The 142643-nt window shown below is 40.9% G+C and overlaps 8 protein-coding genes, 1 long non-coding RNA gene and 2 other non-coding genes across 22 annotated transcripts; 4 read left to right on the top strand and 7 right to left on the bottom strand.

Moving 5' to 3' along the window:
- Window positions 1-2463: 2463 nt before the first annotated feature.
- Window positions 2464-11519, bottom strand: LOC143416519 (uncharacterized). Its single transcript, XR_013096907.1, has 5 exons — window positions 11121-11519; window positions 4544-4614; window positions 4405-4455; window positions 4101-4262; window positions 2464-3305 (listed from the first exon to the last, which is right to left on the bottom strand). It is a non-coding gene; the product is annotated as an uncharacterized LOC143416519 (long non-coding RNA).
- Window positions 11520-11575: 56 nt separating this feature from the next.
- Window positions 11576-15247, top strand: LOC143416518 (transmembrane protein 272-like). Of its 7 annotated transcripts, XM_076881789.1 has the most exons (7): window positions 11617-11742; window positions 11848-12119; window positions 12304-12354; window positions 12682-12757; window positions 12836-12886; window positions 12980-13162; window positions 14727-15247. In XM_076881789.1, exons 4-7 carry the CDS (start codon window positions 12697-12699, stop codon window positions 14903-14905), a joined length of 474 nt encoding a protein of 157 aa, XP_076737904.1. In that variant the 5' UTR covers window positions 11617-11742; window positions 11848-12119; window positions 12304-12354; window positions 12682-12696; the 3' UTR covers window positions 14906-15247. The 7 variants fall into 7 exon arrangements, with proteins under 7 accessions (XP_076737906.1, XP_076737907.1, XP_076737902.1 ...); XM_076881791.1 differs by lacking the exon at window positions 11848-12119 and having other exon boundaries at window positions 11576-11638; XM_076881792.1 differs by lacking the exon at window positions 11848-12119 and having other exon boundaries at window positions 11612-11742; window positions 12325-12354.
- Window positions 15248-16368: 1121 nt separating this feature from the next.
- LOC143417082 (transmembrane protein 272-like) lies at window positions 16369-19172 on the top strand. Of its 4 annotated transcripts, none has more exons than XM_076882713.1 (5): window positions 16369-16442; window positions 16993-17063; window positions 17158-17208; window positions 17352-17516; window positions 18291-19172. In XM_076882713.1, the coding sequence occupies exons 2-5, from the start codon at window positions 17015-17017 to the stop codon at window positions 18503-18505; spliced, it is 480 nt and encodes a 159-aa protein (XP_076738828.1). In that variant the 5' UTR covers window positions 16369-16442; window positions 16993-17014; the 3' UTR covers window positions 18506-19172. The 4 variants fall into 4 exon arrangements, with proteins under 4 accessions (XP_076738828.1, XP_076738826.1, XP_076738827.1 ...); XM_076882711.1 differs by having other exon boundaries at window positions 16370-16442; window positions 16614-17063; XM_076882712.1 differs by lacking the exon at window positions 16369-16442 and adding an exon at window positions 16450-16797.
- An 850-nt stretch (window positions 19173-20022) lies between these two features.
- Window positions 20023-24983, top strand: LOC143416517 (transmembrane protein 272-like). The gene is made up of 5 exons (XM_076881785.1): window positions 20023-20098; window positions 20307-20379; window positions 20463-20513; window positions 23058-23219; window positions 23919-24983. The coding sequence occupies exons 2-5, from the start codon at window positions 20325-20327 to the stop codon at window positions 24125-24127; spliced, it is 477 nt and encodes a 158-aa protein (XP_076737900.1). The 5' UTR covers window positions 20023-20098; window positions 20307-20324; the 3' UTR covers window positions 24128-24983.
- On the bottom strand, window positions 24949-35570 carry LOC101486544 (cornifelin homolog B-like). 2 transcript variants are annotated; one of them, XM_012922268.4, is made up of 5 exons: window positions 34013-35570; window positions 31612-31633; window positions 31200-31313; window positions 29317-29462; window positions 26054-29076 (listed from the first exon to the last, which is right to left on the bottom strand). In XM_012922268.4, exons 3-5 carry the CDS (start codon window positions 31309-31311, stop codon window positions 28912-28914), a joined length of 423 nt encoding a protein of 140 aa, XP_012777722.1. In that variant the 5' UTR covers window positions 31312-31313; window positions 31612-31633; window positions 34013-35570; the 3' UTR covers window positions 26054-28911. The 2 variants fall into 2 exon arrangements, with proteins under 2 accessions (XP_023008865.1, XP_012777722.1); XM_023153097.3 differs by lacking the exons at window positions 31612-31633; window positions 34013-35570 and adding an exon at window positions 24949-26044 and having other exon boundaries at window positions 28938-29076; window positions 31200-31366.
- A 1715-nt stretch (window positions 35571-37285) lies between these two features.
- On the bottom strand, window positions 37286-51360 carry LOC101486245 (cornifelin-like). Its single transcript, XM_076881784.1, has 5 exons — window positions 51307-51360; window positions 50860-50987; window positions 38860-38970; window positions 38148-38293; window positions 37286-37560 (listed from the first exon to the last, which is right to left on the bottom strand). The coding sequence occupies exons 2-5, from the start codon at window positions 50984-50986 to the stop codon at window positions 37465-37467; spliced, it is 480 nt and encodes a 159-aa protein (XP_076737899.1). The 5' UTR covers window position 50987; window positions 51307-51360; the 3' UTR covers window positions 37286-37464.
- Window positions 51361-55082: 3722 nt separating this feature from the next.
- LOC112436637 (uncharacterized) lies at window positions 55083-61939 on the bottom strand. Its single transcript, XR_013096906.1, has 4 exons — window positions 61833-61939; window positions 61386-61513; window positions 60913-61058; window positions 55083-55292 (listed from the first exon to the last, which is right to left on the bottom strand). It is a non-coding gene; the product is annotated as an uncharacterized LOC112436637 (transcript).
- A 2222-nt stretch (window positions 61940-64161) lies between these two features.
- LOC112436635 (uncharacterized) lies at window positions 64162-78807 on the bottom strand. Its single transcript, XR_013096905.1, has 10 exons — window positions 78376-78807; window positions 77929-78056; window positions 77456-77601; window positions 72143-76820; window positions 71696-71823; window positions 71223-71368; window positions 65926-70595; window positions 65479-65606; window positions 65006-65151; window positions 64162-64371 (listed from the first exon to the last, which is right to left on the bottom strand). It is a non-coding gene; the product is annotated as an uncharacterized LOC112436635 (transcript).
- A 9382-nt stretch (window positions 78808-88189) lies between these two features.
- On the top strand, window positions 88190-91931 carry LOC143416516 (transmembrane protein 272-like). Its single transcript, XM_076881783.1, has 5 exons — window positions 88190-88276; window positions 89711-89770; window positions 89858-89908; window positions 90031-90195; window positions 91678-91931. Exons 2-5 carry the CDS (start codon window positions 89716-89718, stop codon window positions 91884-91886), a joined length of 480 nt encoding a protein of 159 aa, XP_076737898.1. The 5' UTR covers window positions 88190-88276; window positions 89711-89715; the 3' UTR covers window positions 91887-91931.
- A 4903-nt stretch (window positions 91932-96834) lies between these two features.
- On the bottom strand, window positions 96835-105511 carry pcolceb (procollagen C-endopeptidase enhancer b). The gene is made up of 9 exons (XM_024799912.2): window positions 105371-105511; window positions 104108-104216; window positions 102332-102590; window positions 102029-102153; window positions 99422-99558; window positions 98524-99260; window positions 98333-98413; window positions 97686-97856; window positions 96835-97204 (listed from the first exon to the last, which is right to left on the bottom strand). The coding sequence occupies exons 1-9, from the start codon at window positions 105457-105459 to the stop codon at window positions 97074-97076; spliced, it is 1839 nt and encodes a 612-aa protein (XP_024655680.2). The 5' UTR covers window positions 105460-105511; the 3' UTR covers window positions 96835-97073.
- Window positions 105512-107490: 1979 nt separating this feature from the next.
- On the bottom strand, window positions 107491-128038 carry per1b (period circadian clock 1b). 2 transcript variants are annotated; one of them, XM_004562704.4, is made up of 20 exons: window positions 127861-128038; window positions 118548-119492; window positions 117343-117596; window positions 117107-117228; window positions 116395-116596; window positions 116115-116309; window positions 115378-115456; window positions 115051-115157; window positions 114346-114499; window positions 113863-114133; window positions 113073-113181; window positions 112726-112885; window positions 112530-112645; window positions 112253-112399; window positions 111352-111741; window positions 110334-111148; window positions 110054-110240; window positions 109512-109725; window positions 109146-109296; window positions 107491-109047 (listed from the first exon to the last, which is right to left on the bottom strand). In XM_004562704.4, the coding sequence occupies exons 2-20, from the start codon at window positions 118958-118960 to the stop codon at window positions 108772-108774; spliced, it is 4362 nt and encodes a 1453-aa protein (XP_004562761.2). In that variant the 5' UTR covers window positions 118961-119492; window positions 127861-128038; the 3' UTR covers window positions 107491-108771. The 2 variants fall into 2 exon arrangements, with proteins under 2 accessions (XP_004562761.2, XP_004562762.2); XM_004562705.6 differs by lacking the exon at window positions 127861-128038 and adding an exon at window positions 123234-123382.
- Between the last annotated feature and the right edge of the window lie 14605 nt (window positions 128039-142643).

Here is a 142643-nt window from a genome sequence, read left to right as displayed (position 1 = left end):
GTTTCGTATTGAGGTGAAAAGGAACGCAGTTTGTCCCGGACTTCAGCTACAATGAAAAAGACACAAAGCTGGATTTATTCTGTCTTTGCTGCACAGCTGCCTCTTCTTCTCTCATTTTCTCCCCCTCCCTCCCCTGTTTCTACTTCAATCATGAAACTGATCAATGATCAGCTGATCGGCTTTTCTCTCTTGTTTGTTTATCTCCCACTTTGTAAACCAGTGGATGTTGCGCTAAACAACAGCAGCACGTTTAAGCTTGATCAGCTGTTGTTAGAATTTATTTAATATTAATTTCTAGTATCAGCTGATGTTTGCTGGAGCCACAGCTGTAAAGCTGCTGGTCATGATGTCGGTTTGTATATCTGGTGAGAGGGAAACATGAAGATGAAACCAGGAGATGTCCTTACTGAATCATCAGAGCTGAACAGGTGATGGTGAAACAGGTTTAGCTTTTAGGTGACATGAATGAGTTGAAGGGAAGTTATGAACTGTTTCTGAGAGACAAATAACACCAGGATCCTTTTCTAAGTAGCTGACAGCTGGTAACTGTGCAGGGGCGGGTCTAGCAAAGTGTTGCCAGGGGGGCAGGTAGGGCATTAATGGAAAGGGGGGCACAAAAGAAATACTTTTCTTTCTTTTTCTCATTTAAAATGTCTCGCTTTTAACAAATAATTATCTGAATCTTACAACAAACGTTTTCATCTGACATAAAATGTATAGAAATCCATTATTGTGCATAGTAATTTTTTTAGGGTCCCATCATAATTTCTTCAGAAGTAGCTAAGTACTGTATATGATTCCAGTATTTTCCCACATTTTCTAGATACTGTACCAGTACTGTGTGTAAAATGTCATCAAAAAGTAAATGAAGTTTTATTCTTTCTCACCTGTCTTTCTCCTTTCACTTTTTAAAGGTAAAATATTTTGCCCTGTCATGCTGTTTATTGATGTGGCAAATGAATGGTTTATGAAAATATATCTAAATCTGTCATCAGTAATCAGTAATGATCATGTCTCACCTCTAGTCTTCTCTGTCTTAATTTCAGGTTTTCACCAAGCAGTATCTGGGTTTCGGCTAAGTACTGTTTAGAATACCAGAATAGGGAGGATGGTGTAGGTTTAAGTTTATTAGACTGATACATATATACCAACAAGACAGTGTACATCACTGTGACAACAGCATTTGTTTTCATTTAAAGGATTTATGGTTTTTCTATAATACCTGGTCTCTAGTCAAAATGCCCGGGCCGATTTTTTGTCCCAGTCCAACCCTGAACATGGGGCATGTAAGAAGGTGTTTCCAAGTTCTCGTGCAAACATTCTTTTCTCGCCCTTCAAAGAACACACGTAGGCAGGTAGGGCAACAACAAACTATTTAAACTAACACGCTTTTTATTGCTGTCATATAATGCATCTGTTTTTTATTTGTTAACTGCATAAAACACACATAAAGTTTACATCTTTCTTTCTTTTTTCTATTACATGTTGGCTTTTCCAAATTAGACTTTTAACTTGCTGTGTAGACACGTATTATTTCTTAGCCACAAATTCTTAAACATCAACTTTTGCAGGAGTATTTTTAATGCAAGTATATACTAATACAGTACTTGAGTATGAAATGTTTGTACTTTTGCCACCTCTGATAATAACAAAGGGGGGCCTAGCAAAAAAAGTTCGGGAACCACTGATATAAGGTATGACAGAACTGACAGCTGTTATTTTATTCAGCTTGTCTCAGTTGTTTTAACTCTAAGTATCATAAGGTAATGTGGTAACATCTGGACTGACAAGTTTACTGTCAGCATTTTAATCACTAGTTTAAAGGCTGTAGGTTGCAGCCATTGAGCCATGGCCTCAGTGCTGGTCTAATAGTCTGAGCTACTTCAAGCTTTATTTGTGAAGAGCACCGTAGCTTATAAAACACAAAGCTAGCTTGTACAGCTGTGACGTAAAATTTTCATTAGCTAAGATGACCTTAACAGGGCTACGTGCAATGATGCTAGCGTTAGCCATGTTAGCATGTTACCTTCAACAGGTGGTCAGACTGAGTAAACAGCCACACAGTCAGAGGTTCAGCTCTCCGTTTCACTGCAGGGTCCCTTCATTCGTCACATATCTGAGCCGAGTGTAAATCCCGAGGCCTTTATACAAGCACACACGCTTCTTAGCAGGGCAAAGCTATGAGCTAGAAAAATCCAGGCAGCCAGCCTGTGTCTGTCCAACCAATCAGAGCGCTCCTTACATCTCACGGTATGACCAATTTGCATTGCAGCAGGATTTCTAAAATGAAGTTGCTAATTCATCTGCTAATCCAAATGTTAATCCCTGAGCGAACAGGAAAGTGAAATGGATTTTGAAATGAGCAGTACGAAGTGTTTTCAGAAAACACTACGTCTAGATCAACAGAATCAACTTTTTGGGATAAAAAAGGCAACCTTGTATGTATGTATTTATTTTGTTTACTTAGAATTAAATAAAAAAGAAACAGCATGGATATTTGTAAATACACAAACTCACACGTCATTAACAGGAAGCTTATACGATTGTTAAATAGGGAAGATCATGGTCATTTATTCTGCTATGATGGGTGATCGGTGTCTTAGCTTAACTGAATTCTGTGTCTCAATAAATCATGTTCACTTCTTCCAGACAAATGTAATAGTGATCTCTTCTTATTAAATTAAATATGGTTTACAATATATACATCTTTGTTTGTATTCATAAAGTTTCAAAGTACATGGAGCTAATAAATGATAATAAAAGATTAAACATGAATTGTTAATCATAAGATTTCTCTAACAAAAGATCAAAAACTACATGTTGCTAGATTAACCAACATTAAATATATGATGTTCTAAATAAAGCACACATGAAAATATTAATATATTTTTCCTGTTGTTTGCTTATGATTTTATTTTAGTCAGTGTCATTATTATTATTTGTAGTTGTAGTAGTAGTAGTAGTATATGTTTATTACTGTGTGATATATTTTATTGTGACCCCATTCTACTCTTTCTCATCAGTATTGGTCCACTTGTCTAAGGGGAGATGGGAAATACAAAAACATACATACATACATATGTGATATGATTAGCGCCACAGCAGTGGCCGAGCCTCATCAGAAATCTCGTAAGCCTCCATCCGGTTGTTGCAGCAAGCAGTAATAAGACAGGAAATATGAATGGCTATCAGGATGTAGGTCACGTTACTGCACCAAAATGCAAACAGGTAGAAATACATGTTGCATTTGAGATCGGTGTTTGGAGTATGGTTCAGGATGTAGTTGCAGTAGACATGTACAGTACCTGGAAAAATATAAATGAGGGCTCAGGAAATAAGGTTTTATCATGCTTGGATACACACAACATTACTGTAACGCAGTAATTCTTAAACTACGAAAAGCTTTGGTAAATGGACTGGTTCTTATATAGCGCTTTTCTACTCTGAGCACTCAAAGCGCCTTACACAACTTGCTCTTTTACCCAATCACATTTCTAAGATTTTAGTGCTAGCTAGCTAACATTCATACACACATTCACATTCCGATGGACCCATCGGAGAGCAACCTGGGGTTAGTATCTTGCCCAAGGATATTTGGCATGCAGACTAGGATCACACCACCAACCTTCCGGTTAGTAGGCGACCTGCTCTACCACCTGCGCTACAGTCACCCTAAGCTCTGCTAAAAATATTCATCAATAATTTAGTAAACCTCAATATAAATAACTTTTGAGACATGATGACTGAACTCACAGCCAGGTTATTTTTTTTTAAATTTCTATTGTGTTTAAAAGCTGCACAACTGAATTTCAGGAACTTGAAAGCAGAAGAAAACAGCAAGTTGATTATTTGTTGAGAAAACAAATTCTAGAGTGGCTAATCATTTTCAACAAACCTGATCTTGTTTAGTTTTTAAACAAATACATTTCAATTTATTAAACCTCACAAAAATAAAATCTTTCTTTTTCTGATATCATTCATTAGTGAGAACCTATAAAGTTCACTTCCAGCTCTATATTTTTTATTGTATTATATATTGTGTGTATTACAACAGCAACCTTCACGGTTAACAAGCTAAATATAACTAAATATAAACTTACCTACGAACCAGATAAAAAAGAGAATGGAGATGATACAGTAGCAGAAAATTCTGCATCCATTCTTACACCAGCTCAATGCCCAGAAGAAAGAAATGAATCCAGAAATAACCATTGTGATAGGAATGGAGGGATCCGCTGGACAGTCGTGAATGTATATGCATCCTACAGAGCACAAGTATGAAAACGAAGACGACCGTCAAGTTGTTGTTACACAGTTCATGTTATTTGATTTTTCAAATTTTCCTTCCAACACATAAATGAATGTAAATGAATTCAGTCTGAGTAAAGGACAACTCCTACTTACCAATTATCCCCTGAACAATAAACATGATGAAGAAGCTCACAGAGATACAGCCTGAAAAAGGCCGATATGGTTGCAGTTACAAATGACACCATGCAGCAGCTGCAGATGTGTGCAAAACAGTCCAAAATCACTTTCTTACTTAATAAAAGAGACATCCAAGTGTATTGAGGTCTATCGCTCTCTGGCATCGTGGCTACTTAGAAATGAAACCTACAGAGACACAAAGGAAGCTGTGAAACGAGCTCAGGTTGTCTTTAACTGTCAGGCAAATGACAAATAAGATAAGATAAGATAGAACTTTATTAATCCCTCGGGTGGGTTCCTCTGGGAAATTCGACTTCCAAAAAAAGCACAGCAACGACCGAAGTTACAGTTACAGAACTGTTATATATATATATATATATATATACACACACACACACACACACACACACACACACACACATATATAAATACAGAGACAAATATAAATAAAATATACAAAGGGGATAAATAGAATAAATAGGAATAAAAAATAAAAATACAAGTGAATTGCACATTTCAAGTATTGAGTCTATTGCACTGTTGACTATTTACAAAAAGTATTGCACAAGGTATTGTACAGTGAGGTGCAGAGGCACTGCAGCTTAGTTGTTCCCCCCTCCTTTGTCCCCCTGTCTCCCCTCCCTCTCCCCTCCAGAGAGGAGTTAAACAGTTTGATGGCGTGTGGGACAAAGGAGTTTTTAAGTCTGTTAGTTCTTGTCTTGGGGAGAAGCAACCTGTCACTGAACAGACTCTTCTGATTGTTTATGGCCGTGTGCAGAGGATGCCCAGCATTGTCCATAATGTCCATCAGTTTCTTTAATGTCCTTTTCTCTGCCACTGTCACCAGAGTGTCCAGCTTCATGCCGACCACAGAGCTAGCCCTCCTGATCAGTTTCTCCAGCCTGGATGAGTCCTTCTTTGCTGTGCTGCTCCCCCAGCACACCACAGCATAGAAAAGTACTCCAGCAACCACCGACTGGTAAAACATCCTCAGGAGCTTCCTGCAGATGTTAAAAGACCTCAGCCTCCTGAGGAAGTACAGTCGGCTTTGGGCTTTTTTATACAGGTGCTCTGTGTTGCATGACCAGTCCAGTTTATTGTCCACCCACAGCCCGAGGTACTTGTACTTGTTGACCACCTCCTCCCCCTCTATCTGAACTGGCAGTGGACCTTCTCTGGACCTTCCCATCGTAAAGAAAACTCCCTTAAAATATGGACAATAACAAACCTGCTAAATTCCTTCCAGAATCTCTGTGTAAAAGAACAGTACCAAAAAAGATGTGTCACAGTTTCTGGATGATCCCCACAGAAAGTACAATTAGTATTTATGTCCCTTTTAAATTTTACCATGTAGTGACTGGCTGGATAACATTTATGTAGAATTTTAAATGAGACTTCTTTTACCTTATTTACAATCAAATATTTATGGGGGACCATCCAGACTGTCTTCCACTTGATATCTGGAACAAATCGGTTCCAATAAGATATTATATATGGGAGAGAGACGATATCTTCTTGGAATAAACTACGTATTCTTTTATTGCTATTACCAAGTTCCTGTGAAAAGCAGATTTTTCCTATTGGTGACTCAGCTGGATCAGAGAGAGTGACTGAGGTAGAGATCGAGCTGTCAGTGTTTTTATATAACATTAAAGTCCCTGAGGGTATGGCACCAAGCACCATTGAGAATTCCTGAACACTGATTGGAAAATTATATAGTGCAATAAAGTCGTTGTAAGTAAGTAGTTGTCCCTCTTTATTAACCAGCTGAGCCACCAATAGGATCCCATTTTGGATCCAAGTTTCCAGGAAAAGTGATTTATTTTTATATAAAATATCTCTGTTGTTCCAGATAAGGTATTTGTGAGGTGAGAAGTTGTGTTTATAAATGAGGGTCCACGCTAAGAGGACCTGCTTATGGAAGGATGAAAGCTTTACAGGGAGTTTCTCAACATTGTAATTACAATTTAAAACAAAATTAAAGCCACCAAAACAAGAGAAAATATAATATGGTATAAAGTTCCAGATAGAGGTAGGGTTTTTAAGAAAATGTTTAGCCCAATTAATTTTGAAAGTGTTATTTAAAGTAGAAAAGTCTAAGACGTTAAGCCCACCTGATTCGTACTTATTCATCACAACAGTTTTTCTAATATAATGCGTACGGTTTTTCCATATAAAATTAAAGAGCATACGGTCAATATCTTTACTAATTTTCTTATCCAGATGTAAGGAGAGAGCAGCATATGTTAATCGGGATATCCCTTCTGCTTTAGTAATTAACACTCTACCTTTCAAAGACAAGTCCCTTTGCAGCCACTGGTTGAACTTTTTTAGGGTTTTCTGTATAATTGGAGTGAAGTTTGAAGAGCATCTTGATTTTTGGTCTTTGGATATTAGCAGTCCCAAGTATGTGACTTCTTGTTTAACAGAGATATTACCCAAGCTTGCTCTCTGGCACAGCTACAAGCCACGTGAGCTCATAGCCCCTCCCGCTAGGATGTACTACCACAGTGGACTGTCGTAAAGCAGCCGCAAACCAATAGCAATTTAAAAAAAAACAACTCAAAATCATTGAAGAACATTTTATAACACTCAATATAGATATATACATATATACTGAATATCACACAATATCAGATAACCAAATTAACACTGGGTTACACCTACATTAAAATTTAGGGAACACCTAAAATGTCCAACTGTAATTTGATAAACAATGAAAAATCACCGAACTTGTCTTTGAATTATGCATTTATTTAAGCAAATACAAAATAATTTGAAAATATCATGTGGTGAAATTATTATTAACCAGTCTGCTTTAAGAACAACATTTACAATGGGTAATTTAAATTAATAGTTTATGCCATTTAAATGTCATGCAGCTGTGTCAGAGATTAGCTTAAACCCCGCCCCCAAACCTTTGAAGGTTCAACTTCAAAGGAAAGTGGATGACGTCACAGTGGCTGCAGCCGAACGTGGGCGGGGCTTAAACCTATATAAAGGGGCCGTCCAGACTCTCAAGCATTTGGTTTACAAAGAGTACACATGCCTAGTCCAACTCCAACCAGCCAACAATTTATTTCCTCTTCTACATTTCAGAGTCAGAGAAATAGTAATACAAACTTAAACATGACAACTCCACACAGTAACACCTCAGTGGAAACATGGAAGTCCTTAAGTGACCACTTTTTTGGTACAATTGTACCACAGTGGCAATCTCTGCAGTTCAACCCAGAGTACTGCAACACTGAGCTGCCTTCCACTTTGCTGAAAGACATGTTGAAACTTTGTTCCATGTTAGTGGATGCAATGGACACAACCGTGGAGAAGGGAGATGCAGTGTCCACGCAGAATAATCAGCCTTCTCTTCACTCAGTGCACACAGAGTCCCCTGAGAAAACAGAAGAAACAGGAGCAAAGGACAGCATCCTGAAAGAAATTTCTGTAGATGACCACGGTGATAATGAAGAAACAGAAACTCCAGGACTGGAGGACTCTTCAGACTCAAAAAACCTCAAGCTGCATTTGACTGCAGAGGAGAGCAGTCTTGATGAAACATCCACAGATGACAGTGAAAACAGAGAAATTCTAACACTGCATCGTGTACCTGCACCACCTTGCATATATCCAGATATTTTAATAGGTTTCAGCTGTGAGTCATCTGAGGAAGAAGCGTCTGTGTCATCCCAGAGGTTTCCTCCTCAAACCCTCACCGCAGCCACAGTAGAACCGAAGAAAAACTACTCAGCTGATACAAAAGACTTGGACAACATAGAAGCTTCCCCCCTGGAAAAGCCTGTGAAGAAAACACTACATAGGTCAGTCCGTAAGTCTGATTCAGATTTTGGTTCTTATGATGTCACTCTGGCATCTGATTATCTGTCTGAAGAAAAGATGTGTGTTTACAAAGTTATTCAGTTGGTAGTTTCAGAGGCCGCAGGCAAAGCCTCGTCTAAATACAAGGACTTCACACGGTGCCACAACTCCGACTCTATCAGCGATCGTCTGCTTGAAAAAATCTGGCCTCAGATTGACGAGAGGGATTTGGATCCATCTCCAAAAAGGCTGACCAATATCAACAAGGACATTTTCACCAATCTTTGCAAAGCACATAACTGCAGGGAGAAGTATTTGATTTTATATCTGAGCGAACGGCTTGACGATATTACTGTCCCAACATTTACAAAACACCTGTTGGCCTTACCAAAAAGAGTACTCACTATATATAAAAACCGAGAAGAGTACGTAAAAGTTGTTGAAAGCTTCACTAAAGATTTGGTTCTGCACGCTATAAGCAACGCAAATGAGGCAGGGAAATTGCCTCCAGGGGCAGATAAAGCCATCATGAACAGGTTTACCCACAGGATTTGGGCTAAAATTTTGTCCCAAAAGCTTAAAATGTCCTTAGAGAACACTGAAGAAGTCAGTGTGAAAGTGTACAATGAACTCCGGCAAAAGTGGAAAAATCCAAACACTGTCCTGGAGTTAATGTTTAATGGCCAAGACAATATTGAAAACGTGATTGTCAAAAGTTTCAAAAGAAATGCCCCATTGAAGAGACCTAATTTCTTCTCTAGGGTTTTCTCACGAGCACGTTAAAGTTTACCTGACACCTGCATCTAAAAAGCTGCGTTTTCAAAAATACCTGGGTACATGTGGACGTAGCCTAGATGCATTACATTTTTATTATAATTCTTCATTGTTAATGTTAAAACCAGACTACTTTAAAATAATTGTCTCATGAACCACCTGGTTGATAATAATTTCACCACATTACATTATAACATTTTTCTGTCCTTTATCCCGTCTTCCTTCTCTCACCCCAACCGGTCGCAGCAGATGGCCGCCCCTCCCTGAGCCTGGTTCTGCTGGAGGTTTCTTCCTGTTAAAAGGGAGTTTTTCCTTCCCACTGTCGCCAAAGTGCTTGCTCACAGGGGGTCATATGATTGTTGGGTTCTGTACTATTGTAGGGTCTACCTTACAATAGAAAGCGCCTTGAGGCAACTGTTGTTGTGATTAGGCGCTATATAAATAAAATTGAATTGAATTCAAATAAAAATGAATAAAAGAAAAAAGTTTTAAAAGTGTACTTGGTTAGTTTTATTTTATTTGAACAGAGAAACAAGACAGATCACAAACAGTGTTCACAAGTCAGTGAACGAGAAATAATATGTGCCAAAGCCAACATGTAATATCAAAAAAAGGAAAGATTTAAACTTTGTTTGTTTCATACTTTACAAATAAAACAGATGTATTATATGACAGCAATAAAAAGAGTGTTAGTTTAAATAGTTTGTTGCAGCCCTACCTGCCTGTGTGTCTTGTTTGAAGGGCGAGAAAAGAATGTTTGCACGAGAACTTGTCAACACATATCTCGATATAACGTGGGCCTATCCGGTTGTTCAGTGATGACGCGACGAATCCTACTTACGGGTCTAAAGTAGTCTGCGTTTAATATGGCTTTTGTGTTGTTAACATGTTTAATGTTATGTATTTTCTTCTATTTGATCTCAAAAAGCTCCTAAAACAGTCAGTGATCACTGTTGACCTCCCTCGGCTTTTATTACCGCTAATCATTTATTTAAGCTCAGTTTTTAAAACCTTAGGATGTAACTACAGCCCAGCCCATGCAGCAGTATATGAATGACTAACCTCGTATTGTGGATGGATTATCTCAGTTGTTCTCCTGGCTGAAGTTTGGTCCTTTTACAGCATCCTGCCATGCGATTACATTTGTTCCTGACCACCGAGAACACTCACGGTAACTTTTATCGAGTGGAAAAAAAAGTTAGCTTGTTTATATTATGCTAACGTAGCTGTGTCGCTAGCGGTCACGCAGCACATCATTATATACCAGCTAGCCCAACTTCAGTAACCCTACAAACGTTACTGCTGTTTAGTTTTCTGTCTTCATTTATGCTGGAAGTGATAACAGAGCTGTACGTTTTAATTTGTTTCCAAAACCCCGCAGTCAGGACATGCTATATTGTATTTAGATAGAAGCTAGCGAGCTAACTCCCTGCTAACTTCTAACTCCGTTAAATGTCATAAATTCCGTTTTCATGGATGCCTGGATGTTAAACTCAATTGTTACACCTGGGAGAGCAGAACGCTGATCATTTTATTAAAGATGAAAGACTTTAGACAGTTTTTCAACTCTCAGTAATGCCACAGTGATCGTTTGATATATGGACCTGCAGCGGAGTTTAGACCCAGACACGGCTAGTGACGTCAGACTGAACAACCGGATAGGAATGTGTTGTTGTCTCAACTTGCTGTTACAGGGTTGTATTGAACTGAGAGCACTTTAGGACATTAGGATTCACTTACTTAATCATAAGTAAGGAGTTACTGAAGTACAAGCTTTTAAAAAAAAAAGTTACTGTCTTTACAGATGTGGCAAGAGACTGAAAACATGCTGTTGTTTGCACATATTTAACATTCAGCTCTGCACAGGAGCTGAAGCAGGGTGCAGCCTGTTGCTTTTACAGTATAATACTTGTAATAAAAGTACAGTAACAGTAATTAGTGACTGAGCAGCCCGGAGCGTTTCTCTTGATTTCTTTAGTAAATTCATTCACCTGCACAGCTAAACGAACCCTGACAGCCGAGTGCTCATCTTAGCTAGCTAGGTCTCAGGAGCTAGCTAAGGACGGTAGTTACGGATTAGCTTACAAACACGTTTAACTTACCGAAAAAGTGCAGCGGGGCCTCGGGTCCTTCTGTCGGGTAGTCCAGTTTACTGAAGAACACCTCAGGCTGTCAGGTTAAAACACTCGGTCGTGTTTTCGTACTGTAAACGCTGGGCGTCCTCTCAGAGCCTACGCTCTATCTGCTATTCCCGAACAGAGATACGCAAGTTTCTCCGTGACTGCAGTTGTCAGTCAAAGCTCTTATGATGACGTTTCACCCCAATTTAACATCACCGCGGTAGGAATTAGAATCAAACTTATGGGAGAGGAGACCCCTTGGACATCAATCAGCGTGATGAGAACTATTGAAAACAAAAGAAAGAATCTTTGGGAAAAAAAATTATCTAAGGAGAATTAATTTGTTTTAGTCTGACCCCAGTCCCATCCGCTAACATGGAGGAGGCGGGGTTTATGACCTATACTGCAGCAAGACACCAGGGGGCGATAGAGACGTTTTGGCTTCATTTTTGGGGAGCTGTCGCGTCGTCCATGTTTTCTACAGTCAATGGTCCGAATAGGTAGGCATGCCTCTGGGAGGGCGGGGTAGTCTAGCTGCCCGGCGAAGCAAATCCACCGACAGCTGAGTGATCGAGTAGAAAGCCGGTGCCGGGAGCAGGAAGAGGTAGGTAGAAGGTCCATGGTAGCATATGGATCAGCCAAAGCTTGAGCTCGAAAATAAGCCATAAGGCGGACACGAATGCCGCTCCGTTTACCCCGCTTCCTGTAGCGTTTCTTGCGGCAGGCAGGATACGCTGGTGAATGAGACCGAGCGCATCAAGCTGGCGCCTCCAAAGGTCCATCGTGAGTCCGAGTCATGAGATTGAGAAAAACGAAGGTCCAAAAGCATCTGCCGGTCATAGGTAATTAGTGCGTTGCCACCAGATGAACATAATCTTAAAAGAATGAGTAGTACTATGCAAAAGTCGAGAAAAAGGAGTCTAAAGCAGGAAGGAGGAAGACGGCCAGCCATACACACCGGCGCATTTTTTTGCATCAGGGGCAAGTAAAAATGTTCATGCATAAGCAGAAGTCAAAATGAAATAGGAAGTCAATTATATCTTTGCTGAGAAAATACAAATGAGCACAGGATTAAAAACGAGAAGAGAAATCAGGGAAAAAAAAGTCACTCAATTCGGAAGTCAAGACCAGTATTTAAATGACGTGAACTCTTCTTAATCCCCAGATGTTCTTCTAATTTTCATAGACAAGGTTGGAGGAAGAGGGACTCAAGAAGGTACAGCATCACCTTTACGACATTTTTACCATTATTTACGACTAACTCATCTCAAAACGTCTTCCCAGTGAAAATGGCTCAGTTTAAAGTTTGCTTGGTTATCTGGTCAGATTTACTGCGACTGTTCATGTTTACACTAGTGTAGTTGTTAAAAAAATAACATGAAATTTACCTAAAATTATACTACAATGTCTTTGTTGGTATTTCATATATCATGAAAAAATTGTAACACTTGTTTTCAAATATCACCCGCCTGACAGCTTTCTGTGTGCAGTGTTGTGATTGTTGTGAACAGAGCTGGAGCTTCTGTGTCTTTTCCTTTTAAAGTTATCATTGGTGACGATGCCTGACACTGACACGATTCGGCACATCCGCAGACCTAAACCTCCATGTGTGGTTGTAGGTAAGAACTGGTGCCACACTGACCTCACATGAGCAGACGCTCCTGATGACTTTAACATGTGTTCTGTTTTTGCTTCAGGATGTTTCCAGGTGATTTTGTGCGTCATGCCCATTGCTCAGTTCATCATTGGTAAGCACAGGTGCACTCACTGTTACCAAGATGTACACATTTTTTATGAATTTATGAAGTGCAGAGTTCAGTAATGTTTCATTTGTCATAAAGGAGCGTTGTACCAGTTTGACTGCCCCAGGCAGCCCTACATTCCCATCTACCTGCTGGTGATGGGAGTGGTCTTCATGCTGCTGGCTCTGCTCTCCATCCTTCCGTGTTCCGCAGGCTTCGGCAGCCACAGCGGCGCCTGGACCTGCCTCGTCTCACTCTTCTTCTTCTGCTGGTTCATTGCTGGTAAGCTGAAAGAGTCAGATGGCTGACCAATCTGTGGACAAACTAAGCAAACCCAATTTCTACGAGCAGAAAGCAGCTTTTCTTGTTTTGCTTTCCAGAAAGCAAATGTCAGAGTCAGCACGTAGGTAAAACCTTCAGACGTGTTCACACAGTTACTTCCTGCTATTGTTACTCATATGTTACTTCTATTGGTTTCCTTGGTTATCTCCATCAGACCACACTATGTATGTGTGTTGTTACAGTAAACTGACATTGGATTTTGATTAATTAGGAAGTAAGAGCTTGTTGTCTGAGACTGAAAGTCTGCACTTCAGTCCACATCTTGATAGTTTCATTTTAAATTCACTATCAAAGAAATGTGTGATTGTTCAAAAACATATAAAAACCATTGTTTTCATGTATCAAAGTTCCTGATATCGGTGATGAACTCACAGCGACCCATGTTTCAGTTCTCCTGTTTGTTTTTGGTTATAACCTGTAACTTTAAAGTTTGGTTTCACTCTAGGACATCTCAGTGACCTAATTTTCTACATATATAACTATTCAAATAAAGCAACTGCAGAAAACATTTTCCATCACTTTTGAAAAAGACAAGTATATTAGGTGTACCATAATTTTATTGGGACATAATTTCCAGAGGTGGGAACTAATACTTTACTTGAGTATTTATTTTTCTGACAACCTTTTACTTTTATTCTAATGTGTTTTGATAAATGACGTATCTTTATATTGTGAAACGTCCTGCAGCGTAAACTAAGCTATACTAGCTTTGTGTTACTCAAAGGTTGCATGAAGATACTGAGCAGTTTTGTGCAGGATAAACAGGTTAGCTTCCGTTAATGTGGTTCATTCACAGTAGATCACTGTGTTGGACCAGTGCACAGTGGCTGTGTTAGGTTACATTAAGTGTAGCAGAGATTAATTTACATTTAAGATGACGACACTTAGATTTATTGGTTGAAATCAACCTTTTTACCAACCTTATGTTGTCTAGTATAAAGACAACGTACAGTAGGGTGAAGCATCTTTACTTTAACTTTATTGATTTATAGAGCACTCTTCACAGGATAGAAAACCACAAAGTGCTTCACAATAATATAAAACATCTGCTGACATCTTGTTAAATTCAGTTGTGTAAATCTACAAAGAGCAGCAGGTCAGCTGATCACAGGCTGCACGCTAAGAAAATCTACTGAAGCTGATCAGAAATTATTGTCAGTTGTGAATATTTGTGTCACCTTGAGCCACGACAACAGATCTTAGTGCTCCCCCACCCCTCTTTTACTGCTTACAGTTTAGATTTGAATAACAACTATACTCTCATCTACTAATATTATTCTATTAATATATTAATATAACAGGAGGCCCTGTTACCTGTGCATATAAATGATTAGTAGAATTGTGATTCAAAGAGCTACTACTTACTTTCCTACTTTCAGAGCCTGGACTTTTTTACTTATACTTGAGTAAAAAAGTGGGTTCAGTACGAATCAGATGAATGCACACTGCTCATGAAACTCTTCACTGCTATATTAAACATTTTATTTTTGCTCTTGTCTTTCAGGAAATGTGTGGATCTACTCCGTCTATGAGCCCAACTACAATAAGACAGTAAGCAGGGATGTGTACTGCAACAAGACGCTCTACCTGTTTGCCTTCTGGACCACCAACATGACCTACGTCCTGTTCGGCTTTTTGCTTTTCTGTACCTGTTGTCCGTGGACTCTGTGTGGTGAAGATTAAAATACATACACAAAATATTTTATGGTGCAGACTTGAGATCAGCGACCCACATTTACATACTGCTAGGATGGGCTGAATTTTAACAGTCGGGGGCACAAGCTCAGTAACCTCTTATTGGTTTGACTTGTTTGCATGTGTAGAGCTCTGTCTTTACATTAGTCTCCCCCTGTGCCATGAATTGAGTGCAGAAAATATCAACAGATATCAAAGATATTAATGTCACTGTGCTAGATGCAAAGATAGGAAGTGTGAACTTTCAACGAACTATATCATGGGAACAATAAACTACCACGTTGTAACTGGTTCCCTTCATAAGAGAAAAATAAAAATATTTCAGTCTTTGTTTGCCGTCATCACTTTTTAATTAAATCTCTCCACCTATGTTAGTTTTTAATTCCTTTAACTGTCATGTTGTGTCAAATTTGACTGATTTAAAAGTTTTACGTACCTAATTTGATTAGACTGACCTAAGATTCCATGACTTTGTCCACAAAGAGGATTTCAACACAAAATATAAATTAGATCCATCTGCATCCAACTTTGTGTGTTTTATTCAACATTTCTACACTCTTGGTTTTCCTGGTCAAAAAAAGCCGGTCATTAAAAATTAATGGGAGAGGCAATTAGCGTAAATAACTGAGTACAGGTACATGCACATTTGTCACATGTACACTTGCAAGCAAGCACCTATACATGTGCATAAACACACACACATACACACATACAGACACCTTGGGTTACTTGGGAAACACTACGCGAACCTTAGTGCCCAGGAGAGCCTCTCTTCTACAGGAATAGCTCACAGGTCACTGTGTGGCACCATCATAGCAGGTCAATACACCTTAAGTGAGACTCTATGTATTTGATCACTACACTGGTGAGGAGGAGAGAGGCCAGGAAACTGACAGAATATAATCTGACCAAGAAATGACTGATGAGGAAGAATTCAGTGATGAAGAGGAGCTGAGGCTGCTGTCAGATTTAAGTTTAAAAAAAGGGAACTTTTCCCACCTGAGAATCAAGTTTGGCTTTTAGCTTAAAATGTCATCAGGATTAACACAGGACCAGCAGAATGTGCCGTACCCAAGAATCTCTCAAAACCGTATGACCAACCTGGAGGGGAAACAGTTTTAGCACAGCAACTGGAAGGAGGTAACCTAGAAAGACACCAAAGACATGGTTAAATCAGAAACATTCTGCATACTGCGATCCGTATTTTGGATCTTAGTTTTGATCAAAAACAGAGCTGTGGGGGGATTTCCACCATGTCACGGTCTCTGCTTTCTATTGTTTTGTTGAACATAAAGGCTAAAATGTCCGAAACATTTTTTTAAAAAGTGCTTTTATTCGTGGTAATATCACTGTTATACAAACGATTATCTGAGTAAATGGCTTGTGAATCCTCATGGCAAGTTCTCCCAGCGCAATGAGACTCTGTAACAGGAAGTTCAGACAACAACACATTCATGTGTGAACACGTTACCAAGTTCTCGTGCAAACATTCTCTTCGTGCCCTTCAAACAAGACACACAGGCAGGTAGGGCTGCAACAAACTATTTAAACTAACACGCCTTTTATTGCTGTCATATAATACATCTGTTTGGGGGGTTTTTAACTACATGAAACACACATAAAGTTTAAACCTTTCTTTTTTGTCTATTACATGTTGGCTTTGGCAAGTATTGGTAAATGGCCTGCATTTGTATAGCGCTTTACTCAGTCCCTAAGGACCCCAAAGCGCTTTACACTACATTCAGTCATTCACCCATTCACACACTGGCAATGGCAAGCTACGTTGTAGCCACAGCTGCCCTGGGCGCACTGACAGACGCGTGGCTGCCGGACACTGGCGCCACCGGGCCCTCTTACCACCACCAGTAGGTAAACATGGGGTAAGTATCTTGCCCAAGGATATTTGGCATGCAGCCAGGAGGCAGCGTGGGATCAAACCACCGATCTTCTGATTTCTCTTTCACAGACTTGTGAACACTGTTTGTGATCTGCCTTGTTTCTCTGTTCATTTGTCATTTGCCTGACAGTTAAAGGCAACCTGAGCTCGTCTCACAGCTTCCTTTGTGTCTCTGTAGGTTTCATTTCTAACTAGTCACGATGCCAGAGAGCGATAGACCTCAACACACTTGGATACCTCGAGTAATAAGTAAGAAAGTGATTTTGAACAGTTTTGCACACATCTGCACATCTGCAGCTGCTGTGTGTCATTTGTAACTGAAACCATGTCTGCCTTCCTTCAGGGTGTATCTATGGGATTTTTCTCATCATGTTTATTGTTGAGGGGATTGTTGGTAAGTGTGAGTGGCTCTATATACAGACTGAATTCATCTACATTCATTTTATGTGTTGGAAGGAAAATTTGAAAAATCAGATAACAAGAACTATGCAACAACGACTTGACAGTTGTCTTCATTTTCATGCTTGTGCTCTGTAGGATGTGTGTACTTTAATGACTGTCCAAGGGCGCCCTCCATTCCCGTCATTCTGGTTTTTTGTGGATTCATACCTGTCTTGTGGGGATTGAGCCGGTTTTTGAACAGGTGCAATATTTTCTTCGACTGTCTGTTCCTCTACCTCTTTTTTGCCTGGTTCATCATCGGTAAGTATCCTGGTTCTGGATCACTTGACCCAGCATTTTGAGGAACTTTGTTTTGAGCAGCCTTATTAAACAGCTCACTTTCTGATAAAATCAAGTTTTGTTCCACGCTTCTACTTTTGGGTCCACAAGTATAACTCCACAAAGTGTGTATCATCAGCTTGTGGCAGTAAGCTTGAAGTTATATTCAGCTTCTTAACAGTGAAGGTTGCTGTTGTAATACACAGCCAGGCACTGCAGTACATACCTGATGTGATTAGCAACATGGTGGTGACAAATGCTGTATTTTTCAAAGGCCAAGTGCAGCTTCTCATGACTGAAATTAGACCAAAAACAAAACTTAAAGCTAAATTATTTTTGGAAAAATGATACCATTATTGCACTGTGGTTGCTGAAAATGCAAACCTGCCACTTCAGCCTCCAAACTGCTCTCAATGCTCACTTTATGATTTTTTCTACTGTTGGCTCTGTACAGCACAAACTGTCAGTTTATGAGAGGTAGCCAATCAGAAGAAAGTTGGCTGTTTGAAAATTAAACTAGATCATTATGAATAATTAGCCACTCTAGAATGAGATTAAATTAAGTCATGCAGCTTTTAAACACAAATAGAGATCAATGATAACCTGGAGTTCAAACATCTTGTCTGAAAAGTCATTTATATTAAGGTTTACTAAATGAAAGTTTTTTAATGCAAGAATAAATGCATTACGGCAATATTTGTTGTTGCCAAGCATGATCAGACCTTATTTTCTGAGATCTTATTTACATTTTTCCAGGTAGCATAATCGTCTACTCCATCTATGAACCCGACTACAACAAGAACACTACAGACACCGATCACTACTGCAACAAGACGCTCTACCTGTCTGCATTTTGTTGCATCACCCTGACCTACGTCCTGACAGGTGTTTATGTTTTCACTTATTTTTTTGCTCTCTGCACCAACCAGATGGTTTACGATGATGAGGATCGGCCACTGCTGTGGAGCTAATCATATGAATGTGTGTACATTTGTGTGTTCCCCACCTCCTCTTAGACCAGTGGACCAATACTGATGAAACAGATTAAAATGGTTTCACAATAATATATATCATATCAAATATATCAAACTATAATGGACTTATAGTACTAATAATAATAATGATGCTGGCTGTAATAAAATCACAAGCAAACAACAAACCAAATATTATACAAATATTTTCATGTGTGCTTATATACAGAACATAATACATTTAATGTTGGTTAATACAGCAACATGCAGTTTTTGATCTTTTGTTAGAGAAATCTTACTATTAACAATTCATACAGATGACTCATCATAGCAGAATAAATGATCATGATCTTCCCTGTTTAACAAACGAATATATTTTGTTTTATTAAATGTGTGATTTTATTTATTTTCCAATATCCATGCTGTTTCTTTCTTCTTCTTCTTCTTTTTAATTGTAAGTAAATAAATAAATAAAATGGGTTAGGACAACAGGACAACCTGTTGTTGATTGGTTCTTGTTGTTTTGAGACAGCAGCTTTGATCATTGATGTGTGGTGTAGATTTAAGCTGCTTCAAACTTCTCTTGTACCTCCGCTAGTTTGTAAGTTAACACCAGAGCACTATTACATTTCCTAGTTGTTTATTATGCTAAACACCCCTTTTTTATTTTATTTTATTTTATTTTATTTTTGCTTTGCTCTATGCTCTATGCTCTATGAGAAAACACACTTCTACCCTGTGGGAATCGCCTGCAGTAATATTTGAGGCCACTAGATGTCCCCCTAATGCCTCTACATCATGCAGTAAATAATTGTTATGACTGAATCTCGAATAACAAATTTTCTCAACATTATTCATTTTCTTTGCATTATTAATATATATCCTTTTTTGCCTTTTGACATGATTTTTTTTCTACACTCAACCATCAGTGAAATTAAATTATTAAAAATAAAAGAGAGTGGTGTTGGAACTGAGAACAGGGCGTGTATTTCACAAGAAGCAGAAAGACCTCGTCCGGCACAGGAAGTGCACTTATACTCTGTCTACAACAATGTTTATGCGAATACGAGGGGAGGCTGATGGAAACCTCTTCTGGGAGTAAAACTGTCAGTTAGAAAAGAAGAACCATGGCCTACTCTCATAAGATTCTGGGGTTTTCTTCAACAGAGGTGTTTACGTTTTTGCTCTGATCTGTGAACACAAAAGAGACCTTTGGAAAACTGAAAACTAACACTGGAAAAAGGATACAGTGAATTTTCTGCAAACCCTGAGCTTTACCCCACATTTCCTTAAATATACAAAAACAAACAAGAAAATAAACGAAAACAGAAAACAGATATTTTTTTTATTGTTAATTTTCTTTATGTAAAAGTGATTCACATGTTTAATTACCATGGAAATGGCTGTACTTACTTATGATTACATGATATAACTGTAATGGGATGGGCAGGCAAAAAGAGAACAGGCGTTAAAGTGAGACAGTGTAAGAGGAAGTTGAAACAATATCATGCGCACATTGCTGTTTATGTGGCCACGTACTTGCAACAGTCCTTTTCTGTATCTTCAAATGTGTCCGGTCAGACACACAAACAGGTCGGTCTGTAACAATCTATTTAATGCTCTCACATAATACACTTTAATTTGCTAATTATTTTAACACAGGAAAGGAAGTTCATGGGCATTTCCTTAAATTGTAAACGATAAAATTCAGTGCCTGGTTTAAAAAGATGGAAAAACATTGACAGATAGACAAATATTAACAGCTGGAGGTTATCTCGTGGCTATCTTTGTGTCTTTGTAGGTTCGACTAATAGTTATCATGCCAGGGAGTCAGAGACCACAATCCGTGTGTGGACTTCGAAACATAGTAATAGGTGAGAGAGTTGAAAATCTTTGCACATGTGTAGATGGTGCACACTGCGATTTGTGACTGACAAAGCGCTGTATCTGCCTCCAGGATGTACCTTGATCATTTTCTCCTTCACATTTGTTGCTCAAGGAATACTTGGTAAGTAAGAGATATTGTTATTGCAATGTTCAGATCAGATTCATGCGAATGTATTTTTATGTGTCACAAAAATCCCAAAAGGTTGATTCTGTTCATCTGGACGTAACGTTTTCAGTTGGAGAAACGTTTTGTGACTCATCCAGGTGACTTCTTCAGTCTCAGCTGACTGCAGGTTTCCCCAATCTTATAAACAGTACATTTGCATAATGACTGAAACCAGCCCACTGAAGGAACACTGGGCTGGGAGGTCAGTTCCTTGATCATTAACATCATGATCATTGACCAAAGCCCACTGATCAATGGCCATGAGTACCATTCACAGAGAGTTGGGGGATGGCTGCAATCATAGCATTGTAAGATGGCGAAAGATGTACCCTTAAGCCCCCTCCTCAATTCAGAGATGGTCTTTCCCTTTTCACGTAAATGGCCTCCTTCACTCTGCGCTCAAACCAGCGTTCCTCCCTGTCCAGGATGTGTACATCCTCATCATTGAAAGAGTGTCCACTGGCCTGTAGGTGTAAATAGACTGCAGAGTCCTGGCCTGACGAGGTAACTCTTCTGTGTTGTGCCATCCGCATCACCAGAGGTTGTTCCCAATGGAGCAAGGAACTGAGCTCCCAGCCCATTGTTTATTCAGTGGTGCTAGTTTCAGTCATTATGCAAATGTAAAGGGTGGGCCATTTATATGGATACACCGTAATAACATGGGAATGGTTGGTGATATTAAAGTCCTGTTTGTGGCACATTAGTATATGTGAGGGGGCAAACTCCTCAAGATGGGTGGTGACCATGGTGGCCATTTAGAAGTCGGCCATCTTGGATACAACTTTGTTTTTTCAATAGGAAGAGGGCCATGTGATACATCAAACTTATTGGTAATGTCACAAGAAAAACAATGGTGTGCTTGGTTTCAACGTAACTTTATTCTTTCATGAGTTATTTACAAGTTTCTGACCACTTATAAAATGTGTTCAATGTGCTGCCCATTGTGTTGGATTGTCAATGCAACCCTCTTCTCCCACTCTTCACACACTGATAGCAACACCGCAGGAGAAATGCCAGCACAGGCATCCAGTATCCGTAGTTTCAGGTGCTGCACATCTCGTATCTTCACACCATAGACAATTGCCTTCAGATGACCCCAAAGATAAAAGTCTAAGGGGGTCAGATTGGGAGACCTTGGGGGCCATTCAACTGGCCCACGACGACCAATCCACTTTCCAGGAAACTGTTCAGCTAGGAATGCTCGGACCTGGCAGCCATAATGTGGTGGTGCACCATCTTGCTGGAAAAACTCAGGGAACGAGCCAGCTTCAGTGCATAAAGAGGGAAACACATCATCATGTAGCAATTTCAAATATCCAGTGGCCTTGAGGTTTCCATTGATGACGAATGGACCCACTATGGTTGTACCCCATATACCACACCAAACCATCACTTTTGTTGTTCCAACAGTCTTGGAGGGACCCATCCAATGTGGGTTAGTGTCAGACTAATAGCGGTGGTTTTGTTTGTTAACTTCACCATTCACATAAAAGTTTGCCTCATCACTGAACAAAATCTTCTGCGTGAACTGAGGGTCCTGTTCCAGTTTTTGTTTTGCCCGTTCTGCAAATTCTGTGCGCCGATCTGGGTCATCCTCGTTGAGATGCTGCAGTAGCTGGAGTTTGTAAGGGTGCCATTTGTGAGTAGCTAATATCCGCCGAAGGGATGTTCAACTAATGCCACTCTCCAGTAACACGCGGCGAGTGCTACGCTGTGGGCTCTTGCTGAATGAAGCTAGGACAGCCGCTGATGTTTCTTCATTAGTGACAGTTTTCTTGCGTCCACATTTTGGCAAATCCAACATTGAACCAGTTTCACGAAACTTAGCAAGCAGTTTGCTAACTGTAGCATGGGAGATGGGTGGTCTCGTAGAGTCTTGCATTGAAATCTGCTGCAATGACCCGGTTACTGCGTTCACCAGATATCACCACAATTTCAATCCGCTCCTCATGTGTTAACCTCTTCGACATGTTAATGGCTGAGAACAAAGAGAAACTTGTAAATAAGTCATGAAAGAATAAAGTTACGTTGAAACCAAGCACACCGTTGTTTTTCTTGTGACATTACCAATAAGTTTGATGTGTCACATGGCCCTCTTCCTATTGAAAAAAACAAAAGTTGTATCCAAGATGGCCGACTTCTAAATGGCCACCATGGTCACCACCCATCTTGAGGAGTTTGCCCCCTCACATATACTAATGTGCCACAAACAGGACTTTAATATCACCAACCATTCCCATGTTATTATGGTGTATCCATATAAATGGCCCACCCTGTAGGCTGGGAAAACCTGCAGTCAGCTGAGAATGAAGAAGTCACTTGGATGAGTGAGGAAACGTTTCTCCCACTGAAAACACTACGTCCAGATAAACAGAATCAACCTTTTGGGATTTTTTTTACCTGGATGACTGACCATGCATCGTGTCACAAAAATAATGGAAAAATTAAATAATATTTCAGACGTTGTGTTTTAGTTTTATTTATTTTTGTGCCCCATAGGTTCAGGACTCTATAACTGTCCCAGACAGACTTTTATCCCATTCTACATGTCCCTGTATGGGATCATACCGGTCTTCCTGGCACTGAGCTTATGGCACAACTGGTGCAACACTTTCCTTTGGTCCATGACCATCATCTTCCTGTGTGGCTGGTTACTTGCGGGTAAACTTCAAATTTTTCTAACACCAAAGTAAACAGAGCAGGAAAAGTAAATAATAAGAAGATTAGTTTGAAAAAATTGAGAATTTCACTACAAGACCTGGACATTTTCCTTGTGAGTACAGGGAGACAAAAACATGACCTTTTAAATAATAAGGTCACATATGTAAAATTTCTTGACTTGGTTAGAAGTTTCTGTCATCGTGCACTTTAGTTTTAGGCATTTTGGCATTTTTGATTATTCTACCTAACGATGACCTCCCTCACTTGCACTAAGATTTATCTGCCCTCATATTTAAAATTACAGTGAACAGCTATAACAAAACGTAAACAATATAACAATTTTATGTCTGCTTCATTTGTCATGAAATAACAAAGGGAACAGGTCTTATCAGTAAATCAGTCGATTTATTTGTAAATTAAACTGATCATATACGTCACGCAGTACTAGCTCCTTTTGAATATATAAGGAGAATATACAATGTTGTGCTGTTGTAATTTTTTGCTAATAAAACTGAATTGAATTTAACAGAAATAAATTTTCCTTATTGTTCCTTGGATTTTTTTTTTTTTACATTTTTAAAATAAACTAATCACAGCAGCATTTTGAAAAAATCTTGAAGCCAGTTCTGCATTTATGTAGAAGCCGTGCAGGTCCATCACTCTCATTCTAATTTGAGATCATTTTTTATATTCTTCCAGGTAATATAGTCATCTACTCTATTTATGAACCCAACTACAACAAGAATATGACACAGCCTGATGTCTACTGCAACACGACGCTCTACCTGTTCGCGTTTTGTTTCACCGTTGTGACCTACATCCTGTTAGCACTGCTCTTTTTAGCTTTCTGCTGTTGTAGACAACGACAGCCCGATGGTGACAATGACACTCAAAGACTTGTGCTGTAATTAAATAGAGATAATTAAAACAAGACAACAATTATGGCAGATGGTGCATTTAAAGACAGTTTTCCTGTGTGTCAGGGTATATACCATGTGCATTCCACAACACTCTCTTAATATGTAAAAATATCCTTGGATAAAGCAAGTTTTAGAGTTGAGCACAACTCTATGAAACGGGAAGATGTGTCTGTGGCTGGACACAAACCACTTACTGTCCTGGTGCAGAAAGAGCAGCATTGTGTTTGCAAATAAGTCACGAAACAGTTTTTCCCCGTGTTCTTTATCATTAACATATCGTGCTGTGCAGGAATCTTGAGCCACCCCTTTTTGTTTGCATTAATATGTTTATTAAGACATGCAAACATACATAGAAATACAGCATATAAGGTAAAAACAGAATCTGTATAAAGTCAATATTTGGTGTGATCATCTTTATTCGTCAGCATTCGTCAGTCTGCAATCTCTCAGTCAAACTTTCTTAGTATTTCTTCAAGTAGTCTTCAGGAATAGTTCTCCAGGCTTCTTGATTTCCAAGCTCTTCTTTGGATGTTGGTTGGATGATTTATAGGTCACTGTTGTTGTCATATTATCATGATCACCATCGTCGAGCATGGTTTTCTGTCAGATACCTATCTGACAGATACAGGGACTGCACTGAAAATGAGTGAAAATGCAGCCAATGAAAGACCTTCAGAAAACCTGGAGAACTATTTCTCAAGACCACCTTAAAAATTACAATTAAAAGTCTGGCTCCTCGGGAAAAGTTTTTTAAACATGAGGGGTGGCTCAAGTCTTTTGCACAGACTAAAAATGTATCTACATATTAATTTATTGTCTTTAAATAAAAACGAATGAAACATTATATCAATATTTCCTGTCCTTTTATTGGCTGATGCCGTCTTTTCCAGCCTGCTTCCTGAATAATATGAAATGACAATTTTCACAATAAAAGCAGGAGATGCATTTTATAAAAGCAAACTTTGCGCTGCTGAGAAACACGTGGCATTAAATTCTTGAGGTAGAGGTCCGAGTGGGTTAGGGCAATTGAGAGGAAGTGTTGTTATCTTAAAACAAAAGCCTGTCAAAAGTGTGTTTGTATTTACAGAAGCTGTTGTGTCTGCAACGTCTTCTGCTGATAGTAAATTTATGAGAAAAGAAGAACCATGACCTACTGTTTTTCCTTGACAGAGACATTGTTGGTGGTTGGCCACGTTTTTGCACTGATCTGTGACGCAAACAGTTCTTTAGGAACCTGAAACCTAAACTACGTTTAAAACCTTAAACTAATACTAGAAGAAAACAGCTTACAGTTTCTTAAAAAACTGAAGCAAGGAAAATATATTTGCAATTTTTCAAATAAAGAATTATTTAAAAGAGTAAGTGGCTGTACTTACTAATGATCAAATGATATAACTGTAATGGGAAGGTAAGGCAAAAAGAGAACAAGTAGTAACGTGAAACACTGTAACAGGAAGTTGAAACAATATCATGACCACACGGCCACAATCTCTGTGCTCATGTTCTTGCGACAGTCCTTTTCTGTATCTTCAAATGTGTCCGGTCAGACACACAAACAGGTCAGTCTGTTACAATCTATTTAAAACTTTCACATAATACACTTTCATTTGCTTACTATTTTGACACATGCATAAAGTCTTCAGGGTTTTTTAAATTGAATTTTTAGCATGCTTGTTTCTTTAAGCCGATTCAGTGACACTATTTTCTTTTGTTCTTGTTCCTGATAGCTTCCAAAACTGATGTATGTCAAGAAGAGTCCTTTACTCCCATGTGCATCCTCAGTTACTGAATCATGTCTGCATTCATGGCACTGAGCGTGTGCACAGCTCCAAGACTGCAGCGCCAAATGGTGCAACATTGTCTTTTGCTCAATCCCGATTGTGTTCTGCTGTTGCTGGTTCCTTGCTAAAAAAAAAAAAAGAAGAAGAAGAAGAAAGAAAAACATATCAACAGCAGTAGATACCTGCTTTAAAAATATTATTTACAGACTGCACTGCCAGAATAACCAACAACATATAGACTGTGTATATATACATTTATTTATTACATTTGGAAAATGAATGCCTTAAAGTATCTACTACAATATTAAACCCAAATGCAACAAGAGCACAACCAAAGCCACTGTCTACTGCAGCGAGACGCTCTGTCTGTTTGCATTTTGAAACACCAACTAGACCTGCATCCTGGTCACAGACCTGCATCTCTTTTTTTGTTCTGATGACGATAATGAGACTCAAACACTTGAGTTTTGCTATTAACATATCAGGTACCTAGAAATCACTGTGGAATAGACTGTATGTGAATTCTAATGCACGCATTTATTTTATTAAGGTCTTGGCTTGAAGGAGATTACTAGTTGGCGTCACACATAAGGGTGACAAAGTGATGTTTCTTCACTAAGAACTTTGAGTGAAATGACCTCATTGAAGCATACATAGTTTACAGTACAGACCTTATTAAATACAATTACATGTGCATTTTGGTGAGAAGCTTATATGCATTTTAATGGTTTCTTATAGTAGGCAAAGTTCCTTTAAAGACCGCACTGTCATGAGGCTCCTCACCTGTTTGCGTTCATGCTGTACAATACTGCCACCTTGTGTTTAAAGGCGTCTGTGTCCTGTTTACAGCAAGCTGAGTGGCCAGTAACTAGTTTCTGGAGGTTTGCGCATGCACATTTTCGGTAAACCTCTGGTCTTTAATGGTAAACCGAGGGGAGACCAGAGTCAGGCGCATGCTGGTCTGCTTTTACTTCTCTAAGATCGGTCATTAGCCTTCCGTGATTCCGTTTCATAAAAGAGGAATTTCCTCTTGCTAACCAACATGTGTGATGCAGACAGGGGCGGATCTGCACGGATGGCATGGACCACCCTAAAATAATCTCTTACCACCCCTGGTGCCACACTAGTTTTGCATACGACAGTACTAGAGAGAAACGTGGACGGTTCATTCTCTGCCAGATCCTATAGTTTCACATTTCTAAAAGAAGTAAAACATTTCTTATGTTCCACTTTCTCAGTAATTTGACTTTGTACTTTTTATGTGATATAGCTGACAAACAAATGATGTAAAGGTAGATTTGTCATAGAGAAATGATTTAATCACTGAATTGTGACTGATTCACGAAGGCATTTACATGTGACCAAATCTTCTTACCGTTAACAGTTAAAGTCCTGTCAGACACTAAATGATAGCCCTAACAAACTGTTTAATTCTCTCACTTAATACATTTCAATTTTATTTAATAATTATTTTGCCAAATGTAGAAAATATTTAAAGCTTCACGTTCTGTTTGCGATTGACAGCCACTCAGAAAGCTGGTTTAAAGAAACCGGAGGTAAAAGCACTTCAAGCACTTTGAATCATTTAATCAGTTTAATAATTTCAATTTACCGGTCGATCTACGTCCCTACCCTCACCTATGGCCACGAGCTGTGGGTAGTGACCGAAAGAACGAGATCGCGGATACAAGCAGCAGAAATGAGCTTCCTCCGAAGGGTGGCTGGCCTCTCCCTTAGAGATAGGGTGAGAAGTTCGGCCATCCGGGAGGGGCTCAGAGTAGAGCAGCTGCTGCTCCACATCGAAAGGAGCCAGCTGAGGTGGTTCGGGCATCTGACAAGGATGCCCCCTGGGCGCCTCCTGGGTGAGGTGTTCCAGGCATGTCCCACTGGGAGGAGGCCCCGGGGCAGACCCAGGACACGCTGGAGAGATTATATCTCTCGGCTGGCCTGGGAACGCCTTGGTATTCCCCCGGATAAGCTGGAGGAGGTGGCTGGGGAGAGGGAGGTCTGGGCCTCTTTGCTTAGGCTGCTGCCCCCGCGACCCGGCCTCGGATAAAGCGGATGAAGATGGATGGATAATAATTTCAACTTTCAAATAAAACAGATACAGTACTGTGCAGATGTCTTGACCCAGCCCTCATTACTTTATATTCAGGACCAATCATGAGAAAAAGAAAGTAGAAGGAAGCACGTTACAGTGAAGTGCTGAAACTAACTACAATCATGAGTTTGTGGATGGAAGTCACCTTGTTTATACTGATGATGGCAGGAACACAAAGATAGATGTAAAAGCTGTCAAAGAATAAGCACAAAGCAGTTTCATCCAATACTCTAAAACAGCGGTCCCCAACCCCCGGGCCTCGGACCGGTACCGGTCCGTGAATCGTTTGGTACCGGGCCGCGAGAGTTGAGGCTCAGGTGTGAAATGTATAGTTTTCAGGGTTTTTATCGGTTTTCAGCGTTATTTTGTTACCGTTTTTATCGTTAACTTGGTTTTCCTGGGTCTTTTCACGCGTGTTATGAATAAATCTTTTTTCAGTACCGGTACTAGTTTTATTTTGTTGTATTTATCCACGACACCTTAAAGGCCGGTCCGTGAAAATATTGTCGGGCATAAACCGGTCCGTGGCGCAAAAAAGGCTGGGGACCGCTGCTCTAAAGTGTTGTGTGATTGGGAAGTGCATCAAAACAAGCAATGGATAATGACCATCACCCACTGTACAGTACATTTACTATGAGTATATAAAGAGAAGTATGGAAGGTCTTACTTACGATGTCCTTATCACTGTCATATCACAATAGTGAATTTGAATAGTTTTTATTTGAACACTGGTTAAACTCAGCTCTGTAGAAGAAAACTATTACAATAACAGCCACAATATTGTGTAAAAAAGTATTTTTATGGCCAGACACCTTTCCTCATATACCATTCAGCACATTAATAAGTCAGCAAAAGTAAAAAAAATATGGCTTCAGCGGTGACATAAGCCCTTAGCCAACAGCCAAACTGGTTGTACCATATCCACGAATGACCTGTGTGGTGATCACAGTTGCGCTGGCGGGCTGGTTCTCCCTGATCTTCTGCTCACGATGCATCTGGCACCAGGCACAGGGGTAACAGAAAAGTACTGTGCACCAGTCCTCACAGCCAGAACCCTGCAGGGTGGAGAAGAACAAAATAAGCAACAGCGCTGGCATCCAGTCAATTAAGACACACAGATTTTTCATTATTCTGGACCCAAACCAACGTGACTAGAAAGAAAATCAAGCAGCAACCTCCAAGGTTTAAAAGTGAAGCCAATGTGGAAGACTCAAAACTTCACTTCCTCTAGTGGCCACCTCCATCTTTTAAATCTTGTCTGTAACATAGCCCCTCCATCTCTAACCCAGCCTTACTTCGATGTTGTGTTGCTCTCTGATGGACTGGCGGAGTAAGCAGGACACCACGCCGCAAATATCCAGGAGTGATGCGCAGCAGCACCATCCATGTTTACTAACTGTCATGCACTGCATGCAGGGGAAGCACCAAAAGCCGCAGCAACCTTCAGATAAAAAAATATACAGATTTAAACTGCACAACAAAAAATGTAAGGAGCACTTTTCAGTCAGATTATCACATCCACTCAGTTAAATCGCCTGGATATTGATGTGGTCAGTTAAGCAGCAGAGACGGTTGGTTATCAGTTTCAGGTACTTTGATGTTAACGAAATTAAGAATAGCTGCACAAGAGAAACAACAATGAGACAACCCCCACAGAAGGCCGCTTATCCATCAGAAGGACACGTATCTGTTCCTTTATGCAAGGAGGAACAGGATGAGCATTGCCAAAGCTATAAATGACCACCAGCTAGTGTAAAAGTCTCTGACTGAACAACCAGAAACAGACTTCATGAGGGTGCCCTGAGAGCAAGTTCACTGTGAGCTTATGTGACAGATGTGAAAGGATCTGGTGAAGCCATGGAGAACGTTATGCTGGTGTAACATCTTTCAGCATGAGTGGTTTGCTGGTGGGTCAGTGATGGCCTGGGGAGGGATATCCATGGAGGGACACACAGACCCGACACCCTGACTGTCATAAGGATGAAACCATGGACTCACTGTTAGACCTTACGCTGGTGCATTTGGTCCACGACAATGCTTGGCCTCGTACCGAAAGTATGCAGGATGTTGAAGTTCATACCTGACCTAATCCTGTGAAGTACCTTTGGGACATTATGTTTCGGTCCATCTGACAGTGCCAGGTTGCACCTCAGACTATCCAGGAGCTCAGAGATGCCCTGGTCCAGATCTGGGAGCAGGCCAATGATGTCAGGCATACATGCACAACAAAACTACCACTTTCATTACAGGTGAGCTGCTCTAAATAAATTATGAAATTGTATGAAATTATATTTAATGTGTCAAATAGCAGTGTTTACTAAAACACATACTTTTGTCATGGCAATAATGAAGCAAAGACTATAAATAATTCAAAACACAAAACACTGAGTCACCGACCCAGGATCATGACAACTTTGCTGCTTTAGTTCACCCTTGTCATGTTTTTTGGTAGCTTTGGTAGAAACCAAAAGACAGGAAGAAAGAGAAGAAATGCCAAACCCTGAGAATGTTGCCTTCATGTGAGGTTTCAATTAGTTCTCTGGGTATTTAAACACTTCTCATTCTTGCTTTCAATTTGTGTGTTCCCTGTGCACGTGCTTCCTCTTCACATCACATGATCTGCATGTGTTCTGTTTGGTCACCTCATTGAGTGGTTCATTTGAAGTTTTCAGCTATCATTTTTTTTTAACTTTTTTTGGTGGATGGCATGAGTTTGTTCCAGTTTCCAGTCAGCTAAAATTAAAATAGTCCTTTTAATAACCTGCCTGTAGGTCCAGTGTTTGGCTCCTCATCCTCGCAGCCTTTCTTACTCAACCAATGAAAAGATATTTGCTTCTACCTGCAGAAACACCTTCACCACAGCATTTATGCCTCCACACTGTTGATAATGTCATTACATGTTAGGTCAGTCATGTTATGGCGTTCATTAAATTTCAGAAGGTTAAACTAAACATTAAAGTGTTCAGAGACTAGTTTCCCAGTTCGCTTAGAGCACTCTGACTCCATAATGCTACTAAATGGTTATTGTTATGAGACAGTCTCAGATATTTTATCTTCTTGATTTTTTACTGACATCAGACTCTCTGCTACCTTACTGCAAACAAAGTCTGAAACAAAGCTGAGGAAATCGCTCATGTTGAAATCCCTGCTGTTTGTAGAGTTTGCTGGGTTCACTTACAGGTGTCCATATCAGAGCAGCAGTCACAGAGGTCGGTGCTCCATTGGCTAGAGTTTTGAAAAGCCCTGGTGACTGTCACCACCTCGGTGGTCTGCTGGTGGATGGTAGCCATGACTGTAGGAAACAAGACAGAAATGAAGACGCAGACTGAAATGTTTTTGTGGTTATAGCTCTTGTGTATGAAGACATTTAGTGCTAGAATATGAAAATATGACAAAGGAAATCTATAAATACCTTGGACCAGCTGTAACACTGATTTGTGTACAGTACAGAGGAAAGAGTTCACCATGCAAATTACATTATATTTACATTGATGTATTGCAACTATGTCTTCCTGAGAAAAATTACATCAAATATTACATTCATGAGTTCACAATGATTCACTTCATCAGTTTAAGAAAGAATGTCTTACCTTCTTCTTCTTCTCTCTTTCTCTGAGAAAAAACAGAATGAGACGTTTGGGAAACTCAGCATCTTTCCACAAATCAGAAAGAGGAAGTGAAAGTGGAGGTCAAGTCTGTTAAGGGCTCCGTGCACACACACGCTGTTGAGAGTTCGCCTGAATAACTCACTCTCCAGCTCCGGTAACTAACCTTCCCTAATACACACTCAACGTCTTTCATGCAGCACAACCAAAACAGTAACATTGCAACAGAGATCCTGAACACACACACACACACACACACACACACACACACACACACACACACACACACACACACACACACACACACACACACACACACACACACACACACACACAGGAGGACCAGGAGAGTCGCAGACATCAAAATGTAAATGTAATAATTAAGTGTGCAATAAAGTGTGCCTTAATAAATTCATTTATAAATTAGTTTTTAATTTCTTTGTTTTATGTAAATATCAATAAAGTTAGTCCTTTTGTTAGACTGGTGGGTGTAGCCTGCCCTGCAGTAGCTGGAATAGGCTCTAGCCCCCCCACAACCAATGAACTATTAATTACCTAAACATAAAATAAGGATTTGAACAATGGAGACAATATGAGGATGAGCCAAAAGCAGGACCCAAAGAGCAGACTCATACAACAGTGAAAGGATTTTATTTACAGTGAAAATAGCAACTTAAATGAGGTGATGAGTGCAGATTTCGTGTGCTCATCTTAAAGAGGGAGATGGGGAAGGTGTGGATGAGCACTACTGAGCAGCAGTCATGTGCTCCTGCCACATCTCAGTGTTAATAGTGCTCTAGTTTTCATACAAACATGGCATGTCAGCAACATTGTGATTCCTTCTGTAGCAAGCTTATCAAAGAATCTTCTCCAAACACAGCATCCCAGCAAACTTCAAACCCAGAAACACACTCAGACAAAAACTGGTTCATCCCAAGGACAAAACTCCCAAACACCAACTAAACAATGTGGTATTTGCTCTGCAATGCAGCGAGGAGAGCTCAGACTTCTACATTGGAGAAACCAAAGAGCCACTTCGTAAACGCATGGCACAACATGGAAGAGATGAGACTCAGTCAACGCCTTTTGTCACACCTTGGCACATGTGATGAGGCACGTGATCGACCCTCTTAAGGGACACTCCTGCTAGGATTTAAATACCTGGGACTCACCACTATTTGATCATAGAACTGAAGAAGTTTTATGGATAAGATGTTAAATCTTTAAGAAACTTAAAGAAGTCCAGTCGCTTTCATTCCAACCTCGTTAGATTACCATGACCTAGATGACGGTGTCAGGGGTTTGTGTGTGGATGAGAGGAAGAGAGGACAAGGACTCGTGGCTTGATTGAAGATGAGAATGGCGTTTATTATACAAAATAGATCAACAGAACGTGAACGAACGCTGACTGGCTGAACTGAAAGCACACACGGAAACGACAACATCACATCGACAATGACACAACCCAGAACAGAGAGAAACTGAGGGTTTTAATACAGGGACTGATGAGGATGATAATGAGAGACCGGTGAGTACACAGCTGAACATAATGAAACAGGAAATGAAAAATGTGGAAAATAAACAGTGAACATGAACTGAAAATGCTGGGTCAACGACCCAGGAACCCTGACAGGCGGAGAAACTACACAGATGTGTGTGTGTTGTGTGTGTGTGTTGCTATGCCTGGATCTGGGGTTCTCCCTGTGGGACATTGTTATGGAGGGTGAGTTCCCCTCCCTGCTGCTCCCCACTCGTTGTTACAACGACCAATACTGGACGTGTAGCTCCAGAGCACCTGACAAGGTGTTGTGGCATGATTTCTGGCCTGTGCCCTCAGGGGATGCAGTTGGGATGTTTTGTACCTCTTTAGCGCACAGCCACCCCATCTGACTTTTCCTCGGCTCGTGCCATGGCCACTGTCCTCTGCCAGGGTGGACTGCCCATTGCGTCTGGTTGTCTGGGGCTCTTGCCTTTTGACTATGGGCATCCATTCCCTCCCCTCTTTCTCTTTCTCTCTCTCTTTCTGTTTCGTTTCTTTTTCGATCCCTCCTCCTTCTTGTCTTTATTATCATCTCTTCTTCTGTCTTTTGCCAACCTGGCCCTCACCCCCTATCAGCCCTGGCATAATAACCAGTCTGATAATAATGTGAATAATAAAATAAACTGAAATGAGTACCAATAGGAGCCTATACAGAGTCTACAGCGCTCCTCTTGGCAAAGCAAATGTGTTTGGCTCAACAAAGCATTCAGACCATGTTTTTACTAAAAGTGCCTGACACGACAGGTTTAAAAAAAAGAAAGAGGGAGAAAAGAGAAGTTAGAGATAAATAACTCTAAATCTGGCTGTAACTAAATTAATAAATGGGAACAAATGAATACTGCTTACTTGTCACACTGTAGTTTAATCCAGGAAGCTTAATATTTGCAGGGTTAAGTTTCTCTGAGAATCCAAATATGGTGGCGTGATCCGGCCAGATGAGTGAAAGATCACAGCAAACAAGGTTACAACTTGTTACAGTTGTAACCTTGTTACAGCAGTTACAGCAGCAGGGCCAAACATCAGAGAGCCTTAAATGTTTAAATGTTACCACAAATGCTGCAATAATAACTCCCACTCTGGCTTCTTCTTAATACGCCGCCCCAATGACAGAGCTCAAACACAGCTGAGTGGAACAAACCTCAGCCCCTGCAGCTTCGCCCACAGCATACCAAGCATAAACTAAAAACAGAACCAGCCCCAGCCTGCCCAGACCCTCACAGACAAATGGTCAAGAAGACAAAGTCTATAGAAAATGCTGTTTTTTAATATATTACTATTCTGCCATGATGTAGCTGGGCTACTTTTTTATTTTGCGAACATAGAGGTAGGAGTGAAATCTTAAACCCCCTTGTGCCAGTCTGTTAATACTTCTGCGATCATTCCAAACACACACACTCAAACAAACTAAACTGGTTACATTCATAAACATTTGGCCCCAATATGTCAGTCTTTCACTACATTTACTGACATACAGACAAAAGAATGCTTGGAAGCCATGACTAAATGAGCTGCTAGAGGAGATTAACTGGATAATAATGCACATGTACATAGATAAATATTTACTTATCCATGTGGAAATAGTGTTGTAGGTCACAAAAATGCTGTTACATCCCACATAGCCAAATTGGTATGGCCTGGATCTAGTCCACACAATGTGCTTACACATGGCCCACATGCCGCAAAGAATGACGGCCCTTTGGTGGCCCAGATCTGGTTTGCCAGAGGTGGCCCACACATGGGCCAGCACAAGGCCAGTTGCAGACACACTGCTGGCCCTGTGCTGGCCCAGAACAGTTTCAGCTCTGGCCCAAGATGTCAGCCTAATGTGTACCTTAATCAAGCCATGTAATAACAACATGTGCCAGAACATAATAGTGCAAAAGTACCACGACAAAACTCTGTTCAGAAAATGAATGGACTGATTCTTATATAGTGCTTTTCTACTCTCCCAGATTACTCAAAGTGATCTATACAACAAGCCACACACTTTCTCTAAATTGCACACTTCTTAACTACATTGACACTTTTGACATGCAGAGTAGAGAAGCCAGGGATCGAACCACAAATCTTCCAGTCAGGAGGTGACCTGCTCTACCTCCTGAGCTACAGCCAACCAGTGGTACACATGAGTAAGCCCTCACTAGGTTTTGGATAAAGTGTACACTCACAAACCTGCATTTGAAGCATTGGCTACCATAGCAGTATTGGATTGCAACATGGCATTTGGGTCTTCAAACTAAAGTAGCAAAATAGGAACATAAATAGGAGCATCATTGCCAGAACTGGCCCACATCTGGTTGACATACACCCTGCCATGACACCAGTTACTCAGACCTGTTTTCTATGAGCCTGGGCCACATAAACCAAACCACAATTGGGCCAGATGTGGCATGCCACCGCATAAACAGTGCCATCTACGCCGGGCCTGGCCCGTATCTGGATGACATACCACTTACCATGACACAAGTCAGCCAGCAGTGCCGGCTTGACACCAGATTCGGGCCAGACCTGTCTGCTACTTACTGGTGTAATCTGTTACTTATAAGTAACATCATGTAACAGCAAAAAGAGCTTCTGTGTTTTCAAAACCACAACATCTGATCAGGTTCACATCAGCTGGCATGTTATGGTTGATGTGTGTGACCCTTAATAAAATTTAAGTTTTGCTTGAATGATGCAAAGACAATCATCAAATGTTTGGTCATGATAAGTTACTCATATAGACCAAAAGCCGATGAAACCCAACTTTATATATCCTTAATAGACCTCTATGAATTGAATCATTACTTATTTTTAATCTCTGGCTCTCTTCCACAGCATGTCTTTTTTCCTGTGTTCCTCCCCTCACCCCAACCAGTGCAGCAGATGGCCCCGGGTTCTCCAGAACCCCCAGCTGACGTGGCTTGATACTGGCCGGGTTCTCCTGAACCCCCAACTAAAACACAAGACGACTGGACGCAGAGGCAGACTGCTGAATCAGTTCTCCTGAACTGCCAGCTGAGACAGACAGCGGCGTGGGAGCCACGAAATGCTGGATTGGCTCACTCGAGCTTCCAGCAGGAGCTGATGCATGGCCAGAAGGCGTTGAGGTCCCTGGCTAAAGGTGTAGATGAGTGACTGACTGGATGGGTGACAACACTGGAGTCTGAACTGGTGACAAAGCTAATGACTGCGCTACTAACTCAGGTACTGACTGAGTTATGGACTGTAACAAAGGTTGTAGTGATTCTGATTGTGATAGTGGCTGAGTGGCTGACGGGGCTGAAGACTGAGCTAAAGGTAGCAGGGCTGATTGTGGTGGAGGTGAAGACTGAGCTAGCGGCAACTGAACAGGGGACTGGGCTAGCGACGACACAGAAAACTGAACAGGGGGCGACTGAAGTTGAGGTGAAAATGGTAGTGGAGTTGGCGACTGAACTACAGGCCAGGTGGCTAACTGGGCTCCGGGCCGGGTGGCTAACTGGGCTCCAGGCCAGGTGGCTAACACATATCTATGTGTTAGAATGGCCGAGTCAAAGTCTAGATCTAAATCCAATCGAGAATCTGTGGCAAGATCTGACAACTGCTGTTCACAAACGCTGTCCATCTAATCTGACTGAGCCGGAGCTGTTTTGCAAAGAAGAATGGGAAAGGATTTCAGTCTCTAGATGTGGAAAGCTGGTAGAGACATACCCTAAAAGACTGGCAGCTGTAATTGCAGCAAAAGGTGGTTCTACAAAGTATTGACTCAGGGGGCTGAATAATTACTCACACCCCACTTTTCAGTTATTTATTTGTAAAAAATGTTTGGAATCATGTATGATTTTCGTTCCACTTTTCACGTGTGCACCACTTTGTATTGGTCTATCACGTGGAATTCCAATAAAATTGATTCATGTTTGTGGCTGTAATGTGACAAAATGTGGAAAGTTCAAGGGGGCCGAATACTTTTGCAAGCCACTGTATTTCATTTACAAATATTATAATACTGTGAAAAGTTATATGAATGGACAGTGTGACCTTACAATGTCCTTCTCTGTATCCTATCAAAGTTAACAATTAATGAATATGACAAGTCTTTATCTGAACACTGGTTAAACTCAACTCTGCAGAAGAGGACAATTAATCTCACACATGATGTTGCATAGAATTACAGGATTTTATTGGCCTGAAAAAGTCACATAGGCGTTCAACATATTATATGACAACAGATTTAAAGCACTTTGGTTCAGCAGTGACATAAGCCCTCATCACACAGCCAAAACGTTTGCATCATATCCACAGACGACTTGCGTGCTGATCACAGTCGAGGTGGCGGGCTAATGGTATTGCCTGAGCTTCAGCTCACGATGCATCTGGCACCAAACACACGGGTAACAAAAGCACACCTTACAGCAGTCATCAGTGAACGAGCCCTGCAGGATGGAGAAGAAGAAGCAGATAGACAGAGGATGAAGCAGCAGGAGTTACTGTTGTTACCCCTCAGACATAAAAGTTTAGTGGGGTGTTGTCATCCCCTCATCCGGCAGCTGTGTCCCTGTGTAGAGCTGGGTAACCAAATATCTGAGAGTTTGTCAAAACAAGAAGCCGCAGCTTTTTCCCCCACAGTGAGGGCAAGAGAGTTCAGATTTGAAGAACTTTACACTTCCTCTTTCTCAACTCAAGCTTCTCCATTATAAACTCTACGGATTGCAAAATACCACAAGTTTTATCCAGGTCACTTTTATGATGGCACTGCATGATGTGGTTACTTTATCTCAGTTTGACCATGAGAGGTGAGGGTGAGTGAGAAGGATCTGCACAAAGCACAATTTGTGTGCATTTTTTGAATCTCATAAAATTTACATTTAGATGTTATGTTAGTTCATTTTACAAGCAGAAACCTCCAGGGCTTAAAAATGAAGCCAGTGCAGAAGTTATAAAAGTGCACTTCCTCTAGTGACCGCATCTATCTTTTAAATGTAGTTTGTAACAATATCCTCCATCTCTAACCCAGCCTTACATAGATGTTGTGGCGCTCTCTGATAGACTGACGGAGTAAGCAGGACACCACACCACAAACGTCCAGGAGTGGCACTGCACAGCACCATCCATGTTTATTGGCTGCATCACACTGCATGCAGGGGAAACAGCAAAGGCCACAGCAACCTTTGGGGAGAAATATATACATATATAAATAAATATTTATGTATATATATTATTTACTATTTTTTTATTAACTACAACAAACCAACCAACCTGGATGTTCCAGGGGAGCAAGAAAACTTTGAATTTTTGCTATATCAACTTTCCCTGAATCCAACCACAGAGAGACTGGACTTCTATTTTATTGTTATTATTATTATTATTATTATTATCATTATTATTGTTGTTGTTGTTGTTGTTATTATTTATTGATAGTAAAAAAATATATTTGGGACACTCTAAGTCTGATTTTCTATGCTATCATAAAAGGAGTCATTAAGTTTAAGTTGAACATTTGAAACATTTCCACTCCAATTACGAAAAGTCAGTTTTCTGGTGAAAAATGTAAAATAATGAAAAACTCCATAATGCTACTAAATGATCATTGCTATCATGTAGTCTCAGATAGTTCATTCATTCTTGATTTTTTACTGACTTCAAACACTCGGTTAGCTTATTGCAAACAAAGTCTGAGGAGATCGCTCATGCAGAAATCACTGCTGTTTGTAGGGTTTCCTGGGTTTACTTACAGGTCTCCATATCAGAGCAGCAATCACAGAGGTCGGTGCTCCATTGGCCAGAGTTTTCAATGGTCCTGATGACTGTCACCACCTGGGTGGGCTGCTGGTGGACGGCCATGCCTGTAGGAAACACAGACACAGATTGAAATGCTGTAGTGGTTATCTTGTGAAAAGAGAAATTTAATGCTAGATTATGAAAAAGGTAAAAGACTGATTTTGATACATGCTATAAGTATAACAGGATTACAACAAATATCTTTGGCCAGCTGTACAAATGATTTATGTACGGCCCAGACAAAAGAGCTGACACCGTTTTTATGCAGATTTATTATCTCTGACTTCCTCAGAAACATGTTACCACATATTACATTCATGATTTTACAAAGATTTCTGATTCTCTTAAGCTGTTCATCAGTGTAAAATGTTTTTCTTACCTTCTTTTGTCTTCTCTGGTTCTCTGAGCTTTCAAAACAAGAGAAAAAGTTTGGAAACACCAGCATTTAAGCACAGACCAATAACAGGAAGGGGAGGTGCCGAGATACGCACACACACTCTTAATTTGTATTGTACTGGCAGATGTTTTTGGGTTGCTTTTTTTTTCTGACTTTGTACTACAAATATCTGTACTTTGTACTCCTTACATTTTGTAAAAAGGCTTGTTACGTTTGCTTAATGCAGTTCTGTCATTGTAAGGCTCCAAACATGAAACTAATTTCAGCCTAAACAGAAACATATGGCAGGCTGTTTATTAACCGCCAGAGGATGTCACGTAAAAAGAGATGACTGTGCCAAAGTCTGGGGTTAAAAGTGGGACTGTGTTTGTTTTGTTTTTGCACAACACCGGAACAACTGCAGGTGTCTGTAAGTTGTGGTACTTCAGCATCTAGCTTGTGCTACTGAAGAGGAGCGAGCATAAAGGGAGTGACGTTTTTTAAGTGTCAGGTCATTTTAAATGCAGTGTTACTATCAGCTCACAAACAGAGAGAGGAAGAAGAGAGGGTAGATTTAAAGGTAAGGACTGCTCATCTGACTGACTGACACATTCTCCTGTTTAGAGGAAAAGTCACCCTCTGCAATGTGGACAACGGTAAATAGAAATACTTTTTAGTTTCCTTCTTTTCTTCAGCTTCAAGCTGAGTATAATTAGATTTTTTTTAAAGTTTGTATTCCCATCTACTGATATTATTTTATCATTATGTTAATAAAGCACAAGTAAGGCAAGTATTGTAGTGAGTGGTGGATTGTCAGATGTTTTTCGGTTGCTCGTGAACTGCAGAGGGCTGAGCCTGAAGGAAATTCCACACAGTTCCTCTAATGACTTTCCAGTAACTGCTACGATGAAGGGTCAAGAGTTCACTGGGTCTCTGCTTCAGTGCTGTGAAATGGAAACACTGCTTAACCAGTGAGCAGCAACAAGACTTATTCTATCAGTCTTGACACAAGAGGTGGGAAGTAACCAGTGTTGAGTAAGTTACTTTTAAAAAGTAATTAATTACTAATTACTTAATCAATATTATCTAATTACTGTGTCTGAAAAGTAACTTAATTACTCAATAAGTAATTTAACTAAATACTTTTTTAAATCCCTATAAACCTTGAGTGGACAAACAAAAAAAAAATTATTTTTTTTTTTAAAAGACGCAGTGATAGCAGCTCTTCCACAATGTAGCCTGCAATCATTTTTTAAGCTCGCCTTCAGACGCTTTCTGTGCTGCTGAAGTAAAATCAAGCTTTGCCTGCTTAGCAGGAGTTGCCGTGGTGTTATCCATGGATGATGAACAAGGATCACTCAGAAGTGTTCGTCTATGCTCTCGTGTCAGGCGCTTCAGTAGATTACTTGTGCTATTAACAGCAGCCGATAGTTTTTACATATTACTGTAATGTTCTTGTCTGCTTGTTTCACAAAAGTGAAGAGACGGGAATATGTCCATTTCATAAAACAGCCACTCGCTTCAGCCGAGTCCGACATCTTTAGAATATGACTATGCAGCTGCACTACAGTTTAGTAGGTGCACCGATGATACTTGTTATGACTGGAGGAATGTCTGTTTTCTTTAATGGAGAATAAATCTTATATTGCTGTTAGTTCCCCTTAAATAGTGTCACATTTGTAAGGAAAATTATTGAAGATGATTAAAACAAGACATGTTGGCACTTTAATTAAACAAACAAGATGCCATTTTTAGCTGCTAATGAGCTAGCTTGTGTCTTTAGTTGATTTCACAGGCAGTGCCGTGCTGTCAAAGCTGCTTCTTTAAGTTTTTGGCTCAGACAATATGGTAAATAACTAGTGTATGTCTTGCATGGGTTGCACGGGTATCACAATGAATTACAAGGTGAGATCAAACGTCAATAAAACCAATAAAATCGCAGGTAGTTGCAATCTGTTGCACGGTGTAACCATGTAAGAATAAACTCTACCATTTTTGCAACAGGTGATCAATTGTACTGGATGTGTATAAATAGTCCTGTCTAGGGATGGGAATTGTGCACCAGTAGATCATTTCCTTGGAATTGTTAGTCTGCCTGCCTATCGATCGTCCATATCAGTTCCACTTGGACTTGCTCTACAAAAAATCAAAAATCGTATTCTGTTTTATTTTTTATGTTTCTTTTGAGTTTGAGTTTTGGAAAAGAGGATCTTAAGACACTGAGAAAAACAAAAAAAAAGAGAAACCAATCCTCAAAAAGGGAACTGTTCTGAATCTCTAAAAAATGTTTGATCCCAAATGCCTGTTTGAAATGTACTAACTTGTTCAGAATTCATAACAACAAAATACCACAAAAGTGTAACAAATAATTATCAAAGAGGGTAAAAGCTCAATAAACTTGTCTATAGTAACCTGAATGTTTCTAATACACAATATGATGAGAAACTGTCTGTTGTAACATCTGTGTAACATGCACATCGGCAACATGAAAATGAGGAAGCAAGAAATCTGCAAACTCCGTTTATGGCATGACTTACGAAATTTGTACTTGGAATCAGGCAGATGATGCTGGCCAAGAAATCACATGCTTTAAACCCTGAAATACCTCCTAATATTTACTCAGAAATGTAGATGTTGATCACACACTAGTTGAGAAACTGTCAGTAACAGCAGTGAGAGCTGTAGCTCATAAAAGAAGAAAAAATCTACACGAGAAGAATCGCTTTCTTTATTTTGCCCTCTTATATGAACAATCAACTTGTGCAAATCTACAACTTGTCTTCTTAGATCTTCACTGATTTTCTTGGGCTTTACTTTTTTTCAAAGTATTGGTCAGTCCAAATGCTTTTATGCTGCACTTGTAGTCAATCATCATCACCAACAAGAAGTTGACAGGCCTCAATCTTGTTAGGTCAAAAGACATGTAGAAAAATAAATTAAAATTTATGCACACAACTTTTAGTTTTCAAAGTCATCAAAGACGTGTGCTGTGCAATTATTCTATGCTGGAAAAAGAACAGTGCATGAAATAATTAAAAGACCAAAATCACCAATGAGTGATTTTGGCCTTGACCAATGACCAATGATGAGTGGATACAAACGTCCGACCACAACTATATATAGTTTTCCGTGATTTTATCATCTCTCTGTCCTTCTCTTGAGCAGATGCCCTATGGCTCACACATCCGGTTGCCTAACTCAGCAACTCAGATGACACTTCAATATTCAGAATCAACACATTTTAATTTGAAACTTTTCTGCTTATTCACTACATCAAACAAAATATGTATATTTGTTACATCGAATGAAATATATCTTTGCTCCTACAAAGATTAGCTTCAGCAAATTCACATACAGCTATACTTGTTGTTGAATTCTGTGTTATATTTCTATCATCACTTAGTCACTTAGTCAGTGGAGGTGATAACAATGCTCATAACAATGGTCAGTTAGGCTCTGGTGTTTAAATGATGCTAGTCCTAAATACTAGCATGCTAGTTAGTACTAAGGGACCCAAAGTGTGCCTAAAAATATCACCAGCATCATCGCGCCATCACCAGCCTGAACTGTTCTATATTTTCATGTTTACAGCAAACACTGACCCTAACATCTGAATGTTTTTGCACAAATCGAGACTCGTCACACCAGAATATCAAATTGTAGCCTCAGTTTCCATTGCTTAGCTGACACTCAGTATGCCTCATGTGAAAGGTTAAGCATTGTTTTACAGTTTGGGAATTTTAGGTCCCATTTTGGGTCTGTAAAAATCTGGAGACAATATTCCCAAGAACTTCTTAAACTTTTCTTCCTTACCTATTACAAATGCATAGAACAGTAGGAAGACTAAACCTCAAACATTTTTATTTAGTTTGTTTTTTTTGTTGTTGTTTTTTTTTTGGGGGGGGGGGGGGGGATTTAATTCCTGTTTTCTCAATTATCTATAATTCTGACCATTTGTTGGTTGATTTTGTCTGAACAACTCACCAGACGAAAAGAAGAAGGCAAAAAATGAGTGTTTACCCTTATAAAGACAGTCAAGGCTTTATTGTTGTGTACGTCCAAGTACGAGTATTGTTGCACCCCTAATATACATACATATATATAATATATATATATATATATATATATATATATATATATATATATATATATATATATATATATATATATACCAGAGGCCTGGGAGCTTGAGGGTCCTGCGCAGTATCTTAGCTGTTCCCAGGACTGCGCTCTTCTGGACAGAGATCTCCGATGTTATTCCCGGGATCTGCTGGAGCCACTCGCCTAGCTTGGGAGTCACCTAGTGCTCCGATTACCACGGAAACCACCGTTACCTTCACCCTCCACATCCTCTCGAGCTCTTCTCTGAGCCCTCGGTATTTCTCCAGCTTCTCGTGTTCCTTCTTCCTGATATTGCTGTCATTCGGAACCGCTACATCGATCACTATATATATATATATATATATATATATATATATATATATATATATATATATATATATATATAGGGGTGCAACGATACTCGTATCGATATTGAACCGTTCGATACAGTGCTTTCGGTTCGGTACGTATATATATCGAACAATACAAAATTTTTAATTTATTTTATCAACTTTCCTTCTGACGATGCTGTCTGTGTTTAGCGCTCAGTGGATCTGCACTCGACAGTGCAGCCTAGGCGGAGTAGTCGAACGCAGATTCACTGAGCGCAGGGCAAGCAAGCGAGACAGAAGTTAAGCTCTCCTTGCAACATGGCAAATTGAACCTCCCCCACCCTCATTCAGATCTGGCGTTTGGACCTATTTTGGTCTTCATGTGACGTATGACCCTGAAGGTAAGCGAGTCATGGACTAAAGTAAAACAGTATGTTGGATGTGCCACGCAATGCTCAATTACATGGGTGGGAGCTAGTGTGTTAGCGCAGTTAGCTCGTTAACGCCCCACGCACGGGGCGATCCGCGGTAGCTCGTTAATGGAAATTTGCCGTGTTGTGGCGTTAACGTCATTTCAATGAGATTAACCTGAAAGCACTAGTGGGAACACAACGAATATGACTGCACATTTACGCCGACATCATCCTAGTGCAAAGACAAGTGGAAGCAGAAAAAAAACAACAAGCACGCATGCTACAAACTTTACCCGAGTCATTTAGACAGCCGTTAGCACATGATTCTCCATGGGGACCTGATATGTTTAATATGCTGCTGAGAATATAGCCCAGAAGAAGCGTATAGTATAGCTTTTATTTTGGAAAGAGACATTTCTCTGTAATAAACTCTCTTTTCCAAAGATGAGTGATTCCTCAATCAGATAGATTTATTTTTATTACTTTGTTGTTTCAGCAACATTCAATTTAAAAATAAATATATATTTATAATTTTAATAAATGACAAATTAAAAAGGCATGAACATTTTTTTTTGTATTGAAAAAATATCTAACCGTGACACCAAAGTATCGAACCGAACCGAACCGTGACTTTTGTGTATCGTTGCACCCCTAATATATATGTATACAGAACCCAGTATTCGGAAAGGTACAAATAACGTGTTTTTTACGAATACTTATTTCAAACAAATACTTAAAAAAATATTTGTATTCGGGAACAAGGAAAATCTTTATATGAAAAAGCTTTCCTTTTTTTTTTCCTTATGATACCACAGTACATGGCCGAACGAGTGAATGACATGTGAAAGAGGTGACTGACACAGGCTGCTCCACACAGCAATAGAGACGACTCGGCTGAGCGAAAAAAGACTGAACTGCATCACGATCGGGTTTTTTTGTACCTTAACTGGTTTCCGGAGGCAGTTTATAACTTTCGCGAAGATCAGGTGATTATTCCATTACACTGCATTATTAACGCCTGCAGTCGTTAATAATTTACGTATCTCTGTTAGCTCGCTCATTTAGGCAATAAGCTGTTGATAGAGTAACGTTAACATCTGGTTAAAAAGGTTAAAACAATGCTTGTTGTCACTTATTAACTTAGCTGAAACTCCCCACATGGATTTAGGGAACCAAAAAGAAGAGTGTTACTGCTGCTGAGCCATCTGGCAATAACATAAGTAACAACAGCCAATGTCTGTTATGTTATTTTCTTTTCAATGACGTTCCTTGTTACTTGTTTATTGCTGGATTTATAGAAAAACATCAAATAATTTTGCATATCCATAATTATTATAATGGATATAATCAAAGAATACTTACACTATAACGCCTGTTAGAAGTGTAATGCAAAAAGACTGGATTTTTATGCCTATTTTGAATTGTATTCAAAGTACAAATACAAATACTTGTCCCTCCTCAACAAATACAAATACAGATAGAAATACCGGCTGCTTTGCACATCTCTAATACATATATATATATATATATATATATATATATATATATATATATATATATATATATATAAAACACCCAGCACGCCCCTGCGGGCGGTTTATCCTTCAAGCTCGGGTCCTCTACCAGAGGCCTGGGAGCTTGAGGGTCCTGCGCAGTATCTTAGCTGTTCCCAGGACTGCGCTCTTCTGGACAGAGATCTCCGATGTTGTTCCCGGGATCTGCTGGAGCCACTCGCCTAGCTTGGGAGTCACCGCACCTAGTGCTCCGATTACCACGGGGACCACCATTACCTTCACCCTCCACATCCTCTCGAGCTCTTCTCTGAGCCCTTGGTATTTCTCCAGCTTCTCGTGTTCCTTCTTCCTGATATTGCTGTCATTCGGAACCGCTACATCGATCACTACGGCCGTCTTCTTCTGTTTGTCTACCACCACTATGTCCGGTTGGTTAGCCACCACCATTTTGTCCGTCTGTATCTGGAAGTCCCACAGGATCTTAGCTCGGTCATTCTTCACCACCCTTGGGGGCATCTCCCATTTTGACCTCGGGACTTCCAGGTTATACTCGGCACAGATGTTCCTGTACACTATGCCGGCCACTTGGTTATGGCGTTCCATGTATGCCTTGCCTGCTAGCATCTTGCACCCTGCTGTTATGTGCTGGATTGTCTCTGGGGCATCTTTACACAGCCTGCACCTGGGGTCTTGCCTGGTGTGATAGACCCCAGCCTCTATGGATCTTGTACTCAGAGCTTGTTCTTGTGCTGCCATGATTAGTGCCTCTGTGCTGTCTTTCAGTCCAGCTTTGTCCAGCCACTGGTAGGATTTCTGGATATCAGCCACCTCCTCTATCTGCCGGTGGTACATACCGTGCAGGGGCCTGTCCTTCCATGATGGTTCCTCGTTTCCCTCCTCTTTCTTGGGTTTCTGCTGCCTGAGGTATTCACTGAGCACTCGGTCAGTTGGGGCCATCTTCCCAATGTATTCTTGGATGTTCGTTGTCTCATCCTGGACTGTGGTGCTGACACTCACCAGTCCCCGGCCCCCTTCCTTCCGCTTAGCGTACAGCCTCAGGGTGCTGGACTTGGGGTGAAACCCTCCATGCATGGTAAGGAGCTTTCTTGTCTTTATGTCAGTGGCTTCTATCTCCTCCTTTGGCCAGCCTATTACCCCAGCAGGGTACCTGATCACGGGCAGGGCGTACGTGTTGATGGCCCGGATCTTGTTCTTACCATTCAGCTGACTCCTCAGGACTTGCCTGACCCTCTGCAGGTACTTGGTGGTTGCAGCCTTTCTAGCGGCCTCTTCATGGTTCCCATTTGCCTGCGGGATCCCCAGGTACTTGTAACTGTCCTCTATGTCTGCAATGTTGCCTTCTGGTAGTTCAATCCCCTCAATTCTGACTACCTTCCCTCTCTTTGTTACCATCCGACTACACTTCTCCAGTCCGAACGACATTCCAATGTCATTGCTGTATAGCCTGGTAGTGTGGATCAGTGAATCGATGTCTCGTTCACTCTTGGCATACAGCTTGATGTCATCCATGTACAGGAGGTGGCTGACAACTGCTCCGTTCCGTAGTCGGTATCCGTAGCCAGTCTTGTTAATGATCTCACTGAGGGGGTTCAGGCCTATGCAGAACAGCAGTGGGGACAGAGCATCTCCTTGGTAGATCCCGCACTTGATGGTGACTTGTGCTATGGGCTTGGAGTTGGCCTCTAGTGTTGTATGCCACATCCCCATTGAGTTCCTGATGAAGGCTCTTAGGGTCCCATTGATCTTGTACAATTCTAGGCATTCCAGTATCCAGCTGTGGGGCATTGAGTCATAGGCCTTCTTGTAATCAATCCAGGCAGTGCACAGGTTGGTCAGTCTGGTCTTGCAGTCTCGGCTGATTGTTCTGTCTACCAGTAGCTGGTGTTTTGCGCCTCTGGTATTCTTGCCAATTCCTTTCTGTGTCCCGCTCATGTATTGACCCATGTGCCTGTTCATCTTAGCTGATATGATGCCTGACAGGAGCTTCCATGTAGTACTGAGGCAGGTTATTGGTCGGTAGTTGGAGGGGACCGGTCCCTTCTTGGGGTCCTTGGGGATCAGGACCGTCCGGCCTTCAGTTAGCCATTCCGGGTGTCTCTCGTTAACTAGCAGCTGGTTCATTTGTGCTGCCAGACGCTCGTGGAGTGCAGTCAGCTTCTTCAGCCAGTAGGCATGAACCATGTCGGGCCCTGGTGCTGTCCAACTCTTCATACTGGAGACTCTTTCTTGGATATCTGCCACTGTGATGGTTACTGGACCCTGTTCAGGGAGGTCGCTGTGGTCTGCCCTCAGATCCTCTAGCCACTGAGCATTGCCGTTATGGGTTGCATCCTTCTCCCATATGCTCTTCCAGTATTGCTCCGTCTCCAGCCTTGGTGGTGCTGTTCTCTTATTGTTCCCTTGCCACTGAGAGTACACCTTTGCTGGTTCCGTGGAGAACAGCTGGTTTATTCTCCTGCCTTCTATCTCTCTGGTGTACCTCCTCAAGCGGCTGGCCAAGGCTGTGAGTCTTTGCTTGGCAGTTTCCAAGGCCTCAGGTATGGACAGCTTGCTGTATTTCTTAGGCACCTTATTTGTCGCACCTTTCTGCAACTCCGTTAGTTGGCTAACCTCCCTCCGTGCTACTTTGATCTTGCCCTCTAGCCTCCTTCTCCATGGAGGGTACTGCCCCTTGTCGCTGTTCAACGTGTAGCCAAGCATCTCACTGATCACTGCTGCCGTATTGTAGATCAGCTTGTTAGTGTCGGTAATCGTGGTTGTAGGTATTGCCCGTAGTGCTGCATTAACATCATCTAGCAGACCTTCTGAGGGTACTTCACGTATATATATATATATATATATATATATATATATATATATATATATATATATATATATGTGTGTGTGTGTGTGTGTGTGTGTGTGTGTGTTATATAAATATATATTGAATGATTGATTCATTGATTCATTGATTGATTGGTTGATAATACTTTATTCGTTTTATTCATCCCAAGGTCAGGTCAGAGAGGTATAACAATGGAAAATCCACAACATGACGAAAGACGAGGTGAAAAAAGAACTCCCCCAGACTGAGCTCCCTCAGGGAGATCAGTTTGAGAACAGAAGAAAAAACACCTCAGCACATGAATCATCACATCTCACAACGTATTGAGACATTTCCACTCCAATTACGAAAACTTGGTTTTCTGGTGAAAAATGTAAAATAATGAAAAACTCCATAATGCTACTAAATGATCATTGCTATCATGTAGTCTCAGATAGTTCTAGGGTTGCCAACCGTCCCTTAAAATACGGAATCGTCCTGTATTTCGAAACAAAAGTACACGTCCCGTATTGAGCTAATAAGGGACGCACTTTGTTCCGTAATACAGTGAGAATCAAAAGTAGTCTATAAATGTTTATGGAATTAACGCTTTGTTTGAAAACATAATTCCCAGCCCCTCTCCTGCTTTGTGACCAATGAGCTGACAGCACACTTATGACAATTCGAGTATGACAATTCAGATTACCGCTCATCTCATTGGTCGAGGAAAGGTCGCTTGCGGAGAAAATACCGGAAGACAACAGATGACCACAACAAGAAGCATGGCCAACAGGGAAACAAACGCCGACACGGCAGTGCAAGTCTCGGACGACAGTACACCTAAAGCTGGGCAGACACTGTGCGATTTTTTCAGTCACGTTATTCAGCTCCTGCTCAAACTGCACGATTGACTCGCAGGGGTTAGAAGTTGGTAGGTCACGATGCAGGTCTCACACTATACCGCCCGATGCTCTGATGCGACCTGAGTGCTCACACTGTGCCTCCATAAAATGAAGGTTATAACAGAAAATCTGTCGCTCTCTCTCCCTCTCTGTCTTTCACTCACACAGACACACCACCACCATCAACTTTGCTAAATTGCTAATGAAAAACATGATCAGGCAGCTGTGAATGAGCAGCAATGTAAATCCAACTATTTTCAGGTTGTTGTGGTCGTGATCATTTTGTGATGCCACATCGAAAAGGCTCGGATGAGCTTTCCAAAGTTCTACAAGTTGTGCCTCCATTGCTTGTGTCCAGATCACACGCTGCACAGCCGTGCTGCTCCGTCTTTTTCACCGACGTTTACGTGTTTGCACGTGAGCAGTGTGAGCAGCTGCGGTGACACGTCACGAGCGATTGATGATCGGGAGCTGGTCGTGAGGTGTTAATCGCTTCTCGTTACCCCACGTATACTACACGATGCACGATGAAGGCCAAAATCGGTCCGATCACCAAATCGGTCGCACGACTCAAAAATCGTCTCAAAATGGGCCTAAAACCGCACAGTGTGAGCCCAGCATTAGAGCAGCAATGTTTGTTCCCCTCAGAGAAAGGGAAGAATGGGAAAAGGAAAACACCTGGCTGGAAAAAGTTAATATGGGCATGTGCAGTGAAAATCAGCGCTATGTGGCCAGAAGTGTGATAATATAACTTATTTTGTGTAATAAACAACTGCAAGGATAGATGATTACAACAAATAGATCACTAATACATAAAAGTAATACATAGATGAATAATGATGATGAGTTAAGATGCTTAATCATGGGAACAAGCGGGTTTACAAACAGGAGCAGCTGATTAGCATTAGAAAAGCTGAAATAATACCTCAACTGAAGCCAATTGTACTAAATGCACTAAATGTGCACTGTTACAAGAATATTTTTCGTTCTATTGTTTTCTATTAATTTATATAATTTTAAGTTAAGCAGGACAGAGTTCTTTTAAAGAAAGATTTACTTATATTCTCAAAAGTTAAGCATGACAGGCTTCTGTTCAAGAAAGAGACCTGTTTTACTGTGTTAATGTTGTCATTTTGAGCTAAAAATAAATGGCTAAATGATCATTTGTTTCACATGTGTTCATATCACAAAGAATAGAATATGCATCTACTTAAATCAACTTCAAGTCAAATGGTTAAAAAAATAATTTCACACACAAAAAAAGAGCTAGAAAATTCACCACACTGGGAAGGGTGAAGACAACTGGGTCGCCCGGCCCTGGCCACGAGGTGTCCCTTATTTATTTTTCAGGGAGTTGGCAACCCTAGATAGTTCATTCATTCTTGATTTTTTACTGACTTCAAACACTCGATTAGCTTGTTGCAAACAAAGTCTGAGGAGATCGCTCATGCAGAAATCACTGCTGTTTGTAGGGTTTCCTGGGTTTACTTACAGCTCTCCATATCAGAGCAGCAATCACAGAGGTCGGTGCTCCATTGGCCAGAGTTTTCAATGGTCCTGATGACTGTCACCACCTGGGTGGGCTGCTTGTGGACAGCCGTGCCTGTAGGAAACACCATGCTGAAAGAAACACACACACAGATTGAAATGCTGTAGTGGTTGTCTGGTTAGAGAAATTCAACATGAAAAAGGTGAAAGACTGGTTTTGATCCATGTTATAACAGGATGATTTCTGGTTCATATAAATGACAACAAATACCTTTGGCCAGCTGTACAAATGATTTATGTACGGCCCAGACAAAAGAGCTGACACCGTTTTTATGCACAGATTTATTATCTCTGACTTCCTCAGAAACATGTTACCACATATTACATTCATGATTTTACAAAGATTTCTGATTCTCTTAAGCTGTTCATCAGTGTAAAATGTTTTTCTTACCTCCTTTTGTCTTCTCTGGTTCTCTGAGCTTTCAAAACAAGAGAAAACGTTTGGAAGCACCAGCATTTAAACACAGACCAATAACAGGAAGGGGAGGTGCCGAGAGTACGCACACATCTAAGTTTTACTGGATTGCCAGATGATTTTGGATTACTTATGAGCCGCGGAGGGCTGAGCCTGATGGGAAGTCCACACCAATCACTGTAATGATGCACAAATAGTACTTCATACTACTACATACCCTGCGTGTTCCTATGTCTTTCTCCCCGGGTCTCCAGTTAATGTTTCAGGTAGTGATGGGCAGATGAAGCTTCATGAAGCATTGAAGCTTTTCATCCAATTGGTTCACCCCCAGCGCAAAGCGTCTTGAAGCTTCATTTGCTCTAGTAGGACATCTACTGGACGTAAAAATATTAGTTGGCATGAATTTGAAGAGTGTGGCCTTTTGCACACAGCCTGTAAATGTCAACAACTAAAGGAGTGTGTAAAACACGTATATTGTAGTGATGGCAGCATACTGTGTATATTTATACTGGCAGTATGGAAAATGATTATTTGGAAATGCTTAAAATGGAAATGATCATTTACTGTGAGGTGAGGTGTGGTTGGGGTGTGGACAGTGGTTGTGCTTTTGTAACGTTGAGGTATGGACAGCTACACACTGAGGCTTTGAGCCTCAGTCCTGCCTGTTCACATTTTATTCTGTGAAAACTAAATTTCCACTGCTTTTATGACCTTTTTAGTGGGGAGAACATAGCTAGGATTGAATGATTTAACAAATCATTTGAATCCTTTGTCCTCCACAATGCTAAATGGCTGGGAGTCCTCGATCACCATGCTAACCAGGTCTTCATCTATTTGAGATTGTTCTCCTGAGGAAAGACAATAAAGATAAAGCACAAATATAAATATCACACACGTAACTTATTACATTGTATAATATTGTTATATCATTTAGTAACATTACTGCATGCTATAGTATCATGGCATTTGATGGCTCACCTGGTCTTGCTCCACAATCGGTGTTCCCCTTATTCTCATGCAAAGCTCTGTAGTGCCTAAGCATGGATGAGGTGTTGTTGTTATATCCCAGCTCCCTGGCACATAGCAAACACTTCACCTTGTACAAAAGTAACGACAGCTTAACATAAATTGTATTGCAGTATTATGAAAATACATCTTCTGTAGAAATTTACATACCTTGTTGGGAGGAATAAGATCAAAATGTTCCCACACAGGGGAGGACATCCTCCTCTTCTTAGCTGGCTCCATTCTCTCCTGACTTTCTCTCCTCACTCTCATAAACCTCCAAACTGTCTCCAAACTCTCACTAACCGCAACTCTCCATCAAACACCCACATTTTTGAATGAAGTCTGAGGGGTTTATATCGCTGTCATAGCTCGCGGGAAAGTTCGAACCGCTTCCTGAACCAGTCACGTGGTACAGCCGGGCAGCGAGGCATCGGACGTCATGATTTTCAGCTCCTCCCATAAATGAAGCAAGCCTCGATACGCGCATCGCGGAAACGCCCCCTCCATTACTCGACACAAGCTTCGAAGCCTCGATACAGAACGTCACATCACTAGTTTCAGGTTTGTTTTGTTAGTTTTTTCCAGTTTAGGTTTTGCTTAGCTTCCTCCACGCCTTCGCCGTTTCTGTTTGTATCTCCACCTTCTCAATAAAACTCCCCTGCATCTCAGCTCCCAGCATCTTGGGTCCTCATTAAATTCTACACGACTCATCCCGCAAGCCGTGACATGTATTCCTCCCCTCACCCAACCTGTCGCAGCAGATGGCCCCGCCCCTCCCTGAGCCTGGCTGTGCTGGAGGTTTTTTCCTGTTAAAAGGGAGTTTTTCCATCCTACTTCACCAAAGTGCTTGCTCATAGGGAGTCATATAATTGTTGATATTTTCTCTGTATGTATTATTGTAGGGTCTGCCTTACAATATGAAGCTCCTTGAGACAACTGCTGTTGTGAATTGGCCCATATAAATAAAATTGAACTGAATTACACAGACTACTGTTACCACAAAGCCTGTTTTAAATATATTGCAAGGCAATCGCATCAATTTACATGTAAATTCTTTTTCATTTATTTAATGGTGAACTGACGTGATTCTAGGGTAAAACCTTTAGAGGATGTCATCACCCAATCATAATGTCATGCATACATTGCGCCAAAAATTAACATTATTGCATTCTTGTTACAAACAAACTTTTTCACCTTCATAAACCTGAATTTAAAGGTGTAGTTATTGCAGTGTTACCTTGAAAAGCAACCTTTGTAGTGCGATTAGAGTAAAATACACCGGTTTTAAGGTGGACCCAGTAATTATCCCGCCTGATGCAGAGGCTCGATCACGTTGATCAGAACTTTCCTAAGTTAGCTGAACTATTTGTAAGAAAGCAGATAAAAGGAGAAACATGCTTAACATTGTTTCAGTCTCTTAACCACATGGAGGTGTAGCTGTGTTTATGTTGTGTGTGACTCCACTTGCCATAATAACCACAATGTTTTTATCTATTACTCTGTGGAAGAACAAGGGCACTCTCTCTCAGAGGCAGTGGATAAATGCACTGAGAGATGAGCATCAGGTGGGTTGTAGAGCACAGCACTGTGTACGATTATGGGATATGAACATCTGTGTGGCCACTGTGATCACTGTGAATTATTTAACTGTTAATAAGAAGCTTTTAAGTGGATTGTTGAAGCTGGGAGTGTTAAAACAGTGACATAATAGCACTGAACACTGGCTTGGGTAGCTCTGGAGCTTCTCTGCTACAGTAATGTGCTGTTCTGCACATAATCTGTTCTTGTCCAGACATTAATAGGCACCATTAAAAGACAAATAAACCTTCATCCATTATTTACAGCACCGCACAGAGTTGAGGAGCTGAGCTTGTTACAATCCACTAAACTATCAAGCAATTAAAGAAGCATTATTCAGTGTAGGCATAAAAATCCTTCTGCCACTCCACACACCTGGACAAGAAACACATGTTGATGTGTTAATGTTAATGTCCTCGTCTCTCAGTCTAAGTAAAAGTGAAACAGAATTTACAACCCAAAAAGTTCATGACAATTATCAATTTGAATATGGCTGCTGCTGCTGGCCTTTGACAAATAATGTCCATTTGACTTGCTCTCATCTGGATCTTGAGCTGTTCTGTAAATGTTAAAGCTTGATGAAGAAACTTTATCAACTATGACAATAAAGTACGTCAGCTTTTTGTCTAGAAACGACATGGCAGCAGACCAGTGCCTCACAGAGCTAAAATGAGCTTATTAACTCTGATGTTGGCTAATGTTGTTTAACCTACTTGGACAGCAGATACACATAACAGATGCTTTGAGTCACATTATTGTTCCCCACACGTAGAGTTCTTTGCACACATCTGCAGCTGTCATTTGTAAAAGCGCCACATGGTGTCTGGCTTTCTTCAGGCTGTACCATGCTGGTCTTTTTCATTATGATCAATGTTCATGTTGGTGAGAGATGCACTTACTGACATTCAGACGTCTATGTGTCTGTGGTCTGTTTCCTTGTTGTTAAGGATCAGCGTCACCCTGCCAGGTTCCACCACCATACACAATTATTTCATTTGCATATATTATAATACTGTGAAAAGTTATGTGAGTGGACAGTGTGATCTCACAATGTCTTTCTCACTATCCTATCTAAGTTCACAATTAGTGAAGATGACTAGTTTATATCTGAACAATGGTTAAACTCTGTTTTGCAGAAGAGGACAATTAATCTCACACATGATGTATAAAATTAAAGGATTTTATTTGCCTGAAAAAGTCATAGCCTCTCATCACACAGCCAAAATGTTTGCATCGTATCCACAGACAACTTGCGTGCTGATCACAGTCGAGGTGGCGGGCTACTTGTTTTCCCTGATCTTCAGCTCACGATGCATCTGGCCCCAAACACACGGGTAACAAAAGCACACTTTACAGCAGTCATCAGTGAACGAGCCCTGCAGGATGGAGAAGAAGAAGCAGATAGACAGAGGATGAAGCAGCAGGAGTTACTGTTGTTACCCCTCAGACATAAAAGTTTAGTGGGGTGTTGTCATCCCCTCATCTGGCAGCTGTGTCCCTGTGTAGAGCTGGGTAACCAAATATCTGAGAGTTTGTCAAAACAAGCAACCTCAACTTTTTTTTGTATGAAGGAAATTCTTTTTTGTGATAATATTTTGAACATGCATTTCTGTTGACCTGTCAACTTAGCGCATTATAAGCTGATATGCAAACTAGTTAATTGATACTAGATTTGGAAAAATGAATGGATTATAAAAATAAGCGAATAAGATGTAACAAGGGTTGAAATTAGTTTCTTATTTCTAGTGTGTGGAGGAAGGTTTTATCATGGCACACATCTGTTTACATGGAAGGAAACTCCTCATGTGATGTGACATTTAGCAATTTGCAAATGTGCAGCACATCAGAAGGATGACTCTGAAATTACAAAGGGAAACAATTTTGCTGACAAAACTGCAAAAGCAGCAGCTATAGCAACCACAGTCTTACTAACAACTCATGAAATTCACACTATTCCACTGTCTGTACTGCAGGATGAACAAAAAGCAGCACCACCAAAAGAACAAAAACAATGGCTAATACACGGAGCAGTACTAGACACTGATGACATAATGAAGATAACAGGAAAACCCATTCTTCCCAAATTGTTACACAAAACAGCCGCTCTAGTGAGCCATAGTTTTGAGCCATGGCTCATCAGGAAGGATAATCTGAGGAATCCCGACAACTTTACACTATAAATTTTGAAACTTCAGCAAAAGAATATGTGAGGACATGTATGACCTGCCAAAAACACAATACCCAAGGTAACTTAAGGCCAAAAAGAGGACATTTTCCTACACCACCTCACCCATTTCATACAATTCACATGGACTTCATTGAATTGAATGAGGGCTCAAAATACGCTCTAGTAATCATAGATGTTTTCTCAAAATGGCCAGAAATCTACCCAGTTAAAAAAGCAGACGCAATCTCAGTTGCAAAGTGTCCATGCAACCATTTCATTCCAACATATGGAATTCCTACTCTGATGAGATCAGATAATGGAACCCATTTTGTAAATGACGTGATCAGCAAAGTATCTGAAGCACTAGGTTTCAGTTTAAAACACCGTTGTACCTACCATCCACAGAGTGCAGGATTAGTGGAGAGAACAAATGGCACTATAAAACAAAGGCTCAGAAAAACAATGGAAGAAACTAGCAGACCTTGGCCAGAATGTGGATGAGAACAACACAAGGAAATAACAAACTGTCCCCATTTGAAATTATACATGGGCGACCTTTTCCATTGCCAGTTATTAGCGAGCCAATAGATAAATCAATCTGTGAAACCACTCTGGCAGATTGGATGACTCAATTGTTGACAAACAGAGAAGTCGTTTTGAACAATAAACTGCCGCAAGACTCTTTTTCACCTATTTCTCGCAGATTGAAGCCAGGTGATTGGATCCTTGTCCGAGTACTCCAAAGGAAAAACTGGAGCTCGCCGCAGTGGGAGGGTCCATACCAAGTGCTTTTGACCACTCCAACTGCCTGCAAAATTGCGGAGAGACCCTCCTGGATACATCAGAGCCACTGCAAAAAGGTTGAGGTCCCAGGAAACCCCGGCACCCCCAAGACAGCACATTAGCCCACACTTGGTTGCTTCAGTCGTGAGGGGGGAGTGCTGATTGGGCCCCCGTAGGGTAAGCTCGCACTTCAACCTCCAGCCTCTGATCAACTCTAGGGCAACCAAGTGTGAGGTGTGACGGACCTGTGTGCAACCATGGGAAGGTGGACCCTCTTGGTTACCTTGACTACGACGCTCACCCTTACAGGACCCCAGCTGACGCCAACAACAGCTGAACCACGAGGCAGACAGGACGCACGACAACTCCCACCTAAGAGACATGACGCAAGACCACATACACCCTTGGATGAACAATGCCTGGTACCGTTATATCTAAGACAGAACCAAGGCGGAATCGGCAAATACAGACTGTTATGTCTGTTCTCATATGCCCAGCACATCAACACACCCCACACTATATGGTGAATATATGAACAACACTCAAGCAAAGTGTGCAGCCAGCTTCGCTGGCATTGGATTCCAACACAGCCGAATCATCACCAACGACACAATCCCGCACGCTGTTGGACTTAGTAATGGAACATGTGATCAACTCTTCTGGATCGATTTCAACGTGACAAACCGGAATACATCCATCCACTTCCCAGTGTTTCTGGACCAACTCCCAGGGAGGAACCACTCCATGTGTTATCAACAAGAGAAAGGTAACACACCCGTTGGAAACACGACAAACTGTGTCCAAACTGCAGGCCACGGAGAGGGCGCTCCTGTGAATATGAGTGGACCTTCTAACAGCATGTACTGGGTGCAAGGAATGGCCTGGCTATGTGGACAACGGCCATATTTCATACTGTCCCCAGGCTGGACAGGAACATGTGCTCCTATATTCCTGTCAGACCACACTTTCAGGATGACCGCAGTAAACACCACTTCTACAGCACGCCGGAATAGAAGATCTACGTTCCCCAAACTTCAACCACATGACCCAATATGGGGAAGCAACGTAACCGAGGAATTCAAACTGTGGACTACCGGACAGAAAGTACTCCACACATTGTTCCCCTGGGTGGGAACCGGAAAAAAACATGCTGAGGATCGAGACTCTGGACTACCGCTTTGGACTCTTCTTGAATGCTTCGTGCAAGATCAACGATCAGCAGAATCAGGAAATCAATGCATTACAGATCGCAGTGATGCAACATCGAGTAGCTTTGGACATGATACTAGCAGAGAAAGGGGGACTTTGCGTCCTCTTCAACAACGCCTGCTGCACTTACATACCAGACAATGTACAACAAGATGTTACATACTGATATCTCACTTAAAGGTTATACTGACAACAGGAGGGAATGTTAAGGGAAAATTGTACTTAGTAGTCAGTATGAGCTTTTAATGATATAAGTTTACATGTGATAGAATACTGCATGATGACCTTTTCGCTGCTTAGAACTGATTGTTCTTTATGAAACATGTTCTGATATTTGTATCTGAATCTTCCCACAGCGACAGTAAGAAGTCAAACAAGCAGTTCTGACCTCGCGCACACACACACACACACACAATCACATACGCACATGCTCACGTCACTGAACAAATGTATTCATTTTTCTTGTGTATAAATAAAGACAATTGCAAGAACAGAGGGCGCATTTCACAGGGCCCCCACTCTGATGTGGGCGCTCTGCGAAATGCCCTGGCTAGTTAAAACTGCAGCGTCTGTTTGTGTGTTTTCTCCTCTTAGACTCTCAGCTGAAGAAGTGTCATTTAGAATACAGGGAGTGCAGAATTATTAGGCAAGTTGTATTTTTGAGGGATAATTTTATTATTGAACAACAACCATGTTCTCAATGAAACCAAAAAACTCATTAATATCAAAGCTGAATGTTTTTGGAAGTAGTTTTTAGTTTGTTTTTAGTTTTAGCTATTTTAGGGGGATATCTGTGTGTGCAGGTGACTATTACTGTGCATAATTATTAGGCAACTTAACAAAAAAAAAATATATACCCATTTCAATTATTTATTTTTACCAGTGAAACCAATATAACATCTCCACATTCACAAATATACATTTCTGACATTCAAAAACAAAACAAAAACAAATCAGCGACCAATATAGCCACCTTTCTTTGCAAGGACACTCAAAAGCCTGCCATCCATGGATTCTGTCAGTGTTTTGATCTGTTCACCATCAACATTGCGTGCAGCAGCAACCACAGCCTCCCAGACACTGTTCAGAGAGGTGTACTGTTTTCCCTCCTTCTAAATCTCACATTTGATGATGGCCTGGTAATGGTAAATGGCCTGTATTTGTATAGCGCTTTTCTAGTCCCTAAGGACCCCAAAGCGCTTTACACAACCTGTCATCCACCCATTCACACACACATTCACACACTGGTGATGGCAAGCTACAATGTAGCCACAGCCACCCTGGGGCGCACTGACAGAGGCGATGGACCACAGGTTCTCAATGGGGTTCAGATCAGGTGAACAAGGAGGCCATGTCATTAGTTTTTCTTCTTTTATACCCTTTCTTGCCAGCCACGCTGTGGAGTACTTGGACGTGTGTGATGGAGCATTGTCCTGCATGAAAATCATGTTTTTCTTGAAGGATGCAGACTTCTTCCTGTACCACTGCTTGAAGAAGGTGTCTTCCAGAAACTGGCAGTAGGACTGGGAGTTGAGCTTGACTCCATCCTCAACCCGAAAAGGCCTCACAAGCTCATCTTTGATGATACCAGGCCAAACCAGTACTCCACCTCCACCTTGCTGGCGTCTGAGTCGGACTGGAGCTCTCTGCCCTTTACCAATCCAGCCACGGGCCCATCCATCTGGCCCATCAAGACTCACTCTCATTCCATCAGTCCATAAAACCTTAGAAAAACCAGTCTCGAGATATTTCTTGGCCCAGTCTTGACGTTTCAGCTTGTGTGTCTTGTTCAGTGGTGGTCGTCTTTCAGCCTTTCTTACCTTGGCCATGTCTCTGAGTATTGCACACCTTGTGCTTTTGGGCACTCCAGTGATGTTGCAGCTCTGAAATATGGCCAAACTGGTGGCAAGTGGCATCTTGGCAGCAGCACGCTTGACTTTTCTCAGTTCATGGGCAGTTATTTTGCGCCTTGGTTTTTCCACACGCTTCCTGCGACCCTGTTGACTATTTTGAATGAAACGCTTGATTGTTCGATGATCACGCTTCAGAAGCTTTGCAATTTTGAGACTGCTGCATCCCTCTGCAAGATATCTCACTATTTTTGACTTTTCTGAGCCTGTCAAGTCCTTCTTTTGACCCATTTTGCCAAAGGAAAGGACGTTGCCTAATAATTATGCACACCTGATATAGGGTGTTGATGTCATTAGACCACACCCCTTCTCATTACAGAGATGCACATCACCTAATATGCTTAATTGGTAGTAGGCTTTCGAGCCTATACAGCTTGGAGTAAGACAACATGCATGAAGAGGATGATGTGGACAAAATACTCATTTGCCTAATAATTCTGCACTCCCTGTAAATCTCTTGGCACACAGTGAGGGCAAGAGATTTCAGATTTGAAGAACTTTACTCTTCCTCTTTCTCAACTCAAGCTACTCCTTTATAACTTCCACGGATTGCAAAATACCACAAGTTTTATCCAGGTCACGTTTATGATGGCACTACATGATGTGGTTACTTATAAACAAATAATGAGGACACAGAGACATCTGGGAGCTATTGAAGAGGTGACGGTGAGTGAGAAGGATCTGCACAAAGCACAATTTGTGTGCATTTTATATGAATCTCATAAAATTTACATTTAGATTTTACGTCAGTTCATTTTACAACCACATCACAAAGACACACATTCAACTCTATTCTCCTAGCAGAAACCTCCAGGGCTTAAAAATGAAGCCAGTGCAGAAGTTATAAAAGTGCACTTCCTCTAGTGACCGCATCTATCTTTTAAGTGTAGTTTGTAACAGTGTCCTCCATCTCTAATCCAGCCTTACTTCAATGTTGTGGCGCTCTCTGATGGACTGATGGAGTAAGCAGGACACCACACCACAAACGTCCAGGAGTGGCACTGCACAGCACCATCCATCTTTATTGGCTGCATCACACTGCATGCAGGGAAAACAGCAAAGGACACAGCAACCTTTGGGGAGAAACAGGTACAGAGTTATTTTACAGACAGACAGACACCTCAGCAGACACCTCAGCACATGAATCATCACATCTCACAACGTATTGCGACATTTCCACTCCAATTACGAAAACTTGGTTTTCTGGTGAAAAATGTAAAATAATGAAAAACTCCATAATGCTACTAAATGATCATTGCTATCATGTAGTCTCAGATAGTTCATTCATTCTTGATTTTTTACTGACTTCAAACACTCGGTTAGCTTATTGCAAACAAAGTCTGAGGAGATCGCTCATGCAGAAATCACTGCTGTTTGTAGGGTTTCCTGGGTTTACTTACAGCTCTCCATATCAGAGCAGCAATCACAGAGGTCGGTGCTCCATTGGCCAGAGTTTTCAACGGTCCTGACGACTGTCACCACCTGGGTGGGCTGCTTGTGGACAGCCGTGCCTGTAGGAATCACCATGCTGAAGGAAACACAGACACAGATTGAAATGCTGTAGTGGTTATCTGGTTAGAGAAATTCAACATGAAAAAGGTAAAAGACTGGTTTTGATACATGTTATAACAGGATGATTCCTGGTTCATATAAATGACAACAAATACCTTTGGCCAGCTGTACAAATGATTTATGTACGGCCCAGACAAAAGAGCTGACACCGTTTTTATGCACAGATTTATTATCTCTGACTTCCTCAGAAACATGTTACCACATATTACATTCATGATTTTACAAAGATTTCTGATTCTCTTAAGCTGTTCATCAGTGTAAAATGTTTTTCTTACCTTCTTTTGTCTTCACTGGTTCTCTGAGCTTTCAAAACAAGAGAAAAAGTTTGGAAGCACCAGCATTTAAGCACAGACCAATAACAGGAAGGGGAGGTGGCGAGATACGCACACACACATGGATTACTCAAGAGCCGCGGAGGGCTGAGCCTGATGGGAAGTCCATTTGACATTTCTGTCTGTAAATTGGAGCTCTTTTAAGGTAGTGGTTTCAAAATGTAATGCAAAGTATTTACATGTCTCGGCTATTAAATAGTGCAGCTATTTTCTCTGCAGCACAATTACCCATTGCATGGTGTGGCCTCAAACACAAAGAGTGAAATGTTACAATTAACCCCATAGTCTGGGTTAGTTGTAACATATCCTGGGGTGAAATGTAACACAATGAAATAAGGGTACTAACAAAATATTAACATGTAATCTTTGTTTATTCAACACATGAATGCACTTAGAGCCATTAATGTAGCTGTGTGTGTGTGTGTGTGTGTGTGTGTGTGTGTGTGTGTGTGTGTGTGTGTGTGTGTGTGTGTGTGTGTGTGACAGAATGCAGAAATCTAGCTTTTGAACATATTCCAACCCCCCAAAAAAGACAAATTATGGAATTTTCTGCAACTGAATATTTCATTAATTTTGGTTGGTCTTCCTTGAGTTTGGCCTCATTGGCTCAGTGGGCATTATAACCTACAACTCTTGCACCAATTTTAAACATAACAATGAAGCTGAAAAAATGTAGTTGTTCACCAGCATCGCAATTCCATTACTTTTTATCCTGGTTTACCTTGGTGTGGTTTTCAGAGTGCTTCAGAAAGATGAGGAAATCTGTTTCTTGCACCCATCCTGATTTAGTTCCACTACCAGTACTTCCTACTGGTCCATCTCTGACACAGTGGTCTGCATAATGTATGTGTGGGAACACAAACAGTGGAGGAATTGTGTTGCCAATGGCATTAACCGCATATACAAAAGCGACCAGTGAACCTCTCTCTGCTGATGCCGTTGCCCCAACTTGTTTAATATAAGTTAAAGTAATAGTGTGGTAAGTTGTAACATCTGCATTATTGTTACAACTAACCCAGACTGTTGCTGTTACAACTGACCCAGACTCCTATAGCCATGAACTAGCTAACATTACAGCCAACGGCTAAAGCATTAGCACTAAAGACCTACACAGAATATATCCCCATAGACATACAAATAACATAATTTAAGTTTGATGAGTTTAACTGCAAAGCAGATAATGCTATTAAACATTGAAATAAAGTAGAAAAACTTACTTTTTGGCATACAAATTACTTTTTTTCGTGTTAAATTGTCTGTGTTTGACGAAATGTGCTGATTTTTCACATGTGATAGCAGAACTGAATTGGGCATGCACAGGATGAGTCACATCATTTGAAACTTAGCCCTGATTGGAGAAATTGGAAGTGTTACAACTGACCCACGTTAGAACTATCCCCGGTCTCCCCTAAGTTGCGTTTATTCCTGAGATAGGTTACTTTTGTTTGTTGTTTTGGCCTTGGGTTCACCCTGAAGTTATGATGCTCCCTTCCTTTGTTTAACTGCACCTTGTTGTAAATAAATCACTGTCACAAAATATTAAGTGTGTGATGTGCTGCTTGGGGTTGGACGGGGATGGATCACCCTTTATGTTGTGGTCTGGCCGCGCCTAGACGGGCCATAACATGTCCATTTGACTTGCTCTCATCTGGATCTTGAGCTGTTCTGTAAATGTTAAAGCTTGATGAAGAAACTTTATCAACTATGACAATAAAGTACGTCAGCTTTTTGTCTAGAAACGACATGGCAGCAGACCAGTGCCTCACAGAGCTAAAATGAGCTTATTAACTCTGATGTTGGCTAATGTTGTTTAACCTACTTGGACAGCAGATACACATAACAGATGCTTTGAGTCACATTATTGTTCCCCACACGTAGAGTTCTTTGCACACATCTGCAGCTGTCATTTGTAAAAGCGCCACATGGTGTCTGGCTTTCTTCAGGCTGTACCATGCTGGTCTTTTTCATTATGATCAATGTTCATGTTGGTGAGAGATGCACTTACTGACATTCAGACGTCTATGTGTCTGTGGTCTGTTTCCTTGTTGTTAAGGATCAGCGTCACCCTGCCAGGTTCCACCATCATACACAATTATTTCATTTGCATATATTATAATACTGTGAAAAGTTATGTGAGTGGACAGTGTGATCTCACAATGTCTTTCTCACTATCCTATCTAAGTTCACAATTAGTGAATATGACTAGTTTATATCTGAACAATGGTTAAACTCTGTTTTGCAGAAGAGGACAATTAATCTCACACATGATGTATAAAATTAAAGGATTTTATTTGCCTGAAAAAGTCATAGCCTCTCATCACACAGCCAAAATGTTTGCATCGTATCCACAGACAACTTGCGTGCTGATCACAGTCGAGGTGGCGGGCTACTTGTTTTCCCTGAGCTTCAGCTCACGATGCATCTGGCCCCAAACACACGGGTAACAAAAGCACACTTTACAGCAGTCATCAGTGAACGAGCCCTGCAGGATGGAGAAGAAGAAGCAGATAGACAGAGGATGAAGCAGCAGGAGTTACTGTTGTTACCCCTCAGACATAAAAGTTTAGTGGGGTGTTGTCATCCCCTCATCTGGCAGCTGTGTCCCTGTGTAGAGCTGGGTAACCAAATATCTGAGAGTTTGTCAAAACAAGAGACCTCAACTTTTTTTCCCACGATGAGGGCAAGAGATTTCAGATTTGAAGAACTTTACACTTCCTCTTTCTCAACTCAAGCTTCTCCATTATAAATTCTACGGTTTGCAAAATACCACAAGTTTTATCCAGGTCACTTTTATGATGGCACTACATGATGTGGTTACTTATAAACAAATAATGAGGACACAGAGACATCTGGGAGCTATTGAAGAGGTGACGGTGAGTGAGAAGGATCTGCACAAAGCACAATTTGTGTGCATTTTATATGAATCTCATAAAATTTACATTTAGATTTTACGTCAGTTCATTTTACAACCACATCACAAAGACACACATTCAACTCGCTTCAATTCAAAAAATGAAGCCAGTGCAGAAGTTATAAAAGTGCACTTCCTCTAGTGACCACATCTATCTTTTAAGTGTAGTTTGTAACAGTGTCCTCCATCTCTAATCCAGCCTTACTTCAATGTTGTGGCGCTCTCTGATGGATCCACGGAGTAAGCAGGACACCACACCACAAACGTCCAGGAGTGGCACTGCACAGCACCATCCATGTTTATTGGCTGCATCACACTGCATGCAGGGGAAACAGCAAAGGCCACAGCAACCTTTGGGGAGAAACAGGTACAGAGTTATTTTACAGACAGACAGACACCTCAGCAGACACCTCAGCACATGAATCATCACATCTCACAACGTATTGCGACATTTCCACTCCAATTACGAAAACTTGGTTTTCTGGTGAAAAATGTAAAATAATGAAAAACTCCATAATGCTACTAAATGATCATTGCTATCATGTAGTCTCAGATAGTTCATTCATTCTTGATTTTTTACTGACTTCAAACACTCGGTTAGCTTGTTGCAAACAAAGTCTGAGGAGATCGCTCATGCAGAAATCACTGCTGTTTGTAGGGTTTCCTGGGTTTACTTACAGCTCTCCATATCAGAGCAGCAATCACAGAGGTCGGTGCTCCATTGGCCAGAGTTTTCAACGGTCCTGACGACTGTCACCACCTGGGTGGGCTGCTTGTGGACAGCCGTGCCTGTAGGAAACACCATGCTGAAGGAAACACACACACAGATTGAAATGCTGTAGTGGTTGTCTGGTTAGAGAAATTCAACATGAAAAAGGTGAAAGACTGGTTTTGATACATGTTATAACAGGATGATTCCTGGTTCATATAAATGACAACAAATACCTTTGGCCAGCTGTACAAATGATTTATGTACGGCCCAGACAAAAGAGCTGACACCGTTTTTAAGCACAGATTTATTATCTCTGACTTCCTCAGAAAAATGTTACCACGTATTACATTCATGATTTTACAAAGATTTCTGATTCTCTTAAGCTGTTCATCAGTGTAAAATGTTTTTCTTACCTTCTTTTGTCTTCTCTGGTTCTCTGAGCTTTCAAAACAAGAGAAAAAGTTTGGAAACACCAGCATTTAAGCACAGACCAATAACAGGAAGGGGAGGTGCCGAGAGTACGCACACACATGGATTACTCAAGAGCCGCGGAGGGCTGAGCCTGATGGGAAGTCCACACCAATCACTGTAATGATGCACAGTAACTGCTATGACGAATGTTTAGGAATTCACTGAGCCCCTGCTTCAGTGCTGGGAAAGGAAAACACACTGCTTAACCGATGAGCAGCAACAAGACTTATTCTATGAATCCATCAGTACTTCTGCTGTCAATCCAAACACACTTGACACCAGAGGTGGGAAGTACAAATACTTTATTACTGTACTCCAGGTATCTGTACTGTACTTGAGTAGTGTTTTTTTAGTGATTACTTTTTACTACATATATCTGTACTTTCTATACCTTACATTTTGTAAAAAAGTTACTTTTGCTTTAACGCAGTTCTGTCACTGTGAGCCTCCAAACATCGAACTAATTTGAGCCTAAACAGAAACATATGACAGGCTTTTTTATAAATGACCCGAGGATGTTGCATAACAAGAAATGACTGTGCCAAAGTCTGGGTTAAAAGTGGGACTGTGTTTTTTTGTGTGTGTTTTTTGGGGGGCGGTTGCAATAAAGCACAAGGTTCACTCAGCTCTGCACACAAAATAGAAACTTCCTCCAAAGGGATACTTTTTACTTTCTTACTCTGAGTACATTTCAGAGCTTGTACTTTTTTACTTTTACTTGAGTAAAGAAGTTGAATCAGTTGTTCAAGTTTTACTGGAGTATTTTTTAACAGTATTATTTGTACTTAAGTGCAGAAAGTCTGTACTTTAGCCAAACATTTGGTCACCAGCAGGTCTAAGAGTACTTACACTGACATTTAAAAGCCAAATGGACTGGTACCTATATATTGCTTTTCTACTCTGAGTACTTAGTGTTTCTTTACTACATAAACACATCCAAACACTGCTTTTTACTGTTCCATAGCACCTTGTCCCACATTCACACTCATACTCTGATGGACACACCTAGGGCAACCTGAGGCTTAGTAAGTGCACCGATGATACTTCAACGTGTAATACGACTGCTAATAATAATAATCATAATAATAGTAACATGTAGATTGGAGAAGAACCAACCCTGCATATTAATGCATTCTTATGGACTGAATACTACACCATCAACCAAAAAATGTAAATGTCCAAGAGATGATGTAGTATTTTATAAACTGGTCACTACCTCAGGTTTTTCTCTTGACATTTCAGGAGTCAAATTCTTCTGGGAAAGGAAACAAGATGACTTAGCTCAAATGTATTTTTATCTGTATTTTTACCACAATTTATTTCACTTATTTACTGTTATGGCTGGAGGGATGTCTGCTTTTTTAAATGGAGCTGCTGGATATTTACATGAAGATGAGTAAATTTGTGTTTGGTTGATTATTTCTTTGCCGTAAAAATGCTTCCTGGGAATAAATCTTGCTGTTATAAATATTGCTGTTAGTTCCCCTTAAACAGTGTCACATTTGTAAGGATATTTATTGAAGATGATTAAAGTCTGAAGAAACAAGACAGTTGTTGTCAGTTTAATTAAATTAACAAGATGCCATTTTTAGCTGCTAACGAGCTAGTTTGGGTCTTTAGTTGATTTCACAGGCAGTGCCGTGCTGTCAAAGCTGGTTTTTTATGTTTTTGGCCCAGACAGTAAAGTACATAACTAGTGTATGTCCTGCATGGGTTGCACGGGTATCACAATGAATTAGAAGGTGAGACCAAAACTCAATAAAACTAACGAAATCTCAGGTAGTTGCAATCTGTTGCACGGTGTAACCATGTAAGAATAAACTCTACCATTTTTGCAACAGGTGATCAGTCGTACTGGATGTGTATAAATAGTCCTGTCTAGGGATGGGAATTGTGCACCAGTAGATCATTTCCTTGGAATTGTTAGTCTGCCTATCGATCCTCCTTATCAGTTCCACTTGGACTTGCTCTACAAAAAATCTAAAATTGTATTCTGTTTTATTATTTATGTTTCTTTTGAGTTTGAGTTTTGGAAAAGCGGATCTTAAGACGCTGAGAAAAACAAAAAAAGAGAAACCAATCCTCAAAAAGGGAACTGTTCTGAATCTCTAAAAAATGTTTGATCCCAAATGCCTGTTTGAAATGTACTAACTTGTTCAGAATTCATAACAAGAAAATACCACAAAAGTGTAACAAATAATTATCAAAGAGGGTAAAAGCTCAATTAACTTGTCTATAGTAACCTGAATGTTTCTAATACACAATATGATGAGAAACTGTCTGTTGTAACATCTGTGTAACATGCACATCGGCAACATGAAAATGAGGAAGCAAGAAATCTGCAAACTATAAATTAAAATTTATGCACACAACTTTTAGTTTTCAAAGTCATCAAAGACGTGTGCTGTGCAATTATTCTATGCTGGCAAAAGAACAGTGGATGAAATAATTAAAAGACCAAAATCACCAATGAGTGATTTTGGCCTTGACCAATGACCAATGATGAGTGGATACAAACGTCCGACCACAACTATATATAGTTTTCCGTGATTTTATCATCTCTCTGTCCTTCTCTTGAGCAGATGCCCTATGGCTCACACATCCGGTTGCCTAACTCAGCAACTCAGATGACACTTCAATATTCAGAATCAACACATTTTAATTTGAAACTTTTCTGCTTATTCACTACATCAAACAAAATATGTATATTTGTTACATCGAATGAAATATATCTTTGCTCCTAAAAAGATTAGCTTCAGCAAATTCACATACAGCTATACTTGTTGTTGAACTCTGTGTTATATTTCTATCATCACTTAGTCACTTAGTCAGTGGAGGTGATAACAATGCTCATAACAATGGTCAGTTAGGCTCTGGTGTTTAAATGATGCTAGTCCTAAATACTAGCGTGCTAGTTAGTACTAAGGGACCCAAAGTGTGCCTAAAAAATATCACCAGCATCATCGCGCCATCACCAGCCTGAACTGTTCTATATTTTCATGTTTACAGCAAACACTGACCCTAACATCTGAATGTTTTTGCAGAAATCGAGACTCGTCACACCAGAATATCAAATTGTAGCCTCAGTTTCCATTGCTTAGCTGACACTCAGTATGCCTCATGTGAAAGGTTAAGCATTATTTTACAGTTTGGGAATTTTAGGTCCCATTTTGGGTCTGTAAAAATCTGGAGACAATATTCCCAAGAACTTCTTAAACTTTTCTTACTTACCTCTTGGACACAACTATTACAAATGCATAGAACAGTAGGAAGACTAAACTTCAAACATTTTTATTTAGTTTTGTGTTTTTGTTTTTTTTGTTTGTTTGTTTTTTTGGGGGGGGGGGGGTATTTAATTCCTGTTTTATCAATTATCTATAATTCTGACCATTTGTTGGTTGATTTTGTCTGACCAACTCACCAGACAAAAAGAAGAAGGCAAAAAATGAGTGTTTACCCTTATAAAGACAGTCAAGGCTTTATTGTTGTGTACGTCCAAGTACGAGTATTGTTGCACCCCTACATAGTGCAACAATACTCGTATCGATATTGAACCGTTCGATACAGTGCTTTTGGTTCGGTACGCATATGTATCAAACAATACAAAATTTTTTATTTATTTTATCAACTTTTCTTCTGACGATGCTGTCTGTCTTATGCACTCAGTGAATCTGCGTTCGACTATAGGCTGCACTGTCGAGTGCAGATCCACTGAGCGCAGCACAGGCTAGCAAGACAGAAGCTAAGCTCGTTGCAACATGGCAACTGCCTCAACGCTACCCGAAATTGAACCTCCCCCATCCTCATTCAGATCTGGCCTTTGGAACTATCTTGGTTTTCATGTGAAGCATGACCCTGAAGGTAAGTGCGTCATGGACAAAAGTAAAACAGTATGTCGGATGTGCCAAGCAATGCTCAATTGGTAGGAACTAGTGCGTTAGCGCAGTTAGCTTGTTAACGTGTTGACGCCGTCCAGCCCCACGCACGGGGCGATCCGCGGTAGCTCGCAAACGGAGATTTGCCGTGTTGTGGCGTTAACGTCATTTTAACGAGATTAACGCTGACAGCACTAGTGGGAACACAACGAATATGACTGCACATTTACGCCGACATCATCCTAGTGCAAAGACAAGTGGAAGCAGACAAAAACAACAAGCATGCATGCTACAAACTTTACCCGAGTCATTTAGACAGCGGTTAGCACATGATTCTCCTTATGGGGACCTGATATGTTTAATATGCTGCTGAGAATATAGCCCAGATGTCTGACCAACTCAGAAAAGCTAATGTCTTTCTCACTGTCCTATCAAAGTTCACAATTAGTGAATATGACTAGTTTATATCTGAAAAATGGTTAAACTCTGTTTTGCAGAAGAGGACAATTAATCTCACAGATGATGTATAAAATTAAAGGATTTTATTTGCCTGAAAAAGTCATAGCCTCTCATCACACAGCCAAAATGTTTGCATCGTATCCACAGACGACTTGCGTGCTGATCACAGTCGAGGTGGCGGGCTACTTGTTTTCCCTGATCTTCACCTCACGATGCATCTGGCCCCAAACACACGGGTAACAAAAGCACACTTTACAGCAGTCATCAGTGAACGAGCCCTGCAGGATGGAGAAGAAGAAGCAGATAGACAGAGGATGAAGCAGCAGGAGTTACTGTTGTTACCCCTCAGACATAAAAGTTTAGTGGGGTGTTGTCATCCCCTCATCTGGCAGCTGTGTCCCTGTGTAGAGCTGGGTAACCAAATATCTGAGAGTTTGTCAAAACAAGCAACCTCAACTTTTTTCCCACGATGAGGGCAAGAGATTTCAGATTTGAAGAACTTTACAGTTCCTCTTTCTCAACTCAAGCTACTCCTTTATAATTTCCACGGATTGCAAAATACCACAAGTTTTATCCAGGTCACTTTTATGGTGACACTACATGATGTGGTTACTTATAAACAAATAATGAGGACACAGAGACATCTGGGAGCTATTGAAGAGGTGACGGTGAGTGAGAAGGATCTGCACAAAGCACAATTTGTGTGCATTTTATATGAATCTCATAAAATTTAGATTTTACGTCAGTTAATTTTAGAACCACATCACAAAGACACACATTCAACTCGCTTCAATTCAAAAAATGAAGCCAGTGCAGAAGTTATAAAAGTGCACTTCCTCTAGTGACCTCATCTATCTTTTAAGTGTAGTTTGTAACAGTGTCCTCCATCTCTAATCCAGCCTTACTTCGATGTTGTGGCGCTCTCTGATGGATCCACGGAGTAAGCAGGACACCACACCACAAACGTCCAGGAGTGGCATTGCACAGCACCATCCATGTTTATTGGCTGCATCACACTGCATGCAGGGGAAACAGCAAAGGCCACAGCAACCTTTGGGGAGAAACAGGTACAGAGTTATTTTACAGACAGACAGACACCTCAGCAGACACCTCAGCACATGAATCATCACATCTCACAACGTATTGCGACATTTCCACTCCAATTACGAAAACTTGGTTTTCTGGTGAAAAATGTAAAATAATGAAAAACTCCATAATGCTGCTAAATGATCATTGCTATCATGTAGTCTCAGATAGTTCATTCATTCTTGATTTTTTACTGACTTCAAACACTCGGTTAGCTTGTTGCAAACAAAGTCTGAGGAGATCGCTCATGCAGAAATCACTGCTGTTTGTAGGGTTTCCTGGGTTTACTTACAGCTCTCCATATCAGAGCAGCAATCACAGAGGTCGGTGCTCCATTGGCCAGAGTTTTCAACGGTCCTGACGACTGTCACCACCTGGGTGGGCTGCTTGTGGACAGCCGTGCCTGTAGGAAACACCATGCTGAAGGAAACACACACACAGATTGAAATGCTGTAGTGGTTATCTGGTTAGAGAAATTCAACATGAAAAAGGTAAAAGACTGGTTTTGATACATGTTATAACAGGATGATTCCTGGTTCATATAAATGACAACAAATACCTTTGGCCAGCTGTACAAATGATTTATGTACGGCCCAGACAAAAGAGCTGACACCGGTTTTAAGCACAGATTTATTATCTCTGACTTCCTCAGAAAAATGTTACCACGTATTACATTCATGATTTTACAAAGATTTCTGATTCTCTTAAGCTGTTCATCAGTGTAAAATGTCTTTCTTACCTTCTTTTGTCTTCTCTGGTTCTCTGAGCTTTCAAAACAAGAGAAAAAGTTTGGAAACACCAGCATTTAAGCACAGACCAATAACAGGAAGGGGAGGTGCCGAGAGTACGCACACACATGGATTACTCAAGAGCCGCGGAGGGCTGAGCCTGATGGGAAGTCCACACCAATCACTGTAATGATGCACAGTAACTGCTATGACGAATGTTTAGGAATTCACTGAGCCCCTGCTTCAGTGCTGGGAAAGGAAAACACACTGCTTAACCGATGAGCAGCAACAAGACTTATTCTATGAATCCATCAGTACTTCTGCTGTCAATCCAAACACACTTGACACCAGAGGTGGGAAGTACAAATACTTTATTACTGTACTCCAGGTATCTGTACTGTACTTGAGTAGTGTTTTTTTAGTGATTACTTTTTACTACATATATCTGTACTTTCTACACCTTACATTTTGTAAAAAAGTTACTTTTGCTTTAACGCAGTTCTGTCACTGTGAGCCTCCAAACATCGAACTAATTTGAGCCTAAACAGAAACATATGACAGGCTTTTTTATAAATGACCAGAGGATGTTGCATAACAAGAGATGACTGTGCCAAAGTCTGGGTTAAAAGTGGGACTGTGTTTTTTTGTGTGTGTTTTTTGGGGGGCGGTTGCAATAAAGCACAAGGTTCACTTAGCTCTGCACACAAAATGGAAACTTCCTCCAAAGGGATACTTTTTACTTTCTTACTCTGAGTACATTTCAGAGCTTGTACTTTTTTACTTTTACTTGAGTAAAGAAGTTGAATCAGTTGTTCAAGTTTTACTGGAGTATTTTTTAACAGTATTATTTGTACTTAAGTGCAGAAAGTCTGTACTTTAGCCAAACATTTGGTCACCAGCAGGTCTAAGAGTACTTACACTGACATTTGAAAGCCAAATGGACTGGTACCTATATATTGCTTTTCTACTCTGAGTACTTAGTGTTTCTTTACTACATAAACACATCCAAACACTGCTTTTTACTGTTCCATAGCACCTTGTCCCACATTCACACTCATACTCTGATGGACACACCTAGGGCAACCTGAGGCTTAGTAAGTGCACCGATGATACTTCAACGTGTAATACGACTGCTAATAATAATAATCATAATAATAGTAACATGTAGATTGGAGAAGAACCAACCCTGCATATTAATGCATTCTTATGGACTGAATACTACACCATCAACCAAAAAATGTAAATGTCCAAGAGATGATGTAGTATTTTATAAACTGGTCACTACCTCAGGTTTTTCTCTTGACATTTCAGGAGTCAAATTCTTCTGGGAAAGGAAACAAGATGACTTAGCTCAAATGTATTTTTATCTGTATTTTTACCACAATTTATTTCACTTATTTACTGTTATGGCTGGAGGGATGTCTGCTTTTTTAAATGGAGCTGCTGGATATTTACATGAAGATGAGTAAATTTGTGTTTGGTTGATTATTTCTTTGCCGTAAAAATGCTTCCTGGGAATAAATCTTGCTGTTATAAATATTGCTGTTAGTTCCCCTTAAACAGTGTCACATTTGTAAGGATATTTATTGAAGATGATTAAAGTCTGAAGAAACAAGACAGTTGTTGTCAGTTTAATTAAATTAACAAGATGCCATTTTTAGCTGCTAACGAGCTAGCTTGGGTCTTTAGTTGATTTCACAGGCAGTGCCGTGCTGTCAAAGCTGGTTTTTTATGTTTTTGGCCCAGACAGTAAAGTACATAACTAGTGTATGTCCTGCATGGGTTGCACAGGTATCACAATGAATTAGAAGGTGAGACCAAAACTCAATAAAACTAACGAAATCTCAGGTAGTTGCAATCTGTTACACGGTGTAACCATGTAAGAATAAACTCTACCATTTTTGCAACAGGTGATCAATCGTACTGGATGTGTATAAATAGTCCTGTCTAGGGATGGGAATTGTGCACCAGTAGATCATTTCCTTGGAATTGTTAGTCTGCCTATCGATCCTCCTTATCAGTTCCACTTGGACTTGCTCTACAAAAAATCTAAAATTGTATTCTGTTTTATTATTTATGTTTCTTTTGAGTTTGAGTTTTGGAAAAGCGGATCTTAAGATGCTGAGAAAAACAAAAAAAGAGAAACCAATCCTCAAAAAGGGAACTGTTCTGAATCTCTAAAAAATGTTTGATCCCAAATGCCTGTTTGAAATGTACTAACTTGTTCAGAATTGATAACAAGAAAATACCACAAAAGTGTAACAAATAATTATCAAAGAGGGTAAAAGCTCAATTAACTTGTCTATAGTAACCTGAATGTTTCTAATACACAATATGATGAGAAACTGTCTGTTGTAACATCTGTGTAACATGCACATCGGCAACATGAAAATGAGGAAGCAAGAAATCTGCAAACTATAAATTAAAATTTATGCACACAACTTTTAGTTTTTAAAGTCATCAAAGACGTGTGCTGTGCAATTATTCTATGCTGGCAAAAGAACAGTGGATGAAATAATTAAAAGACCAAAATCACCAATGAGTGATTTTGGCCTTGACCAATGACCAATGATGAGTGGATACAAACATCCGACCACAACTATATATAGTTTTCCGTGATTTTATCATCTCTCTGTCCTTCTCTTGAGCAGATGCCCTATGGCTCACACATCCGGTTGCCTAACTCAGCAACTCAGATGACACTTCAGTATTCAGAATCAACACATTTTAATTTGAAACTTTTCTGCTTATTCACTACATCAAACAAAATATGTATATTTGTTACATCGAATGAAATATATCTTTGCTCCTACAAAGATTAGCTTCAGCAAATTCACATACAGCTATACTTGTTGTTGAACTCTGTGTTATATTTCTATCATCACTTAGTCACTTAGTCAGTGGAGGTGATAACAATGCTCATAACAATGGTCAGTTAGGCTCTGGTGTTTAAATGATGCTAGTCCTAAATACTAGCGTGCTAGTTAGTATTACGGGACCCAAAGTGTGCCTAAAAAATATCACCAGCATCATCGCGCCATCACCAGCCTGAACTGTTGATATTTTCTATATTTTCATGTTTACAGCAAACACTGACCCTAACATCTGAATGTTTTTGCAGAAATCGAGACTCGTCACACCAGAATATCAAATTGTAGCCTCAGTTTCCATTGCTTAGCTGACACTCAGTATGCCTCATGTGAAAGGTTAAGCATTATTTTACAGTTTGGGAATTTTAGGTCCCATTTTGGGTCTGTAAAAATCTGGAGACAATATTCCCAAGAACTTCTTAAACTTTTCTTACTTACCTCTTGGACACAACTATTACAAATGCATAGAACAGTAGGAAGACTAAACTTCAAACATTTTTATTTAGTTTTGTGTTTTTGTTTTTTTTGTTTGTTTTTTTTTTGGGGGGGGGGGGGGTATTTAATTCCTGTTTTATCAATTATCTATAATTCTGACCATTTGTTGGTTGATTTTGTCTGACCAACTCACCAGACAAAAAGAAGAAGGCAAAAAATGAGTGTTTACCCTTATAAAGACAGTCAAGGCTTTATTGTTGTGTACGTCCAAGTACGAGTATTGTTGCACCCCTACATAGTGCAACAATACTCGTATCGATATTGAACCGTTCGATACAGTGCTTTTGGTTCGGTACGCATATGTATCAAACAATACAAAATTTTTTATTTATTTTATCAACTTTTCTTCTGACGATGCTGTCTGTCTTATGCGCTCAGTGAATCTGCGTTCGACTATAGGCTGCACTGTCGAGTGCAGATCCACTGAGCGCAGCACAGGCTAGCAAGACAGAAGCTAAGCTCGTTGCAACATGGCAACTGCCTCAACGCTACCCGAAATTGAACCTCCCCCATCCTCATTCAGATCTGGCCTTTGGAACTATCTTGGTTTTCATGTGAAGCATGACCCTGAAGGTAAGTGCGTCATGGACAAAAGTAAAACAGTATGTCGGATGTGCCAAGCAATGCTCAATTGGTAGGAACTAGTGCGTTAGCGCAGTTAGCTTGTTAACGTGTTGACGCCGTCCAGCCCCACGCACGGGGCGATCCGCGGTAGCTCGCAAACGGAGATTTGCCGTGTTGTGGCGTTAACGTCATTTTAACGAGATTAACGCTGACAGCACTAGTGGGAACACAACGAATATGACTGCACATTTACGCCGACATCATCCTAGTGCAAAGACAAGTGGAAGCAGACAAAAACAACAAGCATGCATGCTACAAACTTTACCCGAGTCATTTAGACAGCGGTTAGCACATGATTCTCCTTATGGGGACCTGATATGTTTAATATGCTGCTGAGAATATAGCCCAGATGTCTGACCAACTCAGAAAAGCTAATGTCTTTCTCACTGTCCTATCAAAGTTCACAATTAGTGAATATGACTAGTTTATATCTGAAAAATGGTTAAACTCTGTTTTGCAGAAGAGGACAATTAATCTCACAGATGATGTATAAAATTAAAGGATTTTATTTGCCTGAAAAAGTCATAGCCTCTCATCACACAGCCAAAATGTTTGCATCGTATCCACAGACGACTTGCGTGCTGATCACAGTCGAGGTGGCGGGCTACTTGTTTTCCCTGATCTTCACCTCACGATGCATCTGGCCCCAAACACACGGGTAACAAAAGCACACTTTACAGCAGTCATCAGTGAACGAGCCCTGCAGGATGGAGAAGAAGAAGCAGATAGACAGAGGATGAAGCAGCAGGAGTTACTGTTGTTACCCCTCAGACATAAAAGTTTAGTGGGGTGTTGTCATCCCCTCATCTGGCAGCTGTGTCCCTGTGTAGAGCTGGGTAACCAAATATCTGAGAGTTTGTCAAAACAAGCAACCTCAACTTTTTTCCCACGATGAGGGCAAGAGATTTCAGATTTGAAGAACTTTACAGTTCCTCTTTCTCAACTCAAGCTACTCCTTTATAATTTCCACGGATTGTAAAATACCACAAGTTTTATCCAGGTCACTTTTATGGTGGCACTACATGATGTGGTTACTTATAAACAAATAATGAGGACACAGAGACATCTGGGAGCTATTGAAGAGGTGACGGTGAGTGAGAAGGATCTGCACAAAGCACAATTTGTGTGCATTTTATATGAATCTCATAAAATTTAGATTTTACGTCAGTTAATTTTAGAACCACATCACAAAGACACACATTCAACTCGCAGAAACCTCCAGGGCTTAAAAATGAAGCCAGTGCAGAAGTTATAAAAGTGCACTTCCTCTAGTGACCACATCTATCTTTTAAGTGTAGTTTGTAACAGTGTCCTCCATCTCTAATCCAGCCTTACTTCGATGTTGTGGCGCTCTCTGATGGATCCACGGAGTAAGCAGGACACCACACCACAAACGTCCAGGAGTGGCATTGCACAGCACCATCCATGTTTATTGGCTGCATCACACTGCATGCAGGGGAAACAGCAAAGGCCACAGCAACCTTTGGGGAGAAACAGGTACAGAGTTATTTTACAGACAGACAGACACCTCAGCAGACACCTCAGCACATGAATCATCACATCTCACAACGTATTGCGACATTTCCACTCCAATTGCGAAAACTTGGTTTTCTGGTGAAAAATGTAAAATAATGAAAAACTCCATAATGCTACTAAATGATCATTGCTATCATGTAGTCTCAGATAGTTCATTCATTCTTGATTTTTTACTGACTTCAAACACTCGGTTAGCTTGTTGCAAACAAAGTCTGAGGAGATCGCTCATGCAGAAATCACTGCTGTTTGTAGGGTTTCCTGGGTTTACTTACAGCTCTCCATATCAGAGCAGCAATCACAGAGGTCGGTGCTCCATTGGCCAGAGTTTTCAACGGTCCTGACGACTGTCACCACCTGGGTGGGCTGCTTGTGGACAGCTGTGCCTGTAGGAAACACCATGCTGAAGGAAACACACACACAGATTGAAATGCTGTAGTGGTTATCTGGTTAGAGAAATTCAACATGAAAAAGGTGAAAGACTGGTTTTGATACATGTTATAACAGGATGATTCCTGGTTCATATAAATGACAACAAATACCTTTGGCCAGCTGTACAAATGATTTATGTACGGCCCAGACAAAAGAGCTGACACCGGTTTTAAGCACAGATTTATTATCTCTGACTTCCTCAGAAAAATGTTACCACGTATTACATTCATGATTTTACAAAGATTTCTGATTCTCTTAAGCTGTTCATCAGTGTAAAATGTTTTTCTTACCTTCTTTTGTCTTCTCTGGTTCTCTGAGCTTTCAAAACAAGAGAAAAAGTTTGGAAACACCAGCATTTAAGCACAGACCAATAACAGGAAGGGGAGGTGCCGAGATACGCACACACATGGATTACTCAAGAGCCGCGGAGGGCTGAGCCTGATGGGAAGTCCACACCAATCACTGTAATGATGCACAGTAACTGCTATGACGAATGTTTAGGAATTCACTGAGCCCCTGCTTCAGTGCTGGGAAAGGAAAACACACTGCTTAACCGATGAGCAGCAACAAGACTTATTCTATGAATCCATCAGTACTTCTGCTGTCAATCCAAACACACTTGACACCAGAGGTGGGAAGTACAAATACTTTATTACTGTACTCCAGGTATCTGTACTGTACTTGAGTAGTGTTTTTTTAGTGATTACTTTTTACTACATATATCTGTATTTTCTACACCTTACATTTTGTAAAAAAGTTACTTTTGCTTTAACGCAGTTCTGTCACTGTGAGCCTCCAAACATCGAACTAATTTGAGCCTAAACAGAAACATATGACAGGCTTTTTTATAAATGACCAGAGGATGTTGCATAACAAGAGATGACTGTGCCAAAGTCTGGGTTAAAAGTGGGACTGTGTTTTTTTGTGTGTGTTTTTTGGGGGGCGGTTGCAATAAAGCACAAGGTTCACTTAGCTCTGCACACAAAATGGAAACTTCCTCCAAAGGGATACTTTTTACTTTCTTACTCTGAGTACATTTCAGAGCTTGTACTTTTTTACTTTTACTTGAGTAAAGAAGTTGAATCAGTTGTTCAAGTTTTACTGGAGTATTTTTTAACAGTATTATTTGTACTTAAGTGCAGAAAGTCTGTACTTTAGCCAAACATTTGGTCACCAGCAGGTCTAAGAGTACTTACACTGACATTTGAAAGCCAAATGGACTGGTACCTATATATTGCTTTTCTACTCTGAGTACTTAGTGTTTCTTTACTACATAAACACATCCAAACACTGCTTTTTACTGTTCCATAGCACCTTGTCCCACATTCACACTCATACTCTGATGGACACACCTAGGGCAACCTGAGGCTTAGTAAGTGCACCGATGATACTTCAACGTGTAATACGACTGCTAATAATAATAATCATAATAATAGTAACATGTAGATTGGAGAAGAACCAACCCTGCATATTAATGCATTCTTATGGACTGAATACTACACCATCAACCAAAAAATGTAAATGTCCAAGAGATGATGTAGTATTTTATAAACTGGTCACTACCTCAGGTTTTTCTCTTGACATTTCAGGAGTCAAATTCTTCTGGGAAAGGAAACAAGATGACTTAGCTCAAATGTATTTTTATCTGTATTTTTACCACAATTTATTTCACTTATTTACTGTTATGGCTGGAGGGATGTCTGCTTTTTTAAATGGAGCTGCTGGATATTTACATGAAGATGAGTAAATTTGTGTTTGGTTGATTATTTCTTTGCCGTAAAAATGTTTCCTGGGAATAAATCTTGCTGTTATAAATATTGCTGTTAGTTCCCCTTAAACAGTGTCACATTTGTAAGGATATTTATTGAAGATGATTAAAGTCTGAAGAAACAAGACAGTTGTTGTCAGTTTAATTAAATTAACAAGATGCCATTTTTAGCTGCTAACGAGCTAGCTTGGGTCTTTAGTTGATTTCACAGGCAGTGCCGTGCTGTCAAAGCTGGTTTTTTATGTTTTTGGCCCAGACAGTAAAGTACATAACTAGTGTATGTCCTGCATGGGTTGCACGGGTATCACAATGAATTAGAAGGTGAGACCAAAACTCAATAAAACTAACGAAATCTCAGGTAGTTGCAATCTGTTGCACGGTGTAACCGTGTAAGTATAAACTCAGAATAGGTCACCATGTTCGATTTTTACTCACAGCTCCAGGAATGAGTACACACAGCGCACACATCTGGTGTAAAGCTAGTGAAACGTGAGGACCAAGTCATCACATTTGTAGATTTTACATGTAAGTGATTAAAGAAGAAGCTCAACACAACAGTTAGCTTCTATTCTCAGGTATGGAAGGACAAGGCAGCTGATGTCTTGGCAGAAGATAACAGTATCTGAAGTATTGTCAGGTTCTTTATGAGAGAAGACAACATAAACTCAAAGTACACGTTTCTTAAAATTTATTAGACAGTTAAAGGTGAGAGTTACTAACAGCACCGTGTCTCTTACTTCATTTAGCAAACCTAAACGAACAAAGAGCACAACACCCAGGCAGTAAACAGTTCTATTATGCATTATAATAGAACTGCACTTGGTTTATCTTTCGCCCTTTATGGCACAAACTTCTCTCTGTAATAAGAAGACCACTCTTCCCACTTCACCATGGCAACTGTCTCCTGTCCTCCGGTCAGGCCTTTATAGATCAAGAGAGATGTAAAAATGTAGAGGGAGAACTCCCAAACAAAAAAAATTGTTTTCGTCTAGTTTTGAGCGAATCAAAACGAACGTAAATCATATCATTAAAGGTTAACTGCGATGAAAGCACATGTGTCAGTGAAGACCTCTCTGTCTGCTGCTTCTACCATGGCATCATGAATGGTTCATTTATCAGAGAAGACCATTTTGTTTTTGCCTCTCTGTGAACCGTCACCAAAACATTAATAAAAGGAGCAATGCATTACTGCAGTAAAAAATATTATGGTCACTTGTATCTGCTTACATACTTTAGAAGTGCCTTTTTTATGTGAAGTAAGGCAGGTGTTGTAGTGAGGTACTGGATGTGTATAAATAGTCCTGTCTAGGGATGGGAATTGCGCACCAGTAGATCATTTCCTTGGAATTGTTAGTCTGCCTGCCGATCCTCCATATCAGTTCCACTTGGACTTGCTCTACAAAAAATCTAAAATTGTATTCTGTTTTATTTTTTATGTTTCTTTTGAGTTTGAGTTTTTGAAAAGAGGATCTTAAGACGCTGAGAAAAACAAAAAAAGAGAAACCAAACCTCAAAAAGGGAACTGTTCTCAATCTCCAAAAAATGTTTGATCCCAAATGCCTGTTTGAAATGTACTAACTTGTTCAGAATTCATAACAACAAAATACCACAAAAATGTAAGGAATAATTATCAAAGAGGGTAAAAGCTCAATAAACTTGTCTATAGTAACCTGAATGTTTCTAATACACAATATGATGAGAAACTGTCTGTTGTAACATCTGTGTAACATGCACATCGGCAACATGAAAATGAGGAAGCAAGAAATCTGCAAACTGCGTACATGGCATGACTTACGAAATTTGTACTCGGAATCAGGCAGATGATGCTGGCCAAGAAATCACATGCTTTAAACCCTGAAATACCTCCTAATATTTACTTATAAATACAGTAACCCCCCTAACCCTGCAGATGCCCCATGGCTCATCCGGTTGCCTAACTCAGAACTCAGATGACACTTCAGTATTCAGAATCAACACATTTTGTACTTTTCTGCTTATTCACTACATCGAACAAAATATGTATGTTTGTTACATCGAATAAAATATATCTTTGCTCCTACAAAGATTAGCTTCAGCAAATTCAAATACAGTTATACTTGTTGTTGAATTCTGTGTTATATTTCTATCGACACTTCCTCAGTGGAGGTTAGCCTCTGACATCTCATAACAATGGTCAGTTAGGCTCTGGTGTTTAAATGATGCTAGTCCTAACTACTAGCATGCTAGTTAGTACTAAGGGACCCAAAGTGTGCCAAAAAAAATATCACCAGCATCTTCACACCATCACCAGCCTGAACTGTTGATACAATGGAGCATGGATCCATATTTTCATAATGTTTACAGCAAACTCTGAACCTAACATCTGAATGTTTTGGCAGAAATCGAGACTCGTCACACCAGAATATCAAATTGTAGCCTCAGTTTCATATTGTTCAGCTGACGCTCAGTATGCCTCATGTGAAAGGTTAAGCATTGTTTTACAGTTTGGGAATTTTAGGTCCCATTTTGGGTCTGTAAAAATCTGGATACCCAATAACTTCTTGAACTCTTCATATTTTCGCCTTGGACACAACTTTGTGTAAATGAAGTGAATAGAACAGTTTGTAGTATTTAGTAATTAAATAAGGTAGGCAAAAATAAGAGTGTTTACCTTTCAGTGTTTACCTTTACTAAGGCAGTCAAGGCTTCGTTGTTGTGTACATGCATGATCTGGTCAAAAAATATGAATCTCAGATTTGTTGTTTAGCCATGAGTTCTGTGATGTAGAGGCATTAAGGGGGCATGTAGTGGCCGATAAGTACTATTGCAGCGATTCTTCGCTACACATTTTCACCCAGGAAGCAAGAGTAAACAAAGATCAGGTATCGAATGGGACTACATCTACAGTGTCAGTGTACTGGTCCACCGTTTGCTTACATCAGTGTAGCAAGAAGAGAGGCCTCAGGCAACTGGAAGCAACGATATGCTGCAAAGCTTTAGGCACATCAGAATAAGAAGAACCCAATCTCAAAGATTTACTAGACAAAGAACTCAAATGTTTATGATTTCGGGTACTCTTGGTTTCATTGCTAGATATTTTTATTTATTTTGCATGGCGCACTTTTATTTTTCTAACAAATTTTCTAAGGGAAAAATAATATAAGGTGATAAAGTACTGTTACAGAAGCAGTGGATTTTCTTTCAAATGTTTTAGGTCAAATAAATCTAAATGAAGTAGTAATGCTCTAATACAGCAGCATTATATGATGCAATGTTATAATGAATTAAGCACAACAGAAAAACACAGTTTCAGCCCGACAGGTTCCACTATTACAAACAATTACTTCATCTGCATATATTAGTGAATACGACTAGTTTATATCTGAACACTAGGACAATTAATCTCACACATGATGTTGTATAAAATTAAAGGATTTTATTGGCCTGAAAAAGTCAAATAGGATTCGACACATTAATATGACAACAAATTTAAAGCATTTTTCTTCAGCAGTGACATAGGCCCTCAACACACAGCCGAAATGTTTGCATCCACAGACGTGCTGGCAGCAGTCGAGGTGGCGGGCTGCTATTACTGCCTGATCTTCAGCTCACGATGCATCTGGCACCAAACGCACGGGTAACACCAGCACACTTTACAGCAGTCATCACAGAACGAGCCCTGCAGGATGGAGGAGAAGAAGCAGAAAGAGAGGATGAAGCAGCAGGAGTTACGGGGTCTCTGCAGTATTTCAGCTTCCTCACCTTACAATATAAAGCACTTTCAGGCCACTGCTGTTGTGATTTGGCGCTATATAAAAACAAATATTATTGTGCTGTCGTGGTTGCCACTGTGTAGGTACGGCACTGATTATTCTGAACTCAAACCAACATGAATAGTAACAGAAACATGCAGAGGAGGTTTTCCTGTGATTTCCAGACAGTAAATTTCACATCACAACATTCAACATTCATCTGTTTTTACTAACAATAAAGACGTAAATGAATGACGGCAGTCTCTTTCTCCTTATCTGCTAAAAGCTCCACTATATTCACTAACTATCAGCTTTTTGATGCTGGCAGGAACCTGCTACAGCTAACTGTTACAACAGGCTGGCGTCAGCACTGAGAGTAACATGTCCTTTAAAAATGCTGTGTGGAGCTGGTAACCAAATATCTGAGAGTTGCAGCCACATGTGCAGGTTCCTTCCCACATTTTATGCAATGAAGTTCATTTTAGAACCACATCTGAAATACACACATTCAATAATAAAGACCGATCTCAGGACTTTTACTATATTCTGAAAATATCATAACTTATTACTCCAAGCAGAAACCTCCAGGACTTTTAGGAAGTCTTAAAACTGCACCTCCTCCAGTGACCTCATCTATCTGTTAAATGTAGTTTGTAACAGTGTCCTCCATCTGAAAGCAGTCTTACAACAATGTTGTGGCGCTCTCTGATGGACCCACGGAGTAAGCAGGACACCACACCACAAACATCCAGCAGTGGCAGTGCGCAGCACCATCCATGTTTACTGGCTGCATCACACTGCATGCAGGGGAAACACCAAAAGCCACAGCAACCTTTGACGAGAAACACGTACAGAGTTATTATATATAAAATGTCCACGTTTCATATATAATAACTATGTTTTAAATCACAATGCAAACAACATAGATTTTTACTATTTCAATCTGTTTTATAAAGACATGGAGAGTTCATTGTTTAGCACTTCTCCTTCTCCGTGCTGTCAGTTTGTCTGTTTGTTGCCCATCTTCCTCTTCTCATGTCTACATCATGTTTTGCATGGCTCATTGTACATTATGAAAGTTTCAGTGGCTATTTCTTCATATTTTGACTGCATGCTTTTGTTCCAGTTTCCAGTCAGTCAAATTGTCCTTTAATGCTCCTCTGTGAGAGTACCAAGGAAGCAGGGCAGCATTTCTTCTTTTGCTTGTCTACCTGCAGAAACACCTCCACCACAGCATTTATGTGTGTGGCATTATGAATGTTAACGCTAGTAGATTTTACAAGAAGTTTTCTAAAGTCTCATGAATGTGATCACATCAAATGAAAAATCTTGTATCTTTTGTTTTATTGTCTTTGATTTTAAAAAGTCACTTTGGGGGAAAAAATTGATATGTTGTTTAAATCTTTTAATGCTCTTTTTTTTTTCAAACATTTTACCTGATTGTAAAAAAGGAAAGAAGATCTTAAAACATACATACAGAGATATAATAATCCATTAAAAAAAACATGTTGAAGAGCACAGTTACGTATGTCCCTGTGTGACACTGTGACATGAAGGTCTCCACTGAGTTTGATCCACTTTAAATTTTGCACTGGTGTACCATTGTGATGTTTTTGGCATCCTCCAGGGGGAGCTATTTCAGATTTCCCCGAGTGAAACCACAAAGAGACCAGATTAGGTCAGTTTTAACATTTAAATTCCTGTTCCCATTAAAGCAACTTAAACTTTGTTGCTCTATAATACTACTACCTGGACATTCTGGTGAGATAGTCTCAATGCTTTTAGAAATTCTTGAATATTTGCTGACTTTAGACTCTCTGCTAAATGATTGCAAAGAAGGCCTGAAGCAAAGTCTAAGGAGACGGTTGATGCACTAATCGCTGCTGTTTGCAGAAATAGGTCGGTTGACTTACAGGTCTCCATATCAACACAACATTCACAAAGGCCGGTGGTCCACTGCCCAGCACTGGCAGTTGTCATCACCTGGGTGGGCTGCTGTCGGACAGCCATGGCTGGAGGAGATAAATCGCAAATACAGATACAGATAACAGGATCTTTAGCTTCATGTAAAGCACTATGAAGACCTCAGACCAGAGGCACATTTTATTTATGTGCAATACAGACAAAAAAGTTCACTGTGCAAGAAACTACTAAGAATGTACACACACATATATATATATATATATATATATATATATATGTATATATATATATGTATATAGATACGTCACTATGCAGAACTTAATGGCCACATGAGCATTTTGAGAAAGCTGTGACTGTGATTTTGCAGTATATAAATAAAACTAAATTGAAGTTTTTGACTATTTAAAAATGCATTTTGCAGTAATAAAACCTGCTGTAATTGTGCACGTAGGTCTGAACTTTGATGCCAAAATTCAAATTCATGGCCGATCACTTCAGAAATAGGCAGAGCAGGTGAAGTAACCTCAGGCCTCTCCACAAGATGGCGTGGAGAGGCCTGATGTGACTTGCTTAAAAACACAACTCACGCAAACTGAAAGCAGCATTTTGAAAATGATACAGCGTTTTGAGGAAGCCAGAAATGTAAAATGCTATATCAAAATTATATAACATATTAAATACCAGAAGAACACTGTTTCAAACACAGAAAGTAAAACAGATGTAAGCTGTCACTTCTACGGTGATGGATATTTTTATTTAGCATCCAGCCTAAGTGACATGCATCATTAAGTCCGCTTATTTTGTTACTGCAGTTGAAGTATAATAATAATAATATTAATAATGTATCCATCATTGCAGCTGCACGTCTTCCTGATAACACTTATACCAAAGTGTCATGAGTTCAAAGATTACTGACTCTTTTAAGCTGCTCGTTAGTATAAAATATCTGTCCTACCTTTTCTGCAGATCTCTGAGCTCTGTGCGGGAACAACTTAGTATCTAACTACAAATCAGGGAGTGAAAGAGGAATTGAAGCCTTTGAGCCTTTAATTTGAGCCTGAACAGAAACACATGGAAGACCAAAGTCAGGGGTTAAAAGTGGGACTGCGTGTTTTTGTTGTTTGTTTTGTTTTGTTTTTGCCACCACAAAGGAATGACGGCTGGTATCTGTAAGTTGCAGTATTTAAGCATCTAGCTAACCCTACTGAGGAGGAGCGAGGATAAAGGGAGTGACGTTTTTTAAGTGTCAGGTACATAGTGGCTGTGGTTTCATGCTCAGAGTGAAGTCACGTCAACTGAGATTCAGCAGAGATTCTTTTGAATTTTAGCTGAAGTTCCTTGAATTCATTCAATGAATTCCACCTTCATACCATGTAGAAAAAAGATGGCATAAACAGTTTACTGGCAGTGTAGAGGATGGAAATCAGCCAGGACAACTCATGAAACATCTGGTATAATTCAGGTGTTTACATCCTCAAAGAGCAGCAGGTCAGCTGATCACAGCCTGCAAATCTACTCGAGCTCTCAGTACAAATTAATGTGAGTTATCATTTTTTTTTTTCCCCACACTGATCGATTAAAACCAGTTTTCCCCACCTGCTAAATCCACCAAACCCCTGACTGTACACATTTTTCTGTTCAGAGGCAAAGTCCTCTAAACTGGAGGCAACAGAAAATACAAATATATTTTTAATTTTCCTTCATCCCCTTTATCAGATTCAAGCTGAGAAGATTAGAATAAAAAAAATAGACTAAAGTTTTTATTCCTATCTACTGATATTATTTATCATTATGTTGATAAAGCACAAAGTTCAGTTAGCTTTTCACCAAAAAATAGAAACATCCTCCAAAGAGCTACTCTTTACAGTACTTCAACTTCTACTGGAGTATTTTTTTAACAGTAGTATTTGTACTTCTATTTAAGTACACAATGTAAGACCGAGTCCTTCGAAGGCCGTGAAGACCGGACGTGCGACTGTTTAATTGAAGGGTCCTGTTGTCTAGCAACGAAAACAGTAGCAGCTATGTCCTTGGTGGATGACTGATATAGAGAATTTGGAAAGTCCTAGCCATTTTGCTGTGACTTAATCGGCCTGAAATTGCAGCCTTCAAAGGATACAACCCCTGAATTTGGACACCGCCATGGTCCTCCAGTCCCTTTGCCTTTTCACAATTTTGTTTTCGAGCTACTACAAGTAGCAGCCGTGTTCACAAAACTGGATCTCCGTGACGCCTATCACCTGGTTCTGATACGAGAGGGGGGGACAGTGGAAAGATTTAACACCCATCAGGGCCACTTCGAGTACTTGGTCAAGCCCTTTAGCATCACCAATTCCCCAACCGTGGCCCAAGCCTTTTTGTCCCATATCCCATATCCTACTCGGTGAGACGCATCATGGATGTCAGACATTGTGGGAGGGCTCTTCAGTATCTGGTGCACTGAGAGGTGTATGTCCAGTAGAGCATTCCTGGATCCCTCAGTCGGTAGTTCTGGATAAGACCATGCTCTGGGACTTCTATCATAGTCATCCACATAAACCCGGAGGGTCCCCGGGAGGCTCCTGTTAAGGCGGGGTTACTGTGTATGTGTTCACTTACCTTGCAAGGCCAGGATCCTCCTGGGATGTCCACCCTCTCCCTGAGGCACCTGAAGCAATCAAGCACCTGTGAATCATCTGGCAATCAGCAGACTACTATTTAAGCTGAGACCTGACCTTCAGTCTTCACTTGAGTGTGGTCTGACTGCAGTAGTATTCGCCTCGCTTGTCTGTAAGGCTTATTCCCTGTTATCATGACAAAGATTTCCAATGTATCCTTTCCTCTGTTTAAGACGGCCCACCCTGTGAGCCCCTGTGAGAGAGTGTTTTGCATAGTGGAGAGAGGAGTCTTTTTTTGGAAAACGCTAAAGATCAGAAAAACAAAATTGCTGCCTAAGAACTGCTGAAAGACTTATAATAGCACAATGTTCCCCTCACTGTAAGTAAACTAACTAAACTTGCACTTCTGAGTCCTGCGTTTGAGTCTGTTCAGTCAAACCTTGACACAGATGACCATATTCTGATTTAATAATTAATTGTTCAATAAAATATTCAACTGAATTATTTTACAAACTACCGTTTGCCATCTTTTTATAGTTTAGACTACTATTAAGGCTATTTACATACACTCCATGTTCTAGTGCAGGGGTGGGCATTTCCAGGCCCTGAGGGCCGGTGTCCTGCAGGTTTTAGATCTCACCTTGGGTCAATACACCGGAATCACATGATTAGTTCGTTACCAGGCCTCTGGAGAACTGCAGGAGCTAATTTAGCCATTTAAATCAGCTGTGTTGGTTCAAAGACACATCTAAAACCTGCAGGGACACTGGAGTTGTTCACCCCTGTTCTAGTGTGTTAATTTTTCAATATCTGTGGCGTTTTGGCTTTGTTTGTTTTTTACATTTCAAAATAGATGATTTAAAAAGACGTCCAGTTTAATAGCTTACTGCATCTTTTTCACTTCCTGTTAATTGTTGCATCGGGGAAAAATATTTTTATTTCACATACTAAACCAATATTTAAAAAAAAAAACACAGAACATCGGCCTGGGAACTGAAAACAGAAAGTGCGATTTGGGAAAGCAAACGATTTCATTTCTGCTGAGAAACACACAGCAAAAGGAAAACTATAAATAAGGAATAATTATCAGAAGCTTTGTGATAATGTAAGCAAATGTTTCTGTGAGCTCTTCTATCCAACGTGAAGCTTATGGAAACCCATACACCAAAAAACCCAATAACTCTAAAATCTGTGAAATTTATATAACAATAATGGAAAGGGAACACAAAGAGGCATACACTAACGTGAAAACGCTGTAAAAGGAAGTTTGACAATACGCTCTTGCCCACATAGCCACATTAAATGTCACCAAGTTTTAACAACAGTCCTTGTCATGTTTCCAAAGGAGTCCAGTGACACACAAACAGGTAGGCCTGCAAAAAAATCTCACTTTAATTCTTTCACATAATTTAAGTTTCATTCCCTGACTATACTGACACGCCTTTAGATCTTGCAGTGATAAATAAGTTTTAAATGAAACTTTTCTTTGGTGAGCTGGTCCTTCAACAAATCTTTTCTTTTGCTACGTAACTGAGAAATGGAGACGACTGGCGGAGGAATATCATGTGGCTCTCTTTGTGTCTTCGTATGTTTGATTTCTTTCCAGGCATAATGCCAGACAGCAACAGGTCACAACACATCTGCCGGCCTTGGGCAGTAATATTAAGTAAGAGAGTAATTTGAAACATTTTTGCACATCTGCAGCTGCTGCATGGTGTCATTTATGACTAAAAGTATCACTGCCTTCCTTCAGATTGTACCTTGGTGATTTTCGACATCATATTCATTGCTCAAGGGGTAGTTGGTAAGTGAGAGATGAATCTACTGATGTTTGAATTTAATTTATATGCTGGAAACAAAGTTTGAAAAATCAAATAATCAAAGGTGTTTAATAAAGACACTCATCTTTATTCTTGTGCCCTGTAGGATTGGTGTACAGCACCGACTGTCCGAGGCAGCCCTTCATCCCCGTCTATATGTGTTTTTTCATACTCGTACCCATCTTGTTGGCACTGAGCTGGTGCTACAACTGTTGCAACATCATTCTGTGCTCTGTGGCCATCTTCTTCTATGTTTGCTGGTTCATCACAGGTGAGCTTTGAGAGCTGAATCCAGTTTCTTAACAGCAAAAGTCAGCTGATTTTAGAAATATTACAGACAGCCTGCACAAGCAAAGCAGATTTTATTTTGTTTTTTTTTGTTTATTTCCCAACCAAGTTAGATGAGTAGCAAAACAAAAGAGCAAAAGAGTAGCTGATGTTGCAAATCTAAAATAAAAACTAGAGCTAATAATACGATTGTTAAGGAACCATCTATCAGTGCATGTGGGGGAAAATAAGATTAACCTCCTGAGAGCCAGAAAAACATATTTTGAGATTTAGATTTTTGAAGGTAATGTAAGTATTGTGTTTGAAAGAAACATGTTCCATCATTTTTTTTTAATTTATTATTATTTATTTGTTCCTTATCATCTTTAGACGTGTGATGCATCAGGTCTTGTTTGATCACAGAAGGGTGTAACGTAACGATATATTGCAGCACACCAGCCTGTTAAATCAATGATCTTTCCGTGGTCTTACAGACCGAGGCAGCCTTGTTGCATTCTGTTTAAAAGAGTTTAGGCTTTCTAGAGAGCCTAATCTTCAAGAATCTGCTTAAACCAGTAAATTCATATCTTAGGTAGCCTGAGGTAGCAATGCTGTGACCACATATATGCTGAAGAATGGTTTCAGTTTTAATGATACCTTCAGAAATGAGCGCCTCCCTCTGGTTTGTGTGCTCTGAATTTTTATTTCCTAAAACCTGGTTGTCTGTTTTCTGTGAGATGTAATCAGAGGACCATATGTTTGTGGCGGCTGTGTTGTTTTCATGTTTCGTGTTATGTAAATTAAAAAAAAAAAAAAAAATTGAAGGTAATTTCAGTACAGTTGAAACTGAACTGATAAAGACAGTTTCTGCAATAGAATCATGACAGCTGTGGCCATGAAATGTGGAAGCTGCAAAGTCCATGTGCTCTGTTAGCACAACCCGCACAAATGTGGTATCAACAGAAAGTCCTGAATGTCCCCATGATAGTACAGTAGTACTCATATTGATTGCATGAATGGATACGTGACATAGAGGTTTCAGACTCGTGTCTCTGACAAAGAATAAAAATTAATTGTTGAGTCTTATATTATCGTTTCCCTTTGTTTACTGGAAGTGTAAGACATGCTTATTCAAAAGAAATTTAAAGAGGAGCTATTTCCTTATTTTATTTCAAGTACGTGAAAACTTCAGCTCTGCACAGATCCGTTGACTGACATTTAATAACTGGTTCACTGATTTAAAAGTTAAAATAGATCATTCACAACAGAGAAATAAAGAGGGGTTTTCAGCCCCTCTCATGGGGCCAGAAATGGATTTGTGCAGCTTTAAACACCAAAGCAAAAAATAATGAGTTAGCACATTTGAGAAGCTGTTAATGTTGTGGAGCAAATTGATTTTTTTCGTGGCATGAGAATTAATGCATTACAGCACTATTTTCTTAGTGAGCAAGCACCTTTGAGTCTCTTTTGTTTAATATTTCTCCAGGTAATGTGATGATCTACTCCATTTACGAACCGAACTACAATAAAAACACAACAAAAGCCGATCCATACTGCAACAAGACGCTCTACCTGTTTGCATTTTGGAGCACCAACCTGACCTACATCCTGTTAGGTGTGCTCCTCTTGTCCTATTGCTGTCGTAAGCAACGAGAGGCTGATGATGATAACACTCGGAGTCTGCTGCGTGGATGAAAAGAAAACTAATAAATAAAAAATGAAGCTTTGAACATGTTGGAATTTGGCTTTGATATGTGTCTTATATATGTTTAGAGCTTTTAATAACACAACACACTTTTTTCTTTTCAGAGAAATGTCACAATTTACAGGTAAAATACAAAGTTTAGTGGAAAATGTTTAATCTTTTTTTTATTATTATTATTTTCACGGCAGATTTCTGTTATCTAAACATTTGACTGGATGTTTTTAATAATATATATAATGTTAGGCAAAATAATGAACAAGAATATTTAAAATAGCTCAAAACAGAATATTTATTGGATAGAGCTGTTTAGTCAGAGGGTAAATTGGTTGTGTATCAAAATGCTTGTTTACTTTCTGAATGTTCATGTGCAAAAGTCTTTAGCCACCCATCGTTTCTTCATATTTGGCTTCCAAGCAACCAGAGTTTTTTTTTTTTTTTTTTTTTAAAGTGGTCTTGAGCAGTGGAGTCGTGGCCAAATGCTGCTTCAGTTTTTATGATGGCAATTTGCATTTTACTCTCGAATGTTGAAGAGTGATTAGATGAATTGCAAAATTCATCTCTGTCATGAAAATGAACTTAATCCCAAAAAACCCACTTCCACTGCATTTCATCGCTGGCATAAAAGTAGACCGCTTCAATAATCTTCTCGGTAGCACAGGAAAGAAGGTTGATGAGCACAAGGCTAGAGATCATGTCATGCTGATTGAGTTGGAATAGCACACTGGATGTGTTAAAAGGGGATTCTTGAAATCATTCTTCTTATTCATCATTGCGTTGCATAAAAAGGGTTTGACAGGCAAGGAGGTTGTTGCAACTGAGATTTCACCTAAATTAACCTTTTGTCGGATCATCAAGAACTTTTAGGAAACAGGTTTAATTGTTGTGAAAAAGGCTTCAGGTCACCCAAGAAAGTCCAGCAAGCACCAGGATCGTCAGCTATGGGATCAGTGCCACCAGTGCAGCGGCGGCTCAGGAGTGGCAGCAGGCAGGTGAGAGTGCATCTGCACACATCTCAACATTATTGAAGCAGTGTGAGATCAGTTTGACAGAGAACAGAACAGAAGGCAGAAACATCCAAAGAAGAGCTTTGAATGTCCTTCAAGATGTCTGGAGATCTATTCCTGAAGATTTCTTACAGAAATGACAAGAAAGTTTGTCATATTTGTGATTAAGGATTAAACGCAGTCACAGCAAATATGGACTTCCAAGCTTGTTAGTAACTGTAGAAACACTTTTTTCTTTATATACTGCATTTCCATCATATGTCTGTGAAGGTTCTCAGTCATCCAGGTCATCGTAGTCAAAGGAGTTTGCAAAGAAAAGCGTCTGGACTTGTGTAAGTTACTTGAAGATGTTTCACCTCTCATCCGAGAAGCTTCTTCAGTTCTAAGGTCAAATGGTGGAGAGTCCCAGATATAAACCTAGTGGGAGTAACCCCCCACAAAGGGACAAAAGGACCCCCCTGATGATCCTCTAATCGCCTGAGCCAAGGTGTGAAACTGGGTGTGGGTCCCAATCAGGGTCCCAATTAGTTTACGACACCAGAGTTGGTGTCGTAAACCCCCGCCTCTGTTCAAAGATGGTCGCTCACAGTGGACATAGATGGCTTCTTTCACTCCTCTGGATGGTTTGAAAGAGGAGTGAAAGAAGCCATCTATGTCCACTGTGAGTGACCATCTTTGAACAGAGGCGGGGGTTTACGACACCAACTCTCTGCCATCTATAATCCAGTTTTGAGATCCCTTCCCAGACGCCTTAACGCCCACTCACGTCCTGGGCCATCTGACCTCAGAAATTCGCATGATAAGGTGGGGCCAGGTTTCACAATGAACTCACCCGAAACTCTGGCTGATTGGGACCCACACCCAGTTTCACACCTTGGCTCAGGCGATTAGAGGATCATCAGGGGGTCCTTTTGTCCCTCTGTGGGGGGAAACTCCCACTAGGTTTATATCTGGGACTCTCCACCATTTGACCTTAGAACTGAAGAAGCTTCTCGGATGAGAGGTGAAACGTCTTCAAGCAACTTAAAGAAGTCCAGACGCTTTTCTTTGCAAGCCCCTTTGACCATTTCCATCATATGATTGTACAGTTAAAAATCACTCCACCTATTTCCAAAATATAAAGAAATCAGGGGTTGCTCTAAGTTTTTGCACAGTATTGTATTCTAAAGAAATCCCTCTGAAACAGTGTTCATTTAGAAGTTTCCAATCCATGGTGGGTTTGTTCTGTTTCATAATGAGAAAATAATATTGTGGAAAAAAGCCTACTGTATTTTTTATTTTTTGTCCAGTACATTTTTACACTGAAACATGGATCAGCACAACCACGTCAGACTGAGAACTGAAAACAGGAATTATGCATTTTGAAGAAACTCAAATCTCATGCGGCTAAAACAAACACAAAAACACCTCAGAGAAGAGTCATTAAAAATGAGAGGAAAACAAAAACAGGCTTTTCGTTTTATAAAGTTCAGGCTGTTTCACATGTGCCCAGGGAAAGTTACCAGAGAAGGTGCAGAAGCTGAATAAACTTGTTTAATGTAAATGTTTTCTGTATATATCATGACGGGAAGCTTAAGGAGGCTGTCCATCATAACTGTAGCTTTTTCACTTCCACTCCTGAATCACCTAAAATGCTTTCAGTTTTTTAGACCTGCGTACTTTATCTCAGAAAATCCCAGCACTTCATCCTCTTTTTGCAAATATGAGAATAAAGAAGCAAAAAGTACAAAAATGAGTTGTGAAATTGTTTTTCAAAGATGTTGACAGAAAATATACCCTGAAATACCTCATAATCCAATCTTAATAACAAAATATATTACACAGTAAGACAGCTAGTGTGGAAGCCCAATTTAAAAAAACCCACTGTGACAATCTCTGAAGATGGGGGATGTGAAATGGTTGTAATTCTTAACTAAATCCTACAAAGTTTTTGTGAAACCCCTTAAAGCTAAAAATCTGTACTTCAGTCAAATATTGATTGTTTGATGGTGTACAGAGGCAAAACTACAAAAATGGTGTCCTAAACATTATGGATGGCACTGTATCTCAGGTTTTCCTACTTTGATCACCAGTTTATTAGGTAGACATGTTCAACTTTTCATTAATACAAATATGCAATCGTTCGATCACTTCAGCCACTCTGTGCATTTCAGCATGTTGTCGTGGTCAAGCTGATCTACAGAATTTCAAATCTGGCATCAGAATGGAGAAGAAAAGTAATTTAAGGGACTTTGAATGCTTTTTACTGCTAAATGGGCTGGTGTCACAGTCTGGCACAGGCAGAGTGTATAGAGTGACGAAGAGGACCCAAAATGCAGACACAAATGGACGTGGAATAAAACTTGAATGTTAACATAAAGCGAGCCGTTTATTAAGGCAGGTAAAATATTACAAAACAAAACTGATGAATATGAAGCTAAACGATAATCTAAACTGTGGAAACTAAAGATAAACTTAAAAAAAATCAAAACATGAAACCCGACATGGACACAAAGGTACCTGGACCCTGGAAACATAGCAGAAAGGACAACAGACGACCTGACAATGAGCAAAAAGAAACACACAGACTAAATACACACAAGGGTGATTAGGGGAAGTGGAAACACATGGGGAAACTGCTAACACTAAGCTGACATTACGAGATGAAGGAAGCAAAGCCGACTACACTGACACAGGACACAGACCTTCAAAATAAAACAGGAAACATGAGACGCAGACATGGCAATACGAACTTGACAACATAAGACATGAAACACATAAAGGGTGAGGGAAACTTAAATTTAGGGGTAGAAAAACACAAAGGGAATCTGATAAACAAATGAACTTAGCTAACCTAAAAAACTTAAACATAAACATCAACATAAATAAACTAAAACTTAAAACGCTGGGTCAACAGACCCATTAACGTGACAACTGGTCTGAGTCTTTTTTTTTTCTTTTTTTTTTAAATGCTCATCTACTGAGATTTTCACACATCTCTATGGTCAGATGGACAGAAAATATCCTGTGAGCAGCAGTTTTCTAGGTGAAAATGACTCGTTTATGCCAGGAGAATGCCTTCCTTTGAGCTGATAGGAAGGCAGAAGTAATTCAAACAACCGCTTGTTAACAACCACGCTATGTAGAAGAGCATCTCTGAACACACGACATGTCAAACCTTGAAGCAGTGGAAGCAAAAATTGAGGCTACAAAATTGAATTGTCAAATGGTCTAATGTGTCGCGATTTCTGCTGCAACATTTGGAAGATATGTTCAAAATTTGACATAAACAAGATGAAAGCACTGATACACCCTGCCTTATATTAACAGTTAATGTTAGTGGTTGTGGTTTAATGATGTGGGGGATATTGGCACAATTTGGGTCACTTAGTACTAATGAGCATCATTTAAAAGCCACAGCCTACCTGAGTGTTGTTGCTGATCATGTCCCTTTATGGTCACAGTGGTCCCATCTTCTGATGACTGTTTTCAGCAGGATGACAAACCATGTTTTGCAAAGTTCATGGGATCATCTCAAACCGGTTTCTTGAACATGACAATGAGTTTGTTGTATTCAAATGGCCTCCACAATCACCAGATCTCATTACTATAAAACAGCTTCAGGATGTGATAGAACAAAATATTTCATCATGAATGAGCAACTGAAAAAGCTGCAGCAACTGTGTGATGTTAATATGGACCAAAATCACTGAAGACCAGCACTTTGTTCGATTTGCTGCCTTCGCACTAAAGTGGCATCTGTGACAGCGTGGTTGATATATGAAGGCCATTGCAAGCTTTTCAGGAGGTCATCATGTAGGACAACAGTCCCTCACAATCATGTGTCATGTTGCTGCTGGTGATAAATGTCATATTTGTTTTATGGTCTCTAAGATCTTTATGTTGTATAGCACTTCAGTGTACCAGGGAAAGTAATGGATAGTCGAGACTAAAATTACCCCCAAACTGTGTTTATTATGTATCTTTTAACACAGAAACTTTATAATTTACATAGAAAATACAAAAGTAATATGTTAATATCGTATGTTTAAAATGTAACTCCTTCTCACAACCATATTGTAATATGAAAAAAATTCTGCAGGATATTGTTTATAATATTTTCACTCTTTATGCAATGTTACATTTTCTAAAGAGTCAAGGCTGTCAGTTTGATTGGTGGTTTAGGCCACGATGTCAGCATGATTTGCGAGAAAGGACATCCAGTGCTTTTGAATGAACGGGCTTAAAGAGGAGGGTGAAGCTGGAGGGGCTCAAATGGCCATTGCCCTCTGTGTCCACTTTTCCCATCAACACGTAGTTACGGCCTGGACAAGAGACAATGAAGAAATACAGAGCAAGTTGTTATCATTTACATCAGAGCAGCTTGTGATTTTTAAAGGGAAACATTGAAAGGAACAACACTGAAAATGAACAATTCCTGTTAAATAACATACCAATCCAGAACTCTGTTTTACTCCTATTCTTTATGTAGTGGTTATTTATTTACAATAATCCCAGAGGCACCAATGATATATGCTGCAATATGACACCTCTATATGGTTTTATTATCTACATTATTGCCTTTAATCGCTGACTTTTATTGGTTAAATACAAAATCATATCATCTGCATACAGTTTGACATTGAACTGGATTTTAGCACTGGTAGTACCCGAAACATAGAAAGCCATCATTAAGAAATTCCAGTTTGTACACAGTATTTACAGACGTTTGAAAACCTGCTCTAACTGTATTATGTGGCAATATTTCTGTAAGATGGAGAGCAAGAAAACTGTCTCATTTTTTACCTTTGATTAGTCCTGGGCATTTCTTGCAGGTAGAAGTCAGTGTGACTGTTTTGGCGGGTCCTGATTTGGTGACGGTGAGGCTTCCTGTCTTATACGCCTTGATCAGTGACACCTCGATGGTTGCTGAGCCCCTTGGACCAGGATCTATAAACGTAACCTTACCCGTAATCACTAAAATAAAGAAAAAAGAAAGATGTGGTCACTAAGGGAAACAATTTAAGATTTTTTAAAAGTTATCATTGCAAGGTGTTTAGACTTCTTTAAACTTTGGTCAAAAATTTAAGACTTTCTGAGTGATTATCTGAGGAATCTGCTTATGAGTGAAATATCCATTGCTAAAAAGCCACCCTAAAGTGGTCGCTACTAATTTGAAGATTGGTGGTTTGACCTCTGGGTGCCCCAGTCTTCATGCCAAAGACTGGGAAAGACACTAACCATAAGTTGCTCTCAGATGCATTCGTCTGAGTATAAATGTGTCTGAATGTTAGAAAGCACTTAGTTGTAGAGTGGGCTAGAATCACAAAAAAGGCATGTTTCAATGGGGAGAAAATGTGTAGAACCAAGTGACATTTTGTAGGTGTAAAGGTGTGAAAATAGATGGAGAGGAGTTATGCAAAGCCCAGACTGCAGCTTGTTTTGTAGCTCACCAAAGTCATGAGGGCAGAAGCTGGTTTGGAGGGTTCCAGTCCGCTTACAGGGTTGTGTACACAGTGGGTTCAGTGGTAAAGCTGTAGGAAAAACATGCGGCAACAAACACTTTCTAGTACAAGTAAACACAAATACATACATGGGGGTAAAAAGCAGGTTAAAAATTCAACACTCATTTTATTGTACTTACGTTTCTTGCTCACATTGGGTTTCTTGGTCACTGCTTTGGTTACTCCTGGTTGAGATGATGCTGTGGGTTTCATCTTAGGTTTGACTGTTGGTTTAACTCCTGCCTTAGTGGTTGGCTTCACTGGTTTCACTTTGGGTTTTATACTGGGCTTAGGTGTGGGTTTAACCTTGACTCTTGGTTTAAGAGTTGGTTTAATGACCTTGGGTTTAGGTGTAGGTTTGGGCTTTGGTGTAGTTTTAACTCCAGGTTTAGGTTTAGGCTTTAGTGTTGGTTTAATTTCAGGTTTAGGTTTAGGCTTAGGTGTAGGTTTAGGTTTAGATGTGGGTTTGATGTTAGTAGTAGTGGGTCTGTTTAGTGGAGGTTTCTTTACTAGCGGTGGCCTTCCTGGTTGCCTTTTGGGTGGTTTGGGGGTGGGTTTGGGCTTGGGGCTTGGTCTGAGTTTGGGAACTGGTTTGGGGGTGGGTTTGGGCTTGGGGCTTGGTCTGAGTTTGGGAACTGGTTTGGGGGTGGGTTTGGGCTTGGGGCTTGGTCTGAGTTTGGGAACTGGTTTGGGGGTTGGTTTGGTGGGTATTTTTGTCGTGGAGGTTATCTGAGGTCTGTGGATAAAGTCTCCTCCTGCAGTGGGTGTGCGGGACCCACGAGGCACGCTGGAGTAGTGGGCCATGAATCCATCTGAGGTCACGCTGAGGTCAGACACAAACTGGAGAAGCAGCTCGTTCCCATTTGTCACTATAGTGCTATGAAAGGAACAGGGAAAGTAGAAAGAAAGGATAAAGCGACAGACACGTGGAAGAAACGGGACGTGACAGTATAAACACGTCAGCAAAGCTCTGCTGTAAGGTATGTATACATGTATTTAGCTTAATTCAAAGTAGCTTATATCTGAACAGTATCTCACCCTGGTGGCTTGTCTCCGCAGAATTTCCCTATCCTCCTCGAGTCATCCGTTTCTCCCCCATTAAATAAGGCCACATAGTCATAACGACAATACATGTCAGGCTCCAGATCCAGTTTCTCAAACTGTACCTCAATCACCTGGAAAATAGGTGGAAACAGAAAGCTATGAAAGTCTTGGCAGGGCATGGCGCTAGCACATGTTTACTTCTGACTAATTTTCATGAGCCGTGTACAGTGCAGCCATCAGGAGGTGGTGGTGGAGTTCTGAAACACAGAGGTGCATTTACTCCCTCTCTTGCCCTTGCTTCCTTCCCTCCTTCTTTTAGTTCAATCTCTTGGCACACATGATCACGCCTGCAGGGACTCAAAGAGGTCTTTCATTTTAACTTCGGCACAAGGCCGCTGTCACACTCATACACGATAACTGCATTAAGTATCCTACAAGGAAAGTACATTTCCTTGTGATGGGCCCCTTTACTGCCATTTATTTCCAACACAAGGCATTTAACATACTCAACTGCACATGCAGTCAATTGAAATTTGATTTTGACTAATATTTGGTGCACGTAAATTATAGAAATACAAATTAAAATGATACCTCAGCGCCCGTGCATATTTTCTAATTGTATATTTCACAAAGATTTAAGCCCAGTTCTTGTTAACAATCATGTGCAAATTTTTTTGTTTTGAGGTTATTGCATTCCTGGTGCATTGTCAGCTTCACTGGTTATGTAGATTAGATCCACAAGAATCTATTTGTTCTTTGATTGGAAATATTGGCTATATTATTCGTTTTTATAGAGTTAACTATGTGAGTAGGTAATACATGTGAGTAGGTAATACATGTTTGGTGTTTGCTAACAATTAGGTGCTTTCAGCTCCCAGGTACAACATTTTAACCCTTGGAAAATAAACCCTATAAGGTGGATTAATTGCTCTCTTTTTTTACGCTAGTTGGAAGGCTATGTACAGCGTATATTCCTTAGCATTTGTTCCTCAGTGCAACATCATGCTGTCAAATTTTTCCACCGGGAAAATTTATGCTAGCTAGCCTAGCTAGTGAACCAGTCCTACATGTGTCCTTATTTCCGCTGGATGTTACTTTCCACTTATGTCACTTTGTTTTCTAATTTGTGTTCTTGTCAATAACTATCTGTAGACGGCCTAATTTGTGGTATTTAACTTACAAGTTCAGAATAGCCACAAAAATCAACATATTTTACAGTCTTTTCAAATGCATATGAATGTGAAGAATGCCACTTTTAGGCATGGCTGTAGAAAATGTCAGAATTCAAATTAATATGTTAATTAGGGTGACATAACCAAAAGAGATATGTGGGCCATGTGGGGAACAGTAGATATCTGACTTTTTTTTTTTAACATGTTGATGCTTCATTCTAGATATATGTACAGCGGGTAAAATAAGTATTGAACACATCAGCAGTTTTCTAAGTAAATATTATTCTAAAGGTGCTATTGACATGAAATTGACCCGATGTCGGTAACAACCTATCAAATCCACACATGCAAAGAAATCAAACCATAGTCCATGAATTAAGTTATGTGTAATAATGACAAAGAGAAAAAGTATTGAACGCATGAAGAAAAGGAGGTACAAAAAGTAAGGACACCAGCTGAAATCTTCAGTAATCAGAAAGCAATCCTTCCACTTATTGCAAATTAATATCAGGTGGTTCAGTCCCAATAAAAAGGTGTCTCATTACCAAGGTGTCAACAAGAAACATCTAATGAAGGGTAAAATCAATGAGCTTTCTTAAGACCGTCGCAGCCTTATTATGCAAAACATACCGATGGCATTGGTTACAGAAGAATTTCTAAACTACTGAAGGTTCCAGTGAAGTTTGGAGGTGGCAACATCCTGATGTAGGGCTGTTTTTCAGCGTATGGCGCGGGCACCCTTCACATACCTGATAAAAATCTAACAGGATGATGAAGACGACACGAGGGTTTGACATCTCAGCAAGACGATGAGCCCAACACATCCAAGGAAACTCAGCTGGTTTCACAGATTAAAATAAAGCTGGTAGAATGACCCAGCCAACCACCTGACCTGAATCTAACTGAAAATCTATGGAAAGCTCTGATGCTCAGAGTTCATAAAGGTGTCTTCAGGATTTGAAGACTGTTTGTGTGGAAAAATGAGCCAAAATCATGCCTGAGCAATGCATGTGACTATAGTTTCTCCATAAAGGAGGCGTCTTGAAGGTGTCATCAAAGGCTTTTGTATGAAGCATTAAATACATTTCAGTAAGCGTTTTTGATATTTTTTTCTGTGTCATTTCTCATTATTACACATAACTTAATATTTGGATATCTGCGGTTTAATTTCTTCGTATAAATAACGGGAAAAAAAATACGGTAAAATGGTAAAAATATTCACTTAAACATGTCACAATAATTTGACAGATAAACTAATATTAAGGCACTGATATGCTATAAATAAATAAAATGATAAATTCAGCTTTCTTTAATATAAGCGAGCAGGTCTTTAATGCTACTCGATCATTAGGAATCTAATAATAATAATAACAGAAATTCTGATGTGAACCGCTCTCAATCTGTATGAAGTGTAGTGTGATCAGCTTACATTGCTCGGCTCTACGGAGATGTGCCACGAGCAGCTGATGCCTGCTGGGTAATTGGAGTTGGGCCAGTTGGGCGTCTTTACGGAGCCCTGTGATTTGGTCAGTCGTCCTCCACAGAACTGGTTCTCTGTGGAAATATGAAAAAGAAGATGGAGTTAAAAAATAAGAGTGTGCTACAATATGTTAAGGTGAGACAAAAGCCAGGTGATACAATAAAAGCATGAGGCTGCCCTGTGTTTGCAGGAGAATAACAAAACTGTGTCCTGGAGCCCCAGTTAAATATTTGCAGGATTACTTGTCCTCACCTTCCATATGTGGCTTCCCTGCATTGAAAGAAGCCAGAAATCCTCTTCCACCAGTGGCTTCATCCGTCACCATCTCCAGCATCATGGTGTTGGAGGTGGAGATGAGGGCACCGGGCCTGAAGGTCCCGCAGAATCGACCTAACTTCTGCACTAGGCGGGAGTGACCGTTGTAGACGTCCAGGTAGTCATAGCGGCAGATGGGGTCAGCCTCTAAGTCAAAGAGGCGGAAAGACAGCATGACCACATGATCCTCGGGGACCTGGAGGGGACAACAGACTCAGTATGACCCACACACAGGAACAACCTGGTTTTTTGTTATGTAAGGCAGATTATTTCTTCAACATTGATACTGCTTGTGTTACTCTGAAAACAGCAAGAAAATGCTGAAAGTGAAGCATATCAATAATGAGTAAAAACTACAGATGTGTTTTTGAAGGAAATAGATCCAGAAGAAAATAGATTACCAAAATAAAATAACCAGATTTGAAAATGATCATCTATGCAACTGTTATTCACAACCCCGAGCTCGTATTTGTATTATTTTGACTCTGACTTGTTTTATTTTGTTTCATGTGGTTTGATGTTATATCTGAATTTGTAACATTGTAATAATGTGGCTTGTTGGCCAGATCTGAAAAGTAGATGTTATCCTCGAGGGACCTGCCGATTAAATAAAAATAAATAATATATTTCACAGTTAAAATGACAAAAAAAAAAGGAATAGCACAGGTGTTACTTGAATTATCAACACAAAAGGAAACACTGCAGTGTTTGTTTTTTCTTCTCCCCAAAAAGTCCCATTTCACTATTTCCTGTTTCCTCCCCTCACCCCCAACCAGTCACAGCAGATGGCTGCTCCTCCTTGAGCCTTGTCCTGCCGGAGGTTTTTTTCCTGTTTAAAGGGAGTTTTTCCTTCCCACTGTTGCCAAATGCTTGCTCATAGGGCAGGGGTGCCGAACTGCAGGTTTTAGATAACACCCAGGGTCAACACACCTGAATCAAATGATTAGTTCATTACCAGACATCTGGACAACTTCAAGACATGTTGAGGAGGAAATTTAGTCATTTAAATCAGCTGTGTTGGATCAAGGACACATCTGAAACCTGCAGGACACCGGCCCCGAGGCCTGGAGATCGACACCGCTGTCATAGGGGGTCGTCTGATCGTTGGGGTTTTCTCCGTGCTGCTGTCTTTACTTTACTACAGAAAGCTCCTTGAGCCTTGGAGCCATTTAAATAAAACTGAATTGAATTTCAGTAAATGGAATGGAGTTCTTGAAACATGTTTATTTACATGTGGATGAACCAATAGTTGTCAGGACTCACAGAGGAACTGTAAATTAATGTTTTGCTTCTTGTTTCTGTGCTGTTGAAGCACTTTCTAACAGTCTGGCTCCCCCTGTAGCTATGAGGAGATGGTACGGTCCAGTTTGGGCCAAGCTGGTTTATAGTAGGATGATGAAGGCAACTTAATATGAGCCTGTTGTTGGTGGTTTGATCATTTTTGGGGCGGCTGTGGCTCAGGAGGCAGCACAGATTGTATACTGATCTGAGAGCACTGTAGTCAACCTGACCTTGCTTTCATTAAATGTTTTTCTATTTTTTTCTAAATCACATTTTCTTTAGTTTTCTAGTGCCACACAGCAATCACATCCTTTTGGCACTACAATGATTTGGCTTCAGTTCAAAACATTTAGTCATCTACATAGGTGCTACCACTGTTTCGCTATCCCCGTGTCCCAGACTGAAACATCACAGCTACTTTCAGTGACTCACAGTGATGTACCAGGTGCATTTGCTGTTGGGTTTGTACAAGCTGGGAAAACCTTCACTGGCCACGATGCCGGAGTCTATGACCAGGTGGCCTCCACAGTGGAAGACTGGCCTGAAAGAGAAAGAGAAAAAGAAATCCTGCCCTTCACTTCATGTGCCGTGGGCTTCAGGAAATGCTGCTTTTGCTTATGCAGCTATACTGAAGAGCATTGAGGCAAAAACCTGCACACACACACGTTTAGATGTGAAAAACACAGTCTTTCTCTGTTCTCCAAGGCTGGGAAAGTTCCCAGTAAACTCTCATGGTATGTTTTTTTTTTCATAGAAGTTGGCCAAACCAAGCCAGGACTGTTAATACACAGTATATGTGTTATCGCCACACTCTGACTGCACCGCAAGAAAACTGTACGCGTTCGCTTTGCAAACACCGCCGCACAGCAGCCCAATCACACACGGTTTGGTGGCACACACACCCACTCTTTCGCACTCGGATAAACACACATCAAAGCAGCGCCAGCTTCAACTTTTAATTTTGCCGTGCGGGCCAGGCCCAGACTCGTTAATTTAGATGTTGGCTGATCTGGCATCTGGTTCTCCTCCAGAAACTCTGCAGCTGGAAATTAGGTTTAAATTTTACTCCATAGCAGCCAGTGAGGTAAAATTTACAATCCCTTACATTACAGAGCTGTTTTTCTGTCTCTCAAGTTCTCCAGGCATGCATGGTGTGTCTCTTGTGGTACTCTAAGGCCACACTTGGCCAAAATATTCCAGTTTTGGAGTCCCCTCCCTTCTGACCCTCAGGAGCTTAGCAGGCCACAGGCATTTGTTTGTCTCTCATGTTCAATTTACACCTTGTTTGTGTGGAACTCTGCACAAACAAAGAATTTCAGGAAGATTTACTTCTCAGCTGCAACAAGAAAAACAAACTATATGACACGAGAGCACTGCTGCTGGTACATCTACCCAGATTTAATCACAATAAATTACAGCACGCTGTCATTATGTGTCCGCCTGCCTGTCTGTGTGTTTATGGGATGCCGACCACATCTTTCTAACGCTACACCCTTCTATTTCTACCGAACTTTCGGTAATCACAATACTGCGACCAGGAGAGGAAACAGTCTCACACATGCACAGTAGTTAATCCAGACTGATGTGGGCTTGAAAATTGCTTGCCACATGTGCACATACTGAAAAGAAAATTGGTTCACAAAGGGCACATTGACAGCTCATACATACAGAATAACTTTGCTGCGCACACCTTACCTTGCGTTAGTGTCATTAGTCTGAGCATCAGTCCATCCCAAGGACAAAATGACAAGAAGGCACATGGGGGTCCACACCCAGTCCTCCATCCTGCTGTCCTCCCGGATTGGGAAAGACGAGAGTGCAGAAGGGAAAGAAGGAGGGAGAAGCAGCGCAGAGGCGTGGAGAGGGGTAAGGTTTTGGGAAGGGGAGGGGAGGCAGGGAGAGGAGGGGAAGTGATGGTTGGATGGTGGGGTGTTACGGAGGGAAGGCGAAGAAAGGCAAGGGTGCGTGAATGAAGTTGGTTAATGCAGGTGACTAGCAGTAAAAAGTGTTGTTTACACTGATTCACAGCCAGAGTGGATCTGTACAGTGTGCTTGTGTTGCTCATTAACAGGTAGACTAATGAAGTATATGCAGAAGGTAAGTTTCTGTAGGCGTGTGCTTACAGAGGGCCTGTGTTGTAGCATGTATAATGACCACTTCACAGCGCTGCCGGCTACAAGCCGTGCTTTTGTTCGCCATCTTCATCTGGAACCATCAGGTTTACATGTTGGACTTTTAGTCAAGAATTCAGCTCGACCGAAATGCTGTGGTGGGACTTTAAAACAACTGTGAATAAACCTCAATGGGCTGTAAAGGATTCCCAAAATTCCTCCATAACCATGTGAGAGACTGATAAAGAAATGAAAAGTTGGTTGTACAAGCTCGTGAAATGCGGACTAGCAAAGGACCGTGATGTTTGCAGATGACTCTGTGATCTGTAGCAAGAGTGGAAAGCAGGTGGAGGACAGCCTGGAGAGATGGAGGTGTGCACTGGAGAAGCAAAGCAGATTACATGTGTGTGAATGAGAGGGAAACAGGTGGAAAGGTGAACATGCAAGTAATAGATGTAGTAAAAGTAGACGAGTTTGAATACATAAGGTTAACCATACAATGCAATAGACAGTGCAAAGGAAAGGTGAAGAGGAAACTGCAGACAGGGTGAAGCAGATGTTGAAGATGGAGGTGCCACGCAGGAGGAAAAGACCACAGAGGATTTATGGATGTAGCGAAGGAGGGAGGATATGCAGATAGTTGGTGATCGGCCGAAAGAGGAATAAGAAGAAGGAGCTTGGAGGATGTAGCTTTCTCTTGGTGTGTCTTTCACAGGATTTTCTGATGGCAGCCGGTGTGCACTCTTGGGGTAACTTTAATGCAGTTGAGTGTATTGATGTTTGAGTGTGATCACTTGGTCAGGGGGAGTGGTAATTCTAATCATGGCCCAAACTGTGGTGCAGCTTCTGTCTGTCCTCTTGTTTGCTAGCTTAATCTTATCAGGACTGGTGGATTTTTCTTCTTGTTATCATTAATTGGTTTCTATTTCCCACATATAATAAAATTTCTTGTAACAGCACTTGTATTGCGGTGTTTAAATCTCAATATAATGGTAGTCCCTCTTTTGGCTCACACATTAGCATGCAAATTTAGCATTTACTTCTGTACTGCTGCGATCTCACAGCTGCCAGCGTGGATCCTGACTGCTGTTTTTAAAGATCATGGGCACACAAGCACAATTTAGGTGACGGTTCATTAAAAAGATTAAATTCTTTCCACAGAATTAACCTCGCCTCACAAAACGATCCAGTGTAAGCACAGGAAAGCTTAAAAAACTGCAGGAACCAGAATAAAAATCATACAGGGCTCGTAAAAGCAATTATTAAAAACGTGAGTTATGCTGAACTCTACAGTAAAATGTTTTATTACAACAGTAAGACTCATTTTTATTGTTGCATAATAAAAGATGGAGCATCTTCAGCTGTGTTATTAATACCAGCCGGTCTGCCAGCAGACCCACGCACATTACAATCATTGCTGCCATTGTTATAATCATAATATGCACTGAAGTCAGCTTCACCACTTTGAGCCTGTCTGAACGAGGACGTGCCTTTTGTCTTTTTTAAGCTGCGGTGACCACTTTGGGTAGAAACCACAGCAGAACAGCAGGAGACTGCGGTCGGGTAAGAAAGCAGCTGCCCCGATCCGCTCTCTGCTTCCAGCTCGCTCTGGACGCTTCTGTGTATCCACGCCAACTGACAACAAAAATAGACTGCAAAGAGATGTAATCATGAGGTGGAAAAGAAGAAAAATCTGACTTCGCATTTAAACCCATTTAAAGTAATTTTATTGTCTTTTTTTTATACAAAGAACTTCAAAAATATTAAACTGTTGCAGACACCACTGACGCCATGAAGCAAAGGATATCACATGACCAGAACAGTGCCACAGAGAAGAGACAGGGAAAAGGGACAGAGTGGAATAGAGAAGATAGTAAAACACTCTTCGAACTCTTCGGAGGACTTTTTAAGAGTTACATCCACCTTTTTCCAAATCTTCTCACCACCACGAGCAACACAGAAGCGCTGCAGGGTCCGTAGGGGGGTTGATAATTTGGGAAACGCTGTCTGTAGTGTTTGTTCACTGTTGTCGTGCTCAAACTAATGCCTGGCAGATGAGAAGCCTTTTAAAAGGTGTGGGTCAGACTCCCGCTGATTTCCACGCTCGTCCACAAGTAAAGCAACTCGACTGCCGAGTCACAAACACTGTCTCCATTTCCAAAAAGTGCGATCTATCGTATAACAAATAGCTTTTTAAACACATTTTTTGTTGTTTTTTTTTTTTTTTACAGTACACACCCTCTTTTGGGTGTTCTCCATCTGCAGTGCATCAAATTATAAAAATATACACAATGCTTACAAAATTACTTGGTTCTCACTGTACATTTTCCTCTATCAGGTGAAAGTAGTTTAATTATTTGGGGTCACAATTCATACAAAAGAAGAAAAGAAGAAGAAGAAAAAGTGAGGATTGAGACCAGAACAGGATCCCAGAAACATTCAGAAAAGTCAGAGTCCCTTCTTTTGTCACAGGCTGAACTCTGGGCAGGAGAGATGAAAACACAAGTGAAGCACATCCATCTTTATGTAAAGGCGCACTTTTTAACCTTAGTCTCCTTTGATTATTTTACAACTTAAATAAATATAACCTGAACTACAAGGACAATTAAAATAAAATAAAAAAAATAGACAAAAAGAAAGAAAACAGGACAAATTCACTCTCTAAAACTGAGTGTGCGTGTCCGGTGGTGTCCAAGGCATTTAATTATCAGTTCCAGTGGGTGCCTGGACCGCTGACATCGAAATCAGACTCAAAGAATCAACGTGTCCCGCCTGACCTGCTGTCCGACAATAAACGGCAGTCGTCTGCATCAGTACGCACCTCAGCATCCCAGCGCAAGCTCATTGGATTACAGCCTCTGTAATGATGCTTTGAGCACAGGAAGTCCTGGACGGCGCATATTGTCTCATGATGAAGCTCATGATTGGCGCTAGTGCTTTTCATTTTGGGCCACCTGCGAGGTGAGTCCCGTCAGACTCCAGTGGCTAAGTCTCACTTTTTCCTTCCACAGTGTCTGACCTCGCTCCCTCCTCCTCTGCCGCCATGTCTTGGCTGCTGTCCTGTTTTTCTGTTCCTTTATCTTCAACTCCTTCCTCCTCTTCTTCGTCCTCAGGGTGAGCCGCCTCTGTGAGGCTTTTCATCACCTCGCCGGCGCTCTCCTCCTCGGCCTTGAGCACGCTGCACAGCTCCATGTCGTGGATCTCCACGTCGAATGGGGCGGCGGGGGGCACAGCGGGGGGAGACTTGCAGCCGGTACAGCCCTGAAAACACAGAGAGAAGCGACTTCCTGTATTTTCTGCCACAAAACAGATCGTACATCGCACGTTGACATGGTACAGGGTGGATCTGTTGTACTCACGGAGATGTTGATGGCTCGCGGCAGGCGTCCGGTGCGGATCCAGGGATGGACCTGGCTCAGCTCCCTCTTCTGCTCCTCTGTGAAGCGTGGCTGGTGTTTCTGCATGTTCCTCAAGGACTCACGATCCTCTCGCAGAACCGTCTCCAAGTCCCTGTTGACGAAGACAAATAAAGTGGACAAGTATTAAGCTGCTGCCTTTCTGGACTAACAGCTGCTTGTATTTCTCTACAGTATGACTAGATCGGTCCCACTTATACTTCATGTCTTGAGAAACAAAACAATCCTCACTTTTTCTAAACCAGTTTGTCATCTGAGAGCTGAATGAGTGAATCAAAGTCGTGTATGTCATTTTGCCCAGTGCTGTACCTGACAGGCAGCTGATAGGTCATCATGACCTTGTCGTCTGTGTTGGCCATCAGCAGCCAGATGGGGTCCTGCAGCACACACTTGATGAACTGCTCCTCTCCACCGTCTCCTCCCGCGCTGCTGCTGCCCCCTGCTGGCTGTTTGCGGGAATGGTCATTCTCCGATGAGTCGATGCTGCCGAAGTACTTGCTGGTGTGGCTGCCCTGGCTGCTGACTAGATGGGAAAAACACAAAAAGTTTAGAAGAGTTTTCAGTCTGTACTTGAGAATTAAAGACCATCACAGTGTTAATTAGAGACAATCTCAATCAAAACATTTTTTTTTTTACTGCAACTTTTAGAGTTCATCTGATTTATTTCATCTGGTATCATCTCACTTTACTAATAACAGTCATATCACGATCAACTAAATTAAATGTCAGAGTGCCCCAGAACTCTGCGTCCCTGATAGAAACCATTAAACTAAAAAGAATTCCATCAACAGCCGAGAACAAGATGTTTTTTTTATTTTTTTAAATGGCACTAATGATTTAAATCTACTGACTGGTGCCGCTGGTGCCAGAGGAGCTGCAGCCGTTGGAACCGGAGCCCGAACCCGAGGATCTTGTTCCCGAAGACCCTGAACCAGAGGCAGCTGATCCGGTGCCTGAGCGCGAGTCTTCTTGGAGCAGCAAGTCCAGCAGGTCGCTGGAGGTGGACATGGCATCGTTGTTGGACTCATTAGCTTCACCCTAATGGGGAAAACATTAATGTTAATTTTTTTTTAAGTCTTTTGTGAGCAATTGCTACATTTTTAGGTCAGACATCCTATCCTGAACACTTACATTCTCATTTTCCTTGGAGGTGTCATCTGAGCTCCTCTGATTGGTGGAACTTTGCCCCCTGGCTGCCCCACCCTGCACCGAAGGCGATGCCTGCTGAGATGCTGCTAGTGCCGTGGCGACCTCTAACCGGTTGCTCGGCGACTCTTCCAGCTGAAGCAAGTTGAGAGGGGAGGAGCATCGGGATTGGAAGAGGGGTGACTCCGCGCCTTCGCGATCAGCTGGCGTCTGAGTGTAAGACTGTGGCGTGCTGCTGCGAGACAGGGCACATGTGCCTGGTGTGGGCATGGGGTTGGAAACTGTAATGGGGACAGCGGCTGTGGGGACAGCGGCTGTGGGGACAGCGGCTGTGGGGACCCCTTGGTAACCGAAGTTGGGATTGTAAAATGGTCCAGGGGTGGAGCCTGGCTGACACATGGGCACTCCCATCTGCGGGAACATGTAGTTGGGCAGAACGAAGGCCATCATGGGAGGAACCATCTGGGTGGGGGGGAAACGTGATGGATCTGGGACGGGTAAGGGCTGAGTAAGAGGTGGGTAGATGGGGTAGATTGGAAGCATACCAGGGGGAAAAGCAGCGGGTGGCATGCTAGCCTGGGAACCTACAGAAGGCCAGGAGGATGAGGTTGTTGGAGGGCCGAGAGGCATGTTGAGGGGCATGGGAGCAGTGCTGCCTCTGAGGTCCTGACGACCCCCGCTCAGGCCCAGAGAGCTGTGCTGGTCAGAAGACTCCTGGTGCTTGAGTCTCTTACCGCCACGGCCGCGTCTGTGACCACTGCTACCTCCTGCAGCTGGGTAGTCACGGGAACAACGCACCCCTGCAAAAGATAGAAGACGCCCTACAATCAGTTTGGTGCTTCACATAAAATATTCTGAAGCTTTCACACCAACAGTTTCACAGACGTTAGTGTATCGAAGGTGATACAGGTTCCCAAAGATGAAGTTCAAATATACTTCTTCACTTTGCAAAACAGCTATTCAATACAAAACCATTTCTAAGACTGTGACAGTGTGCGCCTACCTCGTGACAGGGGGTTGACAGCTGCGGCGTGGCAGCGCACAGTTGAAGACACCGTCTGATCGACAACGCGCAGCTTGCTGAGGTCCTTGAAGCGGTCGAGGAAGGCCTGCTCCTCCTGCTGAGTGTGGGCGGACAGCACCTCCTTGGTAAGACCCAGCCTGCTACCTCCACCTCCCGTTGCTCCGGCTCCTACACTTCCGCTTCTCCGGCTGTCCCTATCAGGCTGGCTGGCTTGAGGGAGAGGAGGAGGTGGCGGAGGAGGAGGAGGAGGTGGAGGAGGCGCGATGTTAGCGGGAAGCTCTAAGCTGCTTGCGGGAGGAGTCGGGGTGGTGTCGAGAGGAGTCTGTGCAGCCGGTGTGGGAGTTGTAGGAGCTTCCTCCATGACGATGTCTGTGAGAAGAGAAGAAGAGGAGAAGAGGACAAGAAGGCGGGGTGTAACGATATAAAGAAGAAATAAAGATCACTCTTTTTGCAATTAACTGACACAATTCAGTGCTGTCATTAGGCAGGTAGGACCAAAAGATTCAGGTATACATACATACACGTATATATCTTATACAATCTACAGCTGCAGATAAACACGAGTTTGTTAGCTGAAGCCTCGTGTTTGCTAGAGCTGTTGTGTCATTAAAGTTTAACATTCACTGAAAAAAAAAAACAATTACAATATGTAAAACAGTGTGCACAGGAGAAGAATGAAACACATCACATCAAACCAGAAATGTTCCAGGTAGTATGCCTGCAACAAAAGCGAGTTTAATTGCAAAACAAACACATAAAAAGCACAACTTGAACGCCACTGGTAAACATGAAAAACAAAAAAAAGAACTCCATTCAGGGTGTGCAAGGAACTCGTCCTGCAACTTCCAGGAAGGAGAGCGTGAGTGTTAACGAGGCCCACCTGACTCGGGAGGCTTCTTGTCTCCAACATGGACGATGGTGCTGCTGAAGCTACACTGAGACGTAACTGAGGCTACACTTTCTGCCTTTGTGGCCATGGTCAGAGGAGGCAGAGGAGGTGGTTCACCTACGAGGTTAACTGAACCACCTGGAGAGACAATACGGTCAGAAATTTAGTCGCACAGACACAACATTAACCAGGTTTGTTGTCTTCTACCTAGTTAGCTGCATCATTACCTACCTAACAACTTAATCAATTCCAGATCATAGTGAAATACCTTTGCTGTTGCCGTTGGGCTCCTGTTTGTCGTCATCAGATGCTGAGGAGGCAGTGCAGGAGTAGGAACCACACTTCCTTTTGACTGTATTGGGAATGTTACAGCTGTCCAAGTACCTGTGTGAGAAATCGCTGGGTAAGTGGGAGGTCAAAGGGCAAATGTCGACACAGAAACGACTTCAGGTTTGTGTACAAACCTAATGACGCTGTCCAGACAGTTGATCTGCTGGTAGGAGTAGCTCGTAGATGGTTCCTTGGGTACAAGCGGTGCAGGGACCAAACTTTTGGATGGCTTTGTCATGTCTGCTATCAAACTTCTGACTGGATCGCTGTTGATCGCTCTGACGGCCGCCGTGTCTGGATCAGATACAAACAGGATCAAGAAATTAAAATCGTCCTCTGTGAAGGCTTTTGGACATTATTGTTATTATTAAAAACTTTCTTTTATGCCTTTTTCTTTCCTGGAATACTAAAACTATTAAAAAAACCAAACTATTTACTCTCCCGTGACATTCTGAGTTCAAATACAACTCCAGCCTCTTACCCGTGCTGGTGTTTTTCCTCGGAAGTGGGCGGTTACGAGACTCGATGAAAACCTGCTGCCCGTTTGTTTTCACCATATGGACGTCTTTGCAAATCTGCTGAAACGTCATCTAGAGAAAAACGAAGACCAGAAACATCACAGCTAACCAACGAGAGAATGACACTGCACTGAATCTTCTGCCAACCTGTCATATTGTTCGTGCGTAACACTACAGTCTAAATGTGATGCAACAGTACCCAGGAAAATGCGGCTGTATCAAAAACAAGGGGATAAACAATCTTGTGAGAAAGCATTTCACAAAGCGGGACATGTTGTGCGCATTTTCAGATGGATTTCTTTTTTTGTTTGAGTAGCCTTACATGATTCATAGTTAAAAAGAATCCTTATTAGTCTAACCCTCTATGCAGCCCCTTTAGTCATCTAATGTCTGAATCCAGATATTTTATCATTTAGCCACACTACAGTAAAAGGACAGCAACCCCCTTGCAGCTAGGAAACAAAACACTGGTGGTTGCCTGGTGACAACTGAAGTTTCAGCAGCTGCAGTGACCAACCTCTCGGCAGCCACTTTCAATCACAAGGCAACCTTTATCCAAAAAAACCTGCCAGACAGACTGGATCAGGTAACGAGCTAGAATGAATGAATTTTATACTCTGGCTCTTCTCGTGTGTCTATGATGTGCCTCTTTGCAATCAGAGGATTAAACTCAACTGATTGCAAAGCTGGTTGTACTGTGGTTATATAACTAAAAAAAACAACAACACAAAAGCACTTCTTTCTCAGACTCACAGGTTTGTGGAATGCACCTGCGGCCTCATCTACAACGGGACTGTTGCTGTCGCTGGACGAGGCGGCCGAGGCACTGAGGTGCTGTTGGTTGGAGCGGTGGGAGCCCCGTGAGCCGCTGGACCCAAGAGAGCTGTAGCCCTGAGAGCTGCTGCTGTGCACCGGCTGCACCAGGAGTCTGTGGATCTGCTCGCTCAGGTGGACGATGTCGGGCGTGGTGACCCGATTCTCACAGTCCTGCGGCGCGGTGAACACGTCTTCATTCAGCGGGCTCCTGGAGACAAGGAGAGTTTGTTTATAATAGAAACAAACTCTTTATCTGTGGTTTTTTTTAGGTCTTCTAAAAGTGCCACTTTTTAAGAAGATCCTTGTTTAGTCACTAAAGGCAGTATTAAACGTGCATCTAATGAGCTTTAAGGATGACCGACGCACAAAGTTTGAACAATTACATAAAACTTTTGGTGAAGTGAGACAGAAAACGCTTACGTTCTGACTTTGTGCCGCCCCACGATGAACGCCACCTTTCTACTCCAGGGGTTAACAAAGGAAGACCAGCTGGTGTCCATGGTGACATACTCCCCGCTGCGGGCGCACATCCGCAGGGGCGAGTAGTCGACCGGCTGCCCAGCAAACTGAAAGACTGAAGAGAGATGACAAAGCACACATGTGAGTTTCCTGAGTTGTGAAAGAACAAAATAAAACATATGAAAGCCATGAACGGTTTACACAGCCCTTACGCTTCTGTGTGACATAAGCTCCTACCAAAAACATCCCCAGATACAGGCGGCAACAGCCACAAAACTAGAACGTCAAAATGAGGACCCTTATTTTTTCCAGAAGTAAAAGAAGAGAGAAAGATCACATAATAAATGATCATTATTGCCTCTGCTGGATTAATGTAGGCGTCACCCTGTCCCCTGTAGCTGCCTTTGTGTGTCTATGTGCACACCACCTGCAGCTCTGACACACACAGTGCACAGAGAACCTGGTTGCTTAGGTTTTATACATTTTAACAGCAGCTGTCGTTACATCAGCAGATTAACGTCCACGTTTCTCTCCTACTGCACAGGTTCCCAATTAATTAGTCTTCTGCTAACAAGCCTGTTATTCGAGCTAAAGTGTGTTTTTTACATTAGCCCTGTGTGAATTTGGTCGTGATTACATTTTGAAGAAAGGCTTAAATAGGCTTACTCTTCTCATGTATAGCCACCATAATGTGCCTGTCCTCAGGGTGGATGCAGAGCAGGATCGGTGTCCCGACCAAGTCCTGAGGGAGGTAACCCAACAGTGGCACTGCCCTGCAAACACATCACATTTCCACACTGAGAGTTATCATTTTACACACACCTTAACATTCAGAGAAGTGAAATCGCAAAACATGTTATAGCTGTTTATTTTTAACAACCGTCTCCAAATCCACAGTGAAACGATGAGTCGATCGCACGCCTTAAGCTTAAAACACCAATTACCAGAAGGCGACACAGCAGTAAGCATGGGGTCAGAGCAAAGATAACTGACCTTTCATCAACTTCCTGGAAGAGGCAGCTGGGAGTGTGACTGGTGGTGAAGATCCTCTTGTCGGGTGGGATGCGAGGAGCTGATGGGCACAGAGGACACAAACAGAACAGATGAGGAGCATGTTTGGAGGGTGAAACAGACTTTGTGTCTGACACTGTTCTGACAGTCATGCAGTATCAACTGTCTACATTATCCATATTCAAAGGAATATGGTATTCCAGTCTCTTTCATTATATTTCCTCCAGAGCTATAGTGGAAGCAGACTTTGCACCTGTTAGAGTGCAACTACACAAACTAGACTCTCTCGCTCTTTTCTGATAACCCCAGGCTCGCTTGCTTTGTTTTCCACTGAAACATCCTGCCACAGAGTTAACACCAACGCACCGCCCACTCATCCTGTCTCACCAAAACAAACACGCGCTCTGAAACCAAACTAGTAACCTGTCACATGTCAGACCTGAAGCGACTCTGATACCAAAAGCTGCCCTGCATTCTGCTACTCTACTCAAACAGGTGGGGCCTGCCTGGTTACAAGAATCATATTCATACATCACCTCACATAATCAGTCCAAACAGTAAGGAAAGAACAGTGTAAAAAGTGTCGATATAATTAAAATGCTATGTTACATCTCTTTAGCTTGTGTGACTCTCAGTGTCAAATTGATGATGGTGTAATTTTAACTCATATATACACAAACACTTGTTTATTACAGACAACAGGGGATCGTATCAAATACCTTCATATCCAGAGTGGACCCTCTCTGCGATCAGCAGGCAGCAGGGCTGTGGCTCAGCAGCATCCGAGTCTCTGATGGTGAGCTGGTAGGGCGTGAGGCGAAATGGGTAGTAGCGCATCTCGCCACCCTGCGGCCGGTCAGCACTGAGCCGACAGAACATGGACTTCTCCTGGGTGCAGTCAACTGGAGGAGATGCTGGAGGAGACCGGAGTCAGTCAGCACAGGAAACATAAGGAAACATAGCTAAACTTGCTCGCGCTTTCAGTCAGCGTGTGCTCACCAGAGCCGATGCAGGAGGCCCATTGGGGCAGGCGGCAGGGTGCCGTGCTGCTGTAGAAGGTGCTGACATCTTGCGGAGCCAAAAGGTCAGAGAATATGGTTCCTTGGAGACACTCAGGCTTACAACGCAGCACGGATGAGCCCTGGGGCGATATGTACACAACCTTCCCTGACAAGAATGATACTGCCATGGAGAATGTGTCCTGGAGAAAACAGAAGGAATTTAATGAGCCATCTTCTCCAACAATCTGGGATCTTTCATTGGGGCGCATTTCAATTCCTGTTTCAGGAAAAAAAACTGTGAAAATGGATATTTTTGAACACAAGCACAAAGCTGAAGGCCACACCCATCCTCAAACATCGGCACAAATCTAAACATCTGCCCCAGTACCCCAAACCGCCTGTGTAGTAGTTTCATTGAGGGTCGACTGAACCTCTAAATCTCAGTTTAAAATCAGTAGTGTGCCTTGAAGGACATTCAGATGCTTCTTCAGTTTCTGGATAGCGTAGATTTATCAAATGCTCTGACAGTAACCAGGAGGCAACCCTCCTTTCCTCTGAGTTACGTGTTAAACTCTGAGGTACCGAAAGTCATAAAACAATAATGCCCATGGCTCATTAACAACAGTAATAGTGTACTAGCCCCACTCCTTTAAAAGCCTTTAAGAGTAGTTTTAAGATGCAGGAAGAAGTGGATACGAATTTAAACTCACAGTGTTTTTGAGGGTGTACTCTGAGGTGATATTATCCAGCTCCTCAATCGTGAAGGTGGACAAGTCCAGACTGCAGCCGTGACACTCCTCCACACTCCACTGGTGATAGTACTCCTTGTTAGCTGGAAACATTGAACATTTCTCAGTTAAGATGGGCCTAAAATTCATCATCTGTGTTTTGCCTCCCACATAAGAACAGCCACCTTCTTAGAAAAGAAAAAAAAAAAGACCCTCACCTCGGACTTGTTTGACACACTGCAGAGCATATTTGAGTGCATTCAGAGTGCTGAAGTGGCCCTTGGCCTTGCGCTCAGCTGGCAGTCGGAGCTTGAGCTCTTTGATGGCCTTCATGAGCTCCTTCTGCGTCTGGACCCTGGCTGACTGGTTGCTGCTGCAACCGGAGGTGGAGGGGGGGTCGTGCTCCGAGCTGGACGATGGCAGGCTGTAGACCAGGGACCCGCTGGGAGGTGACAGGCTCTGGGAGTTGGAGCTGGGTAAGGAGGACAGTTTCAGACAATGATTATTCAGAAAGTGAGAGGTGAGTGCGTGAACACTGCTGCTGCCGACCAGGCAGACATAAGTGTCAATAAATTTAAAAAAAATCCAAAGAAACTATTTTAAATAGGTAGTTTCGGCTACTGGTGTCCACTCTGACAGCTAGAAGAAGCTTTTCAGATGAAAATGGGTATAAGCAGAGAAGAGGTTTCTCGACAACTTCACCTATTCCAGGGCGCACCCCCCCATGGCAACGAAACTCCCAATGGCAGCCGTCTCTCCCGGCAGGACAATGCGCCCTGCAACACCGCAAAAATTGCTCACAGCCAGTTCGACTACCGTAACAAAGAGCCCAAAGTGTGCACCCAGCCTCCAAACTCCCCAGACAGCAGTCCAATAAGGCAACAGTGGGATGCCCCGGAACAAGCTCGATCCTCCGAGGCTCGACTCTGCAACCCACACTCTGCCACAAGCCGACGCCACAGGACACCCTCGGGGGTCCTGTGTCCATGCCATTATTCGAAAGGGGCACCTGAGCAATATTAGGCAGGCAGTTTTAATGTTGTGGCACTTTTATGGCAAACATGAATAATACAATTACATTTCTGATTTTAAAGCACTTACATTGAAAACAGGTGCAATAAAAGCTGAAACATCCTTTCTGCATGCCACACAACGTTGGTCCTCGCCAGCCACCGTACACGCTCAGTTAAACCAGAGTAGTAATCGTCAGCATTACTAATGCTGACATCTGTCTTATAATAAAAGCATCCAGCTATCTACCATCTTAATCTTTCTCTACTCATTTCCAGCTTTTACTCTTAGACTCTTTAGGCCTGGCCTTGGTGCAGCCACTCATTTCATTCATTGTAATCTGACTAAGATCATACTGATTTCACCCTGAACACACACACACAAAAAATGAGCTGTGGGTGACTTCTCTTACCTCTTGTTGCTCTCTGTAGTCTCCAGTATCATGCCAGAGTCCTTGCCATTTGAAGAGCTGTGGGAGCTGCGTGCGGACTGATGTCCGTGAGACCTGCTCTCCCTCTCCATCCCGCCCTCGCTCTCCCTCTCCCCGGAGTCGTTTCCGCTTGAGATTCCATCCATATCGTCTGAAGTCGGACACCTCTGATCTCTGGACGAACCTCCAGACTGAGATCCGTCGCTGGGGGATGAACCTCCTCCCCCTCCGCTCTCCTGGTCCTTGTGGGTGACACTGGCACCAAGCTGACCACTGCTGCAGATTTCGTGCACATTTAACCCCTGTGAATCCGCTTCGGGGTCTTTCCCGTTGGCCCCTGCCAATCGCCCCCGACTGCTGCTGCTAGGCATTGATTTAGAGTTGTCATAACTCATACTAGAGTAGGATGAGGCTGGTACAGCTTGATTGAGGGAGTCAGCCAAGGCGAAACAAAAAAAATTGAACTTTGCTTTAAGTGGGACTACTACGTATGCACATGTGAATCATAGTTGTTGGCTGTTAGTTTAACAAATCAAACAGAGAGCATATCATTGTTTGGTTTGGTTTTTTGGGTGTGTGTGTGTGTGGGGGGGGGGGGGGGGGGGGGGGGGGGGTGCGCTGTAGACCCCTCTTTGAGAATTTTCAGGAAGAAAAAAAAAAGGTGCAGGCTGCTCCAAAGCTGCCTTTCTAAACAAACAGAACAGTAATTATCTCGGGGGAAAAAAGTGTCACTCAAAGCGCTGCAGACAAGACATGAATTTGTGGTTATGAAACAGCCTTGGCATAAATGCTCCAACAGATGGGATGAGAGATTGTGAGGGAGAGTGAGAAAAACAGCTCTCGGTGAGAGCAAAAAACATTCCTTTCACTCAGTGTCTGGTTTTCTCGCTTCTTTAGAGATGTGGTGCTCTAGGCGCTAAAGGCCACCTGAAATGAAAGAATAAGAGCGAGATGGACAGAGAGAGGGAGAGGGGGAGAAAGGACAGCAATATTAGGATTATAAAACACTTGGTTGTCATGGTCTCTCAAGCATCTCTCCAGGACTGCGGCTTTAAAAAGCTTATCATCAGTTTATCATCATGTCAACCTCAGAAGACGAATCAAATACGGCGTGAAATATTCTCCCTGCCGAGCGATGCGGGCTGCGTGTCAGGATAGAAGAGTGTGCTCTTGTTTAGGGCCCAGCTGTTCTCCTTTTACTCAGATTATCTGGGAAACAAAAACAATCTCCTCATCCTGCCCACGGAATAACAGTAATCTCCTGTTTCTATTTGTATGCTCCAAGTGCGTACGCATAGATCTGAATATAGATCAGGTGAACTTGTGCTGGTGCCAAAGTGTGACATAGGACACTGGTCGCTCGTCAAAGCTCAGTCTCTTTTTACCCCTGGGACAGTCAAAACAAACACTGGCTGGGAGGAGAGAACAAAGCTCACATCAGAGAGCGCTAAGAATAATTGGGAAAGGTAACTCCAAGTATATATATACGGCCCACCTACGCAAGTGAGAGTCTAGTGCTATTTATTCCTTGAGCAAAGGTGATACCCCTTAATCCTTTAAGACCGGCAGACGCAACTAAAAGACGACACAGCCTCATATTCAGTCGCCAATCCTCTCAACTTTATACACCTGGCTGCCCCACAACCCTCTTTACCTGCCTCCGACAGGTGTGCAGTGATGCTGCATTTGTTCAGGACGGCTTTAAATATGCTCAGATATACCTGTGCTGACGCAACGGCCCTTTACAGCTGAGGGGACAGGAGGCGATAACAAGTCAGGGCCTGTGACGAGGGTAACTCATAAATAACTTAAAACGCAACAAACAGTGGTTGGGGAGAGGAGATTAACAAATTCATGCGCTGCGCCTAAGCTCCCTCCTTTCTGGGCATGAAATGCTAATCAGCATTATGTTTGGTCAGATGGATGATGCACACTTGCACATGACAATCTGTATGTGCTATGGCCAGACTGGGCGGAGGGAAGGGACCAATTATGATGAAGAAATATGCAAGCAGGGAGTGAGTGGGTGTGAGGCAGGCTGGCATCCATGCATGCTTCCACAGGTGATGGCAGAGACGCACGCAAAGGTGGTGGTGAAGAACTGTTCTCAGGCTATTACAGTACCTGCCTGCACCATCCCAGTCCACTCGGTGGACTCTTTAAAGCTCAGCTTTAAACCTCAGCTCTGTTTCCGCAGCCAATCAGATGCCGAGTAAAAACACAGGCTGATAGAGAGTCAGGATTGGGGCGCATGCATGGCTTTGGACTGTGGGAGGAAAGCAAAAACCCACGCAGACACGAGAATAACATGCAAACTCCACACCGCAATGTTAGATCGCTTTTGAACCCATGACCACTAGCTAACGCTGCAAAAAAACCACTGAGCCAGTATGCCGCCCACCTTTTTCGAATTATTCACAGGAAATACACGCTGTAGGACCAAGCTCTGATTATGCAAGATATGTCTGTCGTGCTGTGGGAAAGAATATGTAACAAGGCGTGCTGACTACAGGACTAACACGTTACTTGGAAAAAAACATGTCTTCGGTTTCTTCTTATTTTCTGTATCTGATTTGCGCTGCTCACGACTGCCCTGTGTTGTACACATTTAGCAGAAAGGTTAAATGAATCATTCTGTCTCTGTCTGCGTGACACAGAGGCAAAAATCACTCGCCTACCCCTGTGAGACCCGAGTCTCTAAGACATCCAGGTCATAGGAGGTGGGATGAGATTCATTTAATTTAGATTTCTGTCAAATGCAAATGATATGCAGATATACTTCTTTTTTTTTTTTTTTTCTTTATTTTTATATGTAAACATATTAGTTAACCACAGCGCAAAGCAGAAACTACGTCGTCCCAGATTTTTATGAATCAAAAGCTGCATTTGCTGACAGGCCAGTAACAATGTTCGGCTGATATACTGGTGCACACCTACTGTGAAGGCCGGCAGTCACCACATTATATCAGATGAACAATCGCTTTGAATGACAGGTAAAGCTCGAAAAGTGTGATAATAATCACAGCAGCACTTGTTTCTGCGTAATTTCCTGTCCAATTTAGGTGAACTAGCATGTCCTGACCTAGTACCTGTCAAGTGGCATGACAGATAAAAAGACACAAGAATGTCCAGGATCTGGAAATGCAGAAGTGTTGGTATTCAACAGTTTGCATTTATCTTCATTCACACAGCGTTACATAACCAGACCTTAAAGTACAGCATTAATCCTACTGGGACTGCTCTGAACAAGACACATGCTGAAGAGAAAGTAGGAGAAAATGTCAGACACACCCTAATTTGAATTTCTCAGTTGCTTTTCTCTGTCTTAAATCACTGCACATTGATCACCTTTGATGTTTGGACCAACAAAAATACTTCTGAGATGTCACCTAACAGACAGCATGGCTGTGTTCACAATCCTTCAGGCAAAGTGCTCGGGCAGAAAATAACTGCTAATGATAAACTGTAAACAAAAATGCAAAGAACTCATGTCTGCACGGGATAAATACACCACACGCTCACTATGGTGACAAATATAGATCAGCCAATGAAAGGAGCGTTGCAGCTTTCCTGCCAGTAAAACAGCACTTCTCCACTTGACACTGGCTGGGCTCTGCTCCAACAGTTGGCCATAAATCTGTTCACTGTGATGGTAATGAAGCAAGTGATCTGATTCAAACACTGTAACTGTAAGGCTTAACACTAAAGACACACTGACATGTGAAACAAACCATAAACCTGTCTGTAGCTTTTATGACAAAGATTTATTTATTCATATGGAGAATGAATAAAGAAATAAATGCATCAGATGCTGTCCAAATTCTTATTTGAAGCATCAGCACAACAATCTCACACTTTGGACATCTGAACGAGATGAGCTGCCTAAAACATCTAATCACATCTCTAATGAAACCTGCAAATGTTTAACACCTGGGGCTGTAAAAGCAAACAGTTGACAACAATGTGTTGAGCCTGAAACTGAACACCAGAGGAGGCTTCTTTGTTGCATTCATGAAGTGCACTGCAGGTAGGGTATGGTGCAGGTTGAAGTTCAAACTGAAACCATAATTATCTACAACAAACCGGATTTAAGGGAAAAGAAATGCACACAGCTCAATGCTTGCTCCTCCTCAAATGTGAATATTTGCTCATTTGGATGCCTGCCTGCACCAAACTAACAATCTGAAACTGTCAGCTTCATAGAAAATGTTTACAATTTTTCTGTCATTTTAACTAAACAAAGAAAAAAAAAAAAATCAGCACTTGTTCTTGTAACTGCATTACTGTTTTCCAACAGTAGACTATGGAGAGAAAATTCATATCCTAAAGACTCTATAAAACTCCTCAAATTAAGCCAGCAGCTCTAACGTGCATGAGAACCTCTGATGCTGTATATTAACCAAACTATATGACACTCCAAGCTATGCACTGGGACAATATCAGAAGACACAGACCAGCGCATCTACCAAACAACAGCCACCTGACGCAAGCTGGCAGTAACATGAAATACTTCCCTGCTGTAAAGCACAGATGGAGGCTGCAGGAAGGTGTGGCGACGCTCCGTGCACGGACATGTGTGAACTACTCCTCTGGGCTCAAGCTAACAGCTCCATCACTGCAAACCCAGCGAGCGCGTTAAACAAGTGTGTTAGTTCAATTTCCCCTCACCGGCATGAGCGCCCACTGCTCCACATCTCAGCACAGTGCAGTGTGACAGCGCTGGCTCAGCATCCCCGCTTCTCTTGGCTTTTCTGTGTACATGCGGCACGTGTACACGGCGGTGTTTTCCGCAGGTCTCGCCGACCGCTGATTGGTCTGCTCGCTCGACCAATCGCAGAGCGCGCTACTCAGAGGCTGGGCTGCAGCGTAGGGAGTCCGGGCTCCCACACGGCCTGCCAGACACTGGTCTCAGCTCCGCCCACATAGGTTTGCCTATTAAATATGCAACGCTGCGAGCAGACGCGCGAGCCGATTCTAGACCAGCGGTTATGAGCGACAGTAATAAACGTACATGGTGTACATCTGTGAGACGGGCACGCCCCTTCACATCACTGCCACACGATCGCATTATAATATAATAACTTCATTACACTAATAATACAGAAATATGGGCTTTCATTATGTTTATTTACATTTGCTGTACCTCTTGAAGTATGTTTATTTAATAAACTTATTTCACCATTAGCTGATTTAAACAACAGCAACAACATAAAATAATAAAAAACCTTTAAGGTTGAGCCTATAATCGAAAGGTATATTCGGACTGCATTTCCAAGCTGCAAAGCCTGCAGGGGACTTTCAAATTTAAGCTGTGCAAACCTATGTTGCAATAACCTAGTTGGAAGGTTATAAATGTGCAATAAAGTGGTTCAGCAACAGCTGAACAAATGGCAATAAAGCCTGATAAATATTCTGTAAACTAGTTTGATTTTCCTTCTGCTTATTTTCTTTTTCATCTTGGCATTACATGCACAACATCTGGCTACTTTCTCACTGGGTCTTGCTTACATTGCAAGCTTCATCATTCTCCAAGATACTGTCAGTCTATTGTCAACAAATGGCAGGAAGCTCAATTAGCACTCGTTGTTTTGGCTAGTACTACCCAACCACAAAGAAGGCTCGTGTTCTTATTATGCCGGACCACACCTGTACTACTAGTATCTTTGCCTCTAATATAATATGTGCCAACCAAATAAAATAAAAAAAACACAACAACAGCCAGCCATGAACTTTCTCAAACTGCATCTGCATGAACAGGTTTTCATTTTAAAACACTGTTTTCAGAAGAGCTGATGGCAATAATGGCCAAAGCTATCACATTAACCAATTATGCACACTTTGCATGCACACTGGTGTACACAGGAAGTAGCCTGTGGGTTGATTCATGGCACAATGGCACAAAGTATGATCTGAGATATCTCTGCTTAGACCTACAAATAAGTCAAACTGTGTATGGGGGTCATGACAGTAAAAACATGGAATGGGACTAGTTGGAATCAAATACTGCAAAATAATACAGTACTGCACAGAATCAACATGTACTTTTTTATGACTCCATTACCCTTTCCAAGCAAACTTTCACAAAAATGTACATAAAAAGAAGACAAAGAAAATGTCATAAGTCTAAGTTTTGCAGCCTTAACATCAAATCTGGGCCCCTTTATCTAACAAAATTGATTGCCAAACACTTGTTCATGGATTTCAGTAAATCTTCCATGCAGTGATCTGCGGCCTAGATTCAGCTGGAAATATTTCCATTTATGAGCTAAGACGCTTTTGAAAATAAATTTTATAACAACCCAAAAAGAGAGTCTTGAGGTTTTCCAGAAACAAATCCAGCCTGCCTTAAATCCTTCTTGCTGATGGTGTTACTGCAGGTTCCCAGTGTTTCTATGCAGAAAGGTGATCCTTAAGGTACAAATGCTATTGATTTTTTTAATTCTTGGACTCTATTATTGTCTTTTTTGCATGATACACATCTCAAAATAATTCTCACTCATATTCCTGGCCTTGATCCAGTCCCTCAGTTCATTCTCTGAACTTTCTTCCTGCTGGAAAACATAAGATTTTAACAGCAGGTGGTGGGGTTGTCATACTCCTACACAGGACCATATAAAGGATATCCCCTCTGTCTGACATCACACAGAGCAAAGAGTAAAAAAAACAAAAATAGAAACAGACTCAATCCATGTGTTAAGTACGGTCTGAAGCCCAAGCTTTTGGTTCACAGTGATTACATCCACATCCATCATCATCATTAAATTCTGGCCATGTTTAATATGAGCATCCTCCATTGTAACAACCTATATGTGACAGAAAATAAGGAAAAGCACAATAGGTCCACTTAAATCCCCAAAACAAAAATGCTTTTCATTAGTGTCACTGGCTAACATTAAAAAAAATCAAGTGTGTGGTGTAAATTACTACATTCAGACATCAACATGTGGCAACTTGATCATTTAATAACAGCACCGGTTGCATGAATATATGCATGACTGCACACACTCTGGACCGCCTGCCAACAAACCTCAGCACATAAGCTCCTGAAGAGGGTAAAATAAAAGCCTGTAAGAAGCAGGTAAAAAACCCTACATTCACAGACTTGTCCACGTGTCTGTTGTGAACATCCTCTGTAACAAGTTCAGCTGGAAACTTTTAACAATGAACATGTAATACAAGAGTGAAAAAAAACCCTGTGAGGCAATGGCAGCTTTGAGTGTAAAACCTCAAAACCAAATCAGAAACAGAGACATTTAAAAAGAAAACCTGAGACATTTCCCAGCAGTTTGCGGTCAGTCTGGTAACCTTGATGTTTTTTGTTTTTTCTTCTCTTATCCAAAACTAAGACAGACACGGTCCCTCTATCTGCTCATATCCAAACCCTCTTTGTCTTTCCAAACATACCTGACCATTTTAAAAGTATATAGTTCAAATAAAGAAATAACTTACATCGAACTAAAGATTCATCTCAAACATTTTTATTTTTTGTGAAGTCATAACGGGAAGAACGTGGTGCTCTGTTTCTGCTGACTAAACCGCTGGTAAATTAGTCATTCGTGCTTTGATGTATCACTGCGAGGGAAACTAAAGATTGTTTACTTGTCTCATGAGTTGAGTCATTACCCCACATATATGTGATCAAATGATTGCAGCACGAAGAAAATTACCCCTGCTGCCACTGCATGTCTCTGCCTCTATCAACCTTGTGCAACATTAGCACAGCTCGCTGCTGCCAGAAATCAAGTTTGACTTTTCTTTATGAGCTAGGAGAGTCATTGTTTCCTGCCCATCCATGGTCCGCTCTCAGACTTTCTGATAGGTCACTTATTGGGTGAAAGACATTGACTTTGGAGTCTTCTTTCTCTACAGTTTCTTCTGTAATAATAAGTAGTTGACACGTTTTCCTAAAAAGCAAAAGATTCCTGGTTTGATCCTGGAAAGAGACACCAATCCTTTTAAGGTTGTGTCATAAAGGGCATTCCATATAAAAATCTACCCACTATGGCAACCCCTTGTGAATAAGGGAGCGGCTCAGAGTAGATTCTGTGCAGCTTCTTTGCACTCTCAGTCACTCAGGAGGGTAAGAGTGCAAAGAAGCTGCAGGCTTGCATTTGTGCAGGCTCATGTTTAACCCTCAAGCCTCTGCGGTGCGCCACACTGTTTATGGAAGATTTACTGTAAAACTGCCACTCAGAGGGGATTACAAGCCTGGAACAGGACACCATCGCAAATGTCACAAGATTTTGGCACAGGTGTCAACTGAAACTGGTTGAGTGAAAACACCAACGCCGTGTGATGGTTTCTTATATTATTATGATGCAATGATAAAGTTATGCAGCCTCTGGGGGCGACAAAATACAATTCACAGGCATGAGTGGATCACCACTGTTCAGTCACAGGAGCAGTGGCATGCAATTGTCTACAGTGAATGCACAAGTCAAATAGTCCTACATCAAATGAGAGCAGAGCTGTAAAAACTGTGTTTGGCTTTCAGTAAAAATCTGCCAGCACCAAGAACAGTATGTGTACATTAGGAGAGAGGCCTCTAAGAATCCCTTTTAGCTGGACGTGCAGTTTACACTAGTCTGGCTAAAACACAGAGTAAACATTTGCTATGTTGCTTTAGTACCTCAATCAGAGTCCAAACGCAATGCTTAACATAACTAACATGTCTGCCAGACGACCACCGCACGTCACAAACCCCTCCCTTAAAGTAATAAAAAAAGGAGGGGGGTTACTTTGGGAATCATGAAAATATGGGTAGTTAATGAACTGATTAAACTGATGATCGGTCACAATATATCTGAAAAACAATAAATGCCCCATCGCTAGCAAGCATATCGTAAACACATGGGGGCAAATTTCCTCCCCTCTTAGCACACGGTGCAATATTCGTGTATGCAAGTCCACCACGCACAAACCAAAGGGGCTAGTTTCACACAGTTCACGAAAAATAGGTCTTGGAAACTGGGTGGGATGTAGTAGATGTAGATTACTGCTGTGTTACATTAGTTCAAAGTGTTGGCATCTTCTTCTAAATACATTTACACTGCGAAGTCATCAGTTCACATCAAGTTAACAGAGGAGGTTAAAAGAAAAAAGCTCGCGTATGATCTGTGAGATGAACAGACTGTAGTTGATATTAAGTTATGTACTGTAGCTATAATGTGAGGCAGTTAAATGTATTCATCTCTCCAATTTGTACACTGATGCTCAGTAATCACAAAAACAGCTTATATGCTAGCTACAAAGATCCAAACTCTTGTAAAACAAAGTGCCAAAGGCGCCAGCTTACCTTAAATATGCTTCAAAATAACAATAACGCAAGTGCTTCAATATCCCGCGGTGGGGAACTCAAAATTCTTGAAAGAGACGGCATAAATCCAGGTAGCAACGACAGCCTTCGCTTAGTGGTCTGTACTGAATCTCCATACATTTTTTTTATTCTTCCCCCAACTGTAGTTTACACGCAGGGACACACGTGCAAGTACATGGTCTGGTAACTAATATTGAAATAGCCGTTGTGATTGGACAACAGGTGACGGTTTCTCCGCCCAAAGCCCGCCTCGGCTCGATATGATTGGTTATGAGGGGCGTGGTTAGCGGCACGGGGCCTGGCGGTCACGTTGCAGAGTGACTGGTCCTGAGTTCCTTTCAAAAAACACATTGGAACACGAGAGGGCGTAGCCACTGCCCACAGTTGGTGCAGTTGGCCGTAATGGATGCCGTAGCAGCGCAATTATAGTTTCAGCACGCAGCTGGTTAAGAGATTACCTGTTTTTAATAAGTAATTTTGTGTAGTTCCAGAAATATTATGTTTGTGATTTTTTGTAATTGTTTATTAAATTCACTGCTGCTACCAACAGAAATTATTCCTCATCATCTGTAGGCATCTGTGTAGTAGTAGTTTTATATTCTTATTATATTTAGATATATTTTTTGTTATACTATGAAAGTTACTTATTTACAACTACTTTTTATCCGTAGGTTTTTCTGTGAAGAGTTCAGCCCTACAGTCAATACCGCTTAATCCTGGAAACAGACAACCCAAGTTACTTTTATCCGGTATCAATCAATAACATCATATCTATATTTAAGTCATAATGAACTTTGACCAGCAGATCAAACAAAGTCCAGGCTATAGTGGAGCATCTAATAAAATATTTATTTATGAAAGTGTCGCCACAAAACTAAAAAAAAAAAAAAGATTCAGCTTTGTTGTTTGTTTTGTAAGATTGCAGGCGAATATTCAAATGACTTGGCAAATGAATTATAAACCACTGACAGCCCGAGCTGAGCAATAATTCTACCTGTGCAAATATAGAAAAGATGCAATAAAAGTTTAACTGCCCAAGTTATTTGCAATCAAAGCTGAGAAACGCGAATCGCCTTTCATGGTGCGCTTTTGTTTCGTATTTACGGCTGCGGCAAGGCCCAGACATGTACACTTCAACGTGCTCCATGGACGATGACGTCATTCGCTCCGTATGCCCTCTCCAGCGGCACGAGGCTGCGGGATGGTGTGTCGATGTCTGTAAACAGCGCAAATGTAGGGCACAGGTCCGTGTGCAGCTCCCATAAATCAGAGACGAATTCAAAGGAAAACACACGATAAAGCGTGTAAGTGAGACTTTACATGTCACCAGAACAGCTTGCTGCTGACCAGTGACCACTCGACCACTCCCACCCCATGCAAAAAGCTATCATTTACACAGTATTTACAAAAAATCAGACAGAGCCCTTCATCTAGTGGTGTCACTCAGATTATTAGTAAACAAGCAACAAACAGTGTATTAAGGCTTTAACATCATATTTATCCCATCTTCTTATGGAAAATGTATCTAAATATTAATTTACTACCCTTATCTTCATAGCTCAGTTAGACAGTTTAAAATGGATCTTTAATACAACTGAAAGAATGTATTTTAATACAAGTTACACCTTTGTGCATTGCACAGATCAACAACCCCCCACACAATCCTGCTGTTTTAATGCTCCACTTTTCTTTCTCAGTCACTGGTTTAGTTGGCCTCTCTGCCTGGCTGCCTCTGGTGGAAAGAAACATGCACATGTCCTGTGTGAGCTCATTTGCTGGGAACGTCAGAGGGGCTGTGCAGCTGGAGAGAGCAGCAGAACGGCGTGCCGTATACCTATATTAAATATGCATTCACGAGGGCTCTTCTGTATGTTACATATCAGCAACAGATTTATTTGATTCCACTGAGGTTTTATTTATAATGTTTTTATATTTCCCAGACTGTGGCCATCAGCGTTGCACTGCAGCAGCAAGAGTTTCAGTCTGGCCTCCATCGCTTTAGATTTGCAAATAAATCTGATTCCTCACAACCAAATGCAACTAGGAATGTGTCCTACAGAGGGCAGCGATGCATAACAATTATAATGTATGAGTAAAAACTCCAAGAAGCACTGAACCAGTAACATCAACATACTTTTTAGAAGTATAAGCACTTACCAGGGACTTTATCAGGTACACTGTGCTACCGTCATACTAGACCCCCTTGTCCCTACAGAAGTGTTTTGATGCTTCATGGCACAGATTTAACAAGTTGCTGGAAAGATTCCTCTGAGATTTGGTCCATGTTGACAGGATAGCATCTCGCAGTTGCTTTGTTGGCTGCACATCCATTAGGATAGGGGTTTGTGTTGGTGTGTGAGGCTGTAGCCTGTAGGTTTATGTTGTTATGTGGTAATTATGAGACAGTGTGTTTCAAATCATTTTACATAGTAACATGAAGAAAACACAACAGATGTCTTTCTCCTGTGTGTAATTAAGTGATGTAATGCATTATTTTAAGAAAAGTGTTCTGTGTAATATACACATATTACACAGAACACTATAATATATACACACACATAGCTAAATACGTTAGGTTGATGCCATGTGACTGGCTGTTGAGACATAATGAACAATAGACAGGTATACCTAATAAAGTGGTCTGTGGGTGTACACAGTCTTAAAAATAGTAATGTCATTAATAAATAACCTCAGAGACAGTCTCTTTCAGCAAATGATGAAATCTTTTATTTATTCCTTTGGCCCAGCCTTTTTCTTGGCTGGTGTTACCTCAAAGAGGTGGTGTACGTAAAAAAAAAAAGAAGAAAGAAATGTGTTGCTGCAGATCTGTGTCCAGACTCTCTGAAGTCTTTATATTGCTGCAAAGAAAATACAAATAAATTCAGTGTGAGTGTTTTATTTCAAAATTTTGGCTATTTTTGATTTTACCTTTGTATTTCACCTTTAATTTTTGTTGTCCCTGCCTCGTTTGGTATCATTCTTTTCAGCACAATCTCACGTCTGAATTTACAGTTATTTTTTCAATGACATGCTGAATTAACACAACTGATATGAAATCACACAGAAAGATTAAAACTGAGTATGAAAATGTTATTACCAAAGCTTTCCCCCCTTCCTACATAACCAAATCCCACGTGTTACCAAATCATTTCTGTTGGTCAACATGGTACACTTTTACACCAATCCGGTTGTTCAGTCTGACGTCACTAGCCGTGTCTGGGCCTAAACTCCGCTGCAGGTCCATATATCAAACGATCACTATGGCATTACTGAGAGTTGAAAAACTGTCTAAAGTCTTTCATCTTTAATAAAATGATCAGCGTTCTGCTCTACCAGGTGTAACAATTGAGTTTAACATCCAGCCATCCATGAAAACGGAATTTATGACATTTAACAGAGTTAGACGTTAGCAGGAAGTTAGCTCGCTAGCTTCCATCTAAATACAGTATAGCATGTCCTGACTGCGGGGTTTTGGAAACAAATTAAAACGTACAGCTCTGTTATCACTTCCAGCATAAATGAAGTCAGAAAACGAAACAGCAGTGACGTTTGTAGGGTTACTGAAGTTTGGCTAGCTGGTATATAATGATGTGCTACGTGACCGCTAGCGACACAGCTATGTTAGCATAATATAAACAAGCTAACTTTTTTTCCACTCGATAAAAGTTAACGTGAGTGTTGTCGGTGGTCAGGAACAAATGTAATTGCATGGCAGGATGCTGTAAAAGGACCAAACTTCAGCCAGGAGAACAACTGAGATAATCCATCCACAATACGAGGTTAGTCATTCATATACTGCTGCATGGGCTGGGCTGTACATCCTAAGGTTTTAAAAACTGAGCTTAAATAAATGATTAGCGGTAATAAAAGCCGAGGGAGGTCAACAGTGATCACTGACTGTTTTAGGAGCTTTTTGAGATTAAATAGAAGAAAATACATAACATTAAACATGTTAACAACACAAAAGCCATATTAAACGCAGACTACTTTAGACCCGGAAGTAGGATTCGTCACGTCATCACTTAACGACCGGATACTGTTCACTGGTTTCACCATACTTAAGCTATTGTGCAGAGGTCTGGGGCAATAACTATAAAACCACATTACATTCACTTTTTACTCTTCAAAAAAAAAAGGCAATTCGAATCATCCACAATGCAGGTTATAGGGAACATACAAACTCACTATTTTTGCAGTCTGAAATATTGAAAATTGACGATCTAGTGAAATTCCAAACAGCACAAATTCTATTCAAAGCAAAAAATAAAGAACTTTTTTTTTGAAAGAAGAAAGTTATAATTTAAGGGGTTTTTGTAACTTCAAAACAATGAAGGTACGTACTACAAGAAAAGGCTTTTGTGTTTCAGTTCATGGAGTGAAACTATGGAGCAGTCTGAATATGGAATTAAAGCAATGTCCAAACATAAAACTGTTCAAAAAGAGTTATAAAAATATGATCTTCTTGAACTATAAAGAAAATGAAACTATTTAAATTAAGTAAATGTCTCTATTTAAAAACAAACACAAAAAAACTCATGATGTGATATTATAGTATATAGTATATCAGAAATCTGTTCACTATTTTTATTACAAATTATATCAGTAAGGAAGCTGACTAAATATTAACTGATAATTTATGGCAAATGGGTGGGATTAAATAAGTGTTTACTTCTTCCCACTCCTTTTCAACGTGTAAATTAATCAGAACGTTTTTTTTGTATGTAATTTGTATAGTATTTTTTTCTCTCTTATTTTCTTTTCTAAATGTACTTGTATATTGTTCACATGTTGAAATAAATTACCAATCAATCAATCCATCAATGTACTCTCTGCAGTGTTTAAATGCTTACATATACACACACTGTCCCTCCACACATACGACTCGGTTCTGCTTCTATGCCCCATCTTTGTTTACTATTTCCCACTGAGGCTTCTAGACTTCTGATTGGCCAACATTTCTACACGGTTAGGAATATATCGCCACCTGTTGCTTTGGCATGTTCCTAGCAGCGTTTTTGCTTCATTTTTGCGTTTACGTGTGGACGGGATTCTTTTTTAAAATGAAAACGGAAAACCTCCGTTTTCCGGGTTCTTTCTCAGGTACATCTTTTAGGGTTAGGAGATTTTAGGCTCAGGAGCTGAAGTGACGAAGCAGCAGAGTCTTCTTCCGGAAAAGCCCAAAGCACTTTCTCTTCTTTTTCAGGCACCGTTCCTGCAGATCTTTGTTCTGTACTGAGGTTGGTCATCTCACTGAAAAGTTCCTCATGCTGCAGCTCCAGTGTGTGGGACCGTTTCTCCAGTTCTTTCAGTGCTTCTTGCTTCTCTTGGTCCTTTTCTTGAAGTTCTTTGTTTTTCTTCCAGTTCTTTATAATTCTTATCCTGTGCTTTCTTTGATGTTGTCATTTTTTAGTTGTAATTTCTCATGCATGGCTTGTAATTTCTGACGTCTCTTCTGCATTTCTTCAAGCATGTCTTTATGTTTTTTCTCCTGACATTGTTTCTCCTCCCACATTTCAGTATTTGTGTACTGACTTTATCATAGAGTCCTTGCAAATGTGTATTTTAGGTCACCATTTCTTGGGTATTGCACTCAATTTCTGTGCATTTTGTCTCCAGTTGTTTCTCTGCTCAAATCCAATGTTTTTCTCCTTCATTATAAAATACCTCAAAGTCAGAATTTTTCTTGTCAAAGTCGTGGAGAAGATCCTGCATCTCTCTCTGTGTCTCTTCCAGTTGTTCCTTCTCTTTCAACATCTCTGTTTCTTCTGAGTGCTTCATCAAACATCACATTGTTCATATTTTTTTCTCCATGTCTTCATCTTGCTGTGTTGCCTCTTGCTTTTCCTTCTCTTTCAGCATTTGTGAATTTTTTTTGACGAGCTGCATCAAACATTGTGTGAAAGCCTTGATTTTTCTTTTCCATGTGTTGGAGCTTGCATTGCATCTCTTGATTTACAGCTTCCATTTCTTGAATTTTGTACTTCATCAGCTGGCATGTTGCCTCCTGCTGTTCTTTGTCTTTCAGTGTTTGTGTATTTTGTCGCTTCATCCAACATTACTCTCAAGCCTTTCACTATTTTTTCTCTGTGGCTTGGAGTTTGCAATGCACCTCTTGGTGTATAGCTTCAATGTCTTGAAGCTTGCAGTGCATCTGTTGTTGTATTGCCTCCCGGTCTTCCTTCTCTTGGAACAATTGTGTATTTTTTTGTTCTGATTCCACAGTGTCATCTCTCTCTCTCCCTTTTTCCTTCCAACTGCTGTCAGATTCTACAACATGGTCTCTGCAGATGACCACACATGTGCAACACACACAAACATCCAATACACCATGATAGCCTTCGCCCAGTCTCCCTTGTATGCAATATTAGGTCCAATACCAAGCGCGTTTATTTTTCCTGCTATAACAGTTACTGTTTAATTTTATTTTATACAGTATTTTATTAATGTTGTAAAGTCTGTTATTCTATTTTATCTTATTCTATTATGTTTTTCTTAACTTTTACTGCTCTTTAACTTGTACTTTCTGCCATGAACAAGAAATTTTCCACGCGTGGAAGTAATAAAGATTTGTCTTTTCTTATCCACAGTATTCCTAAGTTCGCACCATTACCCCTGATTCATAGCAGAAGATGGCTTTTTACTTCCACTTGCGCTATTGTTGACAATTGCGGGGTTACACCTTCACTGTCGATAAAGGTTTCTCTCACTGCAGTTTCTTTTACTCAGCATCAATGGCAACACATGGTTGGTGGATACACAGAGATGTTTTAAAAGCAGTAAGGACAGTTCAGTAGTGTGGCGTTATTTTTGTGCCTCTATTCTGATTCCACAGTATTTCCGCAGTATTTACTATTCTAATTTGCCTCTTGGCCTTTTTGGACCCTCGGATAAGCAATTGCTCATGGACACATAGCAGGGGAACCTCTGAAAATGATTTTTATCTACAAGAGAATTTTGAAAAAGGAACACGCTCTATAATGTTGCAAAAATCAGAGCAGTTATCAACTCAGTTGGATCATGACATTAGTTTCATGCATGTTTTGCCCAGAGACTTACCTAAACTTCAGTCTATTCTGGCCTTGCATACTTATTTCATTTGCCCATTTAATGGAGGTTTCAGCTCGGGTTCAACATATCAAAGCATTGAACCCAAATCAAAGGCGAAACAGAGGTTGTTGATTGTCTTGCTTCTACTTTTGTCAGGAAATGTGCAACCAAATCCTGGCCCTGAACTGCAATATTCCCAGACTCCTTCTGATTTTAAAATAATGTCTGGTGTCAAATATATTCATCTTAATGTGCGCAGCCTACTACCGAAGATGGACATGGTCAAAATTTGGGTTAAATCTACAGATGCAGATGTTGTTATAATTTCTGAAACTTGGTTAACTAAATCTATTACTAATGAAGACATTAACATATATGGGTACAATGTATATCGCACTGATAGGCCAAAAAAAGGAGGCGGTGTAGCTATTTATGTCAAATCAAGATTTAATGCTTCGATTGTTCTGTCCCAATCGATATGCAAACAAATAGAGTTTTTGGCCTTGAATGTAGATATTGCTAATACTTTTTCGATAACCATTGCTGGGTGTTACAGGCCCCCATCTGCTTCAAAAGAGGCATTATCTTCATTAAAGCACCTTTTGGCTAAACTAAATTATACTGAACTACTAATGGCTGGAGACTTGAACTGGGACTGGCTAAATGCAACTTCTGGTGAATTTAAAGAATTCTGCGATTCAATTAATCTTACCCAGCTAGTCTATCTTCCTACCAGGCCAAATCTTAAATGCCCTGAAAAGTCTACATTAATTGATTTGGTTTTAACAAATGTACCTCATAAATTCTCTTCACTTGGTGTTTTCTGTAATGACCTAAGTGATCACTGTGTTGTTGCTGTTTGCAGAAATGCTAAAATTCCAAAATGTAAGCCACGCATAGTGTGCAAAAGGAATCTTAAACAATTTAATGAACAGGCTTTTCATCATGATTTGTCATTAGTTAATTGGGAAAAAATCGGACTATTACCAGATGTAGAGCTAGCTTGGACATATTTTAAGGAAAGTTTTATGGGAATTGTTAATAAACATGCCCCCTTACGGAAAGTTAGAATTAAAGGTCGAGAAAATCCTTGGTTTTCGCAGACACTCGCAGATAGCATACACAAGCGTAATAGAGCATGGGACAAGGCGAGACAAACAGATACTTCCACTGATTGGTCTGTTTTCAAACAGCTTAGAAATAAATGTACTTCTCTTATTAAAAAGGCCAAATCTGAATACTTTTTGTCTGTCACCACTGAGAACCTCAATGATCCACAGAAATTTTGGAAAGTAATCAAGTCTTTTTCCGCCAATAAAATGACTCAAACCTTTCCTAAATCTGTTGTAAAAGATTCAGTCTCAATTAATGATAAAACTGAAATTTTGAATTGTTTTAATGAACACTTTCTATCAGTGGGTTCCTTGTTTGCTTCTGCAGAAACTTTTTTAACAAATACTTGCCCAGAACTCTCTATGTTTTCTGGAGACTGTTTTAACTTTGTACCTTTTAGTGTTTATGAAGTGCATAAAGCTTTAAAGGCTTTGGATCACAGAAAACCTCCTGGTCCAGACTTGATGGAACCTTATTTTTTGAAGTTGGCAGCTGATTTTATTGCAGAACCACTCTCAATTCTATTTAATTTTTCAATTAAAACCAAAGAAATTCCATCGGTTTGGAAATCAGCTTTCGTTTTGCCTTTATTGAAAGGAGGTGATCCATCGGTGTTGACTAATTATAGGCCAATATCAAATTTGTGTGTTTTATCCAAAATCCTGGAATCTCTAGTTTGTGACCAGTTGAAAGAGTTTTTGTACTCTAATGATATTGTCTCCAAATTTCAGTCAGGCTTCAGGAAAAAACACAGTACTAACACTGCCACTATGAAAGTGATAAATGATATTATTGTGGCACTTGATAAGAAATTGTACTGTGCGTCACTCTTTATTGACCTCTCAAAAGCTTTTGACACTGTTGATCATGCAGTCCTAAAAAACAGACTGCTCAGCCTTGGATTGTCAGAACATGCATTAGCGTGGTTCTCAAATTATCTGAAAAATAGAACCCAGTGCATTAAACTTGAAGGTCTTTGTTCTAAATTTGTTGCTGTCCACAAGGGGGTGCCACAGGGCTCAGTTTTGGGTCCCCTTCTGTTCCTTTTATATATCAATGACTTGGGTCAAAATGTCTCAGACACAAATTTGCATTTTTATGCTGACGACACAGTTATTTACTGTTATGGATCATCTCTTGCTCAGGCCATTGAAACTTTACAGAAAGCCTTTGTTGCTTTCCAGCATTCACTTATTCAGCTAAAATTAGTTCTCAATGCTGACAAGACTAAGCTAATGTTGTTTTCCAAGTCAAAGAAGGTCCCGGAGCCTATTCCAGTGGTGTCCACCCTTGAAGGAAATGTCATAGAGATAGTTCATGAATATAAATACCTTGGTGTCTGGATTGATGACTCCTTCACCTTTAAACCACATATAGAGAGACTAGTAAAGAAACTGAGACTTAAACTTTTTTCTTCCGTAATAAACAGTGCTTTTCTTTTGCAGTAAAAAAACGTCTTGTCACTGAAACCTTTTTATCTGTGTTAGATTATGGTGACATTCTGTATATGAACGCTTCTTCTTCATGTCTTCTAATGTTGGACACGATGTATCATGCTTCCTTGAGGTTTATTACCAATTGTAAATACCTGACCCATCACTGTGATTTGTACTTAAGAGTAAAATGGCCTTCTTTGGCCATTAGAAGACAGGGGCATTGGTACACTTTTATTTACAAAGCTATGCTTGGATTGCTGCCTCCTTATATTTGTACTTTGGTCACAAGGACAAATAGTGGTTCTTACTCCTTGCGCTCAAATGATCAGCTGCTGTTGTCTGTTCCCCTTGTCCGCACAGAGCTGGGTAAGAAAGCCTTTGTCCACTCTGCGCCTTTTTCGTGGAACATGTTACAGAAAGACTGGAAACTAACTGAATTGTTGTCTTTAAATGTTTTTAAAACTAAACTCAAAGGCCTACAGGCTGCCTCAATAATGTGTAATTGTTTTGTGTAATTTTAACTTTGTTTGTTCGTATGTATTTGTCTTGAAATGTGCTGCCTCTTGGCCAGGACTCCCTTGAAAAAGAGGTCTTTGATCTCAACGGGACATTCCTGGTTAAATAAAGGTTAAATAAAAATAAAAAAAATTCTGAACGCACGTGAAAAAAAATGTGAGCCCACGTAAAAAAAAATTTCAGGTGTAAGTGTTGCATTTTAAGGAGAAATTTATTTTGAGCAAAGAAAAGCTAAATTTGAGTGAACAAAATTCATTGCTGCGTGCAAAAAATGTATTTCAGTGTTTGCTATTATCCATATACACCAAGCCTCTTCAAATGGTGGCCTGCGGCCCACATGCGGCCCAGAAGCAACCTCCGAGTGGCCCTGCCCATGGTCCTTGCAGAAACACAGAGAAAACAAAAATATATATGTAGAAAATACAGCATAGTGTGGACTATGAATGCAACACTCCTAGTAGCCTAGCAATATTCCACCCACAATGCACTGTGTTGTAAACATATCAAGCTATCATCGTAATGTATGATGCGACAACAGCATGTCGTTTTCAATCCACAAGCGTTAAATTGACAATGAAAACCGTCGGTTTAACCCTGCCTGGACTGACAAGTACTTATTCATTTTACCGCAAAATCCAAATGCCAAACCAATGTGTTTAATTTGCAGTGAGTGTGTTGTGGTACTTAAAGATTACAATTTACGAAGACACCACAATGACAAACACTAGACTTTCTGCAAAAACTTTCCAGAGGGATCTCAGAAGAGAGCTGCAAAAGTACGGAGTTTAATTGCATCTTACAACCAGAGCTGTACTACCATGGTGAGGTCATGTACAGCCCAAGAGAGAGCTGCAGCAGCTTCCCTTCGTGTTTGCTGGATCCTGGCAAAGAAGAAAAGACGTTACACAGATTCTGAAAGAGTGCATACTGGCCGTGGTGGATGAGGTGATAAACGACGAAAAAATTAAAGTGAGTGTGACATCTGCTATTGAAAACGTGCCCCTGTCAGACAGTTCAAATATTCGTAGGATTGAAGTTCTGGCTTCATATGTGTTTGAAATGCTGTTAGGCTACGTTCACACAGCAGGCGAAAGCGCATCAAATCCGATTTTTTTGACCCTATGCGACCCATATCCGATCATGGTATGACAGTGTGAACGGCACAAATCCGATATTTTCAAATCCCATCTGGGTCACTTTCGTATGTGGTACTGAATCCGACACATATCTGATGTTTTAGAAGGCGACTGCTGTTTGAACGGTCATGTCGCATTAAACCCATCTTTTACGTCACTGACACAAGACAGACGCCAATTATCAGCTCCAGGAGAAGCGCCGGAGAAGACATCGCGAACGCTTCCTGGCCATCCAGTGTAGATGTCAGTGAAACTGTTGGGAAGACAACGTTGGAGAAACGTGAACATTTTATTTGTACTGTATAATCTGCAGATTCTGACAGAAATCTGCAGCTATCCTTTGAAGCAACGCTCCTCTCTAAAACAGCAATAAGGATAATTATTAGGTTAATTACATTGTTATGTAAATAACAAAATAACTTAAAGCAAAAATTGGGAAACATGAAGTCCGAAGTCTTTATATTAAGGCCATCAGTCAAACAATACTGTTTGTTCTTGGTCTAAACAGAGCGCGTTGTGTGTGACGTCTTCTTTTGCGCATGTGGGCCGCTTTGAGGGTTCACACTAGAGCACGTTTGCTGTCGCATTTTATTTGTAGTGTGAACAAGCAGACAAAAAAATTGGATTTGATCAAAAAATCGGAATTGAGCTTTAAGACCTGCAGTGTGAACGTAGCCTTAGATGACCTGGAGAAAACTGATGTAATGTCTATAGCAGTAGATGAGTCCACAGACAGAACTGATAATGCACAGTTGTGCATATATGTCCGTTTTTTTGATGGCAAATGCTTCCAAGAGGAACTGCTCGGCTTACTGCCACTAGAGGGACACACAACTGGCGAAATAATGTTTGAGAAGATTTCAGCTTTGGTCTGGATATTTGAAGCGTGTCTGTATGCTTGTGACGGATGGGGCTCCATCCATGGCAGGAAAAGTGAGTGGTTTGGCAGCGCGGTGGTTGGCTGTTGCACCTCAGATGAGAACCTTACACTGCATTGTTCATCAGACTGTGTTGTGCACGAAACTAAGCGCAGAGCTCAAAACGACAATGGACACCGTGATGGCTACAATTAATTTTATTCGCTCAGCATCAAGCCTCCAGCACCGCTTATTCCGCATGCTGCTCTCAGAAATGTCTGGTGAGCACCATGAGCTGCTACTGCACAATGATGTCAGGTGGCTGTCCAAAGGCAGGGCACTCGAGCGTTTCTGTGATCTCAAAGAGGCGATCACAGCTTTCCTCTGCAACAGCAGGCAAAAAAAAAAGCAGAAACATACTTGAATCGCATAATGGACAACAGCTTCATGGCCAATGTCTGCTTTCTGACTGACATATTCAAACACATGAATGACCTCAGTGTGGGACTACGAAACAGAGGCAAAACTGTCACTGAACTTGTGGAACAGATGCGTGGATTCCAAGTCAAGTTGAACCTTTTCTAAACTGACTTGAGCGCAGGCCGGTTGCTGCATTTTCCAACACTCCGCAAATGCATCTCATCACCGACACAAATCACGGATGTGATGACTGATTTCATTGCGAGGTTGAAAGTAGGGCTGCCACGATTAGTCGACTAGTCACGATTACGTCGACGCCTAATTTAGTAGTCGACGCGTCGTTTAAATGCCGTAAAATCCTGAAAGGTGCAGGAATAACAGTAGGATTCAAGAGTGTAATAACAGACTGAAACAGAAGATGGCCGAAATGCATCTACAAGGATACCGTTAAACGCCAAAGACGAAGAAGAAGCAGTCTCCGTTATCATGGCTACTCAGCAACAGAACTCGAAAGTCTGGGAGCATTTTGACAAAACAAAAGAAAAGAAGGTCCAGTGCAAAATCTGCAAAATGGAACTTGCCTTCCATGGCAGTACGACGGCGATGCACGAGCATCTAAAAAAGAAGCACGTCGTGGCATCCGACGACGAAGTGGTACAGTCATCTTGGTAAGCTAATTGGCTAGTTAGCTGCTAACATTATCGTAAACAACAAGCTAATTATTTGTGCTGTCAGCGTTAATCTCGTTAATATGATGTTAACGCCATAACCGCATTAACGCGACAAATCCCCGTTAGCGAGTCCCGTGCAGCCCTCGCACCGCGTTGTTGAGCTAACGGGGATTTGCCGCGTTAACATCGTATTGACGAGATTAATGCTGAGACGTTACAGGACTGCTAAAAAAATACGTTCGTCTTCAGTGGACGACTTTGTCACTAAGCCAACAACATGTACACCTCGACAAGCAGATGTCCTGACTGAATCAATCTTGAACATGTTGGTGACGGACATGAGACCCCTGTCTATGGTTGATGATCAAGGTTTCAAAGAGATGATCGAGCAGTTCAACCCAGATTAACATGCTAACTACCTACCAGGCCGATCCCACTTCACCAAATTGATGGAAAAGAAATATGATGCTACCTTTGAGAAGGTTGGTCTCTCTTTCTCTCCACTCTCTCACACCACAAACACAAAATAGCAATTTGTATTAGAATTTAATACATTTCATGATGAAATAATATTAAGAGCTTGCTGACTGAGCAACCAATAAATTAATCTTGGTTAAAGCATGTAATGGAAAGTTGTTGTTTTTTGTTTTTTACTGATATGTTGAATTTTTATTGTTTAACATACGTAACTGTATTTGATGTAAATGAATTATTCAATTGGTAAATTTAAATCTTGATGCATAAACTGACAAGCATTATTAATAATAAAAAAATATACTGTAATATATTTCACTAATGCTTACTATTGTTCCAAATCATCTCATATCTTTAGGTAAAGCAGACCCTTGGTGGTGTCAAAGGTTTCTTCACCCTGACTGCTGATATCTGGACCAGTCTTGCAACAGATTGGAAGATGAAGAGCTTCATCCTTGATACCATGCCTCTTGAGGAGAGGCATACTGGTGCCAATATAGTGACATGGATGGAAGAGGTGCTAACAAAGCTTGACATCTTGCCTGCCAAAATAAAAGCAGTAGTACATGACAGTGGTTCCAATATGGTGGCAGCAATGCGACTGCTTGAAGAAAAACATGGATGGGCCTCTATCCGCTGTGCTGGACACACACTCCAGCTCATAGTCGATACTGCTCTCAAAGAAACCACCATCAGCAGAGCACTAGGTGCTGCTAGGCAGCTAGTGGAGCACTTTAAGAGAAGCGAGCTGGCTAGTACAAGACTAAAAATGAAACGGGAGCAAATGAATGTGAAGAAAATACACTGATCCAAGATGTCAGTACAAGATGGAATAGTACATTCCACATGATAGAGAGACTCCTCGAACAGCGCTGGCCTCTCACTGCCACTCTTTCAGATCCCGAGGTAACACCAAGGGGGAAACACTACTTCGACTTGAAGCCAGAGCAGTGGGTGCTGCTTGAAGAACTGAAACAAGGTTTGGCACCTTTTGAGACTGCTACTGTTTACCTTAGTGGACAGCAGTACACAACTGTTTCAGGTCTTCCACAGGTGGTCAAAGGGCTGACACGGGCTGTACACCAAAGCCAC

Source organism: Maylandia zebra, linkage group LG3, assembly GCF_041146795.1.
Source record: "Maylandia zebra isolate NMK-2024a linkage group LG3, Mzebra_GT3a, whole genome shotgun sequence".
Classification (NCBI taxonomy): domain Eukaryota; kingdom Metazoa; phylum Chordata; class Actinopteri; order Cichliformes; family Cichlidae; genus Maylandia; species Maylandia zebra.
The sequence above is the reverse complement of the archived record's forward strand: the minus strand, read 5'-3'. Positions and strand labels throughout refer to the sequence as shown.

Coding starts and splice junctions, on each gene's coding strand:
- LOC101486544 (XM_023153097.3), bottom strand. CDS start 31,311: ATGGCTACCATCCACCAGCAGACCACCGAGGTGGTGACAGTCACCAGG. Junction 29,463..31,199: donor CTGCTCTGATATGGACACCT/GTAAGTGAACCC, acceptor TTTTATCTGAAG/GTTGCTGCGGCTTTTGGTGC. Junction 26,045..28,937: donor ACAGGTCATTCGTGGATATG/GTACAACCAGTT, acceptor TTTTTTTTTTAG/CAAGGAACCAGCAACAGCAG.
- LOC143417082 (XM_076882713.1), top strand. CDS start 17,015: ATGCCAGAGAGCGATAGACCTCAACACACTTGGATACCTCGAGTAATA. Junction 17,209..17,351: donor TATTGTTGAGGGGATTGTTG/GTAAGTGTGAGT, acceptor TGTGCTCTGTAG/GATGTGTGTACTTTAATGAC. Junction 17,517..18,290: donor TTTTGCCTGGTTCATCATCG/GTAAGTATCCTG, acceptor ACATTTTTCCAG/GTAGCATAATCGTCTACTCC.
- LOC143416516 (XM_076881783.1), top strand. CDS start 89,716: ATGCCAGACAGCAACAGGTCACAACACATCTGCCGGCCTTGGGCAGTA. Junction 89,771..89,857: donor GCCTTGGGCAGTAATATTAA/GTAAGAGAGTAA, acceptor GCCTTCCTTCAG/ATTGTACCTTGGTGATTTTC. Junction 89,909..90,030: donor CATTGCTCAAGGGGTAGTTG/GTAAGTGAGAGA, acceptor TGTGCCCTGTAG/GATTGGTGTACAGCACCGAC.
- LOC143416517 (XM_076881785.1), top strand. CDS start 20,325: ATGCCAGGGAGTCAGAGACCACAATCCGTGTGTGGACTTCGAAACATA. Junction 20,514..23,057: donor TGTTGCTCAAGGAATACTTG/GTAAGTAAGAGA, acceptor TGTGCCCCATAG/GTTCAGGACTCTATAACTGT. Junction 23,220..23,918: donor GTGTGGCTGGTTACTTGCGG/GTAAACTTCAAA, acceptor ATATTCTTCCAG/GTAATATAGTCATCTACTCT.
- LOC143416518 (XM_076881791.1), top strand. CDS start 12,697: ATGCCTGACACTGACACGATTCGGCACATCCGCAGACCTAAACCTCCA. Junction 12,758..12,835: donor ACCTCCATGTGTGGTTGTAG/GTAAGAACTGGT, acceptor TTTTTGCTTCAG/GATGTTTCCAGGTGATTTTG. Junction 12,887..12,979: donor CATTGCTCAGTTCATCATTG/GTAAGCACAGGT, acceptor TTTGTCATAAAG/GAGCGTTGTACCAGTTTGAC.
- per1b (XM_004562704.4), bottom strand. CDS start 118,960: ATGAGTTATGACAACTCTAAATCAATGCCTAGCAGCAGCAGTCGGGGG. Junction 116,597..117,106: donor AGTACACCCTCAAAAACACT/GTGAGTTTAAAT, acceptor TGTTTTCTCCAG/GACACATTCTCCATGGCAGT. Junction 113,182..113,862: donor CAGGTGCATTCCACAAACCT/GTGAGTCTGAGA, acceptor GTTTTTCTCTAG/ATGACGTTTCAGCAGATTTG.
- LOC101486245 (XM_076881784.1), bottom strand. CDS start 50,986: ATGGTGTTTCCTACAGGCACGGCTGTCCACAAGCAGCCCACCCAGGTG. Junction 38,971..50,859: donor CTGCTCTGATATGGAGAGCT/GTAAGTAAACCC, acceptor TGTTTCCTACAG/GCATGGCCGTCCACCAGCAG. Junction 37,561..38,147: donor GAGAGCGCCACAACATCTAT/GTAAGGCTGGGT, acceptor TCCATCCTGCAG/GGCTCGTTCACTGATGACTG.
- pcolceb (XM_024799912.2), bottom strand. CDS start 105,459: ATGGAGGACTGGGTGTGGACCCCCATGTGCCTTCTTGTCATTTTGTCC. Junction 102,154..102,331: donor AGGGAAGCCACATATGGAAG/GTGAGGACAAGT, acceptor ATATTTCCACAG/AGAACCAGTTCTGTGGAGGA. Junction 97,857..98,332: donor CTTCTGCCCTCATGACTTTG/GTGAGCTACAAA, acceptor TCTTTATTTTAG/TGATTACGGGTAAGGTTACG.